The sequence below is a fragment of the Neofelis nebulosa genome, chromosome 9, assembly GCF_028018385.1.
Source record: "Neofelis nebulosa isolate mNeoNeb1 chromosome 9, mNeoNeb1.pri, whole genome shotgun sequence".
Classification (NCBI taxonomy): Eukaryota; Metazoa; Chordata; class Mammalia; order Carnivora; family Felidae; genus Neofelis; species Neofelis nebulosa.
Window position 1 is genome coordinate 125,977,927 of NC_080790.1, and position 142,813 is coordinate 126,120,739.

A 142,813-nucleotide genomic window follows, 5' to 3' on the forward strand; every position below is an offset into this window, starting at 1 on the left:
AGTCGGTTTGTTTTTGTTTGTTTTTACGTTTATTGCCTTTCTCACTTGAATGTTAAGATCCATGAGGGCAGAAATTTTATTTTGCTCACTGTGCGGCACCTAGTACTGTGCTTGGCCCAGAGCAGATGCTAGATATATATTGAAGGAATGCCCGTTCGTTCCAGCCTTCTCAGAGTTTTCCTGATCCTACTGGCGTTGGTTAGGTTCTCATATCACAGTTGTCTATCATCACTTATCACTATGTTAACTACCAGTCTAGTAACTATCTTTTCTACGACTTAAATTGCAGAAAAAGGTAGGACCCCTCTAGATCTTGACTATTACGTACCTAGAGCCTAGCGCAGCGCCACACACACGGAGCTCGGTAAGCACAGAATTAATTCAGAGTAACTCTGCACCGAGGCAGCACGGCCCACGGCTTCCGGCCTCGCACAGGGAGCTCCGGGTTCCTTGGCCGCGCCCCGAGCGCCACGTGACTCAAGTCCACACCACGTGGCTCAAGCCCGGTCCTTGCCGCCCCGCCCCGCTCCCGCGGCGCGCGCCGCTTCCGGTGGGGGCGGAAAGCGGAAGTGTGGGAGGGTCTGCGGGGCGGGCTCGGGGAGGTCCCGGGGGAGGATGGAGCAGTGAGCGGGTCTGGGCGGCTGCCGGCAGCGCCATGGAGACGGTGCAGCTGAGGAACCCGCCGCGCCGGTAAGGGGCCGCTGGCTAAGAGGCAGGGGGTGGGGAGAGGGAAAGGCGGGAACTGGCAGAGGGGAGGCACCAGGTGCGCCCCCGTAGGGGTGGACCCGCGGGGCGAGGCTATCCGGCTGATGGGCACCTGCTGAGTTGGGGGGGGGTGGGGGAAATCTCTCCCGGGAGGGGGTCCGGCAGAGGGGAGCGCGCGCCCAGGGGAATAAACGTGGGGCTGGTTGGGGAGAGCGCTTGCTGTGGAGGGACATCCTGGCGGAAGGGGGGCGCTGCTGAAGGGAGCAGCTACTGAGGGACGTGGGGACAAGTTAGGGAGAGCACCTGCTCAAGGCGGGGGCTCTTGCGGGGAGGCTGTCCTAGGAGGGATTCATCGAGGTAGCGGGGAGGTGGGGGGTGGGGGATGCTGAAGCAGGATGGGAACCTAGAGAGGGCCAAGGTATGGATCAGGAACAAGCAGAGGAAGGCTGGATGCACTTTCTAAGGGAAGGGGTCCCACCTGAGGGGTGCAGTGGGGAGGATCTGTTGAGGGGAAAAGCTTTGCGCCTAAGGCGGAAGGCGTGCCGAGAAAGGTTGAAGGTCCAGCAAGGGAAGGCTTCGTGGAGGGTAGCATTTAGGAAGATTTGCTGGATAGTGTCCCCACTCTAGGATGATGATGGCATCTTTCATTCCTGATGCCCAGTGCCTTCCTGGCTTTCCTCATGTTCTCCTCAGCTTTTCAAATCTGCCACTGGGAAGGAAATAAGGAAATAAGAGGAGGTTTTCAAGATGGGCAAATTGAGACCCAGAAGAGTTGCGACACAGCTCTGTGTATTTCCTTCTTTGCTCCAGGTCTGGGTCGTGACCTGACCAGACTGGGCCCTTTTCAGGCCTCTATTGTTTTGTATCAGCTCCAGATCCTACTACTACCTGGAATTGTTTTAAGTTAAGATTGGGGAGGTAGCAGATCCTAGAAAGTCTGAACTCTTGTGCTGGTTATAGTTGTATCATTGATTTGCTCTGTGGACACCAGGATCTTATGTCAGTCTGCCACATCTGGAGAAAAGTAGAGTGCAGAGATCAAGGGAGTCATGCTTCTCTGGGGTGCAGTGTAGTTAGCTTCTATTTCACAGAGACCTCTGACTTCCTGCAGCAGAGCGAACACTAAAGTAGGAAGTGTTCTGCGTGTGGGAGTGTGGGGCAAAGGAGAGGTGAAGGGAAGGGATTGGCAGCCTGGGCTGCACACTTGGTGTTTGTTTGAAGTACGCAAACACTGCGGAAGGCAAATAGCTGGTTGGGGTGGACTCATAATCACCCCACTCTAGTGTGCTGAGACGGAAATAATAATGATTCTTACTCAAACGGCACTTACTGGGAGCCAGACACCTTCCCAGTGCTTTCCATGTCTCCTGATGAGCCTCTTGAAATTGACCTATAAAAATGGTAATTTCACGTGATTCAACTTCTTATGACTCTTTTGATTGTCACAACAACCCTATGAGGTGGTTATCTCCATATTTCTGTTTCACAGGTGATTAAACTGAGGCACAAAGAGTTTAAGTGATTTGTGGGAGGTTCCACAGTTAGTAAGGGGCAGACCTGGGATTTTAAACCAGGCGATCGGGTCCAAAGTCCATGCTCTTAACTGCCTCAGTCTGAGGAAGGATCCCGGTTCCACAGGGCCTGTGTATGTTAGCAAGTATTTGCTGAAGCACCATAGTGATCCAGTTATAAATGTACACGGGTTATATTTCTTTCCGAAATCTATTCATTGTTCTTCCGAGGTCTTGGTTTAATTGAAAAGAGGATTAGGAATCTGAGTTTTGTTTCTACCTTTGCCTTGTGTTATATTAGCTTGGGCAAAAGAGTCAACCTTTGTGCATTTTGGCACACTCATTCCCGCACTTTTTGGATTTTCAGAAATTTATGAAATGTGCAAGAGGAGAGCACTGCAGGGCTGAATTCTTTTTTTTTTTTTTTTTTTTTTTTTACCGTTTATTTATTTTTGAGAGACAGAGACAGAGTGCGAGCAGGGGAGGGGCAGAGTGAGAGGGAGACACAGAATCGGAATCAGGCTCCGGGCTCCGAGCTGTCAGCACAGAGCCCGACGCAGGCCTCAAACCCACAAACTGTGGGATTGTGACCTGAGCCCGGATGCTCAACCAACTGAGCAACCCAGGCGCCCCTGCAGGGCTGAATTCTTGAATGAATTGCTCATCTTAGGTGAACCTCATCAGCAGATGAACTTTATTACTTGCATTTGTTAGGACTGCCATGTCCGTTTCACACACTGGGTGATTGAAATGGCAGAAATTTATTTTCTTAGAGTTCTGGAGGCTAGAAGTCTGAGATCAGGTTGATAACCTGAGAAGGCTGTTTCCTTGAGGCCTGTCTCCCTGGCTTGCAGATGGCTGTCTCCTTCCTGTGCCTTCACATGGTCTTTCCTCTGTTCCTATCTGTGTCCTTACCTCCTATAAGGACACCAGTCTTATTGAGTTAGGGCCCACCTATGTGACCTCATTTTACCTTTATTACCTCTTTAAAGGCCCTGTCTCCAAATAAAGTCACATTCTGAGGTCTTGGCATTTAGGACTTCAGCATATGAATTTGGGGAGGGAGAACATACTGATTTTTATGATCATTAAAAAAGTCATCAATTTATCTTACACATTTGTTGTAACCATTATCAAATTCTGAATGGAAAGAGGGGTAAGTATACATTAATAAAATGAACCTTACAAGAGTTCTAAGATGGGAGAAAGAGGCTTCAGAATTAGCCAGACTTGTGAGTAACTACTTCTTAAACACCCTTGTTTGTGTTTGGAAAGGTACAGGTGTCTTCTCAGAGATTCGGTTGGCATGTGTTCCCAACAAGGGATTGCAGTCTCAATGCAGGAAATCCTCTCTGCGTTCATTTGCGTGTGACTGAGTGATGAGAGATTAAAGTTGATGGCTTATGTAGGAGTTTATGATTTTTAAAAAAGTGAATTGGTATCAGATAATAATAGCGTGGTGGAGGATGCAGAGAGCATTTCTGGGATGCTTGGCTGTCCATGTGGCCATCTGAGTTAGGAGAGGAGCATCTGCCGGTGTTTGGTCCATGGAGGCTGTGTTGGCCAGGCCTGTTCTTTTATGAGCAAGCAATGAAACTACCTATGACTTGGGGAAGTCCCAGCTGAGAGCTGAATCATCAGTCGGGGCTGTTTTGTGTTTCTTCCATGAAAATTTATGGTATAAATGTCATTAAGAGTCACTTACCAAAAGATTTTCCATAGTAATCTTAATCGTTGATAACCTGCTAACCCTTTTCAGGGTGGAATTCTGTTCTTTTGAAAACTCGCAAGGATTCCTGGTAAAAACTTAGGATTCCCATCATGACGTTCATTGATCACTTTAGGAAATATTTATCGACCACTTCTGGGTTGTGAGGCACCAGAGAAATAAAGACGTTTAAGTCCAGATCAAAAACAAAAACCCCACTTCGATTGTTTCAGAGAACTGCCTGAGCAGGTATATAAAGTTCTTCTGTCCGAGGATTATCAGGCGCTTGCAGCTGTTTCTGTCACGGCAGTGGCAGTTTCCTTTGTTATGTTGTGGTCTCAGAGTAGTTGAAATCGTGAGTTTTGTTTTTTTGCAGACCACAAAGTCAACACTTCAGAGGAACACATTTGATCTTCCTTTATATAAGCTGTTTAATTATACTTGAGAAATGAGGTATTGTCCATTGTTTATACAGTTATAAATTCAGTGCTTCCCCACCCCCTGCCTCCCGCCTCCCTTGGTTTATGCGATGTACTTTCTAACTTCTGAGTTCATAGACATGTTGCTTCTGAACTTTAAGAGGAGTTTCACTTCAGCCCTTTTTGTTTTGAAGCTAGTTTTTATGATGTCATTGGAATTTAATATTTAGGACCTTTTGATTTTCAAAGGTCGCAGTGGGCATTTTGTTAATTTTCAAGTTGTGGCAATTACTGACGTGGAACATTTCTCCATTTCTCTAGTACATAGTCTTGACATTTACAGAATTATAAAAGATTGTCCTTTAGAGATCAGTGGTTATGGATGGATACACTTGATGTGTTCAGGGATTTCTTTTTTGTCTTTTCTTTTGGTTTTGCTATTTTTTCCAGGAAGGTGTGTGTGTGTGTGTGCGCGTGCATGTGTAATTCAAGTCTTTTCATGTAAAAATTGGTATTGTCCACCTAGTTTGAACCTTCTCTCTACAAAGAAATCTCTAGTGTTACTACTTCCATATTTCACCATTTCCTGAGCTGTCTTTTCTTTGTTGTCTTTTGTAGTTTCAGGAAGCCATTGTGTAGAAGATGCACACGTATACACACACAGATACTCCTTGGCAAGCTTCTTCCTTAAGCCCATTAATAATATTCAGAGGTCTCAGAGTTTTAAAAAAATACTGTTAATTTTTAACCTCCTGTGTTTGTTATTTATACTATGTCTGGCATAGTCTGAAAAATTATCTGGAAGTTACAAGCACCCATATGTCTTTGATTTTCGGGACTCATCAGAGGTACACTGCTGCTCATGGAAGAGTCCCTGTGAGACTATTTGAAATTCCTAGCTGCGTAGTTATTTTTCACTTTTGATCATGTCTAAGTGTATACCTTCCCCTTTCTGTTTCTGTGATACCTGTAGAATCTCTATGTTTTGACCAAATTGCCAAAATCTTGCTAATGAAGGGTGAGAGACTCTGTCTTCCTTGGCCTCCAGGCTGAGACCATATTTCAATTCATAGTTAACCTTACATTAAACATCTTTTTTGAAGAGATAGTTATGCCATTTTAATCATGGCATCTCAAGATTTAAATGGATTTAAAGGTTCCCTCTAACGCTTGAACCCACTCTGTAGCATTTTAGCCACATGATGATTCATTTTCTGTTTAAATTCTCCAATGATGGGGAACTAGGGACTTTTTAAGGCTGTCTAAACCATTTCAGAACAACTTTTACTGTTAGAAAGTTTCTTATACTTGTTGAACTGAAATCTGACTCTTGGTAGCTGTCTACCCTCTGGTCCTGATTATGCTCATCAGAGGGAGCCAGAACACGTGCAGCACTGCCATAGAGCCGCCCTTCAGCGTCCCTTAAAAGTCTTTTAGCTCGGGGTGTCTGGCTGGCTCAGTCAAAAGAGCATGCGACTCTTGATCTCAGGGTCGTGAGTTTGAACCCCACGCTGGGTGTAGCGATTACTTAAATAAATAAAAAACTTAAAAAAAGTCTCTTAGCTTGCCTTTCATGTTCACTAGTGAAGACATTGTAGAGAAATCCCTAAGATGCTAATTTTAATATAAATAATGTATTTTGTGGTCTAGTTGCTGGTAAATAAAATGTATTTTATGTTTTTATTTCTTCATTCACAGGCAGCTGAAAAAGTTGGATGAAGATAGTTTAACTAAACAGCCGGAAGAAGTATTTGATGTCTTAGAGAAACTTGGAGAAGGGTAAGTGTACAGAACAAACAGGTGGACCAGTAGGTCCCAGTCTTTTTCTTCCCCTAACACTGGAAGTAGCTGCACCTTTCTCATGTCAATAGTTCATACACCTGAGGAGGAGGGACAGAAATGTTGTGTATGGCACTGCTCTGGGTCAGGAGGAAGGTCAGCTTACAGCTTGAAATGCCCTTTTCCTCTCTCTCCTAGTCACCATTGTAGACAGATCCATTGATTCTCTGGTCTCTTTCACACCAATGGCATCCATTACTTTCTCTCTTATAGAATCCATGGGTTACGTGATTTTATCTATGTAACAGCACTAACTAGCTTATACTTCAAGAATTTTTGTTGATTGTACATTTTTATTTGCTGTTCATAGTTTCTGATCAACATGCAATAACTTGTTTCAATAAAAAAAATGGAATTCAGCATTTTGGTTAGTGTAGCTTTGTGAAATATAGTAAATCAGGGACTGTGACTACCTTTATAACTTCCAATAGATTGAAAATCCCAGGTTGGGAACGAGTTCTTAAAACCCAGATATGTGAATGGGTTTATAAAATACTGCTGAAATGGTAATTGGTAGTGGATAGTGGCTGTCATTGACTTTCATGATGCAATAAAGGTTACAGCATAATTTTTTATACCTTTACATATCCTTTTCATTGTACCCTTAATCTATTTATTTCATTTTCTGTAATGACCAGATATTAAAATGTGAGAGACATTTTTTATTATGTTGTTAGTTTTTGAATAGGTAATCAATTCATAGGATTCAGAATTCAAAAGCAAAGGAGTGTATACAATGAGGAAAATCCACATTCTACTTCTATCTCTCAGCCACCCAGTAGCAATCAGTATAGTGGTTTTTTTGTGTATCCTCCAGTGACAGTTTCTGCAGAAATAAGCAGGTGTGTGTGTGTGTGTGTGTGTGTGTGTGTGTGTGTTCAGTCTCTTGAGAGTGCTTTTAGTTCAATAGAAGACTTGAAACATTAGCTTTTAAAAATGTCTGTTTAAGTACTGTGTGCTTCTTGAAATCAAGTCTTCCATATTTTATTTTGGAGTTTAGTGGTATTTATGTCTAATATAGGTCAGCAATAATGTTAACCCTGATCGTGGATTACATGGCATAGGTTTTCATGGATTGCCTCCTTGTAAAAAACATTAGTCATCTCTTTGTAAGTTGGAGAAATACTCTTTGGAATCAAACAAGACATCAAGCAGAGAAGGGAAGTAAAAGGGGACACCAGCTGTGCTGTGAAAAGACAAGTACAAGATGAATCTGAAGACTGCACGTTGACTTGGCATCCTTAAAGGTATGGAAAAATGACAGTCCCTCTACATCTCTTGCCTGCCCTTTTCAGCTTTAGCTTGGTATCCTTGCTCTTTTCCTCAAGGCAATGAGTCCAAAGCCCTTAATCTAACAGTGCTGACAGGTTATGCTTTGAATAAGATAAACATGGTAGGCATCACTGAATATGTAAGTAACTTGTTTCTTTCAGTTTTAATAGAAATGTGTTACAGTCGTAAAGGTGTGGACTCTGAAATTAGAGCTGCGTTAAAACTCTTGCTCTACTGTTTTTTAGCCACAATAAACGAGTGAGCTTGAGCAAATTATTTAATATTTTGAAGCTTCGTAAACTTCAGCTATAAAGTGCAGACATTAGTATCTCCCTCATTTGGGTTAAGTCAAGTATTATATGAGGTAATGGGGGTAAAGTACTGAGCAGGTGCTTGTCACAGAGTAAGTCCTCAATAAGTGGCAACCATGAGTATTTTATTTTTATGTCTACCAACTGAAGCATTTTTCAGATCTTACCATGTCAAGTTAAAGTTAATCTTAACTCTTCCAGTATATTTAGGTGTTCTTGAAGGGAGCTCTAAACTCCTTTGGGTTGATTGGGTTTGGGGAACGCCAAAAGAAAACTACAGACAGAGAATAGATCAGGAACGTAGCGTAAGGGAAAACTAAGCTAATTACGATTGTTTTTAATTGTCTTTTAGACCTATGCATGTCTTCATTGAGGAACTTGGAAATTTCCCTATAGAGATATAACCAGCAAGAAAATTGGCATAAAGCTTCAGATCTTTCTCCCCGTGCTATCACCGTATTGTTCTTTTAAGTGATACCACAGATGCTTGGATTTCTGTCATCATAGCTGAATGAACCTGAACAAGTTTCATTTAACTAACAGAATCCTAAAGGAAGACCTTAGCTGCCCTTTTCTGTCTAAACACAAACTGCCACGCCATCCTTACATTGTTGTGGAAAACAAATAGATTGTGAACACTCACTGACTTGTGTCTTGTGAAATGAGCTCTGGCTGACGGACTGTATTGGATTCTGGAGGCCGTGGTCCTTCTGTGTATGGAAGAAACGCTGTGGATCTGTGGCAGAGTAGAGCCAAAGCTCCAGACCAGAATGAGTGGACCATGCTTGGAAAGTGTTTTGAGTGCCAGCCTAGCACCTTTTGTCCTTCTGTTATACTTAAAAGTTTTACACCTTGACTCATTGAAGTTTTTATCAGCGGGTAGTAGCAAAAACATCTTGCCCATGGTTTCATAGCTAGTGAGTGGTATTGTTAAGACTTGTATCAAGTTACTTTGGCTTCAGACACTGTATTATTTGTTTTTTTCCAAATTGATCCTTGCCTTGTATGGCTTGTATGAAACCCCTACTTCCCCACCATTTTTGTTCTCTGCCAGTTAAAATTCACTGTAGTTTTGTGGTAGGGAATCTGGTCTTATGGAACTGGCCTAAAAGTGCGAACAATTGCTGAAGCCTTCTAACTTCTCTTCAGATTACTGGAAATGAAGTACGTGGAAATCACGAATCTTAATTGTTATATGAACTCTCGGAGTATTCCTTGCTCTCAAGGGAGCATAGGGAGGCATAGAGAGTGTTCTGGTCAAGATTGCTGAGTGAGCACATGCAGAGATCTCTCTTTCCATTTCAAACAGATAAAACTAATGAATGAAAATTAAAAGTTTAGATAAAAGGACACATGGCCAGCTACGGACCAGGGATGGAAAAGATGTGTAATAATAAGGGGGTGGGGAAAGCTTGCCTTGTCCTTGCCAGGAGATTGCAGGTGGGCTTCCTACATGAAGCTGTGGGATGGATGAGGCTCCCCATCTATGAGCTAAAGTTGAAATAAATTTGCCCAAACACCACTAGAAAGTATCATTTGCCTGTGGCCTGGGGAAAAAGTGGAGGTACCTGTTTGACAATAGGAACTGGGCCCAGATGCTTTCAGGTATGGGATCTTAGAGAGGCAACAACTCCCATCTCCTAACGGGGGACCAAGTTTAAGTTGTACAGCCTAGATGATGGGGCTGAAAGAACCATGAAACCACCATGGCATCATGAGCTGGTCATGGCAGTTAGCATTGTGTAGAGGAAAATTATTCAAGATAAAAGGAAACTCCTGCATGGAAATCTGCTGCCATGAAATAATGATCAGAACTAACAAATGGGAGAATTCACACCCAAGGAAATAGAAATAGTGGGGCAATCTCAAAAGGGATTTAACATGTTTTCGATTTTCAAAAAGAGAAGACACAGAATAACGTCCTTGAAAGAAGAGCACCTGGTTATGAACATGAACAGTTAGCTCCATGAAAAATTAAAGTTGGGAATCTTGACAATGAAAACTATAATGATTGAAGTTCAGGAGGCCCAATAATTTGGATAAGCAGTAAACTAGACAAGCTGAATGAATTTGTGAATGGAAAGATAGAAATGAGACTGATCACAAAATGCAGGACAGAGAAACATGGTGTTAGAAATCAAGAGGGCAACGTGGATTGAGGAGGTGCAGTATGGGTCCAGTAGGAATTCTAGGAGATAGTAGAAAAGATAGGAAATAGATAAGGCTGAGAATTTCCAGACTTGAAGAAAAACATGTGCCTTCAGATCAAAGAAACTTATGAAGTATCAAATAAATCAACTCCTAGTTATAGTAAAATTGTAGAATGTTAAGGATAAAGAGGAAATCTGGAATACTACAGAGAGATTACCTATGAAAAATGATAATCCAATGGTAGCCAACTTCTTGGCAGCAATAGAAGCTGGAAAACTGCAGAAAAGGTGCTGAGGGAAAGCTATTGTCTACGAACTCTGTATCCAGCACAACCGATTCCAAAGAGGAGGTGAAATACAGACATTTTCATACATATGGGACCTAGTATATCAAGAATAACTTTGGATGAAAGTAATAGAGTACCCAACTAGCAATGGCTAACCAATAAGGGCATTGAATAACTAAGTAATAATAAATCTGGGGTGAAAGATTCCAGAATGGTTAATTGGCTTGATAATGGGTTAGCTATTTGTGTAGTTCTCTATTTCAAGATGGCTACATTACTTTCCAGCATCATGCCTTATGTAATAGTAATCAAAGTAGGAAAGGAAGTGGTGAGTAAAAATGGGCCTTCTTGTGTGCTACCGTCTGATTTATCAGGGAAGAAAATCTCTCCCAGAATCCCTTCCACAGAATTCCCCTCAAATTTCATTGGCCAGAGCTAGGTCATGTGCTTATTACCACTTCAGTCACCAGCAGAAGGAATAGGAATGCTGAGTGCTTGGACCACCATGTTTTATCCCCTGGGACCAAGCCTTCACCACCCTAATGAATCAAAAGTTTAACTGTGAGGAAAAAGAAGCAGCAGTCAGGCTTCCACGCAGGGTCAATGGTTGCCTTTCTCTGGCAGAAAAAAAAAAAAAAATTGTAACATTTAAGGATTATTATACTAGTTTGACAAAATAAGGGATTCTGATGGAATGGAAATTTTTTGTGTGTTCTGCATAGACTTTTTTTTTTTTTTAAGTTTTATTTGCTTTTACATTGCAATGGTTCCCAAGTGTCTTTTGACAGCTAGAACATTCAGCTACTTTGCTCTATCAGGTGGCCCTGTGATGTTGATGTTTTTTCACCAAGACAGTGTGAAGAAACAGGTGGGTTTGGGAAATAGGAAGGATGTCTTACTCATTGTGTTTTCAGTGACAGCCGTCGAGGTTTCCAGTAAAAATGTAATCCATGCAAGGTGATGATGGTATGTCATTTGACCACCACAATTGTCTTATAGTTTGTATTGTCATTTTACAGGTGAGGAAATTGAGGCACGAGAAGGTTAATGTGTATGTAAATGATGGTTAATATGTAGTGGGGGATAGGGCTCAAATCCTAGGTCTTTCGATTCTAAATCCCATGCTCTTTTCACCCCCAAATTGAATCGACATACACACTTTTTACTTATTTCGATAATAATCTGTAAGGGGACATGAGTAAATGGCTTTATATGTGCTCCGTTCATCTGATACTAGCATTTGAAGGGCCTGAGATTTTTAATTAGTTTCTGTAATGTTTTAAGTATTATTGTGAGAGGAGCAAGGACGGAAAGACCTCATGGGACTGGAGTGAACACAAGAGCACAGAGGCCTCCGTTTCTGTGTTCAAGCCCTGGGAGCTTTGTGTTCACACAAACCTAGATTCACTTCCTGGCCTGACCACTTAGTTTTTTACCTTTGTGATGACCAAGTCTTATAACCTCTGGGCCTTCACACATTTTTCCTGTAAAATAGGGATAATGACCCCTTCTTTGTTTTTTGTTTTTTGTTTGTGTGTGTGTGTGTGTGTGTGTGTGTGTGTGTGTGTGTGTGTGGATGAACTGGGATGATGCACAGCTTCTGACAGACATCAGGCATGGTAGCTACTATAACAGTGATTATTTTATATGAATACGGTCAGTTATTTAAATGTGAAGTTAACAGGTTGTGTTTCCTCCCTGAAGTACTTTAGCTCTTTCAGTTTTGCAGTTGTAGTCATTGGGGGTATAATTTAGAACCATGATTTGCTTGTGTTTTACCACTTTGTATCTCTGGTCATGCTGTGCCTTTACAAACGTTCTCTTTACCCCAATTATAGGTCCTATGGCAGCGTGTACAAGGCTATTCACAAAGAGACTGGTCAGATTGTTGCGATTAAGCAAGTTCCTGTGGAATCAGACCTGCAGGAGATAATCAAAGAAATCTCTATAATGCAACAATGCGACAGGTAAAGCCATGTGGTCTTACTCTGGAGAGGACATGGTTTTGGATTATTTACAGTTTAACACCTACAGATGCATTTCCTTAGATATTTTGCAGAAGAGAGAGTTTAGTGGAATCACTATGCATGTTCTTTTCAGACAAAAAAAATCTGATGAAAAAAATGTGTGTTTTAGTAGCTAAACTTTTATGGTTTCTATTCTGGATAGATTTTTTTTTTTTTTTTTTCTCTCTCAGTAAGCCCCTTTCAAAACTAGGAAGAGGAGGCAAAGAGGCAGAAAGTGGTGCTGGCTTTTTTTTTTTTTTTTCCCCTGATAATGATCTCTTTTACTTCCTATTGAGAAAACATGTCTGCAGAAATAGCTAAGGAGAGATAATTCAAATACTTTCAGCTCTAGAAGCCTTGGAATATCAGATCTATAAAAAGAAAATGCTTTTTTTATGTATTACTGTTCCTTCACATTTAAAAAAGAATTCTTCAAGCTCAGAGTAGTTAAGAATTGTATTTTTGAGGAACTAAGATTTGTCAAATGTTGTAAGCAGGAAGTCAGGCCACCAAGCAACCACAGAAAAGCACGTGGTTTGCTCTGAAATTCTGTGACAACATGGGTTGGTCTCTGTGATGGAGCAGGTTTCCCCACTACTGTTTATTTAAAAAAATTTTTTTAATGTTTATTTGTTTTTGAGGGAGAGAGACAGAGCAGAGCTGGGGAGGGGCAGAGAGAGAAGGAGACACAGAATCTGAAGCAGGCTCCAGACTCTGAGCCGTCAGCATAGAGTCCAGCACGGGGCTTGAACTCACGGACTGTGCGATAATGACCTGAGCTGAGGTCGGATGGTTAACCGACTGAGCCACCCAGGGGCCTCTCCCCACTACTGTTTAAATTTGAGAGAAAGACACCTGGGTGGTTCATTTTGTTAAGTGTCCAACTTCGGCTCAGGTCATGATCTTATGGTTCATGAGTTCGAGCCCCACATCGGGCTGTTAGCACAGAGCCTACTACAGATCCTCTGTCCCCCTCTATCTCTGCCCCTCCCCTGCTCGCGCGCTCTGTCTCTCTCTCTCTCTCTCTCTCTCTCTCTCTCTCTCTCAAAAATAAATAAACATTTAAAAAAAAAAGGTCAGAGATACACAAACTTAGAGGCAATGCCAGCTCTAGGGAGATGAAAGGAGAATGAGAGTGTCTTGTACTGGAGGCTGCATCCGTTCTCCTGAAGCTCAGCATTGGGGCAGGTGGGGCAGCCTACGAGGAAATTTGCCCCAGAGCCTTTAGATTTCACTGACTTGCGAATGCAGTTATTTTCTCTTCTCCCTCCTTCCCTTTGTATCACTTGACCGGATTGATCGTAGTCGGGTAGCCATTTTCCTTTTCCTCTGCTCTGAGATACTGTACGGAAGCTCTTTCCAATTGGCACGTTGGGACTTTGCCACTTCTGATAGGCCACCCAAGAGCTGTGTTTCAAACAGAGTATCTCTAATTAAAGAAGAGTTATTTTGAAGAGCCTATTCTGTGCTAAGCATGGTACAGAGTACAGAGAAGTACAGGGCAGACTTCTTGTCCCCTGCGAGTTTATAGACAAATGTGTCATGCCAGACATGCCTGTGTATGTATGGGAGAATCTAGCCGATGATACAAAATAGTATAGGACATATTACAACAGTAAGTAGCTGGTATTACTTGCCTTGTAAAGGCAGTAAATCCTACAGGAATGTGAGGAAGGGAGAGCAGATGTGATCGGTACCTTAAGAGACTTATTCATCCATGTCCTCGTTAGTAGCGTTTGTGTGTGTGTGTTTCCTGCTGTCCTTGTCGTTGGCATGTTTCTCGGGGATAAAGGGGCGTTTGAAATTCTGAGCATTAATGACGCCGAGTAGGTTTTAGCATCTTCAGTTATTATGCAACATTATCTAGCCCTGATAACAATCTAGCCAATTAAAGCTGGTAGCTCTCAGTGGGCAGATTATTTCATTTTAATGGGATGTTTGACTTTTCTCTGAAATTTCTCACTTGGTATCTGTCTTCAAGCCTGAGAACCAAAATTCCAGGTCTGACTCTGAAGGTTTTTTCTTTATAGTAGATTGTAGTGCGACTTATTTTTTTTTCTTATTACAAAGTGCACACGATTTCTGGGAAAAATGCAAATAAAAAGAAAATAAAATCATTTTTCCCTTTGGAGAAGTAATCATTGTTAAATACTACTTGGTGTACATATCCTTTCATATCTCCTTCTGTAGTTTCACTTTTCTTACTATTATGTAACCTGCACCTGTCCTTTTTTTCTTTTTGGTAAGCACTTTTTTTTTTCTTTTGTAAGCAGGATATCTTCTCATGTTATCAAGTATTCGTCTGTAATATTTTCCTTGGATTTGTGGTTATTCCATTATATGGGTCTATCATTATTCCTTTAATAAACTCCCTAATGTTAGACATTTAGATGGTATCTAAATTTTCATTGTGATACTGCTGTGATGGTAACTATTTCTTTTTGAATAGCTGTAGTTCTTTTCCAGAGATGAATTGTACACCTAGAAATGCAGGTTAACAGACCCATACATTTTCTCACTTTTGTTATTTATTATTTGGAAAATTATTATTATTTATTATGTATATTTTTATCAATAAAGAGGGTGTCTATTTTAACCTGAAATATGAATAATTGATCTTTGGAGCAGAGAAATTAATTTTCACGTATCAAAGGCTGTAACACTAATTCATATTGTTGCTCTCTCTTTAGCCCTCATGTAGTCAAATATTATGGCAGTTATTTTAAGAACACAGACTTGTGGATTGTTATGGAGTACTGTGGGGCTGGTTCTGTGTCTGATATCATTCGATTACGAAATAAAACGGTAAGTTTACCTTCTGGAACAATGCATCTGGGCTAGTTTCTGGCCTTGTATTCGTGGTAACTTTCCTACTGTTGTTTTAAGAGAGATGACTGTCAGATTGCCCCGTTTCCATCATTTGTTCCCTCTCTGCTTTCCGATGCCTCCTAAAAGTGGCAGTTTTGACATCAGCCCAGTCCACTGATATGTAGCATGACTTGTTTACTTCATCCTGGGAAGGAAAACAGTGCCAACAAATCTTGGTTAAGCAGTGGATTTTATTTTATTTTATTTACTTATTTATCTATTCTAAATAAAAAAAAATATTTTAAATGTTTATTCATTCTTGAGAGAGAGAGCGAGCACAGCAGAGTGTGAGCAGGGGAGGGGCAGAGAGAGAGAGGGAGACACAGAATCCGAAGCAGGCTCTAGGCTCTGAGCTGTCAGCACAGAGCTTGATGCAGGGCTCGAACCCATGAACTGTGAGATCATGACCTGAGCTGAAGTCAGATGCTTAAATGACTGAGCCACCCAGGTGCCCCTTTGAGAAAATGTTTTTTAGTGTTTTTTTATTTTTGAGAGAGAGAAAGAGAGAGAGAGAGAGAGAGAGAGAGCTCAAGCGAGGGAAGGGCAGAGAGAGAGGGAAACACAGAATCCGAAGCAGCTCCAGGCTCTGAGCTGTCAGTACAGAGCCCGACGTGGGGCTTGAGATCATGAATGTTGAGATCTTGACTTGAGCTGAAGTTGGCCACCTAACCGTCTGAGCCACCCAGGTGCCCTTAATTTTTTTTTAACGTCTATTTACTTTTGAGAGAGAGAGAGAGACATAGCATGAGCTGGGGAGGGGCAGAGAGAGAGAGGGAGACACAGAATCTGAAGCAGGCTCTAGGCTCTGAGCTGTCAGCACAGAGCCCAATGTGGGGCTCCAACACTTGCACCATGAAATCATGACCTGAGCCAAAGTCAGATGCTTAACTGACTGAGCCACGCAGGCACCCCAAGCAATGGATTTTAAACGTTTAAAATAGGATTTGGTTTTCTCCTCTTACCCAGCATGTTCACAAATTAACTTCTGTATCCTACTAAACAGAATAATCTCTGTGGAAGATATTCGCTCTTACTGTGATTGCTGGAATAAAAGCTAGGAGTCGTGGGTTCTAATTCAGGTTCAGTTGCTCATTCAGTAAATGCTCTAAGCTCTAGGCATCCAGTAGTAAAGAACACAACGACCCTGCTCTTGTGCTGGTACATTTTTTTGTAGGGCAACAAAAAAGCCACCTGATGGTAACTAGAAAAGAAATCCCAGATAGTGATAATTTATTTGAAGGAATGGAGTGGCGGAGGGTGCTTGGGGAGCTACTTGAGAGTGGACAGCTGAGAAAGGCCTCTTAGGGAGGTAGCGTTTAAAGTAAAACTTGAGGGTTGCCTGGGGGGCTCAGTTGGTTGAGCATCTGACTCTTGATTTCGGCTCAGGCCATGATCCCTGGGTCATGGGATCAAACCCTGTGTCCGGCTCTGTGCTGAATGTGGAGCCTGGTTAAGATTCTGTCTCTCTCCCTCTGCCCCTCTCCCCCATTAGCACTCTCTTTCTCTTTCTGTCTCAGAAAAAGAACATTCTAGGTAGGGGAATAAGGGAATAAGCAATGCAAAGATCCTGAGGCTAGAACGGGTTTGGCACATAAAGAAGGCCACTGTGAGTGGAGGGAGAGGGGAGGGAGAACTGTAGGAGATGAGGTGAGACAGGTGAGCGGGCCTGGATTATGTTGGGATTGTCGACAATGATAATGAGTTTGACTTTTATTGGGGTACCATAGGAAACCATTGCCAGGTTCTAAGCAAGTGAGGAGCCATCTGATTTACATTTTAGAAGATAAACCGTGGCTTCTGTGTGGACTGTGAATGGATAAAAGTAAAAGCAGGGGACATCTTAGCCTTTAGTTTTTTTGTTGTTGTTGTTTTGTTTTGTTTTAATAAGAGAAACAGGAATAATACCTATATTAAATATTTGCAGAATTGTGAAAATTAATTTAAATATATGAAAGTGCCTTGTAAATCGTGAGGTGCTGTATGTAAGGTAGGAATAGTTTATTTTTATTTTTAATTTTATTATTTTTAATTTATTTATTTTTAAAGTTGACTTATTTTGAGAGAGAGAGAGAGTAAGCAGGGGAGCAACAGAGCGAGAGTGAGACAGAGAATCCCAAGCAGGCTCTGCACCGTCAGCATAGAGCCCGACACAGGGCTTGAACTCACAGACCAAAGGATTGTGACATGAGCTAAAATCAAGAGTCTGCTGTTTAACCAACCGAGCCACCCAGGCGCCCCAAGATGGGAATATTTTAAGACTCAGTTGTATCCTCAAAAAATTAAAACTAAAATTACCCTGTAATTCAGTAATCACACTACTGGGTATTTACCCAAAGAATACAAAAACTAATTCAAAGGGATATATGCACCCCTGTGTTTATTGCGGCATTATTTACAATAGTCCAATCATGGAAGCAGCCCAAGTGTCCATCATAGATGAATGGATAAAGAAGGTGTGTGTGTGTGTGTGTGTGTGTGTGTACACATACAAATATTCTTTAGCTGTAAAAAAATGAAGTATTGCCATTTGCCACAACATGGATGGATCTAAAGTGTATAATGCTAAATGAAATAAGCCAGTTAGACAAATACCATATGATTTCACTCATATGTGGAATTTAAGAAACAAAGCAAATGAACAACAACAACAAAAACAAACCAAAAACAGACTCTGTTAAGAGAGAATAAATAGATGGTTACCAGAGGGGAGCCAGGTAGGGAGATGGGTAAAATAGGTGATGGGAATTAAGAGGACACTTAACCTTGATGAGCACAGAGTAATGTATGGAACTGTCTAATCTATTGTACACCTGAAACTAATACAGCATTATGTTTACCCTGGAATTAAAATAATAATAATTAAAAAAATAAAAATAAAACTTAGTTGTAACTTTTGGATTATCTATACAAGTATATCCTTTTCTTAATTTATATTATGTGTGTTTTTCTGATCAAATAGCAAGTTCTTTAGGTAGGAATAATATCCAACAATATGATAAAGAAGTCCCCAAGCTTGAATAATTTATTGAATTAAAAATTGGATTCCAAGCTTTCTTATATGCAGCATTAAGTTACTTTGTTTCAGGTATTTTGAAACAATCCAAAACTAATTTGATGGTGAATTTGATGTTTTAAAATTAATTTATTGTGTTTATGTAATTTTTAGCTATTAAGTGCTGATCTTTAATTATTGCATGTTATTTTGTAAAATGTTTTAACTCTGTCTTGTCCAGCATGATAGTCACTACCTACATGTGGTCACTGAGAATTTTAAATGTGGCTAGTCTGAATTGAGAAGTGTTGTAAGTATAAAATACCAGATTTGGAAGAATTATTACAAAAAGGAAGAATGTAAAAAAATTTTACATTGTTTATATATTGATTACATGTTGAAATGATAATATTTTGGATAAATATGGTTAAGTAAAATATATTATCACAGTTAATTTGGGGGTGCCTGGTTGGCCCAGTTGGAGTGAAGAGTGACTCTTCATCTTGGAGTCATGAGTTCAGGCCCCATGTTAGGTGTTAGAGATTACTAAAAAAACAAACGAAAAAAAATTAATTTTGCTTTTTTTTTTTTAAATGTGGCTATTAGAAAATTAAAATTTATATTTGTGGCTCACATTATATTGCTCCCTTACCTGATTAGCTCAATTCGTTAGGATGAGGGATCAGTAAACAGGTCACATGAACTTTGTTCTCTTCAGCTACAGGAGGTACCTAAACTCTAGTTCTCAGCCTTTGCCAATAGTGTTTGCTTGGGCTGCAGTGAGAGAGCTCTGTCGCTTGTTAGCTCTGTGATCTTTGTAACAAATGACTTGTTTGTGCTTCATAGTCTTTACCTATAAAATGGTGATGGTGATGATGATGGTAGTAACTATTTCACGTGATTCTTATAAGGATTTAATGAGATTACAAAAACAGTGCCTGCCATAGAGTAAATGCTTAATAATGGTTAGCCTTTTTAAATTTTATTAGCAGTGTCTGGCTCTTTTTTTTTTTTTTTTTCAATGTTTATTTATTTTTGAGAAAGAGAGTGTGTGTGAGCGGGAGAGGGGCAGAGTGGGGACGGGAACAGAAGATCTGAAGCGGGCCCCGTGCTGATAGTAGAGAACCAGACGCGGGGCTTGGACCCACGAACTGTGAGATCATGACCTGAACCGAAGTCGGAAACCTAACTCACTGAGCCACCCAGGTGCCCCAAGCAGCGTCTGGCTCTCAATTGATGCTTATTAACTATTTGTTGATTGATTGATAGCATAGTAGTTATTAAGCCATGTGCATTCTTCCATGCCTTATATCATTTGATTTTCCTGACATTCTTGAAGAAAGGTAATAGTCCTGTTTTATAGGCTGAGAAACTGGGACCAAGGGAGGTTCCAGAACTTGCTTAAGTCACACAGCTAGAATGTAGAGCCATGGGGAAAAACTAGGTCTTCCTAATCCCCAGTCCCGTGTTTGTTGCACCACACAGCCTACTGTCTTCTTGTGTGAGTTGTTAAAATGGAGACTGAGAGTTTGTTGATGGATTGTGTTTGTTTAGCACTGGATCTGCACAACATCAGCATGGGACTGGGCCGATCTTCTGTGTCGATCAGAATTCTTGCTTTCATTTATTCATCATCATTCAGCAAATACTTTTTCAGGACCTGCTGTGTGTCACGTGCCTTTCTTGGTGCTAAGGTTATAATAGTAAACAAATCAAAGACATTTTAAAATGGAGTTTACATTCCTAATAGGAAATACATCACATAGTAGGTATACAAATAACGTGTAATACGACAGTTGGGGATAATGCTGTATTTACCGGTAAGATAGGATAAAGGGGTAGAGAATGACCTAGGAATGGAGGGAGCTGGGGAAGTCCTTTCTGACTTCCTGGATGAAGAGCATGGTAGGTAGAGAGAACATCAGATGAATAGTCCCAGAAGTTGAAGTTTGCTTTGAGTGTTTGAAGAATAGCAAGGAAGGGTACGTGGCTGAAGCAGAATGAGCAAGGTAGAAAGTAAGTAGAGGAGGAAGGTAGCTGGGAACCAGATCATGGAAGACTTTGGTGAGGACTGGCTTTAATTTTGAGTGACTTAGGAAGCCATTGGAGGGTTCTGAGCAGATCTGGCTTGCATTTTAAAAGGTTCATTATGGCACGCTGCCATGTGGAAAATACGTTGTTGAGGGTCAAGGGCGGAAGCGGTGAGACCAGTTAGGACCAGCAAGGAGACCACTGAGGAAATTATTAGAATAATTCAGGCAGGACTTGCGGTTGACTTGGACCAGGGTGATGACAAGAGGATATGTTTGGATATATTTTGAAGATAGGAAGGAGCTAGGGACGACCTCAAGGTTTTTGTCCAGAGCAATTGAAACTGTCTTTTACTGAGAGAAGACTAGGAGGAATAGAGCAGGTTGGGTGGGTGGTATGGAGAGGCCTGGCGGGCGGTAGGAATAAATAAAGAACTTGATTTTGACTGTTATGTTTATGAGGCTTGTTCGGTATTCAGTTGGAGATGCTGTGTAGGCAGATATGTGAATCTGATGTCTGGGGAGAGATGGGACAGGAAATACCACTTCAGAAGTGGTTAGTGGAGAGATGGTACAAGCTGTCCAAGGTCGTGACAGGTTGAGTAAGATCTTACATTCTAGGATGGGAGCTTCGATCTAATTTTTCCCCTTGATGTAAACTGATGGCATTTTAACTTTTCATTCTTCCCCCCCCCAGTTAACAGAAGATGAAATAGCTACAATATTACAGTCAACACTAAAGGGACTGGAATACCTTCATTTTATGAGAAAAATACACCGAGATATCAAGGCAGGAAATATTTTGCTGAATACAGAAGGACATGCAAAACTTGCAGATTTTGGGGTAGCAGGTCAACTTACAGTAAGTAGAAATGTTACTTGTCTTGGTAACTTTCGGCTCTGTCCTGAGAAGGAATTCCTGTTATTTAGGTATTTAAAAAAAATTTTTTTTTAATGTTTGTTTATTTTGAGAGAGAGAGAGAGTGCGAGTGGGGGAGGAGCAGAGAGAGAGGGAGACAGAGTCCAAAGCAGGCTCCGGTTCTGAGCTGTCAGCACCGAGCCTGACGCGGGGCTCAAACTCACGAGCTGTGAGATCGTGACCTGAGCCAAAGTTGGATACTCAACCGGCTGAGCCACCCAGGCACCCCTAGGTATTTTTTAAATACAATACTTAATTTCATTGTATTCATAAAAAGTTTATAAAAGTTGCCAGTAAAATTACAAAAGAGCTAGTAGGTGACTTCAGATCCTTTCCTGGGGTTCAGGTCCTGGATTTTAACTTTGATGAAAATAAAAGCTAAAACAAGAAATGGTAAGAGTAGAAGTTTGAATTCTGTTCAGCATCATATTTATAAAAGGAAGAAAAATTCAATCCAAACTGCTTTCCTTGAACAAGACATGGCATCATGTCAACCAGGAAGCATTTGGCAATTATTTTACTGAAAACAGTCTTCGTTTGGTTCCAGGATACAGCCTTTTGATTCTCCTCCTACGTCACCGGTGCATGGCGATGAAAAAACCATGGTTTCAAAACAGGAAATGTAGAATTACCTGATTTTGAAAAATACCTAAGTGTATATGAAGTATATATAGAAAAACAGAAACAGTTCTGGACAGATATGTACTAAAATTGGCAGCAACAACATTATACATCAAACAATTTTCTTGGGCGGCAGAAAAAATATTTTTTGCTTGTTTGTTTAGAGTTGCTTTTAGGTAGAGTTTTCTGGGTTTTTTTTGTCTTGTTTTGTTTTTTGTTTTTAAATCTGCCTGGATTATGTTAGGGAGTTTAATAGGTATTGCAATGGCACAGAAATTGCTTTGATGTTTGAAAAGCAAAATCAGAAACTTATTCCATATTGTGATTTCTGGGTCTTTCAAAAGATTTTCTTGTTAACACATAAAGTCCTTCTAGGGAACAATTTATTCTTCCACCTGTAGTATATAAATGTGTCCATTTTCGGGGCTCCTGGCTAGCTCGGTCTGTAGAGCATGCAACTCTTCTTTTTTTTTTCATGTTTATTTATTTTTGAGAGAGAGAGAGACAGAGTACCAGCAGGGGAGGGGCAGAGAGAGAGGGAGACACAGAATCCAAAGCAGGCTCCAGGCTCTGAGCTGTCAGCACAGAACCATGAGATCACGACCTGAGCTGAAGTCGGGCGCCCCTAGAGCATGCAACTCTTAATCTTAGGGTCGTGAGTTCAAGCCCCACATTAGGCATGGAGCCTACTTAAAACAAACAAACAAATAAATAAATATAGTTAATTTAAAAATGAATGAATTAAAAAATGTCCAGTTTCCTTCATATTTGCCAATACTGAATGAGAAATAAATTGTATCTTTTTAATCATTTTTGAAACTATTTTTACATTTGACAATTGGCCATTTACAGTTCTTCTTTTGTAAGTTAACTCTTCATCTTAATTGTTGGTGGGGGGCCCCGGTGGCTCAGTTGGTTAAGCATCTGACTTGAGTTTGGTTCAGGTCATGATCTCATAGTTCATGGGATCAAGTCCTGTGTTGGGCTGTGCACTGATGGTGTGGAGCCTGATTGGGGTCTTTCTCTCCTTCTCTCTCGGCCTCTCCCCTGCTCGTGCTCTCTCTCAAAATAAATAAATAAACATGAAAAAAAATCCATTTGCTAGGGGTACCTGGGTGACCTCGTTGGTTGGGCATCTGACTCTTAATTTCAGCTCAGGTCTTTTTTTAAAATTTATTTAAAATAATTTTTTAAGCTTATTTATTTATTTTGAGAGAGAGAGAAAGTGAGAGAGAGGCAGAGAGGGAGAGAGAGAGAATCCCAAGCAGGCTCTGCACTGTCAGCACAGGGCCGGATGCGGGGCTCAATCTTGTAGTCGGACACTTAACTGATGAGCGACCCAGACTCCATGCTGAGAGCCTGTTTGGGATTCTCTCCCTCTCTCTCTCTCTGTCCCTCTCCGGCTCATGCTGTCTCTCAAAATAAACAAACTTTAAAACAAAAAACGATAAACCACAACTAAAAAAAAAAAAAAATTTGTTAAAATTGTGAATCCTTTGTTATATATGTTGAAACATGTTTTGTAGTTTGCTAGTTGCCTTTTTACTTTGATTATGGTTTTTCTTTAAGCACTGAAGTTTCCAAATTTTATATAGGGAAATCCACCTCCCTTTTATGTTATGCTTTCTGCCTTTGATGCTATCCTTTAAGAGTCCTTTTCTGCTTCAACATTCTAGAACTGTCCATCTATACTTTCTTTTAGTACTTTCTTTAGTACCAAGCCAGACCGATTTTGGTTTTTGTATTGAAATTTTCAACGTGTTTGAACTTCCTTTGGTGAAAAGTATAAGTTAGGAAATTAAGTGTAGAGCGTTAGAAATGACTAGCCAGACTCCCACTGCTTTTTTTAGTCCTTTGGTTGGTAGTTTGGAATGACATTTTAATAATATCTCAAGCTTCATGTATATGTATGTATGTGTGCCTGTGTGTACACACACATCAATACACATACGTTGCCATAGTCTGTTTCTGGACTTGATATTTTCCCTTGTTATGCTACTGCATTAATGTAACTTTGTAATACAGGTCAAGCTGGGTTAGTGTCCACTCATTACTCTTAGTTTTTAAAAAATTTCTAGATATCCAAATACTTATTTCTAAATAATGAGTATTTCAAGGATATAATCCTTGAAAACAACTTTGACTACCACCATTTGAAAACTGCAAATTTAGGTTTCAAACCAAAGGAAATGACTAAGCAATAAGTTAGTTCCTGTGCTAGTTTTTTGCATAGGACTCACAAAGTGTGATCGATTTAAAAATATTGCTGTCATTTGCTCCTCACTGGCATAGCCTAAGTGAGGTCACAGGCATTTCAGAAGGAACATGAGTGTGAGTGATGGTGATGGGAAGTCCTGACGCACATTTAGTTCTGTTCAAAATCCTTCTCTTCCTAAAATGCAGGATCCCAAAAAGGTTCTCTTTCATTAAGGCCAGGCCATTCTGGGGGAAGTATGAAAGTAGTTACTTGCCCATGTGTGCTACATTCATATATTTTTCTTTAAGCCCCAAACTGAGACTTTTTCTATGTGTACATTATATTTTATAGAATATGTGTACATGGAAAGAAAAATTACATATGTACATAAACAACACACAATTTTTCTTTCATTTCTTGATTGTACACGGACTGCATGCTCATGTAAACCATCAGAGTGTTACAGAAGTAGATGGGATGGAAAGTAAGCGTTCTTCGTCCTACCTTCATGATTCCACCTTCTAGATGTAACTGTTGCTAATAGTTTGGTGTGTGTTGAGATTTTTCTTTTGCTATCCATATAGCAACAGTATTTATTATTGTTTGCTGTTTTATTGTTGTGATCATTAGTTTTCTTTTACAAAAACAAGGCTATATTACATATACTTTTGCAATCTAAATTTCTAGCTTTACAATGTATTTTCCATACCAGGAAACATATGTGTCTCCTTTTTAATAAATTGTATGGATATTTATTGTTTTTAAATTAGGTGGTCTTTTGAGTTGTTTCCATTTTCTCCCCCCCCCCATATAAATATTTCTCCAACATTTGTGCATGTATCTTAGGGTACCTACACATAGGATACATTTTTAGAAAAAGATTGGGCTCAAAGGATATGGACATTTAACTTTATAAATATTGCTAAATTGCTTACACAACATTATACCAATTTATACCCTGGTAACACTGTATTTCAGTGTCTGTTGTTTTTCTATGCTGTTTCAGCACTGGTTATTATTTCTTTAAATGTTTGTCAACCTTATTTTAGTACTTGATTGTTTTTTTGTGTGTGTTTTTGTGTGTGTGTGTGTGTGTGTGTGTGTGTTTTAAAGTTTATTTATTTAGAGAGAAAGCAAGCACGTGTGCAAGGTGGGGAGGGGCAGAGAGAAAGGGAGAGAAAGAATCCTAAACAGGCTCTGCGCGGTCAGCACAGAGGCTGACGTGGGGCTCAATCTCATGAACTGTGAGATCGTGACTTGAGCCAATATCAAGAGTCAACACTTAACCAACTGGGCCAGGTTGGTTACCTGTGTGTATGTTTAAAAAATTTTTTTTAGCGTTTATTTTTTGAGAGAGTGTGAACAGGGGAGGGGCACAGAGAGAGGGAGACACAGAATCCAAAGCAGGCTCCAGGCTCTGAGCTGTCAGCACAGAGCCTGATGCAGGGCTCGAATTCACGAACCGCAGATCATGACCTGAGCCGAGGTCAGTTGCTTAACCAACTAAGCCACCCAGGCGCCCCTGTGTGTGTGTTTTAATAATTGAGAATCTTTTATGTTTCCAACTCATTTGAATTTCTTTCGTGACTTGCCCAATCATGCCTTGAGTATGGTTTTTATATGTATTCCAAGTATAAGACATTTCTTGTTGGAAAAGTCTCTTTTTCTCTCAGTAGTTTTAATGCTTAGTGTTGATCTCTATTCTTTTCTGTTTTAGGATACGATGGCCAAAAGAAATACAGTGATAGGAACACCATTTTGGATGGCTCCAGAGGTGATTCAAGAAATTGGATACAACTGTGTGGCAGACATCTGGTCATTGGGAATAACAGCTATAGAAATGGCTGAGGGAAAGCCCCCATATGCTGACATCCATCCAATGAGGGTAAGGAAATGGACAAAACCAGTAGGGTGGTTAGCTACTGGTCGTCATTAGAAAGTTAAATGGCTTACTTGATTAGGTACCAAACAGTAAATGAATTAATTGTCTGTAATTGATAAGTGGCAGTCTAGACTCCACTAATCAGTTCAAGTGTGATCCACCCCCTCCATACCAGAGGTTGTGTATTGATAGCTGTCTGGCAGGACGTAGGTCACAAATGCAATGTATATTTTTTAAAAGTTTAGTTGCTCACATTTTAACATAACATTAACTGGAACTGAGTGGTGGTCCCCTCATTTATACAGGGCATGGGCTTTCTACTTTATCAGTCTCCATGATTCCCTAGTCACCAAGTATCCTTTGTCCCTTATCACAGTGTTTTCTCTGTTTTTCTCATAGTAATATTAAGAGGAAAGCAAACTATTTTTTTGATGTCATGTCCCTAGCACCCAGCCTGATTGATTTGTTGTCTTTTTCCTGCCTGAGCCTCAGAGGTATTTATATGTGTAAGTTGTGGTTTGGAGATCCCCAGACTCTCCTCATCAGAGGCTCTGTCCTTTGCAGCTTCCATGGGCTTCTAGAGTAGTAAGGGCCCATCGGTGCAGTCTTCACTGAAACTATCAGTGTGACACCCTCAGGGGTTTGCAGGCTATTCCCAGCCAGGCCCCTCATCACAGCACTGTTAAGAGGCCTTGATCATGCCTGGGGCGCCTGGGTGGCTCAGTGGGTTAAGTGTCCGACTTCAGCTCAGGTCGTGACCTCACAGTTGGTGAGTTCGAGCCCCACTTCGGGCTCTGTGCTGACAGCTGGGAGCCTGGAGCCTGCTTCAGATTCTGTGTCTCCCCCTCTCTCTGCCCCTCTCCCACTTGTGCTCTGTCTCTCTCTCTCTCTCAAAATAAACATTTAAAAACTTAAAAAAAAAAAAAGAAAGAAAAAAAAAAAAGGCCTTGATCCTACCTTCCTCAGGGATTCCATAGTCCTCTCACCATACGTCCCAACTCAGCTCTCCCTCTTCTTAGTACTTCTATTAAAAGACTTAACAGTTTGGGGGCGCCTGGGTGGCGCAGTCGGTTAAGCGTCCGACTTCAGCCAGGTCACGATCTCGCGGTCCGTGAGTTCGAGCCCCGCGTCAGGCTCTGGGCTGATGGCTCGGAGCCTGGAGCCTGTTTCCGCTTCTGTGCCTCCCTCTCTCTCTGCCCCTCCCCCGTTCATGCTCTGTCTCTCTCTGTCCCAAAAAAAATAAATAAAAAAAAAACGTTGAAAAAAAAAAAAAAATTTAAAAGACTTAACAGTTTGTAAAATGTAAAAATGCTCTCAGGTCTTGCCTTTTTATTTTGAAAGGCAGTATACAGTGGTTAACAAAACTCCAAAAAAGCTTGCTGTATATTGGAGGTTGAGGAGACAGGAATACACATGAAAGAGGGAGAGGGAGAGAGAGCTATATTAACTTCTCTAATTGCCATACTTCCTCCTTTGAGACACTTAGAGACTTCAGCTGGGATTTGGTTGGGCTTATCAATGGAGAAGAGGAAAATGTTTCAAACTTTAAATGTATCTCTAGTCATATTTTAATTAGTACATCACTTTTATTTTACCAAAAACAATTTTTTTTTTAACCTAGGCAATCTTCATGATTCCCACCAACCCCCCTCCTACATTTCGAAAGCCAGAACTGTGGTCCGATAACTTCATGGATTTCGTGAAGCAGTGTCTTGTAAAGAGCCCTGAGCAGAGAGCCACAGCCACTCAACTCCTACAGGTATGATGCTCCCTGAGATGCTGCCTCCCTCTGTTCCACTCTCCTGCTGGCCAAAAGGTGCTGCTAACCCACCTGCATGGAGATGGTAAAGAAGTAGAAGACATTCCCTGCCTTCTAAGGAGCTTTGACTCTAACTGGGTAGAAAAGAATGTTAAATCATGGAACAAGATAATAATACCAGAAAATGGTGGGCTCTGTGGGGTCAGAGATGGGAACTGAGAGTGAGCACTGCCATTGTGCTGAGTGCTTTGCACATGTTGTGCCATTTAATCATCACACATCCCCTGTGAGGGGAAGGTATTATTTCGGTTTTCTGGGGAAAGAATGGAAGCTTAGAGAGATTAGCTCATTTAGAGGCACTCAGCTGGGGAACAGCAGAGCTGAGGCTAGAATCTGGGCCTTCGTAGTTCCAAAGCACAAGTGCCTGCAAGTCTACCCAGTTCTGACAAGGACCTGAGATTAATGGTAGGTCCTCTTGTAGCTCATGACAGGAGGAGGTGACTTTGGGCTGGAGGTACCGGAACTGCTTCCCTGGAGCAGGTCGCCTCGGTGCGTGGGCCTTGCAGGATGGGTGGGGTTTGCAGGCAGTCTGCTCGGTGCTGAGGAGGTTGAATTCGGGGGTCAGACTGTCCAGGTTTGAATCCTGGCTCCCTGTTTACTAGCTTTATGACCATGGGCAAGTGACGTGCCCTCTCTGTTGCTTTAGTTTTCTTATCTGTGAGTGGATACTAATACCTGCCTCCTATGTTGTGAAGATTAAGTGATATGTGTAACTTTGAACGAAGTTTCACATGTGTTAAAGGTAGAAGGACGTGGAGGTGACAAATGTCTGTGGTTATTATTGGGCTGGGCCAGTGGTTTTCAGCCGTGGCAGACCCAGTGCCCCCTCTTTATAACGCATATGTGTATTTTTAGTACTCTCACTACTCTTCTGGAATGAAATTTGTAGATAATAAAATCTGTCTATTCCCATAATTTAAAAAGGATTAGTATAAGGTGTATGATATAATGGAGAGATACAAAGATAATAATTCATAAAATGTGTGGCCGTATAAAAAGAGGCTCCAGTTTGACTCAACTTGCAGACACAATGCAGCAGTTGAATACCTGTATCTAGCACCATAAATGAGCTTAGATTTAAGAATGGTAACCGTTCCGTTCAGGCACTCCAGGAAAATGAATGGGTGGACACTACCATAAAAGTGATGTTAAATAATAACAGACCAGGCTTATTTGTATATGCTAAGAGGAGGGAAATGATCTTATAGATACTCCCAGTGGAGAGAACAAGGAAATATGATATTCTTGCAAATCAGCTGGGCCTTAGTTCTAAGCATTGGCAAGTTCTTTCCTGCTGGGATGGGGTACTGATGAAGTTTTATGGAAAAGAAATCTCTTTTGCAACCCGTCACAGGCTGAGATGCACTTACAAAGTTCTTACAAAGACCATAGAGACCGTCTCCTCTGATGGGTGCTGGGGAATAGAGAATGGGTTATAAAGAGAAAGATGGGGACAGTGTCACAATGAGTTGGGGAGACAACAGGCAACCCCCCAAAGAGGATTTCCACATGTAACTTCCATAGCCTCATTTCCTAATGTTCTGTAAACACAAATAACAAAAAAGGTAGTATAAATACTAAAAAATTTAAGCAGCTTGTATAAATGAAATTCCACAATATCCCTGGGTTTCAGGTGTCTGTGCTGATTGGTATTTGGGCCTACATCTGTTCCATATTTGTGACCTGTTTTAGTGTTTTTCTGCAGTAACCACACTTTTGCCCTAAAATCCCTTTTTACCTAAATATGTAGTTGGAAATACTGTATAGTGCATTGTGTAGAGAGAATAAGCAGGATGAGTAAATTATCCAGTGATATTTAAACAATGTCTTTATGACATTTAAGCCCCCTCCAACATCATCTCTGGACTTTTTTGCTTATCTCTTGAGAAAAATTTGTCAGTATTATTTACTAAAGTGCATATATACTCTAAGACGTTTGAAAGACGTGCAGAATGTGCCACAGTTTGTTGCTGTGCAGGATTATTCCCCGCTTTGAAGGATTGCTGGTGTCCTCCTTCCCCTCATGTGCCATTGGTGTTCTAACACCAACTACAAGCTCCCGACACGTTTATAAAACTTCCTCTAGGGGGCAGTACCACCCCGCTGAGAATATCTAGGTTTGGCAGAGAGAGAGGAGACTTTGTAGCCAGGCTGAAAAAGACAGCAAAGCCTGAAACCCTGGTCACAGTTATAAAGTGAGTGTGATTTCACGGCTGTTATGTTACCATAAAGAGAAAGATTAGATTCATCGATTCAGCAAATGTGATCGAGTGCCTACGGGGTGCCAGGCACCGTTGGGGCACGGGTGCCGTATAAACTGTCTCCTTTTGTGCTTTCAGCACCCGTTTGTCAAGAGTGCCAAAGGAGTGTCGATATTGCGGGACTTAATTAACGAGGCCATGGATGTGAAGCTGAAACGCCAGGAAGCCCAGCAGCGGGAGGTGGACCAGGACGATGAGGACAATTCAGTGAGTGGCAGGCATGCTGTGGGCCTCGGGCATTAATGCGTGTTATTTCGAGATTGCTGGGTCCAGTGGGACGAGTAGGAGATACCAGATCAGCCTGGAGCTGGAGACGCCGCTTGGCTCATTGTGCCCTGGCCTGACCCTGCGAAGGACTTGCTCTGTCTGTGCTTGTTCTTCTCACGGTGCTTCCTAAGACATTTTCAAATTTTGCTCTTTTGCCCCCACAGCATTTACTGAATTTGACTTTTTATTCGGGAAAGGGAATGCTTAGGTCGGAGACTTGGTCTTTTGTACCCTTTTGGAGAATCAAAAATCTATACTAAATATGCAGATTTTATCCTCAGAGACTCCCTCCCAAGCCTGAGATTCCAAGGGTGTGCACCTCAGCTCCTTAGGTTACGTTGTAAAACCCTTAAGAAGGAGGGAGGAAGGGGTGAGGGAAGAGGGTCCTCCTTTTTTTTTAATTTAAAAAATTTTTTTAAATATTTATGTTTGAGAAAGAGAAGCAGAGACAGAGTGTGAGTCGGGGGAGGGGCAGAGAGACAGAGAATCCCAAGCAGGCTCCAGGCTCTGAGCTGTCAGCACAGAGCCCCGCGTGGGGCTCGAACTCATGAACTATGAGGTCATGACCTGAGCCGAAGCCGGATGCTTAGCCAACTGAGCCACCCAGGCGCCCCATGAGGGCCCTCCTGGTTTGATATGCTGTCTCGCATGGCTGACTTTGTTTCTCTTTGGTTAAATAAGAGTGCTCTCTGCTGTACAGGGTGTGGGTCTAGAACCCCAGTCGGCATCAAATCCAGAAATGCTTGCATTGAGATGAGTAATAGTAATTCGAAGGATTCAGTCTTTTGATTCAGTTAGCCCAATTTGAGGTTTTGTCCTCCTCCAGGAAGAGGATGAGATGGACTCTGGCACGATGGTTCGAGCAGCAGGTGATGAGATGGGCACCGTCCGGGTGGCCAGCACAGTGACCGATGGAGCCAGCACTATGATTGAGCATGGGGACACGTTGCCGTCACAGCTGGGCACCATGGTGATCAACGCAGAGGATGAGGAAGAGGAAGGGACTATGAAAAGTAAGGCTCTGGTTAAATATACTCCCTTCTTGGACGGACCCTACACATTCCAGAGAAAATGGGCTCTCCTGGTCCACATGGGCTCAGCTCGAGTCACTTTCTGGTGGTGCGGGGGTGGGGGAAGGGGAAGGGGACAACTGGCCTGCGGTGTCAGAGGCAAGAAAACGTCAGCAACGAGGAGGGACTTTCTTTCAAACCTGAATGGCCCTTTTCTCATCGAATGTTGTCATTTTCTCCTTTTTCCTTGATCCGTGGAGGCAAGCACACATATTGTTTTGATGCATAATCAAAGTGTAATGGGATTCTGAGCTATTTAACATAGCTTCAGTGTATTTTCTGTTTTCTGTGCATTTAACCCAGGTTTACTGATACTCAGTCAATACTCAGTCAGGATGACTGTACAACTGTGAAAGTCCTGTCAAATTCCTTCTAGTTGAAACCCACCTCTGCTTCACTTCTTATCCTGCTCAAACTTTTTTGCCTGTGACTGAGGCCCGACACACATTTTCTGCTCTCATCTCGGAGTGCTGTCCTCTCCCCTCCTCCTCACTTGTTTCCCTTCCCTTACTCTGTGCATCACAGACCAGCTCACAGAGGAAAGGAATTTGCGAGTACAAACAGTACTAATTGAATTCTGTATGCACTTTTTAGCCTGCACTTTGCACAGGTTTATTTATTTGTTTTCTAATTAGTTAATTTTTTAAAGGTTTTATTTTATTTATTTATTTTTAAAAATATATTTATTTATTTTTGAGAGAGAGAGAGAGAGAGAGAGAGAGAGAGCACAAGCAGGGAAGGGGCCGAGAGGGAGGGAGACACAGAATCCGACGCAGGCACCACACTCTGAGCTGTCAGCACAGAGCCCGACGAGGCTCAAACTCACAACCCGTGACATCGTGATCTGAGCTGTAGTTGGTTGCCCACTGACTGAGCCACCCAGGCACCCCTAAAGATTTTATTCTTAAAAATCTCTACATCCAGTGTGGCACTCGAACTCATGACGCTGAGATCAAGAGTCGGATGCTCCACTGACTGAGCCAGTCAGGCACCCCATGAACTTTGCATAGGTTTAAAGCATTAAGGCTTTAGAATCTTTTCATCATCTTTTCTCCCCTCTTTCCTTTTTAAAGTTTAAAGGTCCTTCCTTTAAACCAGGGAGCAGCAAACTATGGTCCACGGGCCAAATCCGGCCTACCACCTGGTTTTGGCAATAAAGTTTTATTGGAACATGGCCATGTCCATTCATTTACATATTGTCTGTGACTGCTTTGCACTATAGAGGCGGAGTGAGCAGTTGTGACAGAGGCCATCTGGCCCCCAAAGCCTGAAATGTTTGCTCTCTGGTTCTTTACAGACAGCAAAAGTTCCCTAACTCCTGCTCTAGACCCTCTGCTTCATGATTAATTCATTCAGTGAATTTTTCTTCCATGCTGGATCCCAGGTCCTTTGCTGGGTGCTGAGGACACAGCAGGAAATGAAGAAACAGTCCTTGCCCCAAAGGAAATCATGGTTTAGTGTGGGAGATGGACCATGAATTGCAATTCAGTGTATGAAATAATTTCTAAAGTAGAGGTAACCCAGGGGCTTGTCGAAACAGAGTGGAGGAGTATTTTATTTAATCTGGGCTGTGAAAAGGGTGGGTGGAGGTGTTCCAGCAGAGGGAGCAGCATACACAGAGGCCCTGAGGCGAGAGAGGGGTAGGTCAGTGCAGGGGAGCTGCGGCTGGTTGGCTGGTTTATCGGGACTGGAGCCAGCAGTTCTGGGGCCGTGGGTCCCAGGCAGCCCCCTCTGCTTTCAGTGTCTCAGGTCTGTGTATGTATAATCCAGCCTTTGTTTATGAAGGGAAAGGTTTTCTTCTTTCTGTTTTGGGGCCAAGGCTTATTATCTGTGTTTGGATTCTGGTCAGAAGTATACAGGTGGTGAAAAGTAGTAATATTGTTGATGGATGTGTTAATTGGTATAACTTTCCTGGAATGTAGTATGCATCAAGGGTTTAAAAAGTTCAAACCTTTAACTCAGCACATTCCACTTCTAGGAATCAGGTCCAAGAAAATAATCGAAGATGTAGACAAATTATATGCAAGAGTTTTCCCAAACATGTTACTTAGAATTATAAAACAAAAAATCTGGATTAAATGTTTAGCAGCAGATTATTGGTCAAATAAATTATGATACATCTGTAAGAGGGACTACTGTACCATATAAAAACATTAAAAATCCTGTGTTTGAGGAATACTTAGTGAGCTAAGGAAATACTTATGATATGTTGTTAAGTGAAAAAGAGAAGGAGGGGTGCCTGGATGTCTCAGTTAAGCGACCAACTCTTGATTTCAGTTCAGGTCATGATTTCGTAGTTTTGTGAGCTCGAGCCCCATGTTGGGCTCTGCACTGACAGCGTGGAGCCTGCTTGGGATTCTCTTTCTCCCTCTCTCTCCGCCCCTCCATGGCTCTCTCTCTCACAATAAATAAATAAACTTAAAAAAAATCTTTTTAAAAAGAAGGAAGCAAAATTATAACATGACTCCAGGTTTACAAAGTAAAAAGATAACATACATTAATGTGTATATAGAAAAAAGACTGAAAAAACAAAAGGCTGGAGGTAAATAAATCAGATATTAAAAGTGGTTATTATTGGTAAGAGGATTATATCTGTTTTAAATTTTATTTATTTTCCAAATTATTTTCTAAAGTTACTATCGTAAAGAAATCCCACCAGAAATACTGATGGGATAGTGTGTCTGGTAAATTAGGGTTTTGTCTCTGGATTGTCTTAAGAGTTCTTTTTTTTTTTCCCTCTTACTTCTTATGGCCTTAAAAATGGTTGTTTACAATAGTTTATAAAAACATTGTCGGCCTGCTAGTCCCTTTTAATTCTGATTTCATTTAGTGTTCTTAGGTATGTTTTATCCCTTAAACTCCATATTGGAGTATCCTATCCTAGATACATATCTTAGATATGTGTTTGGTGTTACATAAATTATCATGTGAATGTTATATACTACATTTAGTTTTTCTTTCTAAATTTTTAAGTAGCCAGTGTGATTTGTTGGGTTTGTTTTGTAGCTGCTGACCTCTAGATCTTTCCATGGATTCTGAGTGCTTCTACTTGTTTTAAGGGCTTTAATTATACAAATGGTTATAATCACTGTGTAGTAAACTTGGCTGGCCCATTAACATGTGCTGTGCATGCACATGTTATGGAAAATCTGCCTCTTTTTTTATTTAAAGAATTAATTTTATTCCAAATGTAATTTTCCAAATGTATTTTAAGTGCTAATTAATTCAGTGGGTTGTTTGTTCAGTTTCTGAGCTTGGATAGTTTAGTGTGTCTAATCAGAAACATGCATCTTATATTAGAGTCATGATGAAAAACTGTTTAAAAACCTCGGCGGTCATAGCCAAGTGACATTAAATAAACTCAGTTCATCAATCATCTACTTCAGGTCTTATAATTCGGTTTTGGGGCCACAAGTTTGACAGATTTGCCACTTACTTTGAAATCTTTACCACTTATGTTTCTAGGAGTTACTTAAACTTTTCATTATGGGAAATTAAAACATAATTGCACAGAATACTATCATGACCCCAGTGGACTTGTCATACGGTTTCAAAAATGATTGGCTCACTGCCCATCATATTTCAGCCCCTCAAAATGAACTGAATTAATTTAAAGCAGATCTAAGACGTCATACCATTTCCTCAGAATTAGTTTTAAACATCTAAAGGAGACTATCTGACCAAGCTTGGCTCAGAAGCTGTCTGTGTTGTTTTGGAGAAGTCACATTCCTTGTATGGGCCTCTGTACCGTAATGGGTAAAACTCAAGAATTATAAGCTTATTACTTTCCTTGTCTCTTACAGCTCAAATAGTCCAAGCATTTATAAAACTTTTACAATTCAGGACTAATATAGAACTGAAGTTGCTAGAAGTTAAAATCCGTTTTCACAAATAGGCTTTCATTTACTGCTTTCTTTGAACTTCTGTGAAAAGTTTAATCCTTAAAAATTAAAATTACAGTTGTTACCCTCAATAAACCTAACAAATGACGTATCTCCATAGTGGTTTGCATTAGTTTCATAGAATCTAATTTTAGTTTCTAATTTTAAAGAAATTGTAACAAGAAAATTAGAAGACTTGCACACAGTTTGTGTAGGACATCTAGGTCAGAAACTTTTCTGAATTTTTTGACACACTTTTTGACAATTAGACTATATTTTACAGATTTTTTAAAAAGTTTATTCCTTGTCTTAGAAAAGTTAGATATTTCATTTGCTTCTGTTCTCCATTACCATATTAAAAATTATTATACCAACAGTATTATGGCAATATTAACACAGTGTTTTAAAATGACGTATTTTGAGAGAGAGAGAGAGAGAGAGAGGGAGGGAGAGAGAGCAGCATCCATAAGCACAGGAGGGGGTAGAGAGAGAGAGGGAGAGAGAGAATCCCAATCAGGCTCCACACTGTCAGCACAGAGCCTGCCTCGGGGCTTGATCCCAAGAACTGTGAGATCATGACCTGAGCCAAAACCAAGAGTCAGTCGCCTAACCAGCTAAGCCACCCGAGCACCCCTTAATGCACTCTTAAAAAAGAAAGTAGTTCACCCTTTCACTCAAGCAAAGAATGCCTGTTTTTGACTGTGTGCCAGTATGGTTCCTATACAGTAATAATTTGCCTAGGTTTTTTTTTTTTTTTTTTTTTTTTAATTTTTTTGAGAGAGAGACAGAGACAGAGACAGAGTGTGAGTGGGGGAGGGTCAGCGAGAGGGAGACACAGAATCCGAAGCAGGCTCCAGGCTGTGAGCTGTCAGCACAGAGCCCGATGCAGGGCTCAAACTCGTGAACTGTGAGATCATGACCTGAGCTGAAGTAGGATGCTTAGCCAACTGAGCCACCCAGGCGCCCTGATATTCTTTTGTTATGGTTATTTATTTTGAGAGAGAGAGAGAGCGTGCATGCCTGCCTGAGAGCAGGAGAGGGACATAGGGAGAGAGAGAATACCGAGCAGGCTCTATGTTGTCAGTGTTGAGCCCTTCTTGGAGCTTGAACTCCAGAACCCCAAAACTGTGAGAACATGACTTGAGCTGAAATCAAGAATTGGACACTTAACTGACTAAGCCACCCAGGCACCCCTAATTTGCTTAGATACTGTTTTCTGATTATTTTCCACTTAGTAAGTGTATGCATATTCCATGTTGCTGCATAGCCCTTTATTATATTTATTACACTTACCAGTGTATTTTAATCATTTACCTGGTGCTGGACATTTTGGTTGTTCCTAATTTTTCACCATTATGAATAACTCTGCAGGGAATATCTTATGTATAAATGTGCCTCCTTTTTAGTATTTCCTTGGAGTTTTCAGAAGTACTTGAATTATTTCATGTATATTTGTCATATTGTGACGCTGGTATATTGTCCTCCAAATGTTGTACCACTTTACATCCCACGAGAATAATAGCAGCTGTCAGGACCCTTGGTTTCTTCACTTATATTCATTTCTCCTTTTTATTTCCCTATTTCCCATGTTTTAAGCCTCTGTGCTACTTTCTGAGTGTTTTCTCTAAATTTATCTTCTTTCATTCTTTTTTTAGCCATATGTAATCAACTGTTTGACCCAGACATTGAATTCATTTCTGTGAACTTTTTTTGCTTCCTAAAAGTTTTAATTAGTTATCTTTAAATCTGTTTTTTTTTTTTGTGATATCCAGTCTTGTCTTAGCAAATGTTCTTCCTTTATCTGTTTGAATATTATAAATGTCATTATTTTAAGGTTTTTTTTAGATCAGTCTATTATCTTGAACTCCTTGGGTCTGATTTTTTTTGGGTTTTTTTTTTTTTTTTGTTTTAATGTTTGTTTATTTTTGAGAGAGAGAGCACGTGTTCATGCAAACAGAGGAGGGGCAGAGAGAGAGCGAGGCACAGAATCAGAAGCAGGCTCCAGGCTTTGAGCTGTCAGCACAGAGCTGGACGCAGGGCTCGAACCCATGAACTGTGAGATCATGACCTGAGCTGAAGTAGGGATGCTTACCTGACTGAACCACCCAGGCACCCCCCCTTTTTTTTAATTTAAAAAAAAAATGTTTATTTTTGACAGACAGAGAGAGAGAGAGAGAGAGAGACAGAGCATGAGCAGGAGAGGGTCAGAGAGAGAGGGAGACACAGAATCTGAAACAGGCTCCAGGCTCCGAGCTGTCAGCACACAGCCCGACGAGGGGCTCGAACTCACAGACCGCGAGATCATGACCTGAGCCGAAGTCGGACGTTCAACCGACTGAGCCACCCAGGTGCCTCACCCCCCCCTTTTTTTTATAAGTTGATTTATTTATTTTGAGAGAGAGAGAGAGGTGTGTGTGTGTGTGTGTGTGTGTGTGAGTGTGTGTGTGTGTGAGTGTGTGTGTGAGTGAGGGGAGTAGCTGAGAGAGAGTGAGCGAGAGAATCCCAGGCAGGCTTACCACTGTCATTCTAGAGCCCGATGTGGGGCTCAAACTCAAGAGACGTGGGATCATGACCTGAGTCAAAATCAAGAGTCAGATGCTTAACCAACTGAGAGCCACCCAGGTGTCCCTTTGGGTCTGATTCTCTGCTGTTTGTGTCTGCCATCTTTCATGTTGTTAGATTTCTTTTTGTATTTTGTAATTTTTGTTGTGAGCTTTAGTGGGAAGTATCTTCTTTGGAGGTCTCTTACGTTTCTGGGGTTGCATGGGTATCCTTGTGGGTCCCTAAGGGGTATTTTCTTCCAGTGTAGTTTTTAGATATTAATCATTACTGTAGTGTGCTTGTGGGACAGCCAAGGGAATTACATTTCTAGAAATTGACTCTTTCCACCCCTTATTACATTTCTAAGCCATGTCCTTGTGCTTGTGGGTAGAGTTTGTCCTGGCTTCATCTTTGTGCTGGGAATGGAGTTCTAGCTGCCTTTTTATAGATGTATCTTGGCTCCCGTCTTATCTCGGTTCCTGTTCCCACATCAGCCTAAAAACTAGTCCCTCTGGTTTGGTTTTCCCGGTGGGCCACTCACCTCAGTGCTGTGGGTTCCTCTGTTGCTTTTGGCATCTACGAAGTTTCCTGTTCTCGTTTTGAGCACTACGGTGTTTTTGTTTTGTTAGGTCTTGAATTTTTGTGTTTAGAGCAGGAGGGGGGCCCTCTAGTGCTTCCGTTCATTCAGTCATCTTGACCTGTCTATAGTGATGGTATGTCTATACTTTCTCTACCAGGGAAAACTTGGGAGAGGTTGTTCCTTGCTCCTGGTCACCTGGCTAGTAAGTGCTAGAGCTGGGAATCTCAAGTCCGGAGTCTGTGCTCCTTTTGTTCTCCTGAACTTCAATTTGTTTTGGAAGCATTCCCTTACATTAATGGGCATTGGACCTAATATAAGACTCATGAAAATTCATGATGAAGACTAGCGCTGGCTTCTGAGGAGATTCCAGAGATAATCTATTTTTTTTTTTAGGACCGATTATTTATTATATAAGTTATTTCTTTATTATACTCAGGAGGCTAGACATTATAACTGTTAATCATTAATGATTAGGCATTTTCTATGTCAGGCATTGTGCTTAATCCTTTGTAAACATTTGACATACTAGTCATTGCTCCCATGCTGTGTGGGAAATACAGCCACCCCCCATTTTGTCGCAGCAGAAATGGAATTGCAAAGTGATTAAGTAGCTTGCTCGTGATCACATCGTGAGTAATAGAAGTGCCAAGGCTTGAAACTAGATATGTTTGATTTCAAAGCTTATTATATTATATTCCTGTTCCCCAGAGCCTTTTTTATTAGTTGTTGAGGGACAGGACCAAGGCTCATGTTACAGATCATGTGTTGGTAAGCCTCAGCCCGCAGTAATATACCTCTCCTTGCTGGTTGTTCAAGTAACTAGCTACTCTATATGTTTCCCCAGAGTTCCAGAAGTGAAGGGCAGATGGTTGTCAAAGGGGGTCAGCCTCCGACGATAGGTTTAATGGTATCTCCGTCTGAGGGAGTATGTTTTGGCTGCGTATGTCTCAGTCTAGAGTAAAGAATCCGGTTGCAGCTGGAGGGAGGGGGTCAGAGTGAGGGGAGACCTGGTTGCCTTAGACCTTAGGAGCATCTGTAAGAACCGAGGAGGGAAACCATCGCCTGCACTACTTTGAAAACTATGTCTGGATAAAATATCAGTTTGGGGATTTTGGAAGTTTTCTTCTATTTGTCTACATAAGTGTGGGCTTTTTGTTGTTGTTGTTTTGTTTTTTTTGATAAGGGCTATGGAAGAACTTTATTTGCCCCACCCCCCCATATCTGAAGTGACTGGAGAGGTTCTAGGTCAGTGTCAGGATTGTTGTGCTTTCTCGGGACCAGCAGAGGGAGCTCTGTAACAGGTTATGAGTTAGAATGGCATTCCCACCAAATCCCCTTTCTATGGTACGCTTTTTCTCGATCAAGACCATTGTTTATTTATTTTAAAATCTATTTTAAGTAAGCGCAGCAACACTAGGACAGTGTCTTTATTTTATTTAGGTAGGAAATTGGACACCTCATACTTGGCAAAGTTCAAGTAAGAGTAAAATCTGCCAAAATGTCTCAAAATAGTTTAAACTTCCTCTCTCTTCCCAGATTTCTCAGTAGACCTTCACGAGAACTGATGTTTTCTTTCTGCAGCATGGTATGATGCAGAAATTTTGGACAAAATTTGTACGATGTAATTTTGCAGCTATCATCGGCTAAAATGGCCCTAACCAAGTAATTAAATAAATTTTTAAAATAAAACTCAAAATTCTTGTGCGAACTGACTTGGAGAAAGTTATATGTGTATCAAAGTAAGTATTATTAATGGCAGTTTATAGCTTTTGTTGACCCTCTCTTTAGTTTTCATCTGATCTGTTTCCACGTTGACTACACAAAAGTCAATCTTAGTTCTTTCTTTTGATATCTATATCTATATCTATATCTATATCTATATCCATATCCATATCTATATATTTTAACTTTAGTTGAAAGAGAGAGAGCATAAGCAGGGGAGGGACAGAGAGAGAATCCCAGGCAGGCCCTGTGCTGTTATGCAGAGCCTGAGACGGGGCTCAAACTCACGAACCATGAGATCATGAAATCAAGAGTCGGACACTTAACTGAGCCACCCAGTCGCCACTGATCCTTATATATTTTTCTTTCTTACCAAGCCCTCCAGTAGAGTCTAGAATAGTAGAGGCGGTAGTAGGCATTCTTATTTGAAAGGCTTGAGTCAGTGGATTCAATCTTTCAGTCCTTCAGTGGTCCAAGTTCAGACCCAGCCTTTTAAATGAGACTCTGAAAGGGAGTAAGTGGGTGATTTCTATTTAAAACTTGAACATGATTCATAAATTTCTAATTTTTATTCTAGAGTAATGACCACATTAATCTCTTGGAAGTAGAATTTTAAAGTGAATGGCATAAATTAGTTAGGACAACTCAGAAGCATGTTGTGGGCAAATTACTTGATAGTATTATGTGGGGCAAACACTGTGTTATTTGTAGTTCCCCAGAAATTCCTAAGTCTCATGAAGGCCCCTATTGTTGCCATAAGTTTCTTCATGTTAAAAAGTCCAGGCTCTCGTTGAAATGATTTTATTTCAACACTACCCATCAGATACAATTTTGGAGCTGCGTAAGTTGGAAATTCTTGACTCACAGCCTAGTTTCTTTACACCTGCAGCGGTTTGGAGGGGATTGTTTTAACATTGCCTCCCTTGTATGTTCTCCATCTCATTCTCCCTGACTGATGATCGCATATGCAAGGGTAGTAAATAGGACGTAATGTACTGTGTGTGTTTTAACACTTCTTTTACTACAATAGCCTTACTGTGCAATTTCTTTAGAACTATAGTCAGAGAATGTTAAGTGTTCATGTATTTTTTTCTACTCACAGCATTGTCTGAGAGTTCTACACATGCATTGGTATAGTTATAGTACCAAAGCTAAAACTTACAACACTTCGTTAGAAATGTATCTGCTCAGTAAGGGTAAGAGAAAGAAAAAGGGATCATGGAAAGAACATTAATTTTTGGAATGAGAGTCTTTGCTTTGAAACTTGCTCAGAATCTCATAAACTTCGTTCAACTTTGGCAAGTTACGTCCTTTTTTGAGCCTCAGTTTCCTAGTCTAAAAAAATGGGGCATAGAAGTTCCTACTCTGTAGAGCTGGTAAGATGATATGGAATAACGTATGGAAAATACTTAGAATGCAAAATGGTGAGTTGTGTAAGTTTATGAGTCTTTTAATGGGTGACAGTGGCTTTTTAATTGGACCTGAAAGTTCCTTCAACCAGGGCTACTTTTTTGCATCCTAATTCCTTTTCTCTTGCTAGTTATGTTTTTTAATGTTTTTATGTTCTCATTCTTGGCATGAATGGTGTTTTGTAAGTGCCACCTCTCTGAGCACTGGTGAACTAAAACCATGAAAATGGTTGAACTAAAGTAAGGTTACCTGTCAGTTTCAGTAATGTTTTAAAAATGTGCTGAGGGGGGAGAGAGAGGGAGAGAGGGAGAGAGAGAGAGTGAGTGAGTGAGTGTGCGTGTTTTACATTCCTTGGCAATAAGATAGAGGTATTTTGAGAATCTGTTAAATAGCTCAAAATACAAGATGGCAGGTTTTAAAGAAGGCTAGACTTCGGATCCACCTGAACCTTCCTTTGTTGAGTTCAAACTGTTATCTTAATCCTGTGGAATTTTTACTGACTGGATTTTTTTCTATCCCTGAACGATAATTGCTGTGGTTCACTGTGTGTTTATCAGAACCTTTCTCCTGGGTGGGATTTAAGGTAGAAGAGCAGACATCTTGGTCCTTAGACTTTTCTCATGGTTGCACAAATATTCTAAGGTCAGGGGCGCCTGGGAAGCTCCGTCGGTTAAGCGTCCAACTTCAACTCTAGTCATGAGCTCAGTTTGTGGGTTCAAGCCCCACGTTGGGTTCTGTGTGGACAGCATGGAGCCTGCTTGGGATTCTCTCTCTCCCTCTCTCTGCCCCTTCCTGACTTGTGCTTTCTCTCTCAAAATAAGTAAACTTAAAAAAAATTATCTTAGAAAAATACTTCAAGATCATCCTGTAAAGTGGAGACTAAATCCTAATTGTTTGTGCAGTTTTTCTAATTCTGTCCAGATGTTGGGCTCAATTTTATCTTTGGAAACCATTAACATTCTTGATTCTTTTGGGATGAGCCAAAAGGCACAGACACGTGGTGCCTGAAAATTCATTCGAAACACCCTGCCAGATCACATATTAGGATATGAAAGTACCAGATCTCAGTGTAGCTTGGGTGAAGGGCTCAAGGCCTATATTTTTGGGAAGATAAAGTGCTCCATTACAGTTAAATCGGTAAAAGGAGAGAGAGCCAAGAATAGCCGTGGGGGAAATGTATTTTCCAGGAGAGGGCAGTAGCATGAGAGTAATGAAGAACAAGGGAAAATGAGTCTTAAAAGATATACTTCGGCTCTTATGCTTAAGAGGCAGATAAGTCAGTTTTGACTGGTTAGGGAATATATTTCTCTGGTGCTCTAAGCTGTTCTGACTTGCTTATACACTTATTCAGCAAAGAAATGGAGATGCATTTTAATCAATTTAAATGGATCTATATAGAAAAAGTAGATGATTCTCATAACTGTGCTCTAAAAATATCAATTTGGAATCAGTATTTGTTAACAATAAATATTTAATGCCAACCAAGAAGTATTTATTAGGTAGTCACAATGTGTTACGCCTGTGTAGTGTATAAAAACCAAACGAGTCATTTTCTGCTGACCAGGAATTTATAGGTTAAGAGGGAAAGATGACATTTGTCATTATCATTGTCTAATACTTATGGAGTGCCTGCTGTACTATAACTGTTCCTTGTAGTTCCTTATATGTCTGGGGCATTACCCTAGATGTTTTGGATAGTGGTATTTGATGTTGCCATAACTTACATATGCAGGTAATATAACTAGGCAAAATGCTGGGTAAGTGGTGCAGACAAGTATTAAAGGTTTTGTGAGAAGGAAAGCAAGGACTTAGATGTGCAGAAAGACTGAGGGAGACTATTTTAGGCAGGTGCAAAGTCAGAAAGTAAACATACACATTGAATATTCAGTTTGGCTGAAGTGGATTTTGACTGGATGCTGGAGGACCTTGAGTGCCGCACTGAGAAGTTTGAACTTGGTAATTACTGTCGGTAATAGGGTATTTTAAAGACATTTTGATCAGAAAAGTGATAGGACAAGGTGGCTTTTTAGGAGAGTCACGTGGATGATTTGGAGCTTGAAAAGGCTGGAAAAGGGAAGATCAGTTGGGAAATTTTTGCAATAACCAAGATATGGATCATTCTCACTTGTTAACTTCCTATATCTTTTTAGATGTGTACCTCTTTTGCTCCAGTTAGTAATTCTTTGAAATTTGGGTTCAGATTTCTTTGAATAGATATGTGGCAGCTCATCAGACTTAAATAACTAAGTACCACTGCCCAGAAGTCATGTCAATTTACATAAGAGGCAATTGCCAAAATTGGTGAACTGGAAGAGTTATTCCATTTGGACTCCAGGGAATCTTCTAATTTATGATTCCAGCAATTCTTAGTGATTTCAAAGAACATTCAAAGGAATATTTATGGCCCGACACAGAAACTTGGATAATAACTTGTGTAATGAAATGAGTTAATATGTGGAAGACACTTAGGTGCCTAGTAACAAAAACAAAAACCACACAAAGACCAAAATCTAATAAAGGTTAGATTAAAAACCAGAACAAACAACGCTCTGATAAGGCATTTTATTCCATGCCAGAAGAAAACATTTGAGAGATTACTTGAGTTTTTTCCTTGCAAGTATTCAAATATGAAACAGAAGAAAATGCAGGCTCTGTGTGCTTCTCTAACTTAAACAGAATGTATTACTGTTAAGGTAGAAAAGAGTTATTACTGTAGAAATTAAGGGCAGAGTAGTGACCATTATGGTTTACTTAATGACAGTCTTAAAAACGAACGTAAAAATGAAAGGGCATTAAGTTTAATGTCTAGTAGGTGGTCATTCCATAGGAAAAGACAGGCTTCAGTCTTTGGTCAATCTCTTTCCCAGTTTTGACTCCCCTGGCATTGTGTCATAGCTCAAAGGAATCTAGAAATAAAAGTAAACTATAGGGTGCCTGGGTAGCTCGGTCGGTTAAGTGTCTGACTTCGGCTCAGGTCATTGATCTCATGGTTCATGAGTTCGAGCCCCGTGTCGGGCTCTGTGCTGACAGCTCAGAGCCTGAAGCCTTCTTCGGATTCTGTGTCTCCCTCTCTCTGCTCCTCCCCTGCTCACACTCTGTCTCTTTCTCTCTCAAAAATAAATAAAAACGTTAAAAAAAAAAAAAGTAAACCGTAGAGGAAAGAAGTCCTTCTTTTTTTTTTAATTGAATTACTGTTTTTAATCCCTAGTTTTTTTTGTTTTTTTTTTAATTTTTTTTTTTTTTAACGTTTATTTTTGAGACAGAGAGAGACAGAGCATGAACGGGGGAGGGTCAGAGAGAGAGGGAGACACAGAATCCGAAGCAGGCTCCGGTCTCTGAGCGGTCAGCACAGAGCCCGACGCGGGGCTCGAACTCACGGACCGCGAGATCATGACCTGAGCTGAAGTCGGACGCTTAGCTGACTGAGCCACCCAGGCGCCCCAATCCCTAGTTTTTTTAATAATTTTTTTTTGAGAGAGGGTGTGCGCCCAAGTGTGTGAGCGGGAGAGGGGTGGAAGGAGAGGGAGAGAGAGTTTTAAGCAGCATCCGTGCCCAGCGTAGAGCCTGATGCAGGGCTTGATCTCACGACTGTGAGATCATGACCTGAGCAGAGATCACGGCCTGAACCTAAATCAAGAGTTGGACGCTTTACCAGCTGAGCCACCTAGGCACCCCTAAAATTGAGTTATTGATATATAATTCACATACCATGTAATTTACTCATTTAAAGTATACAATTTAGTGGGGTTTAGTATATTTACAGAGTTTTGCAGCCATCACCACAATCTAACTTTTAAAAATGTATCTTTTTTAGTTGAGATATAATTCCCATATCATAAAATTCACCATTTGAAAGTTACAATTCTGTGGGTTTTTTAGTTAACAAGGTTGTGCAACCGTAGCCACTGTTGAATTCCAGACATTTTCTTCACTGCCCCCCCAAAAGCCACAGTGCTGTTAGCAGTCACTTCTTATTACCCCCTGCCCCCATTCACGGGCAACCATCATCTGCTTTCTGTCTCTATGGATTTGCCATTCTGGACATTTTATAAAAATGGAATCCTACAAAATGTGGCCTTTGTGTTCCGTTTCTTCCGCTTAATGTTTTCAAGGTTCATCCGTGGTGTAGCATGTGTCAGTGCTTCATTCCTTTTTAATGGCTGAATGATCCCATTGTATGGATAATACCCTGTTTTGTTGACACTCTAATTTTAGAGAATTTTGATCACCCCTAGAAGAAACTCCATATCCATTAGCAGTCACTTGCCATCCTACCCACTCACCCCATGGGCCTGGGCAGCTAATCTACTTTATATCTCTACAGATTTGCCTTTTCTGAACATTTCATACGGAGGCATAAAATATGTTGTGTTTGGTGACTGGCTCTTTGAATTTAGCATAATGCTTTTAGGGTTCATCCGTGTATCATGCATCAGTATGTCATTTCTTTTTATTGCTGAATAATATTCCACTGTATAGGTATTCCATATTTTATGTATCCATTCTTCAGTTGATGCACATTGGCTTGTTAGGTCTTTCTGCTTTTATATAGCATTTTTCAAAGGAAAATAAACATGGGATACAGTTGCTTATGAATTTATCCCTGGTCTGTGAGCTTAGACAGATCCTCCATTGAGCTTGCCAGATGCTGCTTACAAAGAAAAATGGGTCAGTCATAGTATAAGAATTCATGCATTTCCTGTGTCAGATCAAAGAATCAGGGCAAGAGATGGCCATTTAGAAAGTTTGACTTTTCTGCTCGGTCTATTCTCCCTACGGCTTCAGGTTTCTGGAATTATCATTCAGCGGAACGTCTTCATTTCCTGGGATACATCTGAAAAAATATCCCAGCTCACATCGAAACAAAAAGCCCACCAGCCAGCTGAAGCCCTGGGGACAGCATTGCCTTTAATCAGCTTGGACTGATTCTCTTACACTTTTCAGTACTGACAGGCTGTTGTCCAGCACACTTGATTATCCAGCTCAGGAGCGCTAAAAGAGAAGTTCAAAGATAAGGTTACTGGGAAAATCCCATTCCCTCAGTCTTTCTACACTCACCTTAATGGCAGTTCTGACATATCAAGAATTTTCATTTCAATTTTAGAGAATTTACAATATGAGATGCAGCTCACCAGACTTAAACTGACAGTCAGACTTAAACTGACAATCCCATTCTTGTTGGTAACTAGCTACGTAATCTTAAGCAGATTTCTCACCTATAAGGTGGAAATAATACATACCTCAGAAGATTCGAGGATTACATGAAATGGTATATCATCTACTACTTGGTGCCTAATAAATGCGGGTCCTCCTCCCTCCTGCTTCATTTCATGGTGTTCATGAAGTTTGGATAGGACTGTCATGCAAAAGTACCTAGTAAAATGCCTGAAGCTTAGAAGATACTCAGTAAATCTTAATTGAATTTGAGAGGTACCTGGGTGGCTCAGTCGGTTAAGCATCCGACTTCAGCTCAGGTCATGATCTTGATCTTGCGGGAGGGCATTACCAACGGGCGATGACACTGGGAGGGAATTCTCATGGCCGTTTTTTGCAAACGTTCTATCCGAGATACTAATTATTACAGTAATACAGATCTGTTTACTGAGAATTATCAGTCTACAAAATCAGAGTGAAAACAGGTACTATAATCACAGTGTTAGTAAGAAAATGTTGGTCACAACAGGAGTGCTGACTGATCCATGTGAACTTAATACGGAAGCAGTCTAATACACAGAGGAAGAATATTGTGATGCAGTCAGTTAATTTCTGGAACCACTAAATAACAGGAATCACAAATACACCTAACTGTTTTTCTTTTTTGAATGCATGCTGTTTCTTGCCAGTTGAGTTGGCTTCTCCTACTAGTGGATTCATTCATGTCTTCAGCTTTATTTATATAAAACATTTTTATAACCAACATCTCTAGATGATATCTTTATTACAGTTTGGGCCAAGAAAAATTTGGTCACCTCTTCCATCTGTTTTAAAAAAGACAACTTCTCCCCTGCCACCTCCAAAAAAAACCCCGCTAACAACAACAACAAAAAACTCAAAGAGTCAGAGACAGTCTTGTCACAAGTATTTGTTGAGTCCTAACTACTTTTTGCTTTGGTCTGGTCTTTGGTTTATGCCCATACACATCTAAGCTGTGGCATATTTTAGATTAGAGGTTATCAAGTGTGATAATCCCTCTGGAGATAAGAACTTCTTTTGAATGGTTATCGGTAACTGAGCATAAATACGTGTTCATAAGTTACTGCCAACTCATAGAATTAGGAAATTTTCGGAGCTGTAAAGGGGCGTGGGAAATAATGGTCCAGGGGCCTCTTTTTGTAGATGGAACCTATGGTTTTCCCAGGATTTTATAGTTGGACCAAAATCTGGATCTTTTAAAAAATATATTTATTTGGGGCGCCTGGGTGGCGCAGTCGGTTAAGCGTCCGACTTCAGCCAGGTCACGATCTCGCGGTCCGTGAGTTCGAGCCCCGCGTCAGGCTCTGGGCCGATGGCTCGGAGCCTGGAGCCTGTTTCCGATTCTGTGTCTCCCTCTCTCTCTGCCCCTCCCCCGTTCATGCTCTGTCTCTCTCTGTCCCAAAAAATAAATAAAAAATGTTAAAAAATATATATATATATTTATTTATTTTTGAGAGACAGAGCATGAGCAGAGGAGGGGTGGAGAGGGAGGGAGACACAGAATCGGAAGCAGGCACCAGGCTCTGAGCTGTCAGCACAGAGCCTGACGCGGGGCTCGAACTCATGAACCATGAGATCATGACCTGAGCTGAAGTCAGAGGATTAACTGACTAAGCCATTCAGGTGCCCCTAAATTCTTTAAACAAATTTATGGTACTTGTTGCCAGTATTTTCTTCCAGTTTGTCATTTGTCTTAGCTTATATATGTGCTTACTAATTTTTAAAAATGTATGATGTTTTCTTTACATAAAAGGTTTTTATTTCTCCATTTTTCATTGCATCTGGGTTTTTGTCATAGGTAGAAAGCCTTTTTCCACACCCAGGCTTTTTTTTGTTTTTACATTTATTTTTATTATTTATTCATTTTTGAGAGACAGCATGAGTGGAGGAGGGGCAGAGAGAGAGGGACACACAGAATCCGAAGCAGGCTCCAGGCTCTGAGCTGTCAGCGCAGAGCCTGACCAGGGGCTCGAACTCGTGAACCGTGAGATCATGACCCTGAGCCGAAGTCAGACACCTAACCGTTAGGCTGAGCCACCCAGGCACCCCTTCCACACCCAGGTTTTAAATGCATTCACACAAGTTTTCTTACAGTACTTATAATTTCCATTGTTACAATCGGAGCTTTTACCCATTTGGAGTTTTCCTGGTTTAAGATGTGAAGTGTGGATCCAATTCAGTGTTTTTCCAAATAACTAATTGTTTGGAAGCCATTTGGGCTCTCTATTTTGTTTCAGGACTTCCTGTCCTGGTCAGCTGGTTGGACTGTCTAGCCAGGAGATTCCATATGAAAGGACACCATACACCGTTTGTGCCAGGAGATTCTGTACGAAAGGAAACCGTGTGCTATATGTGACAGCTGTCGCTAGCACGGCCATGGTTACATGGCTCCAGGAGGCTCTCTAAGTACTCTTTGTCTGTGTGTGGGGTTTGTGGAGGCTTGCTTCACGGTTGTTCCTGGTCCCAGAGGGGGGGACCGATCAAAAGTACTTGTCGACAAATCCAAAACACCTCCACTTCTACAGGTTTTATTTTGTTGCAGTCCCTTCAGAAGTAGATTATGAAATGATACCTTACATTTAACTCAACAATTAAATAAAATAAGCGTGCAAAGCCCTTAATGTGGTACCTAGAACAAACAAAACAACACACACACTCACCAGATAATCACTGATCTTAGTAAATACTGTGGGTAATCCCTCATTAGTGAGGAGGCACCAGTGAAGTAGGCTTTGGGCAGCATCTGGAAGTAGGCAGATCTGGGATTGGCTGCTCTTGAACTTGGCAATGGTAAAGTGAGATGACAAACATCTGAGAGGCAGTCAGGGTGCCTGCTTGACACTGGACCAGGGGGTGTCGGGAGATAAGGTTGCATGGGACAAACACTTGTTGGTGTTTCTCTTCTAGACCCCTCCCCATCCACTTCTTAAATTTTTTTTCAGTTTACTTATTTATTTATATAGAGAGAGCATGAGTGGGATAGGGGCAGAAAGAGAGGAAGAGAGAACTCCAAGCAGGGTCTGTGCTGTCCGTGCAGAGCCCCACATGGGGCTCGAACTCCTGAATCGCGAGATCGTGACTTGAGTCAAGATCAAGAGTTGGAGGCTTAACTGACTGAACCACCCAGATGCTTCTCCCCATTCATTTCTCAAGGCTTTGAGCCTTCTGGTCTTTTTTCCTGGTTACTGGGGAAAAGGGCAGTATAAACCCACATATTCATGGAAAGCACTGGGAAAAAACTTCTGTACTTCCTGGTATTAGAATACTAATTAGAAGTACAGATTACTTTGACGTGTGAAGTAGACACATTCAGCTAGCTAGGTTGTTAAGTCGTGCCAGGTACAATTTTTCTTTTTGCCCTTGTTACTAACTAGTGACTGACTGCTGTTTTCATACCTGCTGCCTCTGCTGTATAACTGCCCTGCCACCTAAGTGCTGATTCTTCTTCAGGGATGTTTGGGGCCCAGCCGAAGCTCCCCTCTACCAGTCTTCCCTGACCATGCCAGCTTACAAGATCTTTCCTTCTGTGAGATCTTGAGATCTACTTATGAGAGACAAACCCTGTTAACATTTTGGTATATTTTCTTCCAGTCTTTTTTTTCCCCCCCTACATAGATGATTTTACAGAGTTGAGATCATTCTGAACATATAATATTGTATCCTGTTTTTAACTTTTAGCCGTATTGTAAACCATGTATAAATAAGATTTTAAAAGTTACGTAATATTTCCTGGAGTGGATGGATTATGATTTATCTCTATTTGCTTTTTCATGCATATTTTTCTTATTAGTCCAGTCCGATCATGAGTTTATCAAAAGGGAGTCACCCTATTGTATCATTCCCCTTCTCTACTCCGTTGGCTCTAGAAAATGTTGTCTACGTAGATGACAAGTAAATATTTTTGCTTGCTTCTCTGTTTTCAGTCTAAATGTTACAGGAACACGTTGCCATCGGAGACCCCCGAAATACTACTTGCATCTTACTTGGGGTCTTTACATCACCCAAGTCTCTCCATCCAGAAAAAGGGGCCCTGGGGAAATATTTGCATGTATTTGAGGGGGGCCACAGTCCTCTGACATTCCATGAGAAGCATTTGGAGTGAGCATTTGTGCATTTCCTGTGGTTTTTACTAGATTCTCCTCAGGGTCCTTCTCTAAAAAAGCCACTGACTGACACACAGGCCGAATGAAGGCCGTCTGGGGATGGATGTATCCATTAAACTTATCTGAGGTCGAAGATATCATTTTTCTCCTTTTGTTGTTCTTGGTTTTCAGGAAGGGATGAGACCATGCAGCCTGCAAAACCATCGTTCCTTGAATACTTTGAACAAAAAGAAAAGGAAAATCAGATCAATAGCTTCGGCAAAAGTGTACCTGGCCCCCTGAGGAACTCCTCAGATTGGAAAGTGCCGCAGGATGGAGACTATGAGTTTGTAAGTAGTGCTGGAAGCCAGTGGTTCTGTCTGCAGGGCAGAGTTATTTGCCACAACACACATCCAGTTCTGTCACTTCACCAAAAGCGCTAGAGCATTTTCTTGTGCAGCGTAAGCCTCTGGCCATTGGCCTGAGGGCCTCATAGTTTCGAGACGGCATCTTCACTGACATTTGAGTAGGTCTGGGTCTAATGGCATCTTCTTTGCTCTAAAAATCCTTCATTCACTTGCCATTTGTCTTTTTGTCGAGCTTGGAATTCTTAATGGTAAAAGAAATCCTCATCAAGTAAGGACCCACATTTCTAGTTGATTTGGGATTGTGACTTTATAGTTAAGAATTACACTGGAGGGCACTTCATGCTGGTGTGTGGTGTCTTTTCTGTTTTGCTAATCATTACCCTAATTTTAGACTCTCTGAGAGGATTATTCTGAATGTTGCCTGAGGATGAATATTAAACTGTTCCAAAGTTTCTTATGAAAAACTGGGTGTGTTTTTCCTTTCTCTGCAGTGGAACATTCTCCCTCAACCACAGACACGTGTTAATGTTCACAGAGATTCAGTGAGCAGAGGCAATAAAAAAATTGGGGGAAAAAGTAAGCTAAGGAGTCTGCATTCCTTTTTTTGAACATTTTTAGAAAAGAATTTTCTCTTTAGGGATTTTTAACTTTTACACTCTTAAATTCTGTCGTCATTCTGATGTTGCTTATGAAAGAATTTGGATTGGACATTGTGGTTGGATTCTGGGAGGCCTTTCTGGCCCTGTCTTTCTACTCTCCTACTCACTGGCCTTGAGGTAATGACCTCCTTATCCCATATGTAATTTCTACCACTGTACAGTAGCAGGAATGTCATCGTGTGTGCTAACGGTGACAGAGGTCATTTGAGCATCAGAATAACCCGCCTGAGGCTGTTTTACTATTGAGTCCCTGAAGCCCTGTTAGAGCCCGCTTCATGTGCCTTGTCATCTGTTCATTCATTTACTTCTTCAGCATCACGTGTTACTGTCAGCTATTCACTCATTTATTTATTTATTTATTTATTTATTTTTCAACATTTTTTATTTATTTTTGGGACAGAGAGAGACAGAGCATGAACGGGGGAGGGGCAGAGAGAGAGGAAGACACAGAATCGGAAACAGGCTCCAGGCTCTGAGCCATCAGCCCAGAGCCTGACGCGGGGCTCGAACTCACGGACCGCGAGATCGTGACCTGGCTGAAGTCGGACGCTTAACCGACTGCGCCACCCAGGCGCCCCACTATTCACTCATTTATTAGTAGACTCGTGAGATTTGAATTATTTTGGCAATTCGGTGTTGCCCACGTGGTTGCCTTCAGCGTATTTGTAAGGACTGATTTTCTCGGTTGAGTGAGTCTCTAGGCAAAGATGAAATAACTTCTGGATACCGGATACCATCACTGTGACAGAAAGCTTCAGAATCCTCAAATCTGTATTCCTAGGTGTAGTGTCCTTTTCTTTGATAAAAGTTAGTGATCCCGAAATTCCGGGCATTTTAATCACTGTTTTTGGATCGGTAGCTCCAGTGTTGGAAGAATTCTCTTCTCTCTGCCATAGTTTTCCCATGCTAGGATTACTGGCCGAGAAGTTGTTTTGGTGGGCAAGCTGCTTATGCAGAGAGGCTTTCTTTCAGAGGTGTTTAGAGAGCGTGCTTTCCATTCTGGGAATAGGCAGCTGCTGGAGGGAGTGGCCACGAGCCCGCGAGTAGGTGAGCACATTGCGCAACCTGGACTGTGCCTGGCCCGGGTGGGAGGAGGTCCTGAGACTCCCTCTACACAGAGCTTGTAAACTGGCAGCCTCCGGCCCACAGACCTTTTTGTGTGCCTGTATTGTGTTTACAAACCTTTGAGTAGTTGCTCAGGTTTGAAAATTGAGAGCTTTTAGATAAAATGGTGGATCGCTGGCTTATTTTGAAAACTTGGAAGACCTGATCATAACTGTCTGGAGCTGCACAGCTGCTGCCCTTTTTAGGTCTGGTTCTCAATGTCTGGCCTCCTTTATTCATGTGTATTGACTGACCTGTCTGGCATTTAGGGGCATTTGACTGGGATTCTTGCTGTAAATCCTTAGGATGAGTATATGTCCACATTGTACTGAACCAACCTATCCTACCATGTAAAATTTTATTCTACTTTTACTGTCCAAATGTCAACAGAATTTTTAATTTCTCTTTTAAGAGAATCTCAGACCAAGCAATGAAAGAAAGTTTAGGTGGGGTGTACATGAGCTGCTGTTTCAAAAAGTACCAGAGCAGATGAAAATGATTTTTAATGCCTTCAAGTTCTTGCTAGGTAGCTCTTGCCTTAACCCCAAACCGAGCATTTGAAATAACAGCCTCAGACAGTTTCTTGAAGAGTCTTCCCCAGGCCAGCAGCGTTGGTATCTCTTGGAAACTTGTTAGAAATGCGGTTTCTCAGGCCCCACCCTGGACTTCGTGAATCGGAATCTCTGGGGGCCGAGTGATCTGTGCTTTAACCAACCTTACACTCGATTCTAATTTGCTAAATTCTGCTCTAAAGGTTTTTAGAGTGCAGTACAGCTTTTTTTCTAACCAACCTTACACTTGATTCTAACTTGCTAAATTCTGGTCTAAAGGTTTTTAGAGTGCGGTATAGCTTTTTTTCTTTCCTATTGGCAGTATAGAAATTCAGAAATAAGGATGTATTCGTGATTTATTAGCATTGCGTGATTTTTTCAAATTTCTTTTTTGCTCTCCTTTTGTGTCTCCTGTACTCCTATTGGAGTTTCCAAAGAAGCACATAAAAGAAGGAAAATATCCATTAAAAAAAATTTTTTTTAATGTTTATTTACTTTTGAGACAGCATGAGCAGGGGAGGGGGAGAGAGAGAGAGAGGGAGACACAGGATCCGAAGCAGGCTCCAGGCTGAGCTGTCAGCACAGAGCCTGACACGGGGCTCGAACTCACAGACCACAAGATCTGACCTGAGCCAAAGTCAGATTCTCAACCGACTGAGCCACCCAGGCGCCCCGGAAAGTATCTGTTTGTAAGTGACATTTGACAAAGAACAAGCCAATTTGTGGCGTGAAGAAAGTATTCTGAATAATTTCACTGAGTTTGTAGAAGGTTGTGTGTCAGACTAGCTAACATGTCTCCTTCAACAATCTCTTAGAGACGCTGATTTCCCAGGCATTTAACACCATTTAGCTATGAAATTTAATACACTTAACAGGTTTTAATTGTGAAAAAGATACTCTCTTTCTTCCTGTGAAGGCAGTTGCTATTTTGAAATGAATTTTTTGCCCAAAATGGCAAATAGGAAGTAATTTTGTCAGGAGTGGTAGAATTGGATACTGACAAAAACCATCATATTTTCATCTGAAATTGAATACTTTTGCATTTCTAAAATGAATTACCTTATTTGCCACGTTGGAAAAGCAACAAAGGTTTCCTTTAATGTGTAGTATATATTGTGATTAAAGTATAAATAAATTAATAAAAGTATAATAAAAGATGCTTGAAAATGCAATATTCCCTAAAATCAGCATTTCAGAGTCTGTAAACACATTACAAGCAATGAAAGTTGCTTCAAGGAGAATTCAGACCCTCCCATTTTGCCGTTTGCAAAACCATAAAAAGCTGTAAGCTTAAATCCAGTTTGACTCATGAATCTTCCAGAAACACACTGTAATCTTTTAGTCTAAGGTGGCTTGAATGCCAGGAGGGGTGAACAAGACAGATGCGGCTGGAGCTTGCAGTGGTGAGGGAGACAGACGTTAGGTCAGATAATCTATCTGTTCAGGTAATAATGGCATCGAACGGGAAAAAAAGCCACAGTAAAGAGATAGCATGAGAGAAGGTCTTGCAGAGCAAGGAGACGTTTACCAAGACCTGAATGAAGAGGGGCAGCATGTACAAAGGCTCTGAAGCTGGATGTGGTGGGCATGATGTCAGGAGAGAACGAAGCCCGTCGTGGCGGGAGCAGAGTGACATGGTTGATAGCAGCCCTGATGTAAACACTTCGGTAATTATAGACATGTGAGCGCGTTAAAATCACCTTGGGATCAAAATAACAGTCAAAATCCAGCTAAATCTTGTTAATAAGAGATAATAACGAAAATAAAATATCACTGAAAAGTTTAAAACAAGAAAAACACACACTCAGCAAAATCCTCGCTGAAAGGTAGTAGCTGAAAGAATATTAATATCAGATAAAATAGAATCTAAGACATAGTGCATGGGGAAAAGATATGTTTCCTATTGCTAAGAGCTGTGCTTGGTCAGAAGACCTAAGTCGTGAACTTCTGTAAGTATGTATACTTCTCCCAAATTGCTAGAAACACAGGTGGCAATGAGAAAACGGCAGCCATAGATTAAGGCGTAAATTGTCTTCTCAGAATTGGACATTTCAGTTAAACAGACAAACAAAAAAAACAAAACAAAACAGAGGACTACAGTTAACAAGGTTGATAAAACCGAAAATAGGAACACTTTTCAAATCTCTATGACACTTTGAAGACATATATGGAAGAGTCACAAAATTTGACTATGTTTTAAAGTTGCTCAGAAAAAAATCCCATAAAGAAACGATACAGGCCACGTTCACAGACTATAACACAAGAAAATTAGAAATTAACAATAAAATAGCTAAAACCACTTTGTTCCATTTGGAAATGTAAGAGTATATCTCCAAATATTTATTGTTTTCAAGATAAAGTAGAAGTTGTAAACTATTCAGAAATGAGTTACAAGTACCCTGCAGGGTTCAGATCTGTAAATTAAACCTATAGGATGCAGCAAAAATGGTACTCTGAGGAAGATTTATAGCCTTAAGTGTATTTTCTTTTCAGGATGTAAGAAAGACTGAAAATAAGACAAAATAGGATAAAGGTAAAAGCAGAATTCGGTGCATTAGAAAACAAACAACAGAGTTGTTAAAGTTGTAAAACTAAATGCTGGTTCTTGGAAAGGACCCACGCATGACAGATTCGATCAAGTTGAAAAGGAAGAAGGTCCCAAAAAACTGCAAGAGAGAAGGGAAGAGAGAGTTACTAAAGATAGAGGAATGTCAGAGTGGGAAGAGAATATTACTATTTATGATGTGATGTCTCTACAATTGAAAACCTAGGTACACAGCTGTCTAAAACATAGGCCAGAGTTCCTTCCCATATGGAAATGTATCAAGATGTTTTTGAACCAGAAGGATAATGAGGTTGGACCTATACCATCAGGCGTCAGATTGCACAAAACCACAGCAATGAAAGCATTGTGATAACTGGCATAAGAATAGAACACAGATTAGAGGTGTAGAGAATAGAGTCAGGAAACATACCTGTGTATATATAGGAGTCTGTGTAACAACAGTAAAATGCAAAATAACGTAAACAGTGTGACACCATTTTTGTTTTTTAATAACCACAAAACATGGTACATATTTCTGCGTATATGCACACAGGTGACTGCAGAGATAAAAAACAGCATATGAAATGATTTGATGAGTCATTACCTTTGAGAACGTCAGTTTTAACTGTTTTTACAGCAAGAACGTATTTATTACTCTTAAACTATTGCTTAAATTTGAAAAAAATAGAATGTTTTAAAAAATTCTGCATAGGTTTTTCTGTGTGGGTTTTTTTTTTTTTAATGTTTATTTCTGAGAGAGAGTGTGAGCAGGGGAGAGGCAGAGAGAGAGAGAGAGAGAGAGAGAGAGGCAGAATCCAAAGCACACTCCAGGCTCTGAGCTGTCAGCAGAGAGCCCGATGCGGGGGTCGAACTCACGGACCGCAAGACCATGACCTGAGCTGAAGTTGGAAGCTCAACTGACTGAGCCACCCAGATGCCCCCCACCTTTTTTTTTTTTAACGTTTATTTTTGAGAGAGACAGAGAGACAGAGCATGACCAGGGGATGGGCAGAGAGAGAGGGAGACACAGAACCCAAAGCAGATTCCAGGCTCCGAGCTGTCAGCACAGAGCCCAACATGGGGGCCTGAACCCATGAAACGCGAGATCATGACCTGAGCTGAAGTCGGATGCTTAACCAACTGAGCCACCCAGGTGCACCCCCACTCCTGGTTCTAGTCTAAATAGAGTCAGCCAGAGCTTCTGCAGATCTAAATGATCTAGTACTTTTCAGTCTTAATAACTTTATTAAGTATTATTATTAGTTCTTGGTCTGTTAGTTTTTGGAGTAAGTTTCTTATTTATTCAAATGAAGTTGTTTCCAGATATCTTACAACTCATTCTACAGAATTGATAGTAGTTGCCCCCACGTTAACTCAGTCTCTATTCACTGAAGCCCTCTGTATGTATACTTTGTGTGATTAGGCAAGGCTGAGAGATCCTTGACAGCCAGGACTGATTTAACTCATCTTTGTATTCCTAACATCTAGCAATTGCCTGACTTAAAGTTAGCACGCTATTTTTTTTAAGTTGATTTATTTATTTTGAAAGACAGAGAGTGTGTGAATGGGGGAGACAGAGGGAGAGGGAGACTGAGGATCTGAAGTGGGCTCTACGCTGACAGCAGAGAGCCCCATGGTTAGCACACTATTTTGATTACACTCTGAACACAGTCTCTGAATTAATTCAACAAATACAGTCACTATCCTGAGAGAGTTGATAGTGTAGCAAACAAGACAGATAATCAAATCACTTTGATACATTGTGCTAATAATAGCTTACATTTATTGAGAACTTCCTATGTGCTTGGCATTGGACTAAGTCCTTCCTATGTATTAGCTCAGTCCTTGTAACTTTCCCAGGAAGCAGGTAGTATTGTTGCTATTTTACGGATGAGCAAAGTGAGGCTTAAAGAGAGTAAGTAATGGGCTAAAGTGGTACAGATGGTAAGTGGACAGTGGGGATTTGACCCAAAGCAGTTTGGCACCAGAGTCCATCCTCTTAACCACCTTCTGTAAGCTATTGTGGTAAATTCTGTTTATAAAGTGCATATAAAAATTGCTGTAGGAGCCCAGAAGAGGGAGCAAGAACCTCAGCAGGAACCCCAGGGAAGGCATCAGGAAGTCTCATTTGAAGTGTATTTTGAAAGAAGAAAAGGAATTCTTGATCTAGAGGAGGGAAAGGGTGCGTGGAGGCCTTGAGGAATGTGGGATGCCGGGAAGCACGGAGAGATTGTTTTTTGGAGCCCAGCGGGTGTGGGTGTGTGAGCGGAGAGGTGCGGGACTAAAGGCCAGCTGGTCGATAAGGAAATGCCCCGTGTGCCCTTCTTTTTTGGGAAATATTTAGTAGTCTTTTAGGTTTTTTCCTTGGTGTATCAGAAAAATTAATAATAGACTCCTAATGCAACTCAAAGAGCTAAACTAATATCTCTCTGAAGTTGTGCGATAATGGGCCCATCAGGATGTAAAACCATTGAACTGTTAATTCAAATTTAATTTGATAAAAGTAACAGAACCTGAACAAGATTGATTGTCTGGATTCCCTATGCAGTTAAAGCCATCAGATGGCTCTTTGTGGGAGGGAAAGATAAATTTCAGCGCTGAGGTTTCCCCAGGAGGGTGACAACAGCCTATGATTTCATCAGACTTTGTCTTAACTCTCCTTTCCTAGGTCAGGGCTCCAAATGTGACTGTGAAGCAGAGATTTCTATGGGTTTTTAGAAAGAAGCTTTATGCTGCTGTCAGGACATAATTGATTATTCATTGTGTGAAAGGCTGCGCTCTTTGCTTTTAGTTACGCACTTCAGCAATTAGACATTAGGTGGGAGGTAAGAATGAATACTTTATTTGTAATTTAAAATTATCAATATGGTAGCAGGAATGCTTTATTGACTCATGTTTAAATTGATGCATCTTGATGTTTTCTGGGAACGAGGTATCTACAGCTTGAAACTTTATCTGCCATTGTATAGAAACAAAAGAATCACTGTCCAAACAATTTGTCTTTGAGTTTATCGCCCATTTATTTAGAAATGAGTTTTAAAAGACGAGTACACAGCCTTAACTATCCCACTGGCCGAATGGAACCTAATGTCTGCAAGTTGGAGTTTTATCGCTGGCAGCGCGCACTGTTACGTGGTTTCCCGTGAAGCGACAAGCCTTACTTTGTTCATTTGTGAGAACGTGGCTTCCACGTTTCCAAGTCCGAGTGGCCACAGTGTGTCATTCTTTCAAGGAGAAACAGTGTTCCATGAGAAAAGCAGCTCGTTCGCATCACAGCTTATTTGCACAAGCACTCTGCTTCAAGCCGGCCAACCCAGTGCGGTGCACGGCACACCCCAGTGCTTTATGCAAACTTCCCATTTCGTCGCAGATGGTATTAAAAAGACATACTCCAAGATTGAACTTAAATAAAATTACTGCTTTTTACTACTTCATCAAGGACATTCTTTTTTTTTTTTTTAAGTTTGTTTATTTATTTTGAGAGAGACAGCGCGAGTGGGGGAGGGACAGAGAGAGAGAGAGAGAGAAAGAGAGAGAGATGGAGAATCTCAAGCAGGCTCCACACTGTCAGCGGGGAGCTGGATGCGGGTCCCAAACTCACAAAGTGTTGAGATCATGACCTGAGCCGAAACCCAGAATCGGACAGTTAACCAGCTGAGCCACCCACGTGCCCCATCAAGGACATTCTTAAGGAAATTGTTTGTTTGTTTGTTTGTTTGTTTGTTTGTTTTCTTTTTTTTAAGTGGGCCCTCACACCCAGCATGGAGCCCAAGGCAGGGCTTGAACTCGCCACCCTGAGATCAAGACCTGAGCTGAGATCAAGAGTCAGATGCTTAACTGAGTCACCCAGTTGCCCCTTGTTAGGTTTTTTTGTTTCTGTTTTTGTTTTTGTTTTTTAACTGGAGCCTGTGGTCGTGAAGAATTCAATAGCTGCTAGTACCGTTTGGTGCCACTTGATTCATACAGAGGGGCTAGCAGTGTTACTCACTGTTGCTTTTGTACCGTTAGTGTAAATGTCAGCAATGGTAGAAAGGGCAAATCATATCTCTATGAAGACAGTTTGGTTCCACAGTTTCCTTAAGAGGGTGTGAGGGGTTTCCCAGGTGTCTGCAGGCTGTACTCTAAGAACTGCTGATCTAGAAGCTAACTCAGACTAAAATCAGTTCTTTTTGGCAAGGATATTTCATAGATGGCACGTGCACTTCCATCAGGAGGTTCAGAATACCTGAATATATGCTCATCTCTCTTTCTCTTCTATAAGCCACTGAGGGTCATTGCCTACATGCATTATTTCATTAGGGGTTGCAAAATTGTGACATTTGATCACTCCTTTTCCATTTACCAACTGAAATATTTCTATAGTGAAGTGCTTCATTAATTATGTAATCTCAGCTATAATTTATATAGGAAAAGCAGCGATATCAAAATATTTGATGCATTTCAATCTTTGCAGTTACTATTTTTTATGTTCAAATTCTTCCATCTCGCTATGACCCCAATAGTTCTTTTTAAAATAAAAAAAATTGGTTTAGTGATGTATATACTCCCCAGCAACTTTTCTCATGGCCTCCTTTCTTTCTAATGTGATGAGCTGTTCCAGGCTCATGTTGTATGTTTCTTGCTCCAAACCTGGAAGCAGCCACATTTTTAAAGCTTTTTTGAGGTATTATTGGCACAGAATATATGTGAGTTGAAGGTGTATAGCATGATGATTTGATACATGTATATATCGTGAAATGATTACCACAGTCAGGTCAGTTAACTCTTTTATCCCCACACACAATTATATGTGTGTGTGTGTGTGTGTGTGTGTGTGTGTGTTTGATAAGTTTTAAGATCTACTCTCAACTTTCAAGTATATGATACACTATTGCTAATTATAGTCACCATGCTGTACATTAGATTGCCAGAGAGTAACTCATCTTATAGCTAGAGCTTTGTACCCTTTAACCAACATCTTTCCTTTTCCCTGATCCCCAGTCCCTGGCAACCACCATTCTGCTGTTTTTTGTTGTTGTTATTGTTGTTCTTTGTTCTTTGTTTTTTGTTTTTTGTTTTTTGGTTTGTTTTTTTTTTTTTTTTTTGAATTCATGGAAACAGCCATTGTTAGGAGGAATTTTCTGCTTCCTTTTAGTGGGAAATAGTATTTAGAGACCATGTTCTGGGTACAGGGAGTGCTCACCGCAGTTAGGTCATCATTTTCCCATAGGCCTTTTCAGTGGGTAAGACCAGAAAGTATGTTTATTACAAACTCATGAGTTCTTACGCTATTTCCAGTACAGGTTGATACTACAGGGCTTGCTCTTAAACACATCGATCCTACATCTGTAACTCATTCCCTCACCCTAAGGGTCTCAGCAACTGCAATGTAACTTGTCATCTGCTTTATGTCCCACAGTACATATGCCATCCCCGAATCACAATACCATCACTTCCACCAACAATAATTACTGAAAACAGTTTAATATTTGTATTGCACTTCTCTTTGTCCTTAGGCCATATCCCCGGTGAGATGTGCGGTCAAATCATTGTATGCTTAAGTCACTTGCAATAATTTCTGTCTGTGTGGTTGTGCCACAGACACAGTATGTAGATAGATTTGTTTTCTCATCTTGTGTTTTTAGATATTGCTTTTTATTGTTTCAGTTTACAATTATATAAACTATACAGCTCCAAAGGTAGATTTACAGAACAGAGTTATTTGGACTTTGCCTCTGTCCTTAAACCCTCTACTATTAAAACTTCTGTTAAAGCCTCTCTCCTTTTTTGTTGTTACGTTTTGGTTATAAATATTTACATATACATGTGTATTTGTACTCTCCTTAGATAAGCAATAGTTCACATACTTTCATCATGTACTTTAACCTACCTGTTTTCACTCAACTGTATAGCCTAGAAATCACTCCGCAGCATTGTACAGAGAGAGTCCTCGTTCCATTTTTTCTGATGCTTAGTGTTGTGTTGTGTGGCTGTATGACAGCTGATTCAGCCAGTCTTCTGTCGATAGACATTTAGGTTGTTCGTAGTGATTTTAAAGTCGATCACTTCATCAGCCCATTCCTAAACAGAGAACGAAGCTTTCTGTAATTTGCCACTTTTGTTTTGTAAGGCTCATGCTTTAGTCTTTCAGTTTTGAGAAGCGAGTTACATACTTATGCCTTTATGGCTTTCTCTCTCTTTTTTTTTTGTAGTTAATGTTTTTGTTTGTTTGTTTTCCGTTTTATTGGCAGCTAGTAAATTTATTCACAGTTCTCTCTCTGCCACAATCTGGTGATGTTTATATAAACCAATTAGACCTTAACGTAGTCATAGCACCTGTATCACAGGAAGGTGCGTGATGAGTCTCCTGGCAAACACTTAGAGGCGGGAGTGTCCGAATGTTCTTGGGTTGGTATTAACAAGTGAAGGAATTCTCGGAGGACGGGATTTCCTAATTGCTGTAATCAGAACCTGAAATTTCTTTGAGTATGAATCTCATTACAACCAAAGCCAGGTTTGGTTCAGTTCCTTTAATTTTGCTAAATTTGAAGTCAGAGGAGAGAAAGGAAAACTATTCTAAGTTTAGTATTATTTACTCTTCATCAGTAAGAAGGTTCCAAAGGCTAAAAAATATTTTTAAATGTAAATTATTTATCAATCTAGAAAGCAGAACTTGAAATTTTCAGCTGGGGCAAATGTAAATTGTTTTTTTTATTGCCGACCCCACAGCCATGACTTAGAATTGTGATCTCATTCACCTAGACGTATCTGTGTTCACTCTTCTTCCTTTGAGCTTCAAAGATACTTTTTTCCAGTCTTCCTTCTCAGCCTCACCTCCCATTTTTTTCCTCACATGGACTCCTGACAGTTCAGTAATCTATATTTCTGGAACATGAAATACTGAGAAGACAAGGAGCTTTATGCCAATTTCTCACCCCCATCTGAAGAAAGAATCTCCTTTAGAATTCTGAAAGCAGTATTTGCTTTTATAGCCTCATGCCTTTGAAAGAAAAAACATGGTGTGAACTTTTCTCATTACCTGAGATGTATTCCTTGTATCATTCCGTCTTCTGACATGAGTACATTTACTTAAATCTTGTTGTTCCGCCACTCAAATGAAATACAATAGAATCGAGCGTCTTCTGCCTTTGATGACACGTTTACTCTAAGCAGGAGAAACTGAATGGAATGCATTTGGGATGCACGTCTCTTTTCCTTTCTTCATCTCACTGTTGGAGCTGGATGCTGTTGGGACTGAGGTTTTGAGGGAAGGAGGGGTAGGGAGAAGAGGATTCAGACAGGAGGAATGGTTGGTTTAATTGAAATGCTACTGAGAAATTTATTGAGAAATAAATATTGATATTTATTGAGAAAGGTATTGAAACACTACTGAGCAAGATCGAGCTCTTTGGGTACATAGGTTGTTCTGCACATCTAAGTATCAGACAGGAAAGTGTTGTATTTCACATTTGTTTAGAAGGTCTTACAACGTTGCCGTGGGGTCTGTTTGTGAGGACACATGAGTTGCCTATACGTACATGTACCTAAGTGCCTGCTGGTTTGCTAACGCCTGCTAGTTAAAAGCCCTGCAGTCAGACTTTTCTGATCCTGACCCCAGCACTTACCGAGTATAGTTTTAGGCTAGTTTCTTTTCCCCTCTGTGCCTCAGTTTCCTCATCTGCGAAGTAGAGGTAATCCTAGCACCTATCAGATGGATTCTGTGTCTGTATGAGAATTAAATGTGGTAGTGCATATTAAGTGCCCTCAACATAGGCACTTCATAAATGTTAACTTCCTCCTCCTTCCCTCCCTTCTCCCTGCCTTTCCTGAAACACTGTCCGCAGAGGAAACTGCAGTAACCCAATCCCCTTTCCCTGGTGATTTGACACTGGCTTCCACTTGAAAACCAGAAATACATCCCAGAGACACTGACGTCGACCTGCTGTAAGAGAGAGGAAGGAGAGCTGTTGCCCGCTGGAAATGGATTACCCAGGGTGATCGTGGGTACCGTTCTTGGGGCTTCCCAGTGCTTGCTTGCTTTCCCTTACTTCTCTGTTCCGTATAGTTTTTCTTTGCGCCCGCCCCTCCTTTCATAAATTGTTAACATACTGGCAGTTTTCAAATCCGGCCACTTTTCGATTGCTTCTGCTGCAGCACACACCTGGTGCCGAGAGACGCCTCCCCCTCGCTTCTCGCGCACGTAGCCTCCTGTGTGGAACTCATTTGTGGTACAGAGAGGTGGCCGGCTGCATAAAATGAGTGATAAAAGTAGTTCATCATTCTGGAAGTTGGACATTGTGTGAAGCGAGCAGAACGAATGTTCAGTCATGTCAGAAGATGGGTGCATGGCCTTGGCTTCAGCCAGCACGGTGGAGGGGTCACTCTCCTCTTTGAGTTTCAGATTTGTGGTCTGTAAAAAGCATTATACGACCTGTCTCTGTGGTCTGTAAAAAGCATAATACCACCTGTCCCGTTTTTCCCAAAGAGCCAGAAGAAGGATCAAATGAAAATGTAGGTTGGGGTTATTTGAACTAGGTTTATTTTTAGAACTATGGTAGAATTCTACCAGCAGAGAATTGTAAGATTGCTTATGTTTGGTTTTGGTTCACAGTATGTTAAGTATTACTTATTTTATTAGCATCTCACTTTTTATTTTACTTTAGTAAAAGAAAATGATATCTTCGAACAATAACAACCCAGACGCAGAAGGCCAAGGGAGTAGTTAAGCTCAGACTTCTGGTATACCTTTGTTTGCCGATGGTGGTAATGTTATCACCGCCATCACATGTTAGGTTAATATAACACTTAATATAGTTAAAAGAGCATTTATACTTTCCTCTTCAATTTGGTGATGCTTACTGTGTTCCTGTGAAGGAGGCAAGGCAAGGTTTCTTATGTCTTTCAGAGTTTGAAGATCTGAAGTCCAGAGACATTAAAAGGCAACTTTCCTGCTTAATGCCAGAGTTAGGCCTAGAACCCAAATCCCGAGGTTGCCTCCGGTCTCTGTTAATCCTCGAGTGCTTTCTTACATGAAGAAAACAAAGCAAAACAAACCGACAATGAGCTCCAGGCACATACTAGGTACTTATTCCATGCTACAAAGCAGTAAAAGAATCTTCTTTCAGATAATGTGTGATGGGGACTATGGAGACCAGGAAAACTGATTTCAGGTTTATTGTGTGTTCCTGGGAATTCTGTGATACTAGAAGAGCATTTGCTATTGACACCAAATGATTTTTTTCATGCCGATTCAGAACATACTGCAGACTGGCAGGCCTTACATTTCATTGTTTATATAAATAATTCTCTTTTGGAACAATTTAATTTTTACATTCTTCTGCTGTTTCTGTTTACTTTGTAACTGTGGGTTATGCAGTAGTTGTGCTGTTGTTCAGGAAATGTCATGCTAACCAAAAAGGCATTATTTTCAGAACACTTTCAGTTTGACTAAAGGTAACCTCTGTGAAAACAAAGGTATCCATTGTAGAAAAGTCTTAATGGCCGTGGCGAACATTTGATATACTCTCCCATTGTATCTCTGTCACAGTGTGCTTGTCAGTGTCATTTGGGCACTCAGTCCCCGGTTTTCCTTCTCTCACACTCTGTTGTCTGTTCAATGCTAGCTTTTCTGTAAACTTCCGTTTCTTACCTTAGACGTAGGTATTGAATATTTGTAGTAACCTTCATGTTGGTTATTTGTCTTTCTTTTCCTCCCACCCTCTTTTTGTATTATTATTACTATTGTGATAAGACGACTTAACATAAGATCTACCCTCCTGGCAAATGTTTAGGGGTACCGTACAGGTCGTTAACTGCCAGCATCAGGCAGTGGAGTAGAGCTCTAGGACACAGTCATCTTGTCTACCTGAAGCTTTGACTAATAACGTCTTTGTTTCCCCTTTACCTTGTCTTTAAATTTTATTGGCAGGGACACTTGTTCTCTTAAAGTTGTAGAATTTGAGGAGAAAGTGGTGAAAGTAGCAGTTATTGAGTGCATGTTGTGTGGTTGGTCCCTGTAAATGTTTTCTCCCATTTGCCTCTCACAGAACCCTCGTACAATGGGTTTTATGCCCATGTACTTGACAGTGAGGCCCAGAGACTCGAGGTGAATAAGTGATGGCCTTAGGTTTTTTTTAATCCTGATTTTCTGATGATAAGACCATTGTTTTTGTCACAACTTACGTGAGAAGTGTTATGTGTGCACTGGTGGTAAGCCTTTGTCTAATTCAGAGGCTCCATATTTTCTTTCTTGGACGTGCCTAGCCTTAGCCATGACACACAGGTGCTCAGAGTGTGTTATTTGATTACGTTGTTTGAAACCACTGTGTGTTCTTTGAAAAACTTTCCACATCTTTTCATCATTTTTTTTTTTTTTTTTTTGCACCAGCCATTCATCTGTATGTGTAGGAGCATGTTAGTTGGCTTATAAATTGGATTGATGTGTAATTTAAATTCTTTGCCACTTCTTTGGTAAGACGTTGGTAGAGAACATTGATTGGAACTGAAGTGTTGGGAATCCCCTAGATTGGAGTTGGTAAAGCATGAAAAGCATTTAGCGAAGTGCCTGGCAGTCCTGCTCTATTATTCATATGCTGGTTCCTTTCAGAGCAACCACTTCGATACAGTTAGAGAGAGCCACAGATTGAGAATCAGATCTCAGTTCTGACAGTAACTAGCTTTGTGTCTTTCAGCAAGCCACCTAATCTTTCTGGGGCTCTGGTTTCTTCATCTGCTAAATAAATGTGAGATTAAAACTCTTCAAGGGCCCTCAGACTCTCTGTCTTTGTTTGCTAATCTTTAAAATGGAGATAATGCATATCTGTCATAAGGGGTTATTTGAGCCTAGAAGAGATAGCTTGTGTAAAGCATATAAAAGATGTTCAGTCTATGCAGGATTTCCCCCCCTGTCCTTTTAGAATGCAGGGGGTGCCTTGGATGCCCTGGAGACCAAAATGAGCATAGGAAGCAGTATAACATACCGACCAAGAGACTGGATTCAGTCCTAGCTTCACTGTTGACGAGATACATAACCCTAGGCAAGCCACTTAACCTAGGAGGAAGATACTAATCGTATTTATGTCAGGGTTATTGAGAAAATTAAATTAGAAAATGCTTTTAAAGTGCTTAGCAGAGTACCTGACATAGCAGGCGTTCAGTAAATCTTACTTATGTGCGTAATACTGAGCTGGGAGAGGTGAACCACCAGGGGAAGAGTGAAAGATAACGATGTGGGCTGCCCAAAACACAGAGGTGGGGCCAGCTCCCCAACTTACTTCATGGTTTTGTCAAGGGCCCTGCTGTGGTAGCTCCACTTCCTGGTTAAATGTTGTCTGCTTTGAAGAGTCTAGTTAGTACTTCAGATGAGCCTAATTCTGTTGTGACTTTCTTAGTCACAGGGTTCAAATATCACACACATTGAATCAAACAGACCTTTTATGTGTTCTCCGATCAGATGGTATCCCTTCTGTGCCTGCCTAGAAGCTGTAAGACCTGGGAAGTTCCCACATTGATGTTCTTTTTCAAAACCACTTTAATCCTGATGGTGCCCTTGAGAGAGAGAGAGAGAGAGAGAGAGAGAGAGAGAGAGATGGATGTGTGTGTGTGTGTGTGTGAGAGAGAGAGAGAGAGAGAGAAAGAGGATCAGAGAAAAAGAGACAGATCCCCAGAGAGACACCGAGAGCTGGATCTGGGCACCCACACCTGTCGAGCGCTTCCGTTTGTAAATGCTGAGTTTGCACTGTGCACAACATTGGGTCCGAGGGTGGCCAGCTGCCAGGGGAAGGGCCAACTCAGATCCCCGTTACAGAGCCACCGGTCCCTTCTATTTGCTCTTTGTTCAGGAAAATCCTATTGAATATTAAACACTATTCTAGGATTTTGTAGCCTTTAGACATGGAGGTATCTTTTAAAGATTATATTCCCTTTTTGTAACTAAACTTTTTATTTTGAGGTCATTGTAGGTTCACATACAGTTGTAAGAAATAATATGTGTTGAGGTCCTTTGTACACATCTTGCAAAATTACGGTGCCTTATCACAACCAGGATATGGACATTAATACGTGGAGATGAAGGACAGCTCGTTGCCACAAGGAACACCCCTGCTGGCTTTGATAAGGCACCCCCCCCACACCCTGTTTCCTAACTCTTGGTGATTGCTAATCTCTTCTCCATTTGATGTGTCTCTTCTGGAGTTTAAAAAATCTTAAGGGAGTGGTGTTTCAAATGAAGTGAAGTCAGGAAATCTGCTGCCCTCTCCCAGGGGCTCTTATTCCCAGAAACGGCAGGCCCAAGTACAAGGTCATCCTCACGCATTGTGGAGAAACATACAGTTCCAGATCCACGTGGAAGCTTCCCGCTTTCGAGGGCTGCCAAGGCTGTACTGATAAACCGAAACCAGGATTAACTAGGATTAACTTAAACCAGTTCCTGGGATGAGTCCAGCTCCTGTGATAAAATACCATATGCCACCCACCACGTTATCTGTGGCCACACTTCTCTGTGGCAGCTGGGCCCTTGAAGGCAGCCTCGGCCCAGAGGCTTATTCCTGAAAGAATGTCCAGCGACCGTCCTGTGAATTCAGCACTTGGTGTGAGCATTTGCAGAAACAGTGCCCGAGTTGCTGGTCTGAGATCACTACGGCGATTCATGTACCCTTCAGCAAGGTTCATGCTGCGTGTGTTCGCCCCCGCTCACACTCCTCCCATCTCCATCTTGTTCCCTTGGAGAGGGAAGACCCCACAGAAGGCCTAGTGTTCACTCCCCGACTGCCGCCCCGGCGCCCGCCCCCCTACGCCTCCCTTCTCTGCGATCTGAGCCTGGGCCTGTAAAACCAGGCTGGGTGGCCCGAGCCTGGAGGAAAGCTCCGTGCGGGAGCAGATGCCTGTCAGGTTTGGCGCCATCCTCTTGGAGCTGCTCCAGCCTGAGGAACCTTGGCAGTTAGGGGATCCTCCCAGCTGCTCTCAGAGAGAAGCCCCAGGCAGCAGTACTCTTCCCCTGGCAATGGATCACAGGGATCACACATCGCACCCTGAGGGGTGGGGGGCCTGGGCACACACGGTGTTTACGGTGGGAATTGCTGAAATGGGCCAGAGCTCTCCAGTTCACTGCAGACCGCACCACTTCCCGTCTGCAGTTTCAGAGCCGGCCTGTTGAGCTTATTTTTTCATTGCCTGTGCCAGCCGCTGAAAACATCTGCTTTTGTGACCCCCGATTTAACTAATCCCCAAACCGTGGCCATTTAGGTGGCCTCCAGCTTTTTAATATTAAACGCTGCTTTAATAAACATCTTTGCATGATATGTATGGCTTTAGAATTAATTCCTGCAAGTAGAATGCCTGGGCCAAACTGTTTATAAGTTTGAAATTGTGATTCATGTTCTCAGATTTTCCTACTGTTTTTGGTGTCTGAATTGCCGGTTTGTGTATTTTTGCAGTTATTAATGGAATTCTTATATTCCTGATTGATTTCAAAGTAAGGTTGCAGGCCTTTTAACATGTATGGTAAAGGTATTTTCCTAGTTTTTAAAAAAAATTTTCACGTTTATTTATTTATTTTGAGAGAGAGCACATGCACACAAGTGAGCGTGAGCAGGGGAGGGGCAGAGTGAAAGGGAGAGAGAATCCCAAGCAGGCTCCGCACTGTCAGTGCAGAGTCCACCTTGGGGCTCAATCTCATGAACTAGGAGATCATGACCTGAGCTGAAATTGAGTCAGATGCTTAAACAACTGAGCCACGTAGGAACCCCTCCCAGTTTTTATTTTTATTTATTTTTTCTTTTTCCAAATTTTTCTTTAAATTCCAGTTAGTTAACATACAGTGTAATATTAGTTTTAGGAGTAGAATTCAGTGATTCATCACTTACATATAACACCCAGTGCTCATCACAAAAAGTGCCCTTCTTAATGCCCATCACCTATTTAACCCATCCCCCCACCCATCTCCCTCCAGTGACCCTCAGTGTGTTCTCTATAGGTAAGAATCTGCTTCTTGGTTTGCTTCTCTTTTTTCCCCATTATGTTTATTTGTTTTCTTTCTTAAATTCCACACATGAGTGAAATCATATGGTATTTGTCTTTCTCTGACTGACTTATTTCACTTAGCATAATACACTCTTGTTCCATCCATGTTGTTGCAAATGGCAAGATTTCATTCTTTTAATGGCTGAGTAATATTACAGTCTGTGTGTGTGTGTGTGTGTGTGTGTGTGTGTGTGTGTGTGTGTGTATACACTACATCTTCTTTATCTGTTCATCAGTTGATGGACATTTGGGCTTTTTCCATAATTTGGCTATTGTTGATAATGCTGCTAAAAACATTGGGGTACATGTAAATACAGATTTTCCCAGTTTTTAAAAACTTGATAGTCTCTAACTGTTCAGATATTTAAATTTTTGATTTTGATTTAGCAGCTTTTCCTTTGTGGATTCTGGAATTTTAAGGTATATTTAGAAGTTTCTCATATCCCAAGATTATAAAAATGTTAACCCTTTGTTTTAGAACATATACTTTTTTTCTTTTTTCACTATTTATTGTTTGGAATTTGTGTTGATGTAAAGGGGAAGGTAGCAATCGACCTTCATATTTTTCTTATTAGCTAGCCAGTTTTCCTAACAACCAAAAAATTTTAATATCCCTGGTGAATTTGGAATTACCAAATCTTGATGGCTTCTGGTATCTAATAGTGTCTGTTTTTATAGATAGAAAATTCCCATTTAAAACTTTGAGTTTCAGTATTTTTATGCTGTTAAAACCTCTAGAAAGGATCTGTGAACAGAACACCAGACTGGTTTTGGCATTCACTTTAATGCCTCTGAAATAGGCTGATTCTACAGAATTGGATCCAGAATATTTCTATGTCTTGATGCCTTTTTGCCAAGCAAAATCGATTATTTCTAACCAAAAGGCCCTCAGTGCTGGACTGAAAAAAAGAGTTAGGGGGTCCTCCTGAGCTGCTTGCATGTTAGAATTTGGCATCAAGGACAATGCTTACTTTTCTTGTAAGTTTCTTTCTGTTCTCGAGCCTCCAGTGGTCAATGCCTCTTGTTACTGAGGACTTTTCTGGAGGGAAGGGCAAATTCAGATCCTGTTTGTTCAAGTCCTACCAATTGTATTTTTCAAGTACTTTTTTTTTTCCTTGGCTGTTTGATGACTAGATAGCAGAAGTCTTCCTCTGCCTAGCTTTTTCTTATATTGGGGACCTTAGCTGTGGGTTGGCTTTGTTGTGCTGGTATAATTTCCCCTACGGTGATGGGTTGCTCTAGCACATAGATTCTCTTTATAGCTTTCATTAGAGGTGCTTTCAGTAGTTGAAAATATTACTTGAGTATCTTAGTATCTTGGCAGTTTCCTCTTTTGCAGTCATAGTCTCCTAAATTATTGGAACTTCTCTTAAGGTAGATTTTATTATCGACGCTTGTTTTAGGCTCAGTGTGCAGGCAGGGAGGCAGGTCCTACAGTTGTGGTTAAAGGCAGTGTACGTGGTGGTTAAAACCACCAGAAGCATTCTGGCTGCATATCCCATTGTTTGCACCTGTTGGGTCACCTGGCTAACTCTGAATTTCCTTACCTGTCAAATATAGGTAAAAGTCACAGCTGTCTCATGGGACTGGTGAGAATATCATGTGAGATAATGTGTACAAAGCACTTAGGACAGGGGCGCCTGGGTGGCTCAGTCAGTTGAGCATCTGACTCTTGATTTTGGCCCAGGTCATAATCTCATGGTTCGTGAGATCAAGCCCTGCATTGGGCTCTGCACAGGCAACGTGGAGCCTGCTTGAGATTCTCTCTCTCCCTCTCCTTCTGCCCCTCTCCCCGACTCATACTCTCCCTCTCTAAAAATAAAATAAATCTTAAAAAAAAACAAAAAACAAAGCACTTAGGACAGCACCTGGCCCACAGTAAGAACTCGATAAGTGTTGTTTTTCATCATCTTTTTTAGTGTTGCTTGGTTCTCCTGAGATGTTGCAATGCTGTTTTTTCCCCCTTCTTTGTGTAAAAAGAATACGTGCCTATTGTAGACAGTTTAGAAATTGAAGAACAGCTTAGGGAAGAAAACTTCTCCCATCACACCACTACCCTATTTACAGTTAACATACCTGCTTCTGGTTTCTGTACTTGCATATTGTTTTTCATGGCTGAGATCATTCTGTGTGTAATATGGCATCTTGATTCCTTTTCACTTAACACGTCTTAAACTTTTCCTCATATCATTAAAAACATTTATAAAATTACGACTTGACGATTACATAATAGTCCCTCACATTGTATTATTTTGCTTGACTTAATCATTCTCCTTTTATTTGGCATTCGGTATTTGGAACCTTTTTGGTTGCAGTTAGGTCGCCTTTAGGTCACTCTGCCCTATGAAGCCTGGGTGTCTTCCTGTCAGTGGGCAGCTCTAGGAGTTGAGGCTTCACATTTGCTTTTGTTGTTGTTTTGTCTGTCGAGTGTGAATTCAGGCAGCATTTTAAACATGAGACCCCGTGCCCTCAGACTCTTGCCTTTCTGTTCTGGAGTATCTCCATGCTTGTTTGCTTTCTCACTTTTTTTTGGTGAGTTTCTTTTCCTAATCCTGTGCTGGAAGAAAGATGAATGGAGACGATGATTAGTATTATGGTAGTATTATGGTCTCCAGCTCCAGGGCCACGAGGATGCCGGGGAGCTAGCCAGGATAAACACCAGTTGCATGTTAATGGATCTTTACTGGGTAATCAGACTGAGCGGTTTCTGGTAAGAAGACTGCCCTAAATTGTTCTTGACAAGGTATACTATTTTTGTTTCAGATTTCTTATTTTTCCTGTAAAGCTGGGTTTAAAGTATGTTAAGGCTGAATTCACTTGTACTTGGGACTATAATGAGATCTTGTACTTTTTACTTTCAGAAAACCAGCCAAGAATAGCAGTCTGAAAGAGAAGTATGTATCCAACATTGCCAGGGAAACCTGCTGTTTAGATACGCTTTCTGAGAAACCACACAGCAAATGAATGTCGCCTTTGTCTCCAGTCACAGCAGCCTGCTTCTGCTGGTGACTCGTGCTAGCCAATTTGAGCTTAGTTTTTAACTCAGTTATTGAAATGGCACTGAGAGCAAGACCTTTTAAATGCTGGTGGTTTGTGACCCCAGGAGGTTGCTTAAATGGTCTCAGCCGCTGTGAACTTGCCACTCTTTTTCATTCCCTTTGTTTGGCTGAGACTGCTTGATCTGTGACTGCTTGGCACCTTTCTTTAAAGTTCCTTCTTCATGGTCATTGATTCTGTGCTGTTAAAATATAGGATGATTTTTTTTTAAGTTTATTTATTTTGAGAGAGAGAGAGAGAGAGAGAGCATGTGGGTGGGGGAGGGGAAGAGAGGGGAGAGAGAGAGAGAGAGGGAGGGAGGGAGGGAGAGAAAATCCCAAGCAGGCTCCGCATTGTCAGTGCAGAGCCCCGTATGGGGCTCGAACTCACAAGCCATGAAATCTGAGCCACCCAGTCACCTGAGCCAAAGTCAAAATTCAGATGCTTAACCCACTGAGCCACCCAGGCACCCCTAGGATGATTTTCATCCCAACCGCATGTTAAGCCAGAGTGCAGACCATGGTTTTGCGAGTTTTGGTAGCAGTAGTGAGAACAGTGATAAAGAAAGAGTTTCCATCTAGGTAGCTTAGCGTAGAAGATCAGAAATGGACCCTAAGACCTGCACATAATCTCTTGGCACCTTAGGCCCTGAGGTCGCTTCCTTGTGGCTTCACAGGAAGCACAGGTAACAAGTGGTCTATGTTTTGAAGCCATCATCTCTCAATAAGCTGTTCCAACACTGTCTCAGAGAACGACGGGCTGTCAGAACAGAACGGGTTCTTAAAGGGTACGTGTTCCAGCTCCTGCAGCATTTCCAACAAGAGGCACTTGACTGCGTCTGGTCATTTCTGAGAGGAAAGGGGGGATTCCACAGCTGGGAAGTAGTCCAGACCATTGCTCGAAAGCTCTGCCTAAAGATGCTGTTGTTTTATTTTGCCCAAAATTTGTCCCCAGGGAACTTCTACCCATGTGTCTATTTTGATTATTTCTCACAGAGACTGTACAGTTGGTTAGGATTATCTGGCTTTTCCATTTTACAGGTAGAGAATGCAAGAAAGTCTCTTGCTTTTAACCACTTTGTATTGTGGTCATTTGACTTGAGTGAACCTTGCCTGTCTTCATGTTAAGCCTCTCTTAGCAAGGCAAGCAACGAAATCTTGGGTATTCTCTTTCTTTATTCAGTGTTGCTTTGATGGTATCTTTGTGCTTTATCCTCCCTAGACTTCAGATTATGAGGGGCAGAGCACCTGACCAATAGTAGATCTTGAGTGATGTTTCATTAAGAGTACAGACTAGGGTTAGACAGAACCAGACAGAACCAGATTCAGTTTGGGTCTCTTGCCCAGACAAATTATGCGATTCTGCAAACCTCAATTTCCCCATCCACAGAATCAGATTAATAATTATAGCTGTAGATTTAATTAAGAACAAATGAGATTTTAACACAGGAAGAGTGCTTAATGTAGTGACCAGCTAATAATGGTGAATACGTATTTTTTTAAACACTGGCTTAAATCATTGTTACGGTTATTATTACTATCGTCATCGTTATGCAACCAGGTCCTTAAATCCTGCGGTCTCAGCAAGGCAGCACCGGTGGAGCTTCGGCTGGTCCCTCTGCCCTACCTTTCTCTATGCTTCCTTGCTTTACTGGGAATAGCAGTGTCAGCATTCTGAGGAAGGGGGTGGGCACACAAACCACATCTCTGGCCTCTGGAGAGCTCCCCCTCTTTTCCAGGAGGAAGTTCTGGGAGGTAACTCTGTGGGGACCTTGTTGCCAGAACTGGAAGTTCTGGGCATTCATGTGTTTTTCCTGCTTATAGGGAAGTGCCTTTGCTCAGTAGTGTCAGGGTTGTGTGTATTTGCGAGGTTGTTTCATCCTCTGTGGCTTTCATTTTGGTGTACGTTGTGAACAGTGCCTGAACAGTGCCGCTCTCCTCCCTTGTCCTTGGAGCCAGATTTCTGAGTCCATGGTCTCTACGGTTTTTTGCCACGTAAATCTAGTCGTTTTTCTCCCTAGAAATCTTGATTTCATCTGAGTTTTAAACATTTTTGGCATAAAGTTTTTAATGTTAAACTTTGCAGTATCTTTAAGTCCAGCTTGCTTTTCATTCCCAATATTTGTTTCTTCTTCTTTTTTAAAAATCAGACTTATCAGAGGTTTTTCTTTTCTCTTTTCTTTTCTTTTCTTTTCTCTTTTCCTTTCTTTTTTTTCTTTTTTCTTCTCTTCTCTTCTCTTCTCTTCTCTTCTCTTCTCTTCTCTTTTTTCCTTTCCTTTCCTTTTCTCTTTTCTTTTCGTCATTTGAAACAACCACCTTTTGGTTTTATTGAGCCTTGATAAAGCCATTGAATTGGCTTTAAATTCATAAATTTGTGTTCTTACCTTTATCTACTTTCTGTGGGTTTGTTCTGGGTGCTTTCTTCCTTCTTTAGTTGGACAGTTAAGTTTACTAATTTTCAGTCCTCTCTCTTTTCTAATTTATGCATATCAGGCTATAAAATTCCCTTTAAGGATGACTTTAAATACCTTCCACAATTTTTAATATATAGTTTTTTGTTTGGTAAAGCCTGGCTTATTGAGATTTCATTTACATTTACATTTACATTTCATTTACATACCATAAAATTTGCTCCTTTTTAAGTGCACAGTTTGATGAGTTTTGACAAATGGATACAGTTGTATAAACACTCCCATAATGAAGATCTAGAACATTTCCATCACCCTGAAAAGTTCCGTTATGCCCTGGTTTTTGTCCCAATGGTCTCCTTTCCTACAAGGCCATGTGAGTGGAATTATACAGCATATCATCTTTTGTGTTTGGCACTTTCATTTAGCATGTGGTGTGATGCCTCCGTGTCGTTGCATGTATATGGACTTGCTCCTTTCAATTGCTGAGTAGTTTTCTTTGTATGGATATACCACAATTGGTGTATCTATTCACCAATAATACAGTTTTCAGTGGGAGCAAGTCAGAGTATTTTAATTCCACACACAGACTGTAAATACACTAGACTATTCTGGATTTGAGGTTGTCTGGGCAGTTTTCACGTTTAAATTTGTATTTGGGGTTTGGCATTTTGGAAGTATTCCCGTTAGTGGCCAAGCATGTGCTCATGTGTACTCACGTACGCCTTCCTCCCTGTAGCAGTCTGGGTCCAGTGAAGAGACAGAAGCCACACAGTGAGTTAAACTAATGCAAGGAATTATTGCCTATGATAAAGGAGTTACTGTAAGATCTAGGGAAACTCTTTGTGGTTCCCTGGGGCTAAGGGAGCATGCCCACGGCGGGGGGGACAAACTACCAGGGGTTCCAGCCTCAGTGGAGAAAGTAGAGTTTGACCCATGGCACAGCAGGGGAGTTTGCTGGTTTGGCTAGACCAGAGCTGGCGCAGAGGCTCCGGGCCCGCCATAGACTACCCTCTGCAGTACAGGTGAGGAGCAGGTGATCAGCAGTCAGCAGCATGGGTGAGCAAAGGAGAGGTGGGTGCTGGTGGGGGCAGGCGGCCTTCAGAGTCTGTTAGCCCTGGTGGGGTGCCGGTGTCTGTGTCACTGGGGCTGCCGAAAGGTCCTGGCCAAGCCGAGGCTTCAAGGTCTCAGAGAAAACGGGTCCTGGACTTTTGCTGGGCCGTACTTCACCAGCTGTCCTCCCAGCCACACTGCCAGCCCCTGTGCTGGAGACTCAGGAGAGCCTCTTCCTCCCTGCACTGTTCCTCCAGCCTCTCTGCTGAGAAAGCTTAGCATCACACACGCTTTCTAGGAGAAGCGCTAAGGCTGCCATTGTTCACCTCAGTGCATGAGCAGAGAGGCCAGGGGCTGGCAACTGACAGACTCTCCCTGTTCTTTTTAAGAGAAATACCATCAAGTCAGAACAGCAGTACCCATGTGCTTGTGCTGTTCACAGACACTTCCATGAGGGGACAAGGATTTATGAAAATTAGAACTTGCAAACAATACGTTTACAGACACAAATAAAGATCATATGAATCATGGTATATTACACATCATGCTATTATCACAGTTCCCCCCGCTCCCGTTCAGTATAGATTGAAAGCTTTGTGTCAGACCGCGGGTTAGAGGCAGTTTCTTTCTTCATGATGCTTGCTCATTATAGAAAACATTTAGGATACACATTTAAAAGAAAGTTTCATACCAGAAGAACCAAGTGTTGTTTTTTGAAAAGCTAAGTGGTTTTTATCTCTGAGCTTAGATGAGCTCATGCTAGAAATATGGTGATGATCCTTTCTGAACCAAAAAACTAGGACACATGGGCTTTACAAAGAGTTTTCTCTGGTTTGTGAATTTGTACACATGTGAAAAGTCTTACGATGGCATAAATTAAATCACATTTGATTATCCATACCCAATTAAACACTTGTTGAAAAGAATAAAGGGCCGTCTCAAAGCACCAAGAACATATACATATTAATGCTTTGACAGGATAAGGAATTAAGCCATCTTAATTGTCCTTTTTGGACAATCTTGAGTCAGAAAAATAAAAGAAAAAATGATACAGATTCCTCTTTAGCAATTATGTGGTTTTGGCAGAATTGAAAGTCTACACACACACACACACACACACACACACACTCCCACACCCCACCCCTCTAACCTGATTTATGTTATTGACACTGCAGGGGGCTCAGGTCCCAAGACTCAATGGCCATTATATAAGGATTGTGACATGCTTTGCAGATAGAACTAGTCTTTTTTTCCTCAAAGGATATTGAGAGGATATTTCTTTTTGGTTATTTAAGTTGTAAATCTCTGACACTTCATTACATGGGACTACCCAGCAGTAGGGTGTACAGAGGTTTTATATACTTTCCAGAAATTAAGTACTGTTCACTTACAAGTTTTCCCACATCAGAAAGCCCAAATTGTAAAAATTCAGGCCTGCAAAGTAGCTTACTCAGAGTACTTTGGTTTGCGTTCTTGGCCAGTTTTTGGTAAACATTTTGTTCTTTGGGTGTATTTAAATTGGACCTTCTTTAGTCGAGGATCCCTTTTCAAGACTGCCTCTATTAAATGAACTGAGATCAATTTGTATTTTAGCTTTCAGGTTTTGCTTGGGATTCTTTGGGCTTCTTTCGTTTGGCAAGATGAGAGAAAAAGGCCTGGCCTTTTTGTTATCTTGGAAATTTCCAGCCTGAGAAAGTGTACAGAGCCTCAGCTCGCAGGGGTTCTCAGGTGATTAGCTAGCTCTTTTCCTGAATTATTAAGCTCCATTAAAACAGTAGCTTGGTACAGTTTGTGCTTTAGGTTTTCATATCTTTTGAAAGATTAATATTCCCTCAAGAATGATGGGACGTTGGGTGTCTCCCTTCAGCGCTTTCAGATGTCAAGAGCCTCACACTCTGCTCTGTTCTTGTGCTCTGCCTTCTTTAGACATTTGCCATCACTCTAGATTATGTGTTTGCTGACTTCCTGAAAGTTTTCTGCTCACAGTTTAGCTTCCTCCAGTGTGAAATTTATAAACCAGCTTAGAGATCCTCTTAAAATAGAGTTTTTCTTAGCTGTCATAAGCAACCAAGACTAGAGTGGATTTTTATGTCCATTTTTTTCCTTGTAGCTTTATTGCAGTCATGATACCAGATGAGCTGTTCATTTTGATTTTGGCATGCAGGGGTCAGTTTGGACTGATTGGCATAATCTTATTTAACAAGCTTATACTCTTAGGTTTGTTTATTGATTATCTATTTCCAAAGCTTCTTGAGGGAACCGAATAAAAAGTCAGTACTATTTTCAAATAAATGCTTAAAGATTAAGGATATGTTTCTTTATTAAATATTTATTGAGAACTCTTTTCTGCTGGCCTGACTCTCTGAAAATAGATGTAGTTCCTTCTCTGAAATAGCTCCCACCCCAGGGAAGGAAAAGGTAGTTGAGGAGAGGGAGGAGTTAGAGCTCTGGCTAGGCTGGAAGGTGGAATGGGCTTTCCCTAAACTGAAGACAGGATTATATTCAGCAGATGCATGGAGGTGTGAAAAAATGTGGCGCCTGAAGGAATTTGGAGTAGGCTTTAATAATATTGACAAGTGAATTCCTAAGTCCTTTTGTTTACTTAACCTAATTTTATTAGTCCCCTGTATCTCGAATGCAATAAATACTTGAAGTAACAAGATTTGCATGTCATTTTTAAAAATTCTGCAATTCAGACTTTGAGTCAGAGTGAGTGCTCCTCCTCTGTTATATTGTATATGTATGTATATATATATACACTATTATAAATGTATAAGAAAATGGAAGGTCTCTCAGATATTCCGACCACAGGGATTCTTCCTTGTCTCAACTCCTGTAGCACGTTGCCTTGACAAGAGGTTGGCTTGGGCTTTGCGGTCAGACGTGCCAGGGCTCATACCCTAACTCCATCACTTACACTTGCTGGCTTCAGGGCCAGGAGCAAATTCCTGTATTTCTTTATGCCTCAGTTTCCACCTCCGTAGAGTAGGATATTACTACTTATTTCATGGACTGTTCTGTGGTTACATGAAATAATGCATGTAAGGTGCTGAGCACACAGCACTCAATGAAAGGTGGCTCTGTGATGACACCTACTTAGCAGTCATGAGTCGGTAACGCCATGGATTGTAGCTCGTTTGACTACCTCATTTAGCTCTGCGTTTAGTGTGCAGGGATCCTGCCATATTCTTTCTGCCCCATGCACACCTTTACTCACCCTCACCTCTGTCGTCCCTACTCCTGCCCTGTCCAGGCCCCCCGTCACACGTGTGTCAGCCGGTACTCGTTACACCTTCATAATTAAAGATTTAACTCTCGATAGCAGCAATGCAGTGCCTCTTAACATCTGTTAGTCATCTGTGTTTGGGGTATGAAAGTTCCTTATGCATTCTTACTCTGGAAAGCCAGAGGCATGATGGTAGGAAAACAATCTGTGTCTGGTCAAAACATTTTTACCTTTGGCCAAAGACTGTTGTAAAACTCACAGAAGGCAAACAAAATAACAGCAAAAGCAGGGGCATTGTGATTTTCAAGAGTAAGTGGTGAAAATTCACGTTGGAGTAAATTCTAAGCACGCAAAGCTACTACAAAAAGTAATTTTGTTGTGTAACTTGAAGGATGATCTTTGATAAATCACAAAAAATTAACAGTATGCAAGTAATATACTTTATATAATACTGAAACCCCATTCTTTAAAGAAAACACTTTTGCTTTTCGTCTTTTGGCTTATGCCATTTATCAAATTGTATCCTTCATACACACAGCACATGCACCATGTACTGAGCTCTCTAGGCGGGAGGCTCTCTGGATGCAATCTTCAGGTTGTTTGAGGCTGGTCTTCTGACCCACATCAGAGTTTGTGCCATTATATCACTGGGCCTGCCTGGAGCCACATTTCTTTGTTTTACCCAGGTTCAAGGTCTGCATTTCATTCCAGTCTTCTTGGTAAATATTTTAAATACATGCAGCCATGTTTTCTTTGGTTAGAATTCTGACAACAGTTCCATGTATTGACTTGAAGTAATTGTAAACTCAAAGTGGGGTTGAAGTAATCATTAATAATAGTTTTGCATTAGGAAGATTTTATAAGGGGCTGATGGAAGCATACTTTGGCATGACCATAATTTGAATCAGAGGAAATTTCCCATTAACATTCTCACAAGGTTCATTTAAGCAGTAAGATGTTTCGAAATTCAGTGGCCTAGGGCTTACTTAACCCACACAAGTTGTTTTGACTGTCAGCTCCCTGCTTTTCTGCATGACTACGTTCTCAGTCATCTGCTGAGAGATTATTGCATCATCTGAGAATCTTCCTAGAGTCACCTCCTTCCAATCTAGAATCCATTCCTTGATAGAGACCAATTTACATCAAGGAAGGATGAGTATCTTTGGTGGATTTAAGTCAATGCCCTACGTGATTTTGACAGACCTTGGTACCTTTTCTCTAGTGTATTTTTGTTAACCTTCTAGCGGCTGGTATTGAAGGTATGGATTGGCACATTGGTGGCTTCGTTCAGCTCTGTTGAGCTTCCTTGTCGTCTTGCTAAATTCCAAAGGCGTGTTCTTTCCTCATTCTTGGCCACTATAAAAACATCACCTTTGACAGGGCATCAGCCTGACTCACCTGTTCAGAAGGGGCAAGGTGTTTGAGAAATCCTGGTTGTGATATTAGGTGCAGAATTATGAGTCCTTAAGTATACAGTATGTACAGAATTGAAGCTTGTCCTCAAACGCTTTGGCACCTCTCTCTTTCTCTCTCTCTCTCTGCTGTTTTTTTTTAGGGATGTAGCACGATACTGTACAATAGACTTCTGAGGTGAGTTTCTAGCAGCAGAGGAGCAGAACTTTGAGCCCTGTTCCTTGGACATAGACCTGACCTGTCTGTTCACCGTGGGCCTTGTTGCCAGGACAGGATGAACCTGTGCTGTACATTCGGATGTGTTTAGTTCAGCTTCACTCTGCTCATGCGAGGTGGGCCAACTGTCACCGTGATTCCTGAGTCCCCGCTTGTCTGAAACACCAGCCGGATCTTCCCGGTTGTTCTTCGGGCTGGTTGACACAGGGTAATTCAGAATTTCAGAGTTGCTAAGTCCATTTGAGGAGAAACCAGTTCCCATCAGCCTTCTATATTCGTACTGATGCCGGGAATCCGAGGCTCTCGCTGTGGTCTGGCCCAGGGGAGACAAGCCAGACTCCTGCGATTTGGGGTTTCTCATGCAGAGTTCACTAGAGACAGCTCTGTGTGTGTGCTGTGTCCTCACCCTACCGTGAGCTCATCAAGCTCAGCTCTGACAGCAGCAGCAGCTACTCTTTATATTACTTCTGTATTTTCTCCGTTTCCCGAAGAAGGGATTTAAGGTGGTAGCTCCCACTTACCCGCTTTGTTTTTGGCGTGTACCAATACTGTTATACGCTTGCCCAACACCTCTGAACCTCACAACTTCCCCTGGTGGAGAAATACCGCTCTCTAAAAATGGGGAAGGTGAGGCACACATTATGTGACTCGCCCAAGGGCGTCCAGCTCCCAAGGGCAGAGCTGCCGTGGGACCCCGGTCCGTGTGACCCAAAGCCGGTGCTCCTGCCCCAAAGCCCAGCTGCTTCTCCGACACATACCGCCTTTTACGTTCCTGTTGCCCTGCAGTGTGCCTGGCCCGGTAGAGCTGTCAGGAAAGGTGGTTGGTTCAGTTTGCAGTGTGTTTAGCAAACGTGAATTGAGTCACTGCCCCTCTGCAGTGGTGCCTGGCACGTGGTAGGCCTTTGGTGGTTTTACTTGAGGAAAGGCAGCCAAGTAGACAGTATCATCCCCATTTTACAGATGAGGAGACCAGATCCCAGAGAGGTCAGGTGACTTCCCTGAAGTCACCCATCATCACTAGCAGTGGCAATTTTGAATGTGAAGGCCATCTAACGTATTTAACATCAGCCGAATTTGTAATTCTTCTGGCCTTCCATGTTGTTCACTAACAGATAGGCCTGTTTCCAGAAACCCTTAGGGTGGTGGTTACAGTCTTTTCCGGTTCCTTGCTGTATCACTTTGGGCAAATTGCTTGCTCACTTGTACCCTCATTGACCTCATTTGTAAAAGGAGGTCAATCATAATACCTGCCTTGCAGATAGATTGATTTGTGCCGACACACGCTTAGCTCAGTGCTGGGCGCCTGGCATAAGCTCAAGAAATTAACATATCGCCTCGATGTCTAAGTGTAGAATCCAGTGGTAAGATGGCGTTGCATCTGGCTAAAACAGGGTGAGGCCAAAGTTCACACTGAAAAACTGCCTCCTTGAGGATACGGAACATTTCCGGAGACCACAGCCTCTAAGAGAAATCTCCCTGCGTGTGTGTGGTTGCCTTTACTTGCTCAGACATCCGTCGACAGACGTCACACTGGGTGAGGGAAGTCCAGCTGTTGGTTAGCTACAGTGAGCACAGCGCCAGAGCATCAGTACCGTCAGATTCGGAGCCCACCCACTGCCGTGTACTCAAGACTGATGTGTTGATTAGCATCCGAGTGGTCAGAGAATTCTAAATAACCATGGTTGTGAAGAGGCTTATTTTAGTTTCTCTTTCCTTCTGTGACCTCTCCCTGTGCTTGGTCTGCTCTCTTCAGCACAACCCACCTTCATTAATGAGCCTGGGGCTCGGGGCTTGGCATTCATTTTGTCTTGTCCCCAGGGATCATGTCTTATTCTCTTGATTACCTCATCCTTTTCCAAAGTAGTAGTTCCTTTTTGTCAGAACGAAAAATTAAAGTGGACGTGCCCATTAGAGGTGACTCAGCCAGGGCTGGAGACCTCCTCCTCATCATTCAGTATCAAACACACCGATGGGATTCCAGGGAGCAGAGACTTCCTTCGATGCCAAAAGAATGTTGAGAGGAATACAAGTTCCGTGAAGGGCCTACCTCGTTCCTTGTTCCACACCAGGGCCTCTCCGCTCCTCGCCCAGAGCCCTGCTGCCTGTGGCGGTGCTTGGGGAGCTTCCCCCTCGACTTCAGTGGCTTCCATTATTATTTGATTGGAAACAAAGGGCAATTTATTCATTCCTGCACATGGTGTAGTGAACAAGGCAGAGTCACTGTTCTCCTGGAACTTTTGTCCTAGTGAGAGACACAATAAATGAAAGAAAATAAATAAGAACGATTGATTGATTACCTCGTACCACATCGTTTTGAAGGAAGCAAACTATGGGCTGAGGCACAACAATGCATGTAGGGCAGGCGACCTTTCTAGATAAGTGCTTAGGGGAAGGCTTTCTCAGATTCTTTGAGGAGTTGACCTTGGAGCGAAGGCCTAAAAGATAAGGAAGAACTGAGGACGACCCATCCAGGCAGAAGGATCAGTCACCACGTAGCCCTTGAGGCCAGAAAAAGTGCAGCTTGTCTGACGATTTGAAATACAGAGTAGCCAGTGTCCCGAACAAAAGGGAGAGTGGTAGGTGATGCAGTTCGAGGGGACTGTGGGGCCAGAGATGGACGGCTTTGTAGCCCTGGGGATTTTATTCTAAGTGCGGCAGGAAACCCAGGGGGACTCGATCAGGTTCATCTCTGTATTTTTTTTTTTTTAATTTTTTCTTCCAACGTTTTTTATTTATTTTTGGGACAGAGAGAGACAGAGCATGAACGGGGGAGGGGCAGAGAGAGAGGGAGACACAGAATCGGAAACAGGCTCCAGGCTCCGAGACATCAGCCCAGAGCCTGACGCGGGGCTCGAACTCACGGACCGCGAGATCGTGACCTGGCTGAAGTCGGACGCTTAACCGACTGCGCCACCCAGGCGCCCCATCATCTCTGTATTTTTAATGATGCTTGTTGCTGTGAGATGATGGTGGCCTGGATTGAGGGGCTGGATTTGGGTCACCCTAGCGTTTTAGAGATGAGATTGAAGGATGGGTTGTGGGCAAGGGGTGGTGAGGGGAAGGAAGAATCAGGGGTGATTTCTGTGCACCTGGCAGGACGGTGGTACCACTCTTGAGATGGGGAAGACCTGGATGTAAGGAGAATAGATTTGCCCCTTTGGGAGGGGTGGGACTCTAGAGTTCTCTTTTGGTTGGCATTAAGGTGCCGATTTCCACGAGCTGATCTGGGATGGGGATATAAAACAGGACCTTCCCTCGGTGTGTGAGCCTGGAATTCAGAGGAGAATGCTGGTCTGCAGATGGACATGGGGAGTCACAGTCTAGAGAGCCTATGTAAGTGCGAGGGGACAGATGAGGTGTGCTACAGGGTGGGACTTCCTGCAGCTGGTGAAAACGGCTCAGCCCCTGCACGGTCCGGGGAGGGGGGTGGCGGGCCGCGGTGTGCTCCGTCACAACTCTGGCTATAGCAAAACCTGAGAATCACAGTTACTCTTCTGCAAGATATCCGTTTGAAATTTATTTATGCCACCAAGGACCAGGAAGGTGAGATGCTACATTGGCGCCATGAAACCATTCTCTGAGCTTGTTTTCAGAAAAATCCATATCTGGAGTGTGACCGAGGCATTAGCGGTGACTGGCTGGCAGTGTTCTAATGGGTCAGGTGTAACTTAAGCCCAAACAAAGCCTTAGGGCAAGTAAATTAGCCCAAAGGTGGTGGAGATAAAGCAGGGGTTCATGTTGTGGCCTTTAGATTAGATCAAGGGCAGAAGGGCTGTGCAGAAACTGGAAAGCTAGAAGCCTTGACCCGAGACAGGCAGCAATTACTTTGTGAGAATTTTGCTGTCAGGAAAACGGGAAGGAGGATGTAGAACCAGGCTCATCACACTTGAGGAATTACAAGGAACAAATGAGTAGCTTCTTTAGCATGCAAAGTCCTTACCTGGGCGGGGGGAGTGATTGAGTAGCTCACGACTTGTAACCTTTAACGGGTGATTCCAATGCACAGGATCCATGGGTCATAGATGAGAATACTGAGTCCAACAAGATCTTGAGGTCATCTCAGCAGCCCTCTGTTACAGGTGGGGAAATGGAAGCCTGGGGAGGAGAAGGGGTTTGCCCGAAGCTGCCGAACAAACCAGAAAGCCAGTGCTGCTCCACTGACTTTGATTTCTTCATCTCGCAGTTGACGCTTCATCCTGATGGATGATGAAGAGCAAGCCTCCCGATCCCCAGCTCCCCTTCCTTCGCTGTGTTTTTTCTTTTCTTTCCCCACCACCCTCTAATGTAAGAGTCATTTTCTGAGTCATTTAATTCTCAGTTGCCTGTCTCACCTCATTCAAATGTGAGCTTCACAAGGGCAGTTATTTGGGGGTTTTGTTTTGGGTTTTGTTTTTTGTTTTTTGTTTTTTTTTTTTTCACGGAAGTATCCTATGTGCCTACCTGGCCCATGGTAGGTGTTCAGTGAATATACGATGGCTCGATAAAACCATATTTTGTTAAACTATAAATAAGGTAACAGATGGTACGCAAAAATGCCAACCTTTAGGCATTGTTAGCCCAAAATAGAGTAGAATATTTTCTTTTTTACTTGTTTGACTCTGGCTTGGGTCAGAGGTTATAGGAACAGCTTGTTTATGGGAGATTAATTAGAGACTTTTCTTTTTTTTTTTTAATTTTTTTTTTTTAACGTTTATTTATTTTTGAGACAGAGAGAGACAGAGCATGAACGGGGGAGGGTCAGAGAGAGAGGGAGACACAGAATCTGAAACAGGCTCCAGGCTCTGAACTATCAGCACAGAGCCCGACGTGGGGCTCGAACTCACGGACCGTGAGATTGTGACCTGAGCCGAAGTCGGCCGCCCAACCGACTGAGCCACCCAGGTGCCCCAGAGACTTTTCAAAATATTAATAATAATGATAGTATTAATACCAGCAACAAGAGCGGTCATTAATAACTGTGGTGACCACTACAGTTTATGGTATGCTTACTGTCTGGGAAATGCATACCATGTGAAGTTCTGTGCTGAGAACGTCAACCCGTGAAGTCATCTGATCTTCATTAGAGCCCAGGGATGGCAGAACTGGCGTCTCTTCTCCGGAGGAGGACACTGAGGGGTTCAGAGGGGGAAGTTACTTGTCTAAGATTGCACAGCCTCTACAGACTGATGATCTGTGACCCTTAAGATTAACACCTCAACTGCTGGGAACATTAGGTATTAGGTCTGGGGTGGCTTCTTTTTGGAGAAGGAACTGAAAAAGCCAAAGACGAGGTGAGCGTTGCTCTTGGGAGTGTCCCTGGGCCCAGAACACCACCCTCCTGCTGGTCTAAAACCACAGGCTGGGCTGGAAACGAGATGCGGTTTCTTCAGCCCAACTTTCCAGCATCCCCCACACTTGCTCTCTGCATTCCCACATCACAAAGAGCCTTTCGTCTTGAACTGTTAGGCCTTTCTTGCTTCTCAGCCCACCTCCCTGAAGCTGGCCAAGGTAAATTCCTGTGGCGACAGGTCACTAAACCATTCCTGGGGAAGCCACTGTAAGCACTTCACACTCGGTCGTACCCCACCCTGTAGAGGAAGGGCGGACAGAAAGAGGTTCCTTCACCCCCTTCCTCTACCACTTCCCTGTTGGGGCCTCAGGGAGGGGCTGAGGGACATGTTGATTCCATAAATCTCTGCTAAGACTTGAGTGAGCCTTTGAGTTCTTGAAACACGGCACCTATTAAACTGGTTGTGAGCTCACAGAATTTATCACCACCCGCTGTGGATAATGTTGGCTTTCATTCCCATTCCTGGCAGCCAGGACTGGCCTTGCTTGGAGTCAGTGACCCTCCTCACATATGGCAGTGAAACCACTTGCCCAACAGCTGCAGACACATGTTGAACATGAACACACTCCTGGGCTCTGGTAGAGGGAGGGTTGTAACACGCACGGCCATCTTTAAGCACACGGTGTACCAGGGATTGTGCTAACATCTTTACAGACATGATCTCATTTAATTCTTAAAATAAGCATGAGGAGGCATGGCTGTCCCATCTCTATGGGTGAGGACGGCCTGGAGAGACAGGTGACTTGCCTGAATTTCAGCATTTGCAAGAGGCAGAGCCATGTTTGTTTTAACCACAGATTGAGTTGGTTCTCAAACCTGTGCTTTGCTCGTCTGCTCTTCTGTGATCCTTGTTAAGAGCATGAACTCTGGGGCCTTCCTGCCTGGGTTTGAATCTCGATTCTGCCACTTACTAGCCATGAGACCGGGGGCAGTTTTCTTCACCACCCTCTTTTTTGGCTTGTTCATCTGTAACATGGAGATAATGATATATGCAAGTCGTAGGCTTATCGCAAGGATGAAATGAGTCAATGTATGTAAAGCATGGAGCATCTGGAACATAGAAAACACTATAAATGCTACCTTTTATTATTAATTTATATATCAAGTTCTGTTGTTTTTTTTCTCCGGATGATGGAAACTTAATCTCAGAAGTTTCCAACTACCCCTCGCACTCCCTGCCCAAGGGTTGTATCTGCATTCTCAAGACGCCTGTGTCGGTAATCCATAGGAAGTGCTTAGAGTGGTGCCTGGTATGTAATTAGCACCCGATGATTATTAGTAAGACAAGTGCCGAGACACTGGGGGTACAGGGGATGGCATCTGATCCTCAGTGAGCATCCCTCCTCCCTGGTGCGGTATCCAGAAAGAGACATGGTCACCATCCAGACACTCATCTCATGGGTAACATGAACAAGCAGGAGACAAGAACTAGGAGGGCAAGCATTATTTTGTCTACACCAAGTGGCTGTTATTTTAATAAATTGATACGTAATTTGTTGAAAAGATAGGAGAGATGAAAGTATTATTGGTTAAGTTTCTGGTCAAAGCAAGGTAAGTCAAAGAGATTAGCACTTACAACTTGTCCAGGGATAAATTATCTCCAAAAAGCCTGGTGGCGTGCTATTTATGAGTGAATTGTCCCTTTCCAGCCACTGCCCCTGCTCCAACTTGGTCTGACCACAAACCCTTCCCTTCTGGGTGACCGGAAAGGGTGGGCTTCTCGGCTCTTCTGTGCTGACGTTGGCTTTGTTGTGACTGTACGTTCCGCTTCTTCTAGCTTAAGAGTTGGACAGTGGAGGACCTTCAGAAGAGGCTCCTGGCCCTCGACCCCATGATGGAGCAAGAGATTGAAGAGATCCGGCAGAAGTACCAGTCCAAGAGGCAGCCAATCCTGGATGCCATCGAGGCTAAGAAGCGGCGGCAACAGAACTTCTGAGAAGGCCCGGCCAGGAGGGCCCCAGCCTGCGCACCAGGCCTTCGGTGAACCCCGGCTGCTCGCCACTCAGGCTTGTCAGCCAACACTTCCGCCCCGTCATTTTTCCACGGCACCTTCACCTCCGTGAACTCAGGAAGTGCACCAGTGGGAAGGGCTGCCTGCCGTCAGCGCACCATCTTGTGTATGTATTTAAATCGATCAGTTATATTATTTCAAAGGATTCATATCAGCGCTTTTAAACTCAGAGTTTTTAACCCCAGGAACAGAGACTCCTAGATGAGTGATAGCTGGGAAAGTGTTACATGTTGTCTTGTCTTTCTTCTTCCGATAGCTTCCGATTGTTCTTTCTGGAAAACTTTTTAAAAATATATAAATATGCACATATATATAAATTATAACTGGATTCCCCACTGAGTGTGGTGGTGGCATCTCTGTACAGGTACAGTTTTAAACAGTTGGCCTCTTTTCTGTAAGATTATGGTACTGTGGGACACGAGGGCAGGGGACAGCAGGAGGCTGTTGGGGTCACTCAGCTCCCAGGGGCCAACCTCACCCTTTTGCAGGGCTGCAATTAAAAATTAGGTTTGGGCCAGTTCTCTCCCCATGGTTTGAGCCTTGGGTGGGTCATCTCTGGCTTCTGGAGCCACTGACCATGTCCACAGGAAAGCCTTGAGAGTTTGTGTTTACTTTCTGAGTCCCAGGAGAAGCCTGGCACCCTCTTTGTAAACTGCCCCTTGTGGCTTCAACGCCTTTCATCCATTTCCACTCTCCCGACCGCCTAAAGTCACAGCACAGATACTGCCCAGTGCCTTAAGAGGAGACGTGACCCCGTGCAGGAACGGGCCTGCCAGGTCCTCTCAGCAAACACGGGGCTGTGTGCAGGCCACAGAAGAGAAGGTGTCTTCAGACTTCTCATTGATCATGTGAAGATCGCAGAGGGGCATGCGTTTTGCTCCGCATTCCTTACAGACATGGGTAGATGGCATTGCTTTTGGTGATCATATTCCAATATGTGACTGTTTTCTTTTTTTACTTTACTGCTGAGGGGTCTGGAAAGGATACCTGAATATCAGACTAAGATCTGTTCTCCAGGAGGCTCCATCTGGGCCCACAGAATGCCACAACTGGAAGGGACCATAGGCATCTTCTGGCCCGAATGAGGCTTGGAGAGGGGAAGTGACACGGTGACAAGATCACAAAGCAAGCTGAAGAGCTGAGACTAGACCAGAGCTCCTCACCCCTGGGCCCTGATCCAAGCAGCCCCATCCAAGGGGAGAAACCTGTGTCAGTTTTGGTTAAGTTTCGCCAAGAGGCCTACAAGGCAGACTTGGTCTTGCTTGGTCCCTTCAGAGGGCGACTGGCTCTGAGACCCCCAGGGGGAGCCTGATGGTTGAGTCTCGGCCCTTCTGGAGCCCTGCAGTGCCTGCTGGCCAGTAAGAGGCACCATGTGGGCAATTTCGGGCCTGAGATCACAGGGCTTCACAGAACAGCACTGGCCATCCCTCTGCAGCATGGGCTCAAGGCCACATGTCCTGTCATCGCACAGCAAAGAGTAGACAGTGAGGAAAGGCAAATGTCTGCTCATTTTTAATTATCACCCCCCACCCTCCGCGCCCCTGCTGGGAGAGCACTGACTGGGTTGCACCTAAGGATAGTGTAATTCGACTCCATAATTGCTTTTGCTTCCCAAACCTGGGAATCAATGGAAAGGCAGGGAATGTTCCTCTTCTCTGGCCAGATTCTGTTCTTTGCAATTAAAGCAAGTTTTTAAAAATGTAAGAGGCAGTGGTTGATCTGCAGGGTTTGGCCAGTTAGGCAGTTATGTGTTAGATACAGAGAACAGAGGACGACTAGAGGATCCCGCTAGAATAATCGATGGCAGCTAATATTCATTGACCACTTAGTATACACCAGGCACTGGGCCAGGTGGGCTTTTTATATATGTGAGATCCAAACTTCAGGATAACCCCATATGTTAAGTACTTTATCTCCACTTCATAGATGAAGGAGCAAGTTCAGACAGAAAAAAAGTTCTTTCCCAGGGCAATACAGCTAGTAAGTGGCTGAATCAGGATTCATAGCATCACCATGTGAGACCAATATTTACAGGGAAAAGGAAAGTCACAAATCTTTAAAACGAAGTGACCACCTTTCTCGCACAGGATAAATAACTCTCACTGGCATTTTTAGGCTGGGAAACAGCTGAGTTAGTAGTCAAGTCTGACAGCCAAGCGAGTCTCACCAACCACAGCACGGAGCGTGCATTCCCCCACACCATCTGCTGTGCTAACGAACAGGCCTGCCTCAGCCTCTTTCTCTTTAGAAAGGACTTTGCACTTGGCCAGACAGGAGAGGAATGCCCATTTCTTCCTTCCTAAGCTAGATCCAAGTAAAAGAAGGTTTTCGTTTTTCCCCGTAAATGTTCTTGGGTCATGAATCTTGATCCGTAGTTTATTTTCTTTCAGGCATGTGTGCACCCACCATGCTGGTCCAACAAAGAACACTGCTCACCAGTCTAGCGAGACAGAACCCTTTGGCCAGAAGTCAATTTCTTTGGACCACATACATTTCCTGACAAGGTGTATTTGTTTTCTAGTGATGGAAAGCCAGAGGAGCAAGTCCCAGTCATTTTTTCCCCTTGAATACCAACTTCAGGCTAGGTCAGCTTGCGTTCATTGAGTCCCGAGCTTCAGTATTTGCCTCAGCATTTTTGACTCAAGTTTCCAGGGACTCTGCACCTCGCCTATTCTCTACCTTTAAGAAACAAGGACCCTCACCTAGTTGTAGCCTAAAAAGATTGAGATTTGAGATTTAAAAATCTCAAATTCTCCAAGAATATCTTGATTGCTTCCTCATCAGTAATTATGAAGAAATTTCTCTTTTCCTTTTTTCTTTGTCCCTTCTCCCAGTCACCAACTGGATGGATGGATGGATGGATGGATGGATGGATGGATGGATGGATGGATGTTTGGCTGACTGGCTGGCTGGGGGCTGGCTGATGAGTGACTGACTAGATAGATAGATAGATACATAGAACCAAAATTCTGAAGCCACTGGAGAGCTATAGCCTTGACTCCTTGAGACTGTGTATTCTGATCCAGGAAACATTTCTTTAGCACCTGTCAGATGCCAGAGATTTATTATACCATTTAAAACTCAGTAGCTCTTACCAATATCAGGAATGAGAGAGGTGGCACCAGTAAGCTCCTACAGATATTAAAAGGCTAAGAACAATAATATCATGAACAATTTTATGCTAATAAATTCAGTAACTTAAATAAAATGGACGAATTCCTTGAAAGATATAAAACACCAAAGCTCATTCAAAAAGAAAATAGATAATCTGAATAGCCTTATATCTGTTAAAACTTAATAGCTCTGGGAGGTACAGGTATTACTGTCCTCTTTTTACAGATAAGGAAACTGAGACTCAGAGAGGTGAAGTCTTTTAAGCTCAAGGTCATGCAGCTAAAGTATGGGAGCTAGGATTCAAATGCAGGTTTTCTGATTCTTATTCCAGTGCCCTTTCTAGCACACCACATTGCCTCTAAAGACTGCAGCTCCTTATTTCCTGGAAAATTGTTTCTTCCCAGTCCTCAGCCTCCCACCCCATCCTTTCTTATGCACTCTGTGTTTTCATCAGGATTATATTCATTGTATTTGGACTCCATGTTCTTTTTTGTGTCTGGGGAAAAAAAAATCTCCTCTACCAGCTTGCACTCGAACCAACTTGGAAAAAGCTTAAATGCTGTTGCAGATGTACAACTTAAAAATGTGAAGTTTGTAGCTTTAACTTTTTGTAATAAAAACTAATAACACTGGCTTAAGTGCTGACTTGAAATGCTATTTTATAAAGTTTGGATGTAAATAATCAATTGAGGTCAGCAGTTTGTATATGTATGAAACATAGCTTCCTCCCCTGCACCTTTTTTAATTTGAGGTGCTTCCTGTGTGCTTTTATGTTAGAATTGTTGTTTTTCCTACTTCCTACACATTGTCACCTTTGTTTTAAATAAACTGTCCTTTGGAACACAAGACTTTCTTCTTCTTTTTTTTTTTTTTTTTTTTAATTTTTTTTTCTCAACATTTTTAATTTATTTTTGGGACAGAGAGAGACAGAGCATGAACGGGGGAGGGGCAGAGAGAGAGGGAGACACAGAATCGGAAACAGGCTCCAGGCTCCGAGCCATCAGCCCAGAGCCTGACGCGGGGCTCGAACTCAGGGACCGCGAGATCATGACCTGGCTGAAGTCGGACGCTTAACCGACTGCGCCACCCAGGCGCCCCAAGACTTTCTTCTTTTTAAAAATGAGATCCTCCCTCTGTAGCCTGGATAATGGTGTTGGGAACCTCTGCGACATTGACTGTGTTGTATGTTTATTTCAGAATCCAAAGCTGGGGGAGAAGTAGCTAAGGTAGGAGTAAATGCCGACTGTGTCCCCAGTCTGAGCTAGTCGTCAGGGAGATAAAGATAAACCAGACATAGTTCTTGCAGACCAGATGGGGAGTCAGTCAAGTGCATATGGAAATACCACAGTGGAAAGAAGTTCACCGACCATGGACACAGGAGGAGAGAATGACAGTCAGTTCTGCTGGGGTGTCCAAGGAAGCTTTTCTGGAAATCGTGCATCTTCAACTTGAAATAGGCAAGAGATGGCCAGGTCAAGAAAGGGCAAGAAGTGAGGGATCGAAGACCTCCTGGGCAGAGTGACCGGCCTATGCCGAGGGTCTGGTGTGAGAGTCTGGATGTAAGGTCACCATGACATCCTTCATCTCTGTTGTTGCATGGAACTGGGCCGGGCACAGCCCAGCATTCAGAGCAGAGCTGTCCTCCTGTGGCCCATCCTCATCCAGAAATACATCTCTAGCCCGCCCCACCCCAGGTTTTCTCAGTCTCAAAGTTTATACCAAAGCAGGGAAGGAATGGAGTTACACCAAAAAGTGAGTGCGGGTCTCTTGAGTCAAATTGCTCTACAGTGTTTAATATAATAGTTCCACAGTCTCTCTGCATAACGTCATGCTATTCTGTCAGCCCTCTGGGCGTGGGGGTGATGTGTGTCTCTTGTTGCCTAATTTACTCCCCTTATTCCCTGAAAGAGTCAGAGTGTCTGCCTTCCTGTTGCCAGGGTTTGATGACAGGTGTTCCCTGTTGCTCAGACTCAGAACCTGTGGCCAGAAGGTGGAAAGAAGAGATGAAGTAAATTCCCGTTTACTAAGCACTTACTAGACATCAGACACACTGCCGAGCCTTTCAGTTTGTTTCATCTTTTTGCACAGACTCTGAGGTATTTAGTACTAGACGCTTTTTTTTTTAAGTTTATTTACATTCTGAGAGAGAGAGAGAGAGAGAGAGAGAGCATGCGCGCATGAGCAAGTGGGGGAGGGGCAGAGAGCTTGGGAGAGGAGGAGAATCCCAAGCAGGCTCCGTACTGCCAGTGCGGAGCCCAACGTGGAGCCCGAACTCATGAACTGTGAGATCGTGACCTAAGCCGAAACCAAGAGTCGGACGCTTAGCCGACTGAGCCGTCCAGGCGCCCCTAGTGCTACGCCCTTTCTATAGATGGGGGATTCTAATAGTGTGCGGTACTGACCACTAGGGAGCGTTCTGGAAATGCTTCAGAATGGTTTGTTGTGACCATGACCGCAGGATCCGGTCAGCATTTAATGGGCAGAGGCAGGGATGCTAGGTGCCCTGCAGTGCATTCTGGGCAGTCCTGCACAGCATCAAACCCCACTGGACATTTCTGTTGGTGAGAAACTTGTTTATCAACACCTCATTCAAAACCAAACCTCATTGACCTCTAGACACAAAGTACTTTGTGCAAGGTTTCACTATTAGTTTTCCAAGAATGAACTATGTGGAATGAAGGGACACTTGTGGTTTGTTTTGTGTGGAGCTTTCCCAAGAGCTGGTCTCCATTTCAGAAAACCACATCATCCGCGGCACCGATGCCGGCAATAGTTGAGTGACTAGTGCAGTTGTAACGCAGATTCACAGCGAGTCTGTGTCACGTGTAAATAAATAAACCATCATTCAGAGGAGGATGAAGTGCCATAAGGAAAATAAAACAGTAATGCGATTCTGAGCAATATGTGAGTGTGTGTGTGTGTGTGTGTGTGTACGTGTGTGTGTTTGCACATGTGCATGCACGAATATAGAGAGAGAGACAGCTTTTTTTTTAATTTTTAAAAAATATTTATTTTTGAGAGAGAGGGAGATACAGAATCTGAAGCAGGCTCCAGGCTCTGAGCTGTCAGCACAGAGCCCAACGCGGGGCTTGAACTCACAAACTGCAAGACCACAACCTGAGCTGAAGTCAGACGCTCAACCAACTGAGCCACCCAGGCACCCCAGAGACATCTTTACGTAGAGTGATCCAGGCAGGTTTTCTGAAGAGATGGCTTTTGAAGTGAGACCTGAATGACAAGAAGAAGCCAGACAGGCAGAGTCCATGGATGGTGGACATTCCATGCTGAAGGAGCATCAAGAACAAAGGCCCTGAGGCCAGGACAGAAGTTTGATTTGTTGGAAGGATGGCCGCCCTGCCTGGAACAGTGAACAAAGGACAGAGTAGGTGGCAGTGACATCAGAGAGATGAGTGAAGATGAACAGGTGGGGCCTTGTGGTCCATGGGAAGGGGTGTCATTCCTGATGAGACTGAAGCATCAGAGGGAAACCACCCCACCCTGTGCAATGTAAGAGATGCCTACTGTCAGCCAGCTTCCTGCCTTACAGACAATGCAACTGAGGCCCGAGGTTTGGCCATGTCGGGTCTGGATTCCACCCCAGACTTCTTGACCCCGCTATTCATTCTGAGACCCCAACTGTGGCTTCAAGTACAAGAATGCGTCTGGTTTGTGATCTCTACACATGCAGACTACTTCCCTTCCCAGCAGCCTCTGCTCGAAGTTGCTCTACCATTCCCAAAGAAAACCAGAGCGCTGCTGGATTTACGTTTCCTTCATATGTGTTTTTTATCTTCTTCCTAGCATTTATTGCGCCAGGCGTTTTCACATAGGTTACCTCACTTGAACTTGACATCAACACTCTGAGGTGTCGGGGTCATTATATCAAGACAAGTGAAGGAACAGGCTGAGAGAGGCAAGAAACACAACCAAGATCACACAGTTTGTTGGTAGCAGAGATTCAAGTATAAGTCCATCTGGCCTCAGGGCCCAGGTTCTTTCCTCCTCACCATGTGGTATCACTCGTGTTCTCCCATCCTATTCAAGTAATTCCAGTAACTCCCTACGACTGAAGCCAAGGAATGCAGAGCTAGGACAGCAGCAGGGGAGGAGACCTGATGACCTCTGTGGAACCTCTGGATCCACCTGAACTTACACCACGGTGTTGGATTTCTGTCACTTGGAACTGAACGCTTCTTTACCCATGCAAGAAGACAGGAAAAGGTGGAGCAGGGAGGGCTTTGGATACCAGCCTGACAGAGGTTGGAGGTCGACCTTGAGACATGCTTCTTGGAGATCAAAGATCTGGTCCAGGGTCATGTACCTGGTAAGTGGCAGGGCCAATGTCAGAACCCAGGTCTGACTCTGGGAGCAAGGTGTGTGCAGTTCCTCCCCTTCAGCTCATGAATTTCCTGAAGGTTCTGAACCCACTCCGTTCGAACAGGTTAATCACCAGTCTACATATGACCTTGTCTTCTTTTCTAGCAGACAAGATTCTGAAAGACACTGTCCCTTTCATCTCAAAAGCTCCTGCCTTATGAGGTTAGTGTCTCAACTTACTAAATTTCCCGGAGAATTCTTTCCACACTCAGGCACAGGGCCTGGCTGGCCTGGAATATGAGATCTGGCAGTCATCAAGGACCATCCCAGCCAGCACCTGAAGGCCACATCCAGAGCATGAAGACCCACACTTCAAAACCACTTCCTTCAATGGGACCCAGGGAGTTAAGTTTGCCAAAGAGAGTGAGAACAGTGAACTGTGGTGCCCAGTTGAGTACAGCCCCATATTAGGTGGCCTGAGCTTGAATCCCTGATGCACTGCTTTCTGATCATCTGACTGTGGGCAAGTTTCCTCAGCTGTCCCAAAACTGATTATTCTATTTCATTGTTGGCTTTGCCTTATAGGGCTGTTGTGAGAAGTAGCGGATAAGGGACATGAAATCATGCTGTAAACTGTAGAGTGCCACAGGTAAGTGATGAGTGGTTATTTTTATTAGTTGACAGGTCACCTTCACTCTTGGGAGCCTCAAGAAGTACCTTAGGAGGCAACCAGATTCCCTTCCATCCCCTTTCTCCAATAGGAACACTCCTCTTGGCCTTATTTAAGCCAAAAATCTCTTCTCCTCACAGAGAGACTCAGGTATGACCTTGGACCTCCCTGGGTCTCTGTTTTTTGATCTATAACGTGGGGCTGGGGAGGGGGAAGATCTTAAATTGGATCCTCCTTGAGGAACATTGTGTCTCACTAACCAGGGAAGTCTGCACCCCCAGGTCATTGGAAACAGGGAGAAACTACCACAGATATCACATCCCAGAGCCCCAAATGACCTGAGCTTCCCCATGTACCCTCCAGGCCTAGTGCCCCAGTTACTCCTGAACATCTCTGGACATCATCTCTCCACTTTACAGAACACGAAACTAAGGCCCAAGAGGGCAAGACTGTAAGGGGGATAACGATGGCATCTGTCCTTTTAGAAACTGCTCGACTCCCACGCCAGCCAGGGGTTCACATGGTGGCTGCTGTGTTCTCATGGACCCAACCCTTTGCCACAGTGGAGTGACCCAGCAAGCTCATCCAGAACTGGGCCAGTCATCTCCTCTGACACAGTTTTCAACCTAGAACTGGGAAAGAGTTCTCTGGCGGAGGTGCCACAAGATGTGGAACCGAGAGAGATATTGGTGACCCCGTTGTCTGCCGTGTCGTACAGATTCAGTGTCTGTCTTTCTCTCTTATTCCTGGTTTCTGTTGTTGCTGAAGCCAAGCCACCTACCTACCACTCCCATCGGTGGTATTATAATAAATATGTGTTCGTTTTGCCCACTCAGGATCCCTTTCCCTCGTTTTTAATGAAAGCACCCCACGTCTTCTTCAGGAAACTACGCCTCCACCATCTGTGTCCTGGGGAGACTGTCAGTGGGAGTTCCTCCATTCCCTCAGCCGTGGGGTGGGCACGTGACCCCAACTAGTCCAGGGAGACCCAGTTCTCCGGGAAGTTTTAGCTAGAGCAGAGTGCTGTCACCCAAGCATTTTAATGGCAACACCCGAAAAAGGTGATTCGTGGGTTCTATCGAAGTACCTCCATCCCCATATTGCCCTCATTCCTATCTTTTTCTCAAAGCCTCGTTGGGTTTTTTTTTTTTTTTAATGTGTATTCACTTTTTAAGAGAGAGAGAGAGAGAGAGAGCACGACCAGGGGAGGGGCAGAGAGAGAGGGAGACACAGAATCCGAAGCAGGCTCCAGGCTGAGCCGTCAGCACAGAGCCCGATGTGAGGCTCGAACTCGTGAACTGCAAGATCATGACCTGAGCTGAGGTCGGATGCTTAACCGACTGAGCCACCCAGGCGCCCCCCAAAGCCTGGTTGTTTAATTTTACTTTGATTCCAACTGGTATCTATCCAATGCACCCATTTTTTGCTTAAGTTGCCCAGAGTTGGATTGACTTGTTTGCAGCCCAAGTCTTCTGACAGAGAAATTGGAAGAATGGAGTCCTAGTCCACATGTCCTCCAGGAAGTGTGGGGTATTAAAAACAGTCGGGCTTTCCTGGGGCAAAACAGTGGGAAGTTGCTGCTGTTGCTCTGGTCCTGAAGAGCAGCCCACAGTATATACAGCAGGAAAGGGTTGTTTCCTGTACTACTTGGTATCATTTGACCACCGAGAATGTGGCTCTCAGAGAAAGGATAGCTTCTGTCACAGTTCAATTTTGAGATGAGAAATGCCCAGGCTGTGGGATAGAATGTTTTGTTTCTAACTGCATAGAATAATGTAAACGGAAAGTCAACAAAGCAAGCCGAAATATAATTTGGGGGTGGCGGTCATAGAACATTTCTATGACCACAGTGAAAAGAACTTCGTGACCTGCGATAGGGCTGAGATCTCCAAACACCAAAGTTGGTAACTGATTATGCCGGTTGCTGATTTGACAGGCCGGCTACACTTTTATGTGTGGCTTATGACCAGAAGAACAGCCACGCAAGAGAATGTGGGAGAAATCCAAGGCGATCTCAAACACTGGGTGGAAGCAGTCCCCACCTTCCTTGTGGAGAAAGCTCCCAAGCTCCCGGGATGGTGGGGATGAGTTTTGGCCTGGAGTGTGAAAAACAGACCGAGTAGGAAAGAATCTTGGACACATACAGAACTGCAAAAATCTGTTCACTGACACCAGTGGAAATCTGGGCAATATTTGTGAGAATGGATTTTTGTGGTGCTTGATGAGGGGAGGGGAAATGTAATGTTGGACCAGGCTGATCTCCTTGGTAGGGATGCACGGGTCAGGGATCCGGCATTCTCTGTGCTAGCTCCAGGAGCTGGCCACGTTCTGACCATTGATGGGTTGGCTAAAGCAAACTTGGACCAAGTGCTGGCCCACATGAAATGCAAGGTAAAGGCCCGAAACCCCTGGGCATCACGTAGAGGAAAGGATTCAAAAGTTTCTGAAGACTGGATTTATTTTGTGCCTCCTTCCCATTAATATCTCTATGGCCTTCACTGAACCCAGAACACTTCACCTTTGCTTTGAGGAAAGTCTCCATCAGGAGAGCTTGGTGGTGGGGCTGCAACTGCAGTGAAATGGGTTCACTGACCTCAGACGGGAGGGAGAATGGAGAGGTGTGGGAGGCCAGGGGGTGGCATTGAAGTGCCTCAGAAATGAAGTGAAGTGGTCGTCATGATATTCAGCAGGTTCTGAAGGAGGCAGGATCTCTGCTAGAGGGCCCTGAAGAGGTAAAGGTGACCACCAGTCTTACTTGATTTGAGTAATGAATAAAACATAAGAAACAAAGCAAAACAAAGCAAAGCAAAACAAAACCTAGTCCTGGCAAAAAAAAAAAAGTCCCAACTTACATCACTGCAACCATCGCCTAACACCTAGGCTTGAGTTCATTTACTGATCTAAAGCCCCTTGAATGAAGGATATGCTACTTGCCCTTGGGAAGCATGTCCGCTATACTACCACATGAGGGTAATGGCAACATTTGTCTTGCTTTCTCCAAAAACGCCTGTGGTCATTCACCGGGGGAACTGGGAGAAGAAAGGGAAATACTCAAACCTTGCAGGAGGCATTGGACGAAGACTTTGAATCAAGGCCAATTTCCTGGGTCTGAGAGTACCACTGTAGGTCCACCCATCATGTGAAAAGTCAGATTTTGGCCCTTGTCCATGTCACTGGAGGGCTGGATCTCCAGTTTCTGAGTGACAGCTGGAAAAGATCCCCACGTTGGCTCCCTGACCCAGGGAGGCCATTATAATATAAAAGGCCTATGGAATCCAATTGAACGACTATTTTGAAATGGAAAACTCAGAGTGGTACCCAATCTTGGGGGAGGCTGCAGAGATTAGTACCTCCAATAAAGACCCTGCAGGGTGATGACTCCCATCAAAACACCATTAGTTTCCCCTGTTTGGCTGGTGTAAAATTAGATGGATCTTGGAAAATGGCCGTGGATGATTTTAATGAAGTGACAACTCCCAATTTTAACTGCTGTGTTAGATATGTATTCCTTACCATCTCTGGAGCTAATATGCATCTATTGGTTTCATTTTCTATTCCAAGAAACACAAACCACTGGAAGCCTTTTGCTAATAGTTGGAAGAGAGAACAGTTTTCCTCTACTGTTTGACTCAGGGATACTTTGGTTCACCAGTTCTGCACTGGAAAGATTTGATTAGATCTCTGACTTTGTCCTATTCCACAAGACATCAAACTGATCCACTACACTGATTAAATCACATTAATAGGGCCCAGACACACCAAGTGTGTTTTCCGTTATATACAAGATAGTTTCCTTATGTTACAAACATTTTTTTAGACTGTGCTTATGGAGAGAAGATGTGAGCATATAATGTGCTGGGCAGCCAAGGGTTGGGGACAACCTGCTCTTTTTGCCTAACATCCCTCCCCTTTATTTTGGTGACGTCACATGGCCTTTTCTTTTGGGTAACTACCTTTCTTCCATCCCACGTGGCCCAGGTGCCCTGCCCCCTTCCACCAAGGGAGAGGCGTGGGACTCAAGGCAGGCTGGGATCGGAACTGGGCGCGGAATGACACAGGGGAGGAAGGCCACTGAAGGCTGAGCATTTAGCTGGCGGTGCCGTAGGCAGAAGGCTCATGGGTCCCACCACTGAGGTCCTCAGAGTTCCCCTCATTCCTGCGTGTCCTGAGGCCTGGCCAGCCAGCTTTTCCTTTGACGGGTGAGCATCACTGGTACCCTTCTGTAGTGCGCAGAATGGTGGTCCTGAAGATATGTCCAAGTCCTATTCTCTGGAACCTGTAAATGTTACCTTATTTGGGAAAAGGCTCTTTCTGCAGATGTGATTAGGCTAAGGGTCTTGAAATCATCTTAGATTAGCTCGGGTGGGGGGTCCTACATGCCATCACACAAGTCCTTATGAGAGGAGCACTGGGAGACTCCCACACACGCAGGAGGAAAAGGTGACATCAGGGCAGAGGCAGAGAATGGAGGGATGCAGCCACAAGCCTAGAACACTGGCAGCCACTTGAAGCTGGAAGAGGTAAGAAGATTCGCCCCTGGAGCCTCAGAGCGCGGCCCTGCTGACACCTTGATTTTAGATTTCTGGCCTCCAGACTGTCAGAGAACAAATTTCTATTGTTTTACGCCATCAACAGGAAAGGAATACACCTTCCAATAAAATTTTTTTTTTCCTTAAGAGAGTCCGTTTCTGTTGCTTGTAACCAAAGGACTATAATTGTGATGGTTGCTCATCACTTATTCATAATGAGTTACTCTTTTTGACCAAGTTAGTTCCCACCGGATTCCTGTCACTTGCGTCCTGTGCCAAACTCAAAACTGGAACCAGAGGATGTGGAAGGAGTCACTCCACATGCCTCCCCACCCTCCCCGTTCACTCAGCACACACGCCCCGGCAGCCAACTCCAGTACAGGCAGAAACAGGTCCCTGTGCCCCGCCTCTTTATTTGCATAATAGTTTTCACAGACACACAGGAGTGGGAGTGAGAGTGAGTGGTCGCTTTTCTGCCAGGATGACACACACCTGGGGAGGGATGCAGGCTGGTCAGTTCACCCCGGAGCTTTCTCCATACCGGCTTTACGGACTTGTCTGTGGGATGAGAAAGTCTGGAAGCTACCTGGCTCTTTGACATGTTCAGCGGTTCAGGAAGGGCGGTGCATACGGGGCTGAGCCTGCGGGAGGGCTGGTATGGACGCGGGGGGTCGGGCGCCGCTCCAGTCTCTGCTCAGGCTGGAGACTCGGATTCCAACCATACGCGGGGACCTATCACGTCATACCCAAGGCCTGCCCGTGGCTGTGTCCTGTGCTTGGAAATGCTTCCCGGAACCCCCGCTGCCTAATTAACGATTCATTTGTATGGTCACCCTCAAGAAAGTCTTCTCTGACCCCCGTTAACGGTCCCTGCTACATGTGTGCCTGGAGTTCCTGGACTCAGTATACAGTTCACTGTTACACATCTCTGTGATTACTGGATTAAAATCCATCTCCCTCACTAGTCTGTAAGCTTCTTGAATATATATATATTTGGTTCCCTGTTATATCTCTTGAACCTAGCAGTCAATGAATCAGAGGACAGGTGTGGCAAGTAAATCTGAGAAGCAGCGGGACTACCACAGTAGAGTGTGTGTGTGTGTGTGTGTGTGTGTGTTTCGGGGGAGACGCTATGGGGAACTGGAAAGTACATGCCTCACCCAAAGGCATTTGAATGAAAAAAATATACTAAATGTACTGTTCAGCTAAATAAAACGCCTCTGCAGGCCACACATGAAGCCCCGGCTTGTGAGTCTTCCAATGATATTTGTTGAATGTGTGAGTGAAGAATCTACAGAGAAATGGCCGTAAAAGCCTCGTAAAGTAAGGAGGAACCGGGGGCAGGACCAAAGGACATGCTGTTCGGTCCTGTCCATACCCTTTCAAGGGCAAGGCCTCTCTGGTCATTTCCTCTTCCTTCCCGGCGCCTGACACACAGTGTGCTGTTCGAACTGGCTGATCCATCAGTAGGTATTCATTAGGTAGTCACTAAGCACCTACTCCCCACCAAGCCTGGGTTCCACCACACGTCTTCTGTGTTGAAATGCAGCATGTGGGGGGTGGCGGCGCACAGAGCCGTGGCCAGCCAAGGACAGTACAGTGATGAGTGTCCTAGAAACAGTATGTAAATGGTGCTACGGGAGTCCTTCCCTCCCAACGTCTCAGTAAGTAGGAAGGATTCAGCAGGTGAGTAGAAGGGATAAGTCCTCGGCAAGGATGAAGGGCTGGAGCTGGTCAAAAGGAGCAGAGGTCTCAAGCGTCTGCCTGGACGGTAACTCAAGGAAGGGTTGGAGGCCTATGTGGTGCAAAGAAGGGAACTGCCACAGTCAGACTGGGGACAGCAGGGGGGGGTCACAGGTGTCTATGCATAGCAGCTTCTTGCCACCAACCTCTCAGAGCTGAGCTGGCTTTAAATCGGTGACTCCCTGCTGAATTTGGCTTTCATCTCCCTCCGGGGCACAGACTGCGACCTTGTGACAGGTGGGCTGGGACCTGGAGATGGGGTGTCCAGCTCCCACACTGTGTCCTAGCAGAGCTGGGTCTAGACCTCAGGCCACAGGCAGGGGCCCCTCCAGGGTCTGTATCTCAAGCCAGCCCTGGCGGGAAGCTGTAAGACTATTGCTCAGCAAAGCTCACACAGCAGCTAGGAAGGCAGCTCTTCTTCCTTCCTCCCAAACCTCACCAAGAGCCAACTGCCGTTAGAATCTCATGGGAAAGGGGGCGCCCGAGTGGCTCAGTCGGTTGAGCGTCCAACTTCAGCTCAGGTCATGAGCTCGCGGTTCGTGAGTTCAAGCCCGGCGTTGGGCTCTGGGCTGACAGCTCAGAGACTGGAGCCTGCTTCAGATTCTGTGTCTCCTTCTGTCTGCCCCTCCCCTGCTTGTATTCTGTGTCTCACATTGTCTCGAAAATAAATAAACATTAACAACAACAAAAAAAAAGAATCTCATGGAAAAGGACCACAGCTGAGGTCCAGCACTCCTACATCTGAATCCTCTGTCTGGGCCTTTCCCTAGCCCTGATAGAGGATCTTCTCAGGATTCATGAACCCCCTAAAACCACATGCAAACTTTAGGAGGGCAGAAGAAAGACAGCATGGAAGGAACACTGGCTTGGTCGACCAAAGAGTCTGGATTCCCAACTTGGCTCCACGACTTCTAACTGGGAGACATTTGGGCGAGTCATTGCACCTCTCTGAGCCTCAGTTTCCTCATCTGCGAAATGGGGCCAATTCTCATCCTCCAACACAGGGCTGAGTGTGATAGGGCTGACAGGCAGGGAGTGTTCATGACCCGTTAGCATCCTTTTGACTTTCTCTGTAGCACATGCCTGCTTCACAGTAGCTTGGAGGTTCGTTTACGAAAGTCTCTGGGCTGTTCTCCAGGCTCACAGAACCTAGGGTGACACCATCCTAACCTGGGCCTTTAGAGGAAGGGACCCAGTCCCCATTTCTCAGGGCTGGGGGAGTGATCCTGAGCAGTGAGGCCACCATGAACCATGTAAGCAGGGAAGGATCTCTGCTGTTTCAGCTGACTGTAGGGGTGTGGGAAGGAGGACACTGAGCCCTGGCTTTAATAAACCTGAGAGTCTGCAGGTGCACTCGGGGCCTGGGCCTCCAGGTCTGCAGACCTTCCCTCCTGGGAGGTCTCACGGGAGGTCTCCAGAGACGCCTCCGACACCCCATCCACACTGCTCAGCAAATCCTCAAACCCCCGGGGGTCGCTGTTGCGCACAGCAGCCTCCAGAGCCTTCTGGCGCCGGTAGAAGTGAGAGAACTTATTGAAGATGATGGTGATGGGGAGCGCCACCACCAGGATGCCCCCGAGGATGCAGCCTGAGGCTGCCAGCTTGCCAGCCACCGTCACGGGCACCACATCCCCGTAGCCCACAGTGGTCATGCTCACCGTGCCCCACCACCAGCAGGCGGGAATGGTGTCAAAGCCCACGTCCTCCTCCTTCTCGGCTGTGTAGGCCACACCGGAGAACACGGACACGCCCACGGCCAGATACAGCAGTAAAATGCCCACCTCGCGGTAGCTGTGCTGGAAGAGAATGCAGGAAGCCAAGTCAGAGCCGGGTGGGCTCACAGACCTGGTATGGAGCATATGAGGAAACTGAGGCCCAGAGAGTAGAAGGGGCAGGTCCAAAGTCACAGAGCAAAGTACAGCTGATGCCAAGACCCAGGTCCCTTGACTCCAAACTAAGATCTCTCATCTACAAGAGGCAGCCAGCTCCCTGGGAGCAAACACAGGCCTAACTTCTGTTGTCCAGGGCACCCACTAAGCCATAGTGGTTTCTTCTAATGCAGGGGGCACTGGTGGCACCAGCCAGTGAATAAGAAGCCTGTGACTCTTCCACAGTTGCAGAACCAAGGGGGGACCACAGTTTGTATTCCACAATGCAAAGCGTTGGTTTCATGTACTTTTCACTGGTCTATCTCATTTCTGACAAATACAAAAACACATTCTGCCCCTCGAGAAAGCCGACAGGATACACGTTCCTGAATGCACCTGCCTACCCCTGAGGCCAAGCAGTGGTTCGCAAATACGGCAATCTGCCCCAGGGGACATATGGCAAAGTCCTTAAACATTTTTGCTTGTCGCAACTGGGACAGGTGTGCTAGTGGCATCTACTGGACAGAGGCCGGATATGCCGTTAAACATCCTACGATGCCAGGATAGCCATCCCCCCGCCCCCAACACACACAACCAAGAATTACCTCCCCCCAAATATCAATAGTGCTGAGGCTGAGACTCCTAGCCTAGAACTGTAGTCCCCTAGTCCCAAACTGTAATGTGTGGAGGAATCATGTTGGGATCTTGTTAAAAAGGCAGAACTCAATTGAGCGGGTCTGCATTTCTAAGCAAGTTTCCAGGTAATGAGAAAGCTGCTGCTGGTCAAGGGCCTTGCTTTGAGTAGCAAGGCTGTCACCTGGAGACTTACACCCGTGTCCTGGAATCTGGCAGCCTCCATCAATATCCTTTTCCCTCCTTGCAGAAAATGCTGGTGATATCAGGCCCTGAATCCCTGCATGGCTGGAGACAAGGCAGAGTTCTGGGGCAAAGGGGTCTTCCCTGGACAGATACTGAATCCCACGTACATGCCCGATGCCCCAGCATTCTGCTCACGTCATCCTGCCTGTACCCAGCTTCCTGGCTGTCTTGCCTCCGGGGCATGAAAAGGGCTTTAGGAAGCCATGAGAGGAAGGGGTTTTCTAGGGATCGTCAGGAGGGTTGCACGGAGCTTTAGGAGAAAGAGCAGGAGGTCATGGCGTCAGGCACAGCTGGGTTCTTCTCTGGGCTCTGCAACTTACTCACCCAGGAACCTCTGACAAGTCCTGTCCCCTCTTGGAGCCTCAGTTTCCACATCTGCAAAGTAGTGACAGTAATACTTGCCCCAGCTTGAACCCCTCACAGGCTCCATCCCCTAATACTCGGGATAAAGTTCGAAATCCTGGTCCAAGAGTCCATGGCCCTTCAGTACCCTGTCCCTCTCACCTCATCAACCTCATCAACTGACACCCCTCCCTCCATTTCCCCCCCACATCCACCCCAGCGTTCATCCTGTTCTCTCTCCAGGCCTTTGTCCAAACTGTTCATATTTCCTCCTTCTCCACACCAGGCTAAGTTCACCCTTTCAAGGTTAAGCTTGCCAGGGCAGTGATTCACCCCAGTGCAAGGCCCGGCAGAAGGAGGGTGCTCAGTAAATTGCAACCAGGCTTTAAAAAGCCAACCTTCCAACCTCAGGTTGTTCATCTACGGGAAGGGAATAAATAACCGCATCTTCCTGAGGAAGTTGTCCTGAGAATGTCGATAATGGATGTAAAACTGGCACAGAATTAACACTCAGTAAGTGTTAGCTCTGGGGCTGCTGCTAGATTTGGCCCGTCAAGGGTGACCTACAATATCTGTGCCCCCTGATAATGCCAGAGGAAAGGCTCAGCGGAGAAGGCATTTAGCATTCTGCTTTGCAAATTTCTGCACTTATTTATTATCTGATATTTGACAGACCAAAAGTGACCTTTGTCTTATTTTTTTAATTAGAAAAAATTTTAATGTTTATTTTTGAGAGAGAGTGCGAGTGGGGGGAGGGGCAGAGAGAGAGGGAGACAGAGTCTGAAGCAGGCTGCAGGCTCTGGGATGTCAGCACAGATCCTGACACGGGGCTCGAACTCACTAACCGTGAGATCATGACCTGGGCCAAAGTTGAATGCTTAACAGGCTGAGCCACCCAGGCGCCCCACCCCCTGCTTTTTCTTTTCTTTTCTTTTCTTTTTTTTTAAAGAAAAGCAAACCTCGGTGTTCAGTTTTCACCCCTGGGAAAGAGCCCTCCCAGGGCTGCTGGGAACATCAGAAAAGATGTGACATGTACACCTGGTGTCCAGCCCTGTGCCTGGCACAGGAACAGAATGTCGCCTTGGATCACTGTGTGCCTGGACACCACGCGCTTGTAAGTTCACCTGCTAACCTGTCCTCTGGTCACCCCCACCTGCAACCCCCCCCCCACCTCCCCACCTCTCCCCCCTTCCCCCCCCCCCAACCTCCTCGCGGGGCCCCAGAGGCCGTACCTTGAGCGTGGCACCCAGCGAGCGCAGCCCGGTGGAGTGGCGCGCCAGCTTGAGCACGCGGAAGATGCGCATGAGGCGGAACACCTGCACCACCTTGCCCAGGTCACCGAGGTCCTCGCCGCCCGCGCCGCCCCGGTCGCCGAGCGCCACGCTGGCCAGCAGCGTGAGGTAGAAGGGCAGCACCGACACGATGTCGATGAGGTTGAGGGGGTGGCAGAAGAAGTTGCGCGTGCTGGGCGCCAGCAGGAGGCGCGACGACACCTCGAAGCTGAACCAGGCGATGCAAAAGTACTCGAGGTGCCGCAGCACCGGGTCGTCGCGCATGCCTTCCGTGCCGCGACCCGCGGCCACCGCGGCCACGGCGGCCGCCGCCTCGCGGGCCTGGTACTCGGGCAGGCTGTGGATGCACATGGCGGCGATGGAGGCCAGCACCACGCCGATGGAGACGCAGCTGAAGAGCTTGCTGGGCAGCGAGTAGCCGGGGTTCTCCATGGTGAGCCAGAGGCGGCGGCGCAGGCGGCCGCAGCGCGCGGCCCCGTAGCGCGCCAGCTCGCGCTGCACGTCGGAGATCTCGTCGGGGCACGGGTCCACGCTGCTCGGCGTGTCGCTGTCCTCGTCCCAGTCGCGCGGCCGCGCCACGCGCCGCTCCAGGTAGCGCGCGCGGCAGCAGGAGGCCAGCGCGCTCTCTCCCAGGCCCCAGTAGTCGGCCTCCTGGCCGAAGGCGAAGACGCACAGCTCGTCGAGCACGTGCAGGCGGCCGGTGCGGTAGAAGTGCAGCAGGCCCAGGAAGAAGCCCGGGTGCCGGTCGAAGTAGAACTCGCGCGCCGCCGCGTCGTAGTCGTCGCACAGGCGCCGCGCCTGCTCCTCGGACGCCGCGGCCTGCAGGCGGCCCAGCCGCGTGCCCGGGAAGCGGGCCAGCGCGCGTGCGCTCAGCCGCCGCCTCACGCCGCCCACATTCACGCGCAGCGCCTCGTCGCTCCGCCGCCAGGGCACGCGGGCACCGGGCCCCGGGGACTCGCTCACCATGGCCTGTGGACACGGGGAGGGCGGGATGCGGAGCGGGGGTTGTCCCCGGGCCTGCCTTCTGGAAGGCCGGGTTTAACCCTCCTGCCCCCTCCACCAGCTCTGGTGTGCAGACGGCGCTCGGGAGGTAAGTGCCCTCTGATCTCAGACTAGGGTTTGAATGCCCCTCACTCCCTCGACTCAGAGTCTTTGGCTAAATCATTGAGCCTGTCCCCCGCCCCCCCCCCCCATTTCAATGGCACGGAACAAATGCTGGGATCTATCTTGGGGGGTTATGAAAGTGACTGAATGGCAGGATGTCCTGGCACCCCAGGGTGTGCTCAGATAGGATGTCTCCCTTTTCCAAACTTGGATTTTCATATGCCAGGGGCTTAATGTGGGATCTTGGACACATGCGCACTCTGAAACTCAGTTCCTTCCTCTGCAAAATGGGGATAGTAATACTGACCACCCCTGGGGGGGGGGGGAGGTGTTGGGAGAATCAGTTTAGACCAGTAGTTCTCAAAGTGTGTCCCCTGCACTTGCAGCATCGGTGCCACCTGGGAATTTGTCAACGATGCAAATTCTCAGTCTGCTCTAGACTTACTGAATCAGAAACTGTGGGGATGGAGTCCAGCAGTTGGGGTTTTAACAAGCATGGAGGGTGACTCTGATACATGGTCAAATTTGAGAGCCGTTGGCTTAGACCATTTGAAGCATCTCTGGAGTCAGTCAGATGGAACACACTGTCTTCTGTGACCAGAGACAAGGCCTGTCACCTCCCTGAGCTTCGGTCAAGTGGAGATACAAAGATCCACCTCCAAGTGTGGTTAAAAAGATTAATTGAACGGGGCGCCTGGGTGGCGCAGTCGGTTAAGCGTCCGACTTCAGCCAGGTCACGATCTCGCGGTCCGTGAGTTCGAGCCCCGCGTCAGGCTCTGGGCTGACGGCTCGGAGCCTGGAGCCTGTTTCCGATTCTGTGTCTCCCTCTCTCTCTGCCCCTCCCCCGTTCATGCTCTGTCTCTCTCTGTCCCAAAAATAAATTAAAAACGTTGAAAAAAAAATTTAAAAAAAAAAAAAAGATTAATTGAACTATTGTCTTTATCAGGCCTGGCTCCCAGAAGGGGTTCAGTAAATTATCCACCTGTTTCATTGTCTCCCAGAGTCAGCCAAACCTGGGTTTATCTCCATCCCTGATGCCCCCCAAGGGCCTTGAGGAAGATGCTTTTCTCCAGGTCTCAGTTTCCTACACAATACCAAATGCAGACAACAGCACCTACCCAAGGCAGGCTGGAGGACTAAAGTAGCTTATGGGGAAAGTGCTTCACCTTAGTTGACCCCAGAAGATGTTGGGTCCTTCCACTGCCCACGTCTCCGAACTCTACTGGGACTGATGGCTAGTGACTCACCTCCTGATCCTCAGTAATCCCATCTGCCCCATCCCATCAGCAATGCCCACTTCCCAGGGTGGAATGTACACCATCGAGCGGCTGGCCTGGTGCCTGGCAAGGAGCCAGGTGGGGTGCCCTTCACTCACCCTGGGCTTGGTGTTAAGCTGGTCGGGATCAGGGTGGTGTCCTTAACCTCCGTCACTTCTGCGTCCTCAGGCCAGTCTCCTCCTGCTCTCGGCTTTGGGTCTCTTATCTATAGAACAGGGAAAGTAGCAATAGCACTTAGGGTGAAAGCTTACCGTGAATGCATGTGCAAAGCCCCTGGAACACAGTTGATGCTCAATAAATGTTAATCATTTGCAATTTCTTCTGGTCAGAGCTAGGTTCAAATTCTGAGTCTGCCATTTGCTGACTGTTGACCTTGAGGGGCTCCGTTCTGAGCTTCAGTTTCCCCATCTGTAAACTGGAGGACATCACACTTCCCTTGAGAGGTTATGAGGCTTAACTATGGCAAGATGTTTATGGGCAGCACGGCCCTTGGTTCATAATCTGTGCACAGTAAATACCTGGGACGCGGATGCAGTTCCACTCCCACCTCCTCCATTGCACCTGGTGTCAAAAGATGAAGCTTCTAACCCAGTTGCATCACCCATTATAGCTACATAACGGTGGGCAAATCCCTTTCTCTTTCTGGAACTCACCTTCCTGCTCTATGATTATGAGATCATGAATTCAACAAACCTTCCCTAACAAGAATCTGAATATTAGTAAGAAAGATTAAATGACTTGCTCAACATCACCCAGCTAGTCCATGGCACACAGTTAAGGTTGGAAACTAGGCGTTTCCATTGAAGGCTCTCTCCACAAACTTATTTTGAGCGCCTACTATGTGCTGTTCACTTCGCAGGGCTCTATATACAGCTTCACTCGGTTCAATGCCTACCCCGACCCTGCTAGGGAGGTTTTCGAATCCCATTTTACAGATGAACCAATAGGACCGACCCCAGGTCACTGCCACCCCACAGCGCTCCCTCCAGGCGAGGGGGAGGGTCTCAAGGAGGGAACTCTGGAGCTGAAAGGGCAGTGCCCCCACCATCGCCTCCCACTGTGCAGCCCCCGCCCCGGGCCACGCCCCTCCCCAGGGGAAGTCCCTTACCTGTCAAGGCCCCTCCAGGGCGCCCACCAGGTGCTTCAGTCCCCGAGGGCTCCGTGGCTGGAGAGCCGCTGGCCAGGCCGGGATCGTCTCTGTCCCAGCGGCGCCGCCGAACCTCGCTGCTGCCGGAGGCCCCGCCGCCCCTCCTTCCCTGTCTTCCTCTGTCCCCCGCGGGGGAGGCCACATCGATCGCTGCCGGGGGAGGGAGGGAGGGAGACCGCGGGCTGTCGGAGGCGGTGGTTTCTATTCCTGACTCGATTGGGTGGAGATGGTGGCTGGAGACTGGGCCCAACAGCCAGGACATCCCCCTCCCCCCAGTCAGGGGCCAGGGGAGGAGGGGTCATTTAGGAGACTGAGGTGCCACTAGGGAGGGATTTCAGCCCAGGTTTTGCCTACAAAGGAACAACAACAGCAGTAATAATCCCTTCCTTAATTGCGCCCTTGACATGTGTAAGGCACTCTGCTTCAGGTGACTTATCCAAGTCCTTCCTGACACAGACTTGGACGAGGACAGATCACCTGCGCAGGTCACCTAGCTTGGTCTTGTGTCTCATGTCTTCCAGGACTGCAGGTGGGGCTCTGCCTTAGGGAGTTAGAGAAGGTGGCCTTATTCCCCAAGAGCCCCTTGGGGCTGTGAAGCTTGAAACAGATCATTTTGTCCCCCAGAAGTTCTGTCTCCCCCCTAGCTATGGGTCCCTGATTTCCACCTTCCAAGTGGGTTGATAGGGTAAAGGAGAACTGTGTCAGAGCTTTGTCAAGGTTATGTCATCCAGAGTGCCTGGCTGGCTCAGTCCATGGAGTATGTGAGCCTTGATCTCGGGTTGCAAGTTCGAGCCCCATGTTGGGTGTAGAGGTTACTTAAAAATAAAATCTTTTTAAGAAGAAAGATTATATAATCCACAAGCATTCATCCAGTGCCTACTGTGTGTCTGGACGGAGAGAGGATGCTGGAGACTAGGATCTGGGTTCAAGAAAGGATTTCTATTTCACATATACTAATTGTTATTATTAATAATCATAATAACCAGCATTTTTTAAGACCTTGCCTTGGGCCTCGGGTCCTACAGGCCTCATCTCATTTATGCTGCAAAATGGATAGGTGCTATTATTATTCAAAGATAAGAAGTGGAAGACTTTAGGACACCTGGGTGGCTTAGTCAGTTAAATGTCCAACTTTGGCTCAGGTCGTGATCTCACGGTTCATGAGTTTGAACCCTGCATCGGGCTCTGTGCTGACAGCTCAGAGCCTGGACCCTGCTTGGAATTTTGTGTCTCCCTCTCTCTCTGTCCCTCCCCTGCTCACACTCTATCTCTCTCACGAAAATAAATAAACATTAAAAAATATTTAATAAAAAATAGGGGCACCTGGGTGGCTCAGTTGGTTAAGTGTTCGACTTGGGCCCAGGTCATGATCTTGTGGTTTGTGAGTTTGAGCCCAGCGTCAGGCTCTGTGCTGTTAGCACAGAGCCTGGAGCCTGCTTTGGATTCTATGTCTCTCTTTCTCTCTGTCCCTCCCCTGCTCTCACTCTGTGTGTGTGTCTCTCTCTCTCTCAAAAATAAATAAACATTAAAAAAATCTTTAAAAAATTTAATAAAAGAGAAATGCAAGGCTTTGAGAGTGAGGTGACTCACTCCTAAGGTCATATGGCTAACTTCCGGGACCTCTAGAACAGAACTGTCCACTGAATAGTCTGTGAGCCACATATGTAACTTAAATTTTTCTGATAGCAAGGGGCGCCTGGGTGGCTCAGTCGGTTGAGCATCTGACTTCAGCTCAGGTCATGATCTTGCGGTTCATGAGCCTGAGCCCCATGTCAGGCTCTGTGCTGACAGCTCAGAGCCTGGAGCCTGCTTTGGATACTGTCTCCCTCTCTCTCTGCCCCTCTCCCACTTGCACTCTTTCTCTCTCTCTCTCAGAAATAAATAAACATTAAAAAAATTTTTTAAATAAATGTTTCTGATAGCAACTTAAAAAATTAAAAACAGATGAAATTAATTTTAATAATATATTTTATTTACCGCACTATATTCAAATTAATATAATTTCAACATGGGATCGATAAATTACTAAGAAGGTATTTTGCAATTTCATTTTTTTAAATGTTTATTTATTTTTGAGAGAGAGAAAGAGCATGAGTGGGAGGGGGGCAGAGAGAGAGGAAGACACAGAATCTGAAGCAGGCTCCAGGCTCTGAGCTGTCAGCACAGAGCCCGACGTGGGGCTCAAACTCATGGACCACGAGATCATGACCCGAGCCGAAGTCAGACGCTCAACCGACTGAGCCACCCAGGCACCCCACATTTTTGTTCCCTTACTAAGTCTTGGAAATCCAAGATATTCGTTTTTTATTGCTGTGTAACAAATTACAACAAACTTAGCAACTTAAAACAATACAGATTTATTATCTCACAATTCCTCTAGGTCAGAAATCTGAGCACCTCATGGCTGAATTCTCAACCCAGGGTCTCACCAGGTTGAAGTCAAGGTATCAGCCAGGGCTGTGGTTCCCATCTGAAGTTCGGGGTTCACTTCTAAGCTCACAGGTTGTTCATTTCCTTGTGGTTGCAGGACTGAGGTCCCCATCTTCCTGCTGGCTATCTGCCGGGGATCACTCTCAGCCTCTGGAGGCTGCCTGTGGTTCCTTGCCACATGGCCCCACGGGCAGTTCACCGCATGGATGTCTGCTTTCTTCCAGGCAACCTACTGTGTGGACTTCCTCTTCTGTGAGCAGCCAGAGAGAATGCTCTGCTCTTAGACCATCATCTGCTTAGGACAGGCCCACCCAGGACAGTCTCCTTTTCCTCACATAACACATTTCACATGTTCCATCTACACTGGAAGAGGAGGTTGTACGGGGGGAGGGTCACCGGGAATCATCATAGAATTCTGACTCCTATATCCACATACAGTACTTCTCATTTGGAATAATCACATTTCACACACTCAGTAGCCTCATGGGGCCAGTGGCTGCCATACTGGACACTGCAGCTCTAGACTTTACCAGTTCAGTTCTTCCCTCAAAGTAAGAAGTTAGAGCAGGAAGTTCACAAACAACTTGCCCAATTCCCTCATTTTACCAACAAAGGAAATGAAGATCTGCAGAGAAGCAGGTCTCCCATTTCTTGGCCTAGTACTCTCTCTGCAGCCTTCACGGCCCCCACTTAGAGGTACCCTCTACCCCGGAGTTGGACCAGTAGCTTCCAAAAAGAGAAAAGACAGACCTATTTCCCAAGGGCAGAAGACACTGAATCTAGGATCTGGTTTCATCCCCAGATCATGTGGGAAGTAAATGGAGTGTTGGACAAATTCACCAATGTAGAGTGGGAAGAGGGTCATTATGGGCTTTTGAGGCTAAAAGAGGTATCTGTACCCATTACATTGGGCTGTGCCCCAAATTCTCTTTCAGTCCTGGCCAGAAAGGGCCATCTGGATCCATGAGGCTTTACCCCAAAGAGTAAGTCTGATGTTGCATAAAGTGCAGACATTTTTGTACTTAAGTAGAGTCGGTGCATCAGGCAGCTTCTAGAATGTCCCAGTGATGTCTGCCTCCTGGTGTGCATGCCCTTGTGTAATCCCTTCCTCTTGAGCATGGATGGGCAGGATTTCCTGATTTGTCTGCAATGAGCAGAATATGGCAAAGGTGAGGGAATGTGGCTTCCAGGATTGAGTAACATAAGATTGACTTCCTGCTGGTTTTGGCGAAGCGAGTTGCCGTGCTGGAAAGGCAAGGACATGAGGCCAACTTCTGGCCAACAACCAGCTAGAAACTGAGGAAGTCAGTCCTACGGCCCTCAAGGAACTGAAATGCTGCCAACAACCTAATGAACTTGAAAGTGGATCCTTCTGCAGTCAAGACTCAGTGAGGTACCAGCCCTATCATCTTTATTTCAGCTTTGTGAGACCCTGAAGCTGAGGACCCAACTAAGCTGTGCCTGGATCCTTGACCCACAGAAACTATGAAATGATAAATGCGTGCTGTTTTAAGCTGCTGCATGGGTGGTAATTTGCTACTCAGTGATAAATAACGAATACAGTGGGTTTGTGTCCTGCCTTTCCCACTAAATATCTGTGGGACCATGGGCCCAGTGATGTCTCCTCTTGGATTCTCAGCTTCCTCATCTGTAAAATGGGAACAACGCCTGCCTTTCAGGAGCATGGTGAGAAGTAACGCACACTGTCGCTCCTCCATGAACAACTCTTCCTGCCTTTCTTCACCCAGCATCTCAGATACGATTCAACTTAGCTGCAAGAATGCAAACCGAGCCTTGGTGGCTTAACTGGAGGGGAGGTGACTCTTTTCAGCAGTCCGGGTGCAGCTGTCCGTGAGGGGCACTGAAGACCCAGGCTCCTTGTCGCTTCCTCCTCCACTGTCCTCATGTGGCTCTCATCTTTGTAGCAGGTGAGGACCATGCATTGCCCAGATCACCTCAGATCCCTTTTCATGCTTTCCCTCCTGACAGTTAGTATCTGAATCTCTTTGTCAACTGGCATCCTTAAGCCTCCTGCAGCTTGCTATGCCACACACAGGGAGAGCCTGAAGTGCCTGGGAATTTTTTTAAGGTTATTTATTTTGAGAGAGAGAGAGAGAGAGAGAGAGAAATAGAATGAGCTGGGGGGGCGGGGGGCAGACAGAGGGTCCTAAGCAAGCTCTGTGCTGATAGCAGAGAGCCTGATGTGGGGCTCAAACCCAAGAACTGTGTGATCATGACTTGAGCCGAAGTTGGACGCTTAATCGACTCAGCCGCCCAGATGTCCCTGAAGTGCCTGGGAATTTATGTCCTCCGTCCCATAGGTACTACTAACTGATGCCTGAGGGATACAGAGGCATAAATGCTCCACTCCCTTGCTCTGCGGGACAGCTCTGAAGAGTCACCTACTCTCATCTCTAGACCCCCTGTGAGACTTTGCTTGTTGTCACACCCTTACTGGCCTCCTTCCCTTTTTGGTATACTTCTCTGCTCCCAGACCCATTTTTCCTGGAACGTTTCCAGAGCATCACCACCCTGTGAACCTTCATCTAAAGATTTGCTTCCAGGGAACCCACTTCAGACAATCACTTATCTCAAAGACTCTTCTTGTCAAATGGGAATAACAATGGCGACCTTTCTCAGGGTGATGGGATGGATGAATAAGATGATGGTTTAGAGTGTGAGGCATAGAATGGGCACTCACTAAAGAGAAACAATCATTATCTGAATTCCACAAGCTCTCACTGCTATAGGTCAATAATGAACGCCCCCCTCCGCCCCCAGATCTCACTGGCTTCCTATCACAAACATTTATTTTGCTCTTCCAAGTTAGAGTCTTGACAGCTCCAGCTCAGGCCTGCCCCAGTTATCCTTCATCCTGAGACCAGAGAGCTTCTGGGCAAACACTTCTCATGGCAGAGGGCAGAGGCTCCAAGAAGGCTGGTGCCTTGCCTTGAAATTGGCACACTGTCACTTGCATCCGTGTCCCATCAGTTCCAGGGCCAAGCCCTAACTTTTTGGGCCACGGATGACCTCTCCCCCCACAGAGAAGCCATGGTAACGGTGGGGAAGGAAGAGGCATCTGTGGGCAGCAGTACAATATACCGTATTATCTGTTCCAAGCACCTGAATTTACAGATGGGAAACTGAGTCCCAGAAAGACGGGAAATATCCAAGCTCATAGATGATTCTCTTCCCTCTCCTCTCTTGGACTTCACCATGTATCCATACATTAGCATTTGCTCCTCTGGAGTCAACAGCTCAGCCATTTGAACCCCATGAGAAGGACTATGGCAGAGAGGAAGTAGAATCCTTTCCATCTTCCAAAGGGCAAATAGAATCCCTGAGTGGTGACTCACCTGCGACCACACTGCCAGGTCAAGGGAACAAGGAGAGAAGACCCAGGATTCCCAACTTAACCAGCACAGTTGACTTCCCAGCCCCAGATTCTCTTGGGACACAAGAGGAAACCCAGCAGATAAAACAGGGAGAAATCTGCCTGCCTCCTTCCCCTCCCCAAAGCAAATCCTGGGTGAATGGGACAGTCAGGAATCCAGCTGTGTGGGTCCAGGAATGTCCCTTAGCATGTCATTCCCTCATTGACCCCCTTCTCTGCCCTCTTAGGCCCTGACTATAGACCGGCCCTTGAGAAATCGAGGTGAGTGAGGTATTGCCCAATGGGAGACACACCCTCCCCAAAATAACGACATCCCAACCATTCAAGCAACATTCCCCACATGTGCAGCAATTCGAAATGATCATAGGGTGTACCTGGGGTGCAAAATTGTACAACTCAGTTACCCCAGGAGGGAGGTCACAGTTCTGAGATTTGTGTCTTTAACACATCTTTAACCCCCCCCCCCCCATCTTCATTTACAACAGAGACAGAGAGCAGCCTTGGCGGGTGGCAGCACTTAGGTAGAATTCAATACCATTATTTAATACCGTGTGATCTGACAAGACCGACTTTAATGGAACTTTGCCATTTTCATTGCATCTGTTGTTACAGTTACATTTTATTTGAGGCAGTCATCCTGAATATCCTGTTTTATAGTGACGGTAGCAAGCTTTTCTTTGGAAATAAATTTATTTATATACAAAAGCGAGTCCACTTAAAGAAAAACATTAGATACATAGTACAGAGAGTACACAAGATATCACAATGCTATTTTGCAGGCGTGGCGAAAGTTGTGGAAAGGGGTATGTGGCTAGGTAATGTCTGGAAAATTCTGCTAGAACATACCTTGGTGGTGGCTGGGCTGCCTGAGGGAGGGGCTAGGACCCCCCAAAAGAAGGGCCTATCTGAATTGGGCATTTTAGGAGAAACTGTACGAAGAAATTGTTGGTGGCACAGGGTGACAGGAGTCTATCTGTGCACCTTGACTCCCAGGAAGAGAAACGAGGGGTGGATGGGAAGTGACAGCAGATCAGTGCTCATCAGAAGGTTGGAACTGCCGCTGGCAGAGATAGTGCTGTCTGGGCGGGGTCCCAGGCTCCCCCCATCATCACCTCTTCCTGCTAGAACCCCATCCTGAATATCCGAAACCAGAATTAGCCTGAGGAGAGAGAAGGAAAGGGTTACCCCACCCACCATATGGCTCTGGGTTCTTTAGAAACTTTGATCCCCCATTCACCACCCCCCCCCCCCAGCCCAGCCCTGGGCCACTAAGGCAGGACGGCCCACCCTTCTTCCCAAGGACAAACCAAAGTTCAGAGCTAAAAGTCTAGGGTTGTGGTCCAGGGGACACACAGCAAGGTCCACAAGAGAACGGAGGATGTCCGCTTCCTCCATGGGCCTGACGAGGACCCCTCCCGTCCCACCCTCTTCCCCAGGTCTGGTGTGGGCAGCCCCAGGCCTCTGGGAAGGTGGGTATCCGGTTAGGCTTACCGAACTGGAAGAACGTCTAAGGCAGGGCCTGAGAGAGGGAAAGACCCTGCCACGCATGCGCAGGTAGCGTACCTCGTGCAGGGCTGCGGCAGTCACGGCCACAGGCGCCCAGGCAGCAGCGAGCCGAGCCCTTGCAGTCTGAGTCCTGGTGGCACAGATGCTGTACGGGGCTGAGGCAGCGCAGGCGGTCCTCCGGGCAGCTGCCGGGCTTGACTGCAACACAGGGGCCTGGCTGAGCTCTGCGTGTGGCTCGGGGCTCAGGGCTCGGGCGCTCCGCAAGGTGGAGGACACTTACCTGAGATCTTACGGACACACTGGCGGAAGCAAGCTTTGTAGCAGCATTTCATCCTTGCGGGACACTGACTGTCATCCACGCAGTGGTCAGGCACCGAAAGGAGGCAGGGCCCGTCGTCCGGTGGGCAGCCCCCGGATTTCTCTATAAGAGAACCCCCCGAATCTTGCAACTGGAGGCAGTCCAGAGTCACGTCATAAAGCACCCACCTGGGAATCACAAGGTCTGAATTCTCTACCCCTTACTTCTTGCCTGTCCTTTGGCAAGTTTGTGTTTGTTTTTTTAGGGCGGGGAGTGGGTGAGTGGACTTGCTTTTACTTTTATTTAAAATTTTTATTGGGGTAGAATTGGCATAGCATTGTATTTGTTTCCGGCGTACGACAAAATGATTCGATATTTGTATATATTGTGAAATGATCACATGTCTAGTTAACACCTGTCCCCACACATATTTACACATCGTTTTCCTTATGATGAGAACTTCTAAGATCTTGTCGCTTGACAACTTTCAAGTACGCAACACAGTATTGTTAACTATAGTCACCAGGCTGTATGTTACATCCCCAGGACTTATTCCTCTTATAACTGGAAGTTTGTACCTTTGACTCCTCTTTACGCATTTCACCCACCTCTCACCCACGCCCCCTGGCAACCATCAATCTGTTCTGTGTATCTATGAGCTTGTTGTTGTTGTTGTTGTTGTTGTTGTTTAGTTTTTATTTTTAGATTCTAATGTGAGATCATACAGTATTAGTCTTTCTCTGGCTGATTTATTTCACTTAGTGTAATGCCTTCGAGGTCCATTCACAGTGTTACAAATGGCTGGCAAGTGTTATGGTTTTTGGTTTTTTGTTCTTTGTTTGTTTTTTACTGCAAGCGTCAGTGTTCTGTCTGTGCAGTGGAAAACTGGACTCCTTCCTCCCGGAGCTGGTTTGAGACTCCAATGACATGAAGGATAGGAAAAAGTGAAGTTCAAAATCTACACCTGGGCCACCAGGCTGTGCCTGGTCTGGGGCTGCCCACCTCACTGTTCTCAGCCTCCACACCTTCCCGTTTGGGGCTCCTGCTCTGCTTCCGGCTGCTTCTCTTTTCAGAGCCTTGCTTCTGCTGTGCTCTGGCCTACACCCCATTCATCAGGTCTCAGCAGTAGGGAGACCTACCTTTCCGGCCTCTGACTAGCCAGGTCAGCCCCGTCCCCCACCCCACACACTCCCAAAGGATCTTTCCTTCAGCGCTGTGACTCTGACTCTATTTGTCTCCTTCTCTCACTTGACTGGAGGCTATGAGAATACACCCCCACCTGCTTCTCTCACCATTAGGGTAAAGTACAGCCCTTAATGCAGAACACCAGTGGCTCAGCGACTATTTGAAAGAAAGGATTTTGAAGGGGGTCCAGCATCGTGACAATGTCAGCTGCTGCCAGCCTGGTGCATTGTCACACAGCCACAGTCAGCCACAACCGCACTGTGTGCTTGTCCTGTTCCAAGTGGCGTTGTTTCAGGGATCTGTATTAACTCTGACTTTAAGGTAGTCCTCAGACGGCTCTAGAATTTTTTGTCCCAGAGCTTATCCCGCCATTTTTCTTGTTAGCATTTTGGGCCATTTCCAGATGTCATGCAGAAGGCTTGAATCTGTACCTTCTTCCATTGAGAGGGAGAAAGCAAGGGTTGATAGGGCACTGACTGCCCAGACCCACAGGGCCTGGGCTAGGACTCTGACTCCTCTGATGACCCACCCCTCTGCTCTGGCCACCATTGAGTCCTGTAGAGAGGATGGAGGCCAGTCCCAGGCCTTCATTTAGTCTAGCATCAGAGAAAAGGTGCAAGAGTCCCCAGCACCAGCTGGATCCGGTGCTGGGACTTTACCTTGTCTACCTCCCCCCTCCGGCTCTTGACTGGATGCTGGCCACACACACAGTAGGCACCTTGCTCACACAGTAAGTGCTCAAAACTGACTTCACTGGCTTGGATTGGGTTGTCTTATACTAAATTGCTGCCCCCTGCTGGAGAAAGAACAGCTAGTCTGTGAGGGAGGCCACTACTCGGATTAGCGCTTCTTCCCCAGGCTGGTGGTAGATGGGTGGGAAGACCCTGAGGTCCCTGGGGTAGCCTTGGGGAGTGAGCTGGGAGGAGCTGTCTGAAGTCAAAGAAGGAGCTCCCTGTGGGCTGGGGTTGGGGACCCTATCATACAGCCAGGAGGGCTTCTAGGAGGAGGGACCAGGAGGTAAGACTTGAGGAACAGACAGGAAGAGAGGGTCAGGACTGGCATTTCAAGTGGCTCAGTTTTGTCACCTGCAAAAGGGGGATAAAAATAGTCCCGATTTCTCAGCATCTCAGTGAGGAGGAATGTGGTGAGGACACATGAATCCCAGCCAGCAGGGGTCTGGCCTTGGAACTTGCTAGCAACCTTCCCTCCTCAGCCTGGGGTCTCTGAGCACTCTACTCCCCAAACCCTGCCTCTGAGGAAGGCACAAGTTAGAGTAGAGGGGGCAGAGAAGATGCAGGGAACTGCTCTCCAGGACCTGTTTAGGAGGGAACCTGTCCCCATTACTGTCTGCTTCCCCCAAGGCAGGGCCAGGGACGAACAGGTGTATGTAGGTCACAGTGTACCCGTCGCAGAAAGACAGGAGGTGGAGACCTTGGCCAGGTGGGGAGGCACCTGTCTAGCTACTCAACAGCCCCATCCTCCCTCACCTGTTGACAGGTAAGCCCCAGGCTTTTCAAGGAGGCTGGGGGAAAAGAGGGGTGAGGGCAGAGCTTCCTAACAACAGATCCCAGAAACCATATCCCTGCCCAGTTCAAGAGTCCCTTGCACAGATTGGGCTCTGGGACAGGAAGGACTCGAGAAAGACAGAAACAAGACGGGCAGGGGCCAGACCCGTCACAGCCTTGTTAGCAACAGAAGATGACAGAAAGGGTCATCTCGTTGCCATGGGGGCCCACAGACCCTAATACCTCCATGGAGACAACGTGGGAGAGCAGGTACAGACAAGTTTGCTCCCCCCACCGCAGAGACACAAAGGGATGTGTGTTCACCCATGTACAGGTGCACAGACACACACATTGGCCATACCTAAACATACTTGTTCAGACACAGCAAAGACACACACACACACACACACACACACACACACTACATTGCCTGCTTTCCCCAAACCCTCACTCTCCCCAGAGAGGTAGGAGCTGCCGGGTCCCCAGAGTAGAGAAACCTACCCACACTCACCTCCCTTCCTCCTGGCCAAGGCAGCAGGCAGCTGGCTCCCCAAAGCCAGGAAGGCCACCAGGAGGAGAAGGCCCCAGGCCCTCATGTTTCTGCTGCCGGCACTTAATAAATCCAGGGCCCAGGGGCCCTTAAATGAACTCCCGCAGATCCAGGGAGGCTAGAGCAGCTGAGTCAGGGGAGGAAGGACAGGAGGTGGCTGGAATGGCACCTGTTTGCCTTGTCCTGGCCCCACCCCGTGCCCCAGAGCTCCAGTGCAAGGGCCCTTGTGCAAGAACCAAAGATAGGTGGGAGCAGGTGCTCGGTGTTGGGGGCCAGGATCCAGTTCTGCCTGTGTTGCTGACTTGGGCTGTGATCTCAGGCAAGTCTGCTCCCTCTGCAGCCCTCAGTTTTTCTCATTTGCCCAAAGGATGAAGGTTGTTGAGACAGACAATCCCTCTCCTGGCTCTCGAAGGTCTCGAAGCCCCAACAACGGCTTAGGCAGGAGATAGAGGTCGGCTTGGAATGGCAAGAAGGGTGTTGCAGAGTTCTGGATGCCTAGGGGGAATTGGGGTTAAGGTCAGGCAGGCACAGTGAGTGAGGGTAGCTCTGGCCCCTCCTGGGCTTCTGTGGATGGGAGAGAGAGAGATCTCCCCGCCTTTGGTGACGTCATCTCCAGTGGCCTCTGGTAGAACCACCCTCTGCCCTGGGCTGGCTCAGCTGTCTGGGTGGACGTTTGTTTGGCTGAGGTTACCGGTTGCGGCAGATGTAGGTGGCTTTTGGGCCTCTTTCCCTGGCCCTGAGAGATCCTGAGCAAAAAATCATCAGAGCCAAGGACTACACCTTAGATTTCACATTATTTGGCTCCTGCATTTGGTGGAAGAGGCACTGGGGCTCAGAGTCTTAAGGAGCCCCAAACAGAAACCCCCGTGGAACCATAGCATCTTACCAGGACCGCAGGGGATCTAGGCCTTCCTCGTCACCCTCCCATTTGAAAGATGAAGAAACTGTAAGCCGGGGATGGGCGGGGACTGACTCAAGAACCCACAGTTAATTCCTAACTAAGGTGGGACTTCTGTCATTGCCTCCCCATGGTCCCCATCAGTTACCAGGCCTTGGGAGCAAGGTATATAACTTCATCTCACACCAAGAAAGAAAGAGGATATCCCTTTCAACCCTCACAGTTGGGAAGTTCTTCGTTGGGTTTAACTAGAATCCCTCCTGCTGTCTTTGAAGCTCTCAGGAAAAGAGGGAAGGGCCCTATGTTCTATGATGTGATGTTTCTTTTGGAATAGGAGAATTTTATGGGACTGGTTTTTTTCCCTGATTACGAACTACACATATATATTGAAGAAATGCTTTTTCAATTAAGATGATTTTGCAGACATTTTCCTGTGTCATGAAGTATTCTCCAATTTCATCATTTTTAATGATTACATGGTATTTTGTAAGACTGATATGCTAAAGCATATAGTTTCCTATTGTAGCACTTAGGTTTCCATTTTCTTCACTCAGATAAAGCCGTGACAGCAACCTTTGTGTATAGATTTTGAATCATCTCTATTTTCTTTCTCTTTTTTTAAGTTGTCACTTTTTTAAGGTTTATTTTTGAGAGAGAGAGAGCACGAGTGAGTGAGGGGGAGAAAGAGAGAGAGAGAGAGAGAGAGAGAGAGAGAGGGAGAGAATCCCATGCAGGCTCCACGCTGACAGTGTGGACTGGAAGCGGGGCTCCAGCTCACCTGATGTGGGGCTCGAGCTCATCTGATACAGGACTCAAACTCATGAACCATGAGATCATGACCTGAGCCGAAGTGAGATGCTTAATCAACTGAGCCACCCAGGTGCCCCCACATCTCTATCTTCTTAGGGTAAATTTGTCAAAGTAGAAATGCTAGGTCAGTCAAAAGGCATAAACTTCTAGGCATAAAATAAATAAGCCATGGGGATGTAACATATAGCATGGTGATTATAATTAATAATACAGTATTGCATATTTGAAAGTTGCTAAGAGAGTAGGTCTTAAAAGTTCTTATCGTAAGAAAAATGTTTGTAACTACACGTGGTGATGGACATTAACTAGACTTATTTTGGTGATCATCTCACAGTACATACAAATATCAAATCATTACATTGTACATTGGAAACTAATATGTTATATGTCAATTATACCTCAGTAAAGAATCTCAAAACCAAAACCCAATTTTTAAAAACCCAAACAAACAAATAACAAACAAAAAGAAACACGGGGTCAACAGCAGTGATCGTTTTTCAGGTTTGGAATACCCGGTCAAATTGCATTTCAGAAAAGATGTAAATGAGTGTGTGAGCCGCTGTTGTTCTGTAGCAGGAATCTCCTGCTTTTGTCTGCCTGGTATCTCTTCCTTTGGTGGAGTCATTGCTCCCCAGTCCTGTAATTCTGGTTGGCTGTCAATCACCAGATACTTCCCCTGCTACAGGTGAGGGCGTTTGACTCAGGCTTGAGTTAACTGGACTCTTCTCTTACCTGCCCGCCCCTCCATTCAAATCCTGAATGGAGAAGGCAGTGTCATAAAGAGAACAGTCTAAAATTCAGTTGCTGTTGCTTGCGACCCAAGATCCTTAACAGATATACTCAGCAAAGAAAGACAGGATATTAAGAGAGAAGTATATAAAACCTTTACCAATGGAAAAGTATCTCATTTTAATTTACCTTTCCCTGAAATTGGTGACAGCATTTCTTCATATGTTTATACTGACCAAGTGTATTTCCTGTTTTTATACTTTGCCCACTTTTACTGGGAATACATTTATTTTTATTATTGAGTTGTAAAAGCTGTTTACATATTAGGGACACTACTAACATGTCATATGCAAGAGGCAGTATGGTAAAGTAGTTAGCCAATGTAAACTGGAGTCAGGCAGACCTGGATTTGAATCCAACTGCCGCTGAAAGGGCGGGCCTATGCCGGCTGACTCCATCTTGTTCTGTGTCCTTCACCTAGACCACGCCTCCTCCCCTTGAGTAACCTCCCGCTCACCCGTTCACACTTCCTGATCAAAACATGCCCAGCGACCTGCGTAACAGGACTCCGACCCTTCCCCAGCCAATCAGCTGAGGCCACAGCCATTACCTCACCAACTGCCCCTAGACCCCTATAAAACCTTTGTGCTTTTGAAACTCGCTCTCTCCCCGGTATCTCACCGTTGCGTCGGTGCAGGTAGGGGATTGAGCTCAAGCTAGCTCGAATAAAGGCTCTTTTGCTTTTGCATCGGACTCGGCTCCCTGGCCGTCTTTGGAGATCACGAATTCTGGGCATAACACCACCAGGTTCTAGCTGTGTGACTTTGGACAAGTCACCTAACTTTTTTTTTTCTTTTAATTTTAATGTTTATTTATTTGAGAGAGAGAGAGAGAGAGAGAGAGAAACAGCACGAGTGGGGGAGGGACAGAGAGAGGGAGACACAGAATCTGAAGCAGGCCAGGCTCTGACCTGTCAGCACAGAGCCCGAAGCAGGGCTCGAACTCACGAACCCTGAGATCATGACCTGAGCTAAAGTTGAACGCTTAACCGACTGAGCCACCCAGGTGCCCCAAGTCACCCAACTTTTTTAAACCTCAGTTTACTTTTCTATAAAATAGAGATAATATTTATTTTACAGGATCGTTCTGAGGATTTAATAAGATGAGCTTAATAACCACTTATTTTAATCCCATCCTGCAAATATTTGTTTCTTTGGTTTTGCTCTGGTTTAGCCCTGTGTCAGGCTCTGTGCTGACAGATTCTCTTTCAATCTCTCTCTCTCTCTCTCTCTCTCAAAATAAATAAATAAACTTAAAATTAAAAAAAATTTATAGTCAGTCTACAGGGTGTGAAGTCGTATCTTGTGATTTGGGTTTGCGTTTTCCTAATGGCTAATGATGCTGAGTACCTTCTCACGTGCTCATCAACCTTTTGTCTATCTTCTCCAGAGAAAAGTATATTCTAGTCTTTTGACCATGTTTTAAAATTTTTATTAATTTTTTAAATTTATTGTCAAGTTGGCTAACATACAGTGAGGACAGTGTGCTCTTGGTTTTGGGGGTAGATTCCCGTGGTTCATCGCTTACATACAACACCCAGTGTTTATCCCAATAAGTGCCCTCCTCAATGCCCATCCCCCATTTTTCCCTCTCTCCCACCCCCCCAATCAACCCTCAGTTTGTTCTCTGTATTTAAGAGTCTCTTATGGTTTGCCTCCTTCCCTCTCTGTAATTATTTTTTCCTCTTCCCTTCCCCTATGGTCTTCTGTTAAGTTTCTCAAGTTCCACATATGAGTGAAAACATATGATCTCTCTTTCTCTGACTGACTTATTCTACTCAGCATAATACCCTCCAGTTCTATCCATGTTGCTGCAAATGGCAGGATTTCATTCTTTCTCAACCACATCTTCTTTATCCATTCATCAGTTGATGGACATTTAGGCCTTTGACTATTTTAAAATTGGGTCATTTATCTTTTTATTATTGTTGGATACTAGGCCCTTATCAGATGCCTGAATGGGAAATCTTTTCTCCCATTCTGCGGGTGGTCTTTTCATTATCCTGTTAGTGTTTAACTCTGTTGAAGCTTATTGTGTTTTAAATATCCTTCATCTTGAAACTATTATATGTAAAGCAATCAACGAGCTTACTCTTATTTACCTTCCTTTCCCTCTTCCTCCTGTTGATGGAAGTTTTACTGTTTATATGTTCTCGCAGCATGGCATATTTACATACTGTTTGTTACCACTTTGCCTTAGTCTTATTTCCGCAGTTAAAATGTCCAGTGTTCAAATGAGATACCACCTCACACCTGGCAGAATGGCTCACATTAACAACTCAGGCAACAACAGATGTTGGCGAGGATGCGGAGAAAGAGGATCTCTTTTGCGCTGCTGGTGGGAATGCAACTTGGTGCAGCCACTCTGGAAAACAGTGTGGAGCTTCCTCAAAAAATTAGAAATAGAACTACCCTATGACTCAGAAATTGCACTACTAAGCATTTATCAAAGGGATATAGGTGTGCTGTTTTGAAGGGGCGCATGCACCCCAATATTTATAGCAGCAATGGAAAGAGCCCAAATGTCCACTGACGGATGAATGGATAAAGAAGATGTGGTATCTATATACAATGGAGTATTACTCGGCAATCAAAAAGAATGAAATCTTGCCATTTGCAACTACATGGATGGAACTGGAGGTTATTATGTTAAGTGAAATTAGTCAGAGAAAGACAAAAATCCTATGACTTCACTCATATGAGGACTTTAAGAGACAAAACAGATGAACACAGGGAAGGGAAACAAAAAGAATATAAAAACAGGGAGGGGGACAAAACAGAAGAGACTCATAAATATGGAGAACAAACTGAGGGTTGTTGGAGGGGTTGTGGGAGGGGGGATGGGCTAAATGGGTCAGGGGCAGTAAGGAATCTACTCCTGAAATCATTGTTGCTCTATATGCTAACTAACTTGGATGTAAATTAAAAAGTAAATTAATTAAAATTAAAAAATATAAAATAAAATAAAATGTCCAGTGTTCAACATGAGTCATTTTGGTAATTCCTACAAACCTTCTGGGTCGGGTGTATCTCATCCCTTAGAACGCTCAGGAAAGCTCTTGGAAACAATTTTCCTTGAGTTCTTGCATGCTCAGAAATATATTCTTGTAGCCTTTTTACTTAACAGACAGATTAGCTGAGTAAAAAATCCTCAGTGCATATTTTTCTTTCAAGTTTGGCTCTGCTCTTTTCCGGCTATCATTTAATCTGATTAGCTTGGATTTTGGATTTTTTGAGGGGTGTTGGCTTCCTAAGGGCTTCTGTTTTCTATCTTTACAGTCTAAATACTTGACTTGCATGCCTTTTGTGTTTTCCACGATGTGAACTTTCAATATGTAGACTCAAGCCTGCTTTCATTTCAGAAATATTTTCCTCAATTACAGTTTTAAATAATTCTTTTATTTTGTTTTGGTTTTCTTCTTTGTGGGACTTGATTTATATGTCTGTTGGGTCTCTACTTACTTTTTTATACTTAAGGCTTTCTCTGTAATCATTTTAAAGCTGTTTTTAATTTTTATTTTGTGTTCTTTGCTTTCCTTATTTTCCTTCCTTAGTTTTTATTTGTGCATTGTTTTTCTCCTTGTCTTCAATTTCTTTTCTGAGCTCTTTCAGATTTCACTTCACATCTTCCTGCTACCTTGCAATCGCTTCTTTGAATTTCTATATTTCTGCTTTATGTGGTTCTTCATACTTTCAATTTGTTTCAGTAATTTTCCATGTTCATTTTAGAATATCCATTTTTTCAGTTTTGTGGTGGCATTTCACTTAGGACTTTTAAAATCCCATTTTAATGTATATATTTTTGAAATTTTATTTATTTTGAGAGGGAGAGAGAGCACGTTAGCGTGTGCGGGGGGAGGGGGGGGAGGGCAGGGGGGAAGGACAGAGAGAGAGGGAGAGAGAGAATCCCAAGCAGGCTCTGTGCTGTCAGCACAGCAGGGCTTGAACCCTCAAACTGTGAAATCATGATCTGAGCCAAAATCAAGAGTCAGATGTTTAACCGACTGAGCCACCCAGGCACCCCAAAATCCCATTTTAAATGTTTTTAAGTTTTGTGACTCATTTCTGCTTTCAAAATTAGTATTTTTGTATGGCTTATGTGATTTCCAAATTTCTTTCTTATTTTAAAATCACTAGATTTTCAAGGACCAGCTATTGAAAGGAATATAGTAGGAGCGGGGGTATGGGTGTGGGGGGTTGGGAGGGAGTATGGGGGGTTAGCAAGGGGGTTAGAAGGTGTTTCTTAGTTTCTTAGCTCAAGGGCTCCCTCCTCTGTTGCTACAATAATGGGCAGTTCCTTAAATACTTGGGTTTTTCCCGATTCTTACGTACTGGTCTGAAACAAGAGGTCTCCTACCATCAGCCATGGCCAAAGAGATACTGCTCCGGTGTTTCAAGATGATGACCTCTCTCCTCAATACGTCTCCTCCTTCTCCCGGATGCATTTTCTTATTTCTTTTCTATGGACACTTCCCAGCACCGTACCTTACCTTTCTTGTTCTCAGCCCTGCTCACCTCAACTTCCCACTCAAGGTGCACACTCTTCCTTCTAGGAGGTGAATATTTGCTGATGTTTGGAAGTGTAAGTAGGGGATGGACCAGAGGCATGAACAGTGGCAGGAGAAAAAAAGAGTGGATGGTGACATGCACTGTTCAGTGTCTTCATCGATGTGCATTTCAGCTGCTCCCAGCATGCTTTCCTGCAGCAGTTGGAAATCCAGTGATATGTGTCCCAGACTCTTTCCTCTCCAGGACTGCAGATGTGATTCAAGTTCTTACAATCAAATGCGTTCACACAATAGCTGGATTCTTCTGCTTGAACTACCTGGACTGATTTCTTTCCACTGCATCTGAATCATACCCGACACGCACTATTATATTTTTACATTATGACACTTATATTTTCAGCACCCCTTATTAACACTGGCACCAATGGTTACATGTGTATATTCCATGTATATAGTTTATTTAGATGTTACTGTCCGTTATACTCTTTTCTTCATTCACGTGTTTCCTTGAATTCTTTTTTCCTTTTTTAAAAAAATTTTTATTTAATTTTGAGAGAGAGAGACAGAGCATGAGTGGGGGAGGGACAGAGAGAGGGGGAGACACAGAATCCAAAGCAGGCTCCAGGCTCTGAGCTGTCAGCACACAGCCTGATGCTGGGCTCGAACCCACAAACCATGAGATCATGACCTGAGCCGAAGTCAGCTGCTTAATCAACTGAGCTACCCAGGCGCCCCTTGAATTCTTTTTTTTAATTATTGATGCTAATTTTCTTTGATATTTTCGATCACAACAGTGACTTTTTGTTGTGACAAGTGAAAAACTGAGAAACTAGATGTATAATGGAAAACCTAGTTGGGGTGCCTGGGTGGCGCAGTCAGTTAAGCGTCCCTCTCTTGATATCAGCTCAGGCCATGATCTCATGGTTCGTGAGTTCAAGCCCTACGTCGGGCTCTGTACTGACAGCATGGAATCTCAGATTCTCACTCTCCCTCTCCCTCTGCCCCTCCCCTTTTCTCTCTCTCTCAAAATAAATAAACACACTTTAAAAAAAAAAGGAAAACTCACTTATCTTGCTTTTTCCTATTCCCATCACAGTGATGTAAGCAATGTTAATAGGGTAGCATATATTCCTTCATAACTTTTTCCTCTTTCCTACATAAATAAAGCCATGCATAGCAGTTGTATGTGTTTCTACCAAAGTATTATCAAACACATATGTTACCCTCTAACTTGTTTTTCTCTGTTGGTAGGATTTCATGAACATTGCTAGGATTCAGTAAACAGATCTAGTGATATTCATCCCTTTTCTATTTATACGTATAATAGGATCACATCAGACATGATGAGTTTTTTGGTGAAACAATACTTTTTTCTTTTATTTACCTTTTTTTCTTCTCCTATCCTACCTTCCTAACCTCTATCCCCTCATCAACTGTTTGGTGAACCTCTACGAATAGGACATGCAGCCTTCTTAATAGAACCATAGCCAGATTTGTTTAATATAACTCTATTAAGAACACACTCTCACTATGTGCAAAAAAACCCAAACAATAGGAGGTAATGTCCAGGTAAGACGAGGAAAGGACGGTGGCCTGAGCTGTTCTGAGCAGGTCTTAGCATGACATTAAAGTTTTCATTTGCACACCATGCCACAAAAGACCTTTCTCCATCATATATAAAGAGTGCTTAAAAATGAAGAAAAAGGCTAATGAATCTATAGAAAAGTGAGCACAGGAAAAGAAGCTTTCAGAAGAAGAAACGTCAGGGGCTCCTAAAATGTGCAAACATGGAAATGTGAGAGATGCTAACTAAAGCCATCAGTAAAGTATCATTTCTCACCTACCAGACTGAGACATTAGTCTCATCCCCACATCAGACGCACCGTGTGTGCCTGGAATGGCACAGGACGTGTCGCCCGCTGCCGGTGCGGGTACAAAATGGTACAGCCCCCACTGAGCGAATTAAGACAAGATTGTAAAAATCTCAAAAGCACTTAAAAAATGGTAACTCTAGGAGTCGATGGATATGTTCATGAGCCTGGTTGTGGTAATCGCTTCACAGTGTACACACACGTGAAAACATCATATTGTACACATTAAATAAATATAAAATCCATTTGTTAACCGTACTGCACTATGCCAGGAAAAAAATTCAAATGCATTTAATCTTTGTACTAGCAAATCTGCTTCTGGGAAGCAAGCTTGCAAGTTAATGCAAAAAGTCACATGTGTATTTCGTGATAATAAAAGACTGGAAACCACTTGAGAGAGCAACAGGTGTGGGTTTATGGAAGGTGAAGATAATTCGTAAATGATTTTACCCCGTAGCCTTGGAAACACGTGCGCGCGCGCACACACACACGCACGCGTGCGTGCACCCATCCACCCACCCCCACACACTCACACACCCCAAGGGAAATCACCAATCAACCCAAGTACTAGCACATTATCAGAAACCAAAAACTTAAACCAACCTGAGTACTTTTCACCCATCCAGAACGTCTCTTCCCTCACTTCCAGAGTTAACCACGATCCTAGATTTTGTGTGTATATGGCTTCCTCATTTTCATCTACCCCCCAAGTAAATGAGTTTTACCACATATCTAAGTGCGCCTAGACAATCTATTAGTTTGCCTTCGTTTTGAGCCTTAGACACAAGCGTGTCTAAGAACAAAATATGTTCTTGTGAGACTTGAATTTTTCACCCAGCATTAGTTTGATTAGAGTCGCTCTGTGAGATCTAGAATCCCGCCTTCCCTATTACTTTCGTGGTGCATCTCAGAGACTACCCGTTGAAATAGCAAAGTGAGGTGATTTGTCGTTAGACTTTCAAAGCAAATTTCCCTTCAACAGTTTTTCTCAGGGCCAGGAAGGCATGAAAGAAAAGCCTTGATGCTGGGAGGGGTGAACAGTTAGGATGGATCTGGGTGGGGCCCGCAGGAACAGGAGTAATGGGGGAACTCAGAATACTGGACCTGCCAGCCAGCCCTGCTTCTCTGTGAGAAAGTGGGACAGTTCCCAGGCTGATGTGACATGGTTTCTGCCATTTCTCTTCTGTGAACAATCCTTGGGGAAAGTCCCACGGCCCCTCCCAGGATAGGGGTGGATACTTCCTGGTAGAATTAAGAAAATGTAGGTCTTATGCCAGAGACAAGCACAGGCCCGCCCCCTGGCTCCAGGCCATGCTGGACAGCATAAAATGGGCTGGCCTCAGCTCTTGGCCACACGCATCTTCCTGACATCATGAGGCCCAGCAGCTTCTTGGTCCTGGCGGTGTTCCTTATCCTTGGGACTCTGGCAGCACAGGCGGCTGTCATAGGTGAGTGGACAAATGGCCTGGGTGAGGCTGGATTGGGCCCTGGCAGGGAGCACTCTGGGGCAGCAGGCAGGCTGGATCGAATGCTTTGGTCTGTGGCTGCTTCCGCTGTATCCAGAGAGAGCAGAAGTTGTCCAGTAGAATCATGTGCTTTCCATGCTAAGACTGAGCTATCAGGACCATTGTCGGACAAAGCGTGGCCATGTGGCGTTGGCCTCAGGGGTTGATAGCTGGGCAGAATGTGCAATGAAGTGGGGAACCCCAGGAGTCTGGGTCTGGGTGTGGGGTTTGCCTGTCTGCCCCCAGAAAGCACCTGAGTAATCAGCCTCTAAAAGGAGGTTGCACACCAACAAGACCTCAGAAATCCTGTAGTTTGAAGACCTCCATTTTACTAAGGAGGACATTGATTGTCCAGACAACCTCCAGAGCCAGGAGGGAGCTCAGGGCTCCTGGTGTATGTCTCAGGGCTCTTTCCCCACCCCCCAAGTTGCCTCAGAGATGACAACGTGTCCTCACCTCTGGAAGTCACACCCCTGTCTGGCCTCTCCTCCTGAGAGGACTTGTCATGGAGGGCGGGGGGAGAAATGGATACCCAAGGGAACCGTGGTCCTGTAGACCCTCTCCCCAAAGCCCAGAGCACAGCTTTCCTAGGGCACAGACCCCAGCTAGCCCAGATGACCCTGCCCCATCTCCGGCCATGGTTTGGGAAACACGGCAGAGAGCAGCGGTTGGACGAAGAGGAAAGACTAGATAGTGAAGCAGGCGCACTGGGTCTAAATGTGGCTACATTTCTTCTTTCAACCGTTCCTCCTAAAGGGCAAGGCACAGACAAAGGTCATGTTCTGGTCAAAGGACAAGATCCCGTTAGAGGTCAAGATCCAGTCAAAACCAAAGATCTGCTCAAAGTTCCAGTGTCCACTAAGCCTGGCTCCTGCCCCAACATTCTGATGCGGTGCGCCATGATGAACCCCCCTAACCGCTGTTTGAGGGATACCGAGTGCCCCAGGGCCAAGAAGTGCTGTCAGGGCCCTTGTGGGCTGGCCTGCTTGGATCCCCAGTGAGGTGAGAACCTGGTGGAGCAGGAGGAGACCCCGAGGGCACAGAGAAGGCTGAGCAATGGGAATGAGCCTGGGTGGGTGAGAGGGAGGCTGTGGAGAGGGGATGGAGGGACTGAGGCTCTTTGAGCCTGTAACTGACGACCTGAGAGGGCCGTCACGTGGACGTGATCCTGCCCTCCACTGCCTCTGAGTGCTTTGACCTGCCGAATCACTTCTCTGGTCCTCTTCTCTCCCGGCCAGGTGGGGCGTGTCCTTGCTGCCCCTGTGAAGTCCCCAGGGCTGCTGGCCCTGGCCCTGTCGCACCACCCTCTCCGGCCAGCGCATTCTCGCTCTCACTCAGGATGCCCAAGACCGGACTTGGCTGCTTCTCTCGTTGACTTTGCAATAAAAGACCACTTTCTGCTCCATTTGCTTCTGGCTCCCATGATTTTTGTGCTCCTGGAAGCCCCAGGGAGATGGGTGAGGGGCTGAGTGTCCCTCCCCTCAGCAGGATGTGAAGGAGAGCAGGGGTGGAAGAGGCCCATTCCTAGGGCTTAATATGAGAACTCCACTAACTGACCCCACAACTGGAGTCTCCATTTCATTAGGGGATGCTGCCTTTCGCCTAAGGCCAGGGAATAAAAAACAAAAGGTTGCACAGACAGCAGGCAGTTTCTTTCCAATCGACCCCACATCCTGACCCCGCTACTGCCAGCCCGCCAGTGTGACCAGCCAGCTCCAGTGGCCCTCCCTCCTTTCCTTTCTTGTTCCCCAGGGATCTTCTCAAGAGGCCCTAGAGAGACAATGGAAATCCCCTCTTGCTCACCTGTCCGTGCCTGAGATGCCTCCATTAACCCATAATTCCTCTGGGTTAAGCCATACCCTCCCCCAGCTTTCTATTTTAAGATGTGAATGAGGAGACAAGACGCACCAAGTCCTTGATCCTTTAGTGTGGACGGTGAACAGTGTCCTCCGGAGACACACAAGGTGGGGGCAGGCAGACTCGAGTAGTGCAGATCGTGGATGGTGCGTGTTAGGCAAACTTGAATGACCTCATGGCTCTGCTGTTGACCCACCTGCTCCACTGCCCTTGAACAAGGAGGCTCTCACAGAAAGAGGAGAATTCGGGGTGGAGTTGAAAGTGCACAGGCTTAGGAATCAGAGGACCTGTGTTCTAGTCCCAGTCCAGCCTCCCCACTTGCTGGATGACCTCGGACAAATGTCTTTCCCTCCCTGAGCTTCATTTGTCTATTAAATTTGAGGGGGTTGGATGTAATTATTCAGAAGTACAGTTTAGCCATTCTGGACCTGAGACAACTCTTTTTGTGTTGAGTTCCTGCTGCGAGTGGAAGTGGGGGGCAGAGACTCAGGGTGAGAGAACAGGGAGCACAGTGTCCTTTGCCCTTTCCAGAAGCATGCAAACCAGGGCTCCCTCTCGTTCTCCAGGGGACCGGCTGCACTGCACTGAAGCCGTGATCCCAGGACATCTTGGACAGTAGGCAAGAGCCGTGCCCAAACTTCTGGCCTGACAAGTGCAAAATGCAGCACTGGCACAAAGATTACTTTATTTTTTTATTACATTTTAAAAAACGTTTTTATTTACTTATTTTGAGAGAGAGAGAGCATGAGCAGGGGAGGGGCAGAGAGAGAGGGACACAAAGAGTCCCAAACAGCCTCTGTGCTGACAGCACAGAACTCAACACGGGGCTCAAACCCACAAACTGTGAGATCATGACCTGAGCCAAAACCAAGAGTCAGACGCTTAACCGACTGAGCCACCCAGGCACCCCACGAGGATTACTTTATGTACTATTTCTCTGTTCCAGACCCTATACTAACTGTGTTATATGTACTGTCTTATTTGTGTCTCAGAAGAACCCTCTCAAATGGGTATTATCACACATCTTTAATTTCGTTAAAAGATTGAAGCCATGAGAGGTTTGGTAACCACCCAAAGTCACACAGTTAGTAAATGATAAATCCTATTTTTAATATAAACAAGCAGTAATCAGAATAAAAAATTTAAAATTGCACTTACACTATCAACAAAATTATACCATTCCTTTATCTATTTTTATTAAAAAAAATTTAATGTTTATTTTTGAGAGAGAGAGAGAGAAAGAGACTGAGTGCAAGTGGGGGAGGGGCAGAGAGAAGGAGACAGAATATGAATCTAAATCAGGCTCCAGGCTCTGAGCTGTCAGCACAGAGACCAGTGCGGGGCTCAAACCCACAAACTGCGAGATCATGACCTGAGCCGAAGTTGGATGCTCAACCACCTGAGCCACAAGGCATCCCTATATCATTCCTTTAAATAAATGTAACAAGAGGCAGGAGAAACTTTAAAAAAGAAACCTATACAAGTGTTCACGAGGTACATAAAAAAAGGATTGAATACTCACTGATCTGTGGGAAGATGCCACATGGTGAAGATACCAATATTTACCTCTTCAATTGACTTTTTTCCCAGCTTTATTGTGATAAAACTGACATATGGTATGATTTGAAGGGTACGTGTGATTATTTGATTCATGTATATATTGCAAAATGTTTACCATGATAAGGGTAGTTAACAAATCCTTCACCTCATATAATTACCATTTAGTTATTTTTATGATGAGGACATTAATACTCTTCTCTCATAGTGACTTTCAAGGATATAATACTACATTATTAACTATATTCACCAAGCTCCACGTTAGCTCCTCAGAATGTGTTTGTCTTATAACTGAAAGTTTGTACCCTTTGACCAGGTAATTTCCTCCCCTCTCCCAGCCCCTGGCTATCACCATTTTACTGTTTCTATGAGCTGATATTTTTAGATTCCCCATAAGTGAAATCATACAGTATTTGCTTTTCTCTGTCTGACTGATTTCATTTAGCATAATGCCTTCAAGGTCCATCCATGTTGTCAAAAATCCAGGAACTCCTTTTTTTTATATGGCTGAATAATATTCCACTGAATATACCATATTTTCTTCATCCACACATCTGTCAGTGGACACTGACATCTCACTATAACTGGGAAAAAAAATTCACCAGATTTCCAGGGCAGCTGGTGTCCTTGTAAATTTAAATCTCCAAATCCATTCTTCCGTAACTATAGAATCCAACAAGAAGAAGAATAAAACCACATAAACCCCCTGACATCAATGTAAGTCAGAAGTCAGGGAAGAGCAAAACCTTCAAATTACCTTTACTGAAAAGACTCTTGATTTTCAAGGAGACGTCTCTTGAATTCTTACTTCTACCCCTTTCCGTGAGAAAAGCGAGGTCCAGGAATATCTGTAAAGAAGACGAGAGGAATGGAGAGCTTGGGACCGAACTAAAATCATTCCAAGAAGATGGCTCCGGTAAGTGTGAAAATACCAGAAAAAAGTCCCGAGTAGAGCATTTCTATGGTACAGGTGCCACAATTAATGAAGCAATATCTATACATTATTGCAAACTAAAGTCCATACTTTATTCTTATTGCCTTATGTTCTTTTTTTTCCCGCCAGAATCCCACCCAGAATATCATGTTACATTTAGCTGTTGAGGGTCTTTAGGCTCCTCTTGGTTGTGACAGTTTCTCAGACCTTCCATGTTTTGATGACCTTGACAGTTTAGAGGGGCACTGGTTAGGCTGTTGGGTGTGTCTGATTGTTCTTCTCATGATTAGACTGGGGTTATGGTGTTTCGGAGGAAGACCACCAAGGCGAAGTGCCCTTCTCATCACATCATGTCCAGGGTCCATACTATCAACTTGACTTAGCGCTGGTGATGCTGACCTGATGATTAGGCTGTCAGGTTCGTCAGGCTTCTATGCTGTAAAGTTATTCTTTTTCCTCTCTTTCCATGTTATTCTCTCAGGGAGAAAGTCACTCTGCATACCCCACACTTACGATACTCCTTGAGGGAGAGGAGGCTCAAGACATTCTTTGGAATTAATCTGTATGGAAGATTTGTCTATTCTCCTTAGTTTTTTGCTTTTTTTTTTTTTTTTTTTTTTTACTTAACTATCCATTTATATCAGTGTAGACTTGCAGACATTATGATTTTGGGTTGTATTTTGTTTTGTGGCTCAAGTTGTCAGAAGAACATTTTTAATGTTAATAACCACAATTCACAGTAAAGATATACAGTTTTTTAAATGTTTATTGATTTCTTTATTTGAGAGAGAGAGAGAGAGAGAGAGAGAGCCCACAAACAGGGGAGGACCAGAGAGAGAGAGAGAGAGAGGGAGACACAGAATCTGAAGCAGGCTCCAGGCCCTGAGCTGTCAGCACAGAGCCCGATGCAGGGCTCAAACCCACAAACCATGAGATCATGACCTGAGCCAAAGTCGGAACCGACTGAGCCACCCAGGTGCCCCTTTTTAAAAATTTAAAAAATTTTTAATTTATTTTTTATTTTCATTTTTTATTTTTTTAAGATATGCATTTTAAGTGTATAAACACCACATAATACATACAGCATGTTCCTTTATAAAGAAGTTACTACAGCGAAACAGACCAGCAAAAAACAGAAACAGACTCATAAATACAGAGAACAAACTGGTGTTGCCAGAGGGGAGGGCAGTGGAGGATGTGCAAAACACGAATAAGAGGTAAAAAGTTCTAGTCATAAAATAAATAAGTCACGGAGATGAATAGTATAGCATAGGAAATACAGTCAATACTTTTTTTAAATTTTTAAAAAAACATTGTTATTTATTTTTGAGAGACAGAGAGAGAGTGTGAGCAGGGGAGGGGCAGAGAGAGAGCGGGAGACACAGAATCGGAAACAGGCTCCAGGCTCTGAGAGAGAGCCCCATGCGGGTCTTGAACCCACCAACTGTGAGATCATGACCTGAGCCGAAGCCAGATTCCCAACCGACTGAGCCACCCAGGTGCCCCGTCAATAATATTTTAATAACGTTGTATGGCAACAGATTGTGACGACACTTACTGTGGTGAGTATCGCATGATGTATCGAATCGGTGATTCACTATGTTGTGCACCTGAAACTAATACAATATCATATATCAACTGTACTTCAATTAAAAAAAAATCAGGATCTACAGGATATGCAGGGAGACGTAGATTGAAGGTCACCCACAGGAGAATTTAACACACCATCACTGCAAGATGGTTCAAACGGACAACAAAAAATAAGGATACAGAAGATCAGAGGAGAGTATCCTTAAATACTTAACATCAGTGAAAAAGGAACAATGGGGGCACCTGGATGGCTCAGTCAGTTAAAGGTCTGATTGTTGATCTTGGCTCAGGTCATGATCTCACAGTTCGTGAGTTCGAGCCCCATGTCAGGCTCTTGGCTGACATCACAGAGCCTGCTTGAGATTTTCTTTCTCTGTCCCTCCCCCACTCCAAAATAAATAAATACACATTTTTTAAAAAAAACAAGTAGATCAAAATTTACACACACAAACAAAAAGTCAGGAAAAAAAGGACAGAGTAAACCAGAGGACGTTTAAAAAAGTGATAATAGGGGTGCCTGGGTGGCGCAGTCGGTTAAGTGTCCGACTTCAACCAGGTCACGATCTCGCGGTCCGTGAGTTCGAGCCCCGCGTCAGGCTCTGGGCTGATGGCTCGGAGCCTGGAGCCTGTTTCCGATTCTGTGTCTCCCTCTCTCTCTGCCCCTCCCCCGTTCATGCTCTGTCTCTCTCTGTCCCAAAAATAAATAAAAAAAAAAAAACGTTGAAAAAAAAAAAAAGTGATAATAATATGGGCAAAATAATAAATTTATGAGGTTGAGCCTAGGAAAACAGTAGCTCTGGTTAATAAATCAAAATCTTATTTTTAAAAATATTTACAAAATAGACAAATCTCTACCTACTTAACTTTGCTTTTTTTATGTTTATTTAATTAATTAATTAATTAATTAATTTATTTATTTATTTATTTTTTGAGAGAGAGAGACAGCCCATGAGTGGGGTAAGGGGAGAGAGAAAGAGGGAGACACAGAATCAGGAACAGGCTCCATGCTCCACACTGTCAGCACAGAGTCCCATGCGGGGCTCGAACTCACGAGCTGCGAGATCATGACCTGAGCCGAAGTCGGACACTTAACCGACTGAGCCACCCAGGCGCCCCTCTTTGATAAAAAGAAAGGAAGTAAAAATAAATAAAATGAAGTACAACAGTGGAAAACGCTATTGAGAGAGACAAAATCATCCTGAGACCACTTGGCAGACCAGCTTCCTTCCTCACCGCTTCTGGCTGCTGTCCTCAGGGTGAGGAGGCTGTCAGGTGCTGCGTGCATGGTTGTTGTCAGGGTGAGGACAGAGGGGACAAGCGACTGTCTCCCCCGATGCACAGGCGGGCTGCTATTTTCAAGGCTGATGGGGAATGATGTTTCAGCTTTACAGAGCGGGGCTGGGGACAAATGTCAGGAGAATCCCAGGGCAGACTCTTGAGCTGATCCATGAAACCAGTCTGAAAAGGTTTCCTAAACCTGCACCAGATCTCAGCGAGGACCAGCCCAGCAGAGCCAGGGGGCAGCAGGGAAGACGCCCAGAGCAAAGGCACTGAGGTTTTCGGCCGCATCTTCCCCGTGCGGCCGTGAATGGACAAGTGCAGCCGGCCTGGCCCAAGAAAGGTGTGGTGACCCTCAGAAGAAGGGTTTTGGTCGCACCACCAGGTAAGCCACTGAGCGTAACACTGATGGCGGCCAAGGACAAGGAGGCTGTGGAATGCAGTGGCCAGCAGGGTGACGAGGAAGAGTGGCTGTGGGCCTGATGCCAGCAGCAGGGGCTGGCGCTGAAGTTTGTCCCACTCACCCCCATCCTCTGGCGTCTCCCTCCGCAAAAGCATCCATCTGGAGGTACTGCTCCCCAGGATGACTGCAGCACAAGGCGGGCACTGGGTCTGACTGGGATGGGTGCAGCCCAGACCCCCTTCAAGGAGCCCCTCTCGGCCCAGCCGCGCAAGCGTAACTGAATGCTTCTCAGGCACCACCTTGGTGCTCGAGCTGGGACCCCCCAGCCAGGGACAGGGTAGGGCTATGGTACTTTCTGCCCAAGGGAGGACTCCTCGTGGAAAATGCTTGCTCCAGGGCTCCCGGTGGGGCCGGCAGAGACGCGGTCAGGTCAGCATGGCGCTGGCTCCCTTCGTGGGCCCAGTCTTGCTTCTCTCTGGTACTTTTGCTGGTGGCACTTTGCAATGGAACTTGCGCCCCTCCCTCTGTCCCAGCCACTGCTATGCTAAGAACCCAGTCTCCAAAATGTGCCTCCAGGGATTTATGAAGATTCGGGCTGAGGGGGTGTATCGTAAGAATGAGAGCGTCCAGTGTGACCACAGCCAGAAACACAGCCGGTTCCACAGCTGTGTGATGGGGACACCTGGCTGCCGCACACTCCCCGGGGCCACCGGTGCCCGTGACTCAGGCGCTGGCATGGACAGTGATACTGTGTGGCCCTGGGGAAGAATGCCCCTTCGTCCTCGCTGCTTGGAGCCACTCGAGGAGATGTGATGTGCCAGGGGGAACTTCGGATTTGCTGAGCAGCCCTGGGTGTCGGGGGCGAATGAAAGTGAGTCTGTTTGTTCAGTTCCTGCAGTGGGAAACCGTCTCTGCCTCTCATCCAGACTCAAATATAGACTCAGAAAGAAGGGCGCCCAACATACAAGAAGGGCGTCCCACACAGTGGGCAGTCAACAGACATTAAGTAGCTTCTCCACTGTGGATTTCCATAAGGTTCCAAACTCCCCATGAAGCTCTTTGAGGTGACATTTGCAAAGGGAATGGCATAAAGGTTCCTGCCTCTGAAACAGAGGCCACACTCCCTAGTCACCATGGGAATGTCCTGGGAAAGTGCCTTCTCATACTGAGCTAAACACCAAGACAGCTGTCTTACCAGTTTCTCCCTTGACAGTCATTTATTTCACAAGGCGACTTTTAATAAACCCCAAATCAATTTTCTGCCCCTATTTTAAAAAATTTAATGTTTTATTTTTGAGAGACAGAGAGAGAGGCAGAATGTGAGCAGGGGAAGGGCAGAGAGAGAGGGAGACAGAATCCCAAGCAGGCTCCAGGCTCTGAGCTGTCAGCACAGAGCCCGACTCCGGTTTGCTCCTATTTTAATCCTGGTTTACATTCTCCGCTTTTCCACACTACACGGTGCTTGGTCTTCCCTAGTCTGCAGCCTGGTGTTTTTATGGGAACACTTATTCAATAACACTGTCCCACGGTCTTTTCCTCCTGAACCACAATAAAGCACAGCACTGCTGCCTCCGGGGCAAGCTGACGTCACATCTTGTTAGCCTACCCGGCCAAAGCCTTGGCCATCGCGTTCACCCCCCTCCCTGGCAGTGAGATGCTGCAGCCATTGGGTGCCGGAATAAATCCACTTCTTTCTGTCCCCGTGTCTACTGCTTACTACCACTAGTCCTCACATCCGTGACAGTCCATGCATGTGCTGTTTGAACCACACTTGGTGGCTGCAGAGAAGGCAGGGACAGCAGGCATCTGAACTTTCCATCATCTGCGGGGGACCTGGCCTCAGCCTCCCACTGCCAAGATGAGCCTGGCAGGAGACTCCCTCATTACAGGAACGGTGTGTGTACGGTTAGAAGTCAAGAAATGAACGTTGTCTAAAACACTCCCACCTCAAGGGTCTGGCCGAACTTGCTGCCTGTAGTTGAACCACATGTGAAAAGGAAGGGGATCGGAGCAGGAGGGTCTCCAAGGCCTCTTGGCCAGCATCCTCGAAACCACCCACTGCCTCATAACTCTGCATGTAGTGGTGACGATGGGAAAGGTGGGAAATGAGAGGCTGTGTGATATTAGTGAAATTACCCTGAGAGGTTAATTGGGAACAGCTCAACTGCTACCGTGCTTCTCCCGAAGACATAACGTTCTCCAGCTGAGGAGTTTTTTTGCTGAGATAAAACCCTGATGTCATATCTGCAGCCTCTGTGTGCACTTTGGGGGCTGAAAAGGCAGGGTCACTGATAATTTTTGGACATTCTTTGATCGCTTTCTAGGCTCTCCTTGTCCAGAATATCCTCGGATGAGGAGACTCTGTTCCAGTCAGCCATGTGTGTCTGCCCCGAGGAGGTCAGCGTGACAAGGGTCATGCACCGACACCGCGTGCTTCTCAGCTTGTCACAGATGCCCTGAGCTGCAACCTTCTGCTGCATTTGGATTGGAAATCCCCTCCGCCATAATCCAGATTCCTGCAATGGGAAACCTGAAGCCTAGGGGAGCCATCAAAGTCCACACTAGGCGTCAAGGGCACAGCTGGGCCAGGAACTACCTGTCCCGATACTGTTTTTTCTCTTTCCATAGGATGCCGACTAGCTGACTAACCCTGGGGGACTGGTAGCCTTTCCAAAAAGACTTGCTGATCTATTCATTCTACCTGAACCAGAAATCAAGTTCACAGCAGGCATTCCATGGTCACAACATCACTCAAGACAAAGAGTAGAATCAAAGATATGCAGGTTTGGGGAGAAGATAAGAAGACAGTGCACAAAAGGCCCAGGTAGCCATTATCACGAGGCATTCTGCATCATTTTGATGTCCTCACATTGATCTTTCTGCTCTTCTCTTGCCAATTTCCTCCTTACAGGGCAGAGAGACCTTTGCTGAGACTCTTGGAGTGTTTCTCAAGCAAGAAAGGTCCTAAGCGACTAAGCCACCCATTTCACAGTAAGGGAGGCAAAGGCCAGTGACAGACGGAATTGGCCCAAATCAGTGGTGGGGAACCAGTCTCATAGGCCCAAATAAAAAAGGAGTCATGTTTATTTGTTTAAGATTGTATTTTATTTTTTTATTTTTTTAACATTTATTTATTTTTGAGACAGAGAGAGACAGAGCATGAATGGGGGAGGGTCAGAGAGAGAGGGAGACACAGAATCCAAAA

General features: G+C 44.3%; 4 protein-coding genes and 1 long non-coding RNA gene across 7 annotated transcripts; 3 read left to right on the forward strand and 2 right to left on the reverse strand.

Annotated features, from left to right (window-relative positions):
* The first annotated feature begins 541 nt into the window (after positions 1-541).
* Positions 542-92,419, forward strand: STK4 (serine/threonine kinase 4). 3 transcript variants are annotated; one of them, XM_058685749.1, is made up of 11 exons: positions 542-690; positions 6,042-6,122; positions 12,041-12,169; positions 14,899-15,013; positions 20,796-20,960; positions 25,553-25,720; positions 27,339-27,476; positions 29,876-30,004; positions 30,891-31,077; positions 50,736-50,893; positions 88,226-92,419. In XM_058685749.1, the coding sequence occupies exons 1-11, from the start codon at positions 656-658 to the stop codon at positions 88,382-88,384; spliced, it is 1,464 nt and encodes a 487-aa protein (XP_058541732.1). In that variant the 5' UTR covers positions 542-655; the 3' UTR covers positions 88,385-92,419. The 3 variants fall into 3 exon arrangements, with proteins under 3 accessions (XP_058541732.1, XP_058541735.1, XP_058541733.1); XM_058685752.1 differs by lacking the exon at positions 542-690 and adding an exon at positions 7,247-7,429; XM_058685750.1 differs by lacking the exons at positions 542-690; positions 6,042-6,122 and adding an exon at positions 10,940-11,070.
* LOC131485821 (uncharacterized) lies at positions 52,156-71,616 on the forward strand. The gene is made up of 2 exons (XR_009249033.1): positions 52,156-53,428; positions 53,505-71,616. It is a non-coding gene; the product is annotated as an uncharacterized LOC131485821 (long non-coding RNA).
* A 9,042-nt stretch (positions 92,420-101,461) lies between the features above and the next one.
* KCNS1 (potassium voltage-gated channel modifier subfamily S member 1) lies at positions 101,462-111,114 on the reverse strand. Its single transcript, XM_058685748.1, has 4 exons — positions 110,703-111,114; positions 109,740-109,799; positions 107,154-108,182; positions 101,462-104,628 (listed from the first exon to the last, which is right to left on the reverse strand). Exons 3-4 carry the CDS (start codon positions 108,177-108,179, stop codon positions 104,158-104,160), a joined length of 1,497 nt encoding a protein of 498 aa, XP_058541731.1. The 5' UTR covers positions 108,180-108,182; positions 109,740-109,799; positions 110,703-111,114; the 3' UTR covers positions 101,462-104,157.
* A 6,003-nt stretch (positions 111,115-117,117) lies between these two features.
* On the reverse strand, positions 117,118-121,779 carry LOC131485822 (WAP four-disulfide core domain protein 5-like). Its single transcript, XM_058685753.1, has 4 exons — positions 121,571-121,779; positions 118,352-118,492; positions 118,129-118,269; positions 117,118-117,724 (listed from the first exon to the last, which is right to left on the reverse strand). Exons 1-4 carry the CDS (start codon positions 121,653-121,655, stop codon positions 117,720-117,722), a joined length of 372 nt encoding a protein of 123 aa, XP_058541736.1. The 5' UTR covers positions 121,656-121,779; the 3' UTR covers positions 117,118-117,719.
* Positions 121,780-131,800: 10,021 nt separating this feature from the next.
* Positions 131,801-133,394, forward strand: PI3 (peptidase inhibitor 3). The gene is made up of 3 exons (XM_058685754.1): positions 131,801-131,932; positions 132,746-132,991; positions 133,228-133,394. Exons 1-2 carry the CDS (start codon positions 131,857-131,859, stop codon positions 132,988-132,990), a joined length of 321 nt encoding a protein of 106 aa, XP_058541737.1. The 5' UTR covers positions 131,801-131,856; the 3' UTR covers position 132,991; positions 133,228-133,394.
* The last annotated feature ends 9,419 nt before the right edge of the window (positions 133,395-142,813 follow it).

Bases quoted from the DNA above. Each gene is read 5' to 3' on its own strand.
- STK4 (XM_058685749.1), top strand. From the start codon at position 656: ATGGAGACGGTGCAGCTGAGGAACCCGCCGCGCCG. The intron at 691-6,041 runs GTAAGGGGCCGC...CTTCATTCACAG, and splicing joins CTGAGGAACCCGCCGCGCCG to GCAGCTGAAAAAGTTGGATG. The intron at 27,477-29,875 runs GTATGATGCTCC...TTGTGCTTTCAG, and splicing joins CAGCCACTCAACTCCTACAG to CACCCGTTTGTCAAGAGTGC.
- KCNS1 (XM_058685748.1), bottom strand. From the start codon at position 108,179: ATGGTGAGCGAGTCCCCGGGGCCCGGTGCCCGCGTGCCCTGGCGGCGG. The intron at 104,629-107,153 runs GTACGGCCTCTG...ATTCTCTTCCAG, and splicing joins CGCTGGGTGCCACGCTCAAG to CACAGCTACCGCGAGGTGGG.
- LOC131485822 (XM_058685753.1), bottom strand. From the start codon at position 121,655: ATGAGGGCCTGGGGCCTTCTCCTCCTGGTGGCCTTCCTGGCTTTGGGG. The intron at 118,493-121,570 runs GTGAGTGTGGGT...GTTCTCTTATAG, and splicing joins CTTGGCCAGGAGGAAGGGAG to AGAAATCCGGGGGCTGCCCA. The intron at 118,270-118,351 runs GTAAGTGTCCTC...CCTGTGTTGCAG, and splicing joins GTGTGTCCGTAAGATCTCAG to TCAAGCCCGGCAGCTGCCCG.
- PI3 (XM_058685754.1), top strand. From the start codon at position 131,857: ATGAGGCCCAGCAGCTTCTTGGTCCTGGCGGTGTTCCTTATCCTTGGG. The intron at 131,933-132,745 runs GTGAGTGGACAA...TTCCTCCTAAAG, and splicing joins AGCACAGGCGGCTGTCATAG to GGCAAGGCACAGACAAAGGT.